This window comes from Mustela nivalis (assembly GCF_964662115.1).
Source record: "Mustela nivalis genome assembly, chromosome: 7".
Taxonomy (NCBI): domain Eukaryota; kingdom Metazoa; phylum Chordata; class Mammalia; order Carnivora; family Mustelidae; genus Mustela; species Mustela nivalis.
Window position 1 is genome coordinate 82,212,544 of NC_139026.1, and position 144,179 is coordinate 82,356,722.

The 144,179-nt window shown below is 37.3% G+C and overlaps 3 protein-coding genes and 1 long non-coding RNA gene across 13 annotated transcripts; 2 read left to right on the forward strand and 2 right to left on the reverse strand.

Moving 5' to 3' along the window:
• Positions 1 to 22,503: 22,503 nt before the first annotated feature.
• PUS7L (pseudouridine synthase 7 like) lies at positions 22,504 to 52,470 on the reverse strand. 5 transcript variants are annotated; one of them, XM_082742273.1, is made up of 9 exons: positions 51,933 to 52,470; positions 47,950 to 48,869; positions 38,246 to 38,405; positions 37,575 to 37,767; positions 34,314 to 34,412; positions 30,981 to 31,062; positions 29,365 to 29,642; positions 26,046 to 26,099; positions 22,504 to 24,517 (listed from the first exon to the last, which is right to left on the reverse strand). In XM_082742273.1, the coding sequence occupies exons 1-9, from the start codon at positions 52,040 to 52,042 to the stop codon at positions 24,191 to 24,193; spliced, it is 2,223 nt and encodes a 740-aa protein (XP_082598399.1). In that variant the 5' UTR covers positions 52,043 to 52,470; the 3' UTR covers positions 22,504 to 24,190. The 5 variants fall into 5 exon arrangements, with proteins under 5 accessions (XP_082598399.1, XP_082598400.1, XP_082598403.1 ...); XM_082742274.1 differs by having other exon boundaries at positions 50,492 to 52,012; XM_082742277.1 differs by lacking the exons at positions 47,950 to 48,869; positions 51,933 to 52,470 and adding exons at positions 50,492 to 50,670; positions 51,713 to 51,752.
• On the forward strand, positions 51,936 to 85,686 carry IRAK4 (interleukin 1 receptor associated kinase 4). Of its 5 annotated transcripts, none has more exons than XM_082742279.1 (13): positions 51,940 to 52,024; positions 52,815 to 53,059; positions 60,379 to 60,548; positions 63,092 to 63,237; positions 64,034 to 64,216; positions 65,122 to 65,282; positions 66,187 to 66,251; positions 69,098 to 69,212; positions 69,634 to 69,743; positions 74,240 to 74,423; positions 75,958 to 76,020; positions 80,298 to 80,456; positions 80,589 to 85,686. In XM_082742279.1, exons 3-13 carry the CDS (start codon positions 60,388 to 60,390, stop codon positions 80,622 to 80,624), a joined length of 1,383 nt encoding a protein of 460 aa, XP_082598405.1. In that variant the 5' UTR covers positions 51,940 to 52,024; positions 52,815 to 53,059; positions 60,379 to 60,387; the 3' UTR covers positions 80,625 to 85,686. The 5 variants fall into 5 exon arrangements, with proteins under 5 accessions (XP_082598404.1, XP_082598407.1, XP_082598405.1 ...); XM_082742280.1 differs by having other exon boundaries at positions 52,815 to 52,871; XM_082742278.1 differs by lacking the exon at positions 52,815 to 53,059 and having other exon boundaries at positions 51,936 to 52,024; positions 80,589 to 81,182.
• On the reverse strand, positions 80,341 to 117,651 carry TWF1 (twinfilin actin binding protein 1). 2 transcript variants are annotated; one of them, XM_082742283.1, is made up of 10 exons: positions 117,428 to 117,499; positions 115,530 to 115,607; positions 112,991 to 113,169; positions 111,904 to 111,999; positions 109,926 to 110,030; positions 108,155 to 108,280; positions 107,749 to 107,899; positions 107,469 to 107,590; positions 106,137 to 106,236; positions 80,341 to 80,459 (listed from the first exon to the last, which is right to left on the reverse strand). In XM_082742283.1, the coding sequence occupies exons 1-10, from the start codon at positions 117,450 to 117,452 to the stop codon at positions 80,449 to 80,451; spliced, it is 993 nt and encodes a 330-aa protein (XP_082598409.1). In that variant the 5' UTR covers positions 117,453 to 117,499; the 3' UTR covers positions 80,341 to 80,448. The 2 variants fall into 2 exon arrangements, with proteins under 2 accessions (XP_082598409.1, XP_082598410.1); XM_082742284.1 differs by lacking the exon at positions 80,341 to 80,459 and having other exon boundaries at positions 104,068 to 106,236; positions 117,428 to 117,651.
• A 20,754-nt stretch (positions 117,652 to 138,405) lies between these two features.
• LOC309870135 lies at positions 138,406 to 141,179 on the forward strand. Its single transcript, XR_014314503.1, has 3 exons — positions 138,406 to 138,489; positions 139,578 to 139,643; positions 140,928 to 141,179. It is a non-coding gene; the product is annotated as an uncharacterized lncRNA (long non-coding RNA).
• The last annotated feature ends 3,000 nt before the right edge of the window (positions 141,180 to 144,179 follow it).

Below are 144,179 nucleotides of genomic sequence, written 5' to 3' on the forward strand. Positions count from 1 at the left end.
CACATGGGGTCACTCCTCTTTTATTTTTCTAATTAATGGCTTAAACCTCATACTGTCTTTTTAGTATGAAGTTCAGGATCTCCCTTTGGGCTCCTCCTTTCTCCTTTCCAAAATCCCTCTCTAGCCAGTGGAAAAGAAGTTCATTCTGTCTTCTACATGAAGCAGAGATAAAACTGGTTCTGCCTTTGCTTCTTTCTGTGACACAGCATTCCTGTTGAAAGCTGGTTCACGAGAATGTCAGACTGAGCATGTCCACTGGTGACATGCACCCCTGTTCAGGCAGCCTCAGGTCATGAAGAGAACATGAGCTCACTCATCCAGGGATAAACCCTACAGAGATTGCCCCACACTTGGTTCCCAAGATTACACAGGGTTGTTTCCATTCTTTACCACATTAAAGACTAAAGACCCAGAACTACTCTCCTTTTTCCCTCGAGATCTGGGAGTGTTTTGCTTTTAAATCCTACAAACTCAAAGTTCAGATCCCATCTTTTTCCCCCCATACAAGGAGTCTTCTCAAAAACTCTCCATCAGGAATGAAATCTTCAGTGTCTCCTAGGTATGACCAACCCTCACCCACCCCCACTTTTGGAGGAGTCTACTTTCAGTGTCTCTCCAATATGATTCACTGGGCTACGGGAAATTCCCCAACTAGTTGTTAGATAATCACTTTTGACTTCCCTATTCTTTGAAATCAAGTCTAAGCACAATTTGCTTTTTCCAACTGTAATGCCAAGGAATCCTCTTCTGGAAGGACAACCTGTTAACTCATTTGTGTCAATTCTCTATTTGCTTCTCAATGCATACAGAAGAAAGTCCATGGCCTGTAAGGTCCCTACATGACCGGGCTCACAGTGCTCTGAAGCTTATCTCATACCAGGCAATCCATTGCCCCAGTGACACTAGCCTTCGCTTTCTTCCTTGAATATGCCACACTCATGTCCTGCTCTTGCCTTGGACTTGGCACTCCCTTTGAAGGCTTTCCTATGACTCTTCTTTTTTTTTATTGGAAGAGTTTTCAGCCCTGTTTTTTATTTTTTATTCTTAATTAACATATAACGTATTATTTGTTTCAGGGGTACAGGTCTGTGATTCACCAGTCTTACACAATTCACAGTGCTCACCATAGCACATATCCTCTCCATTGTCCATCATCCAGCCACCCCATTCCTCCCATCCCCTCCACTCCAGCAACCCTCAGCAATTGCTCTACTGGGTATTTACGCCAAAGACCCAAATGTAGTGATCTGAAGGGGTACATGCATCCCAATGTTTATAGCAGCAATGTCCATAATAGCCAAACTATGGAAAGAGCCTAGATGTCCATGCGTAGACAAATGGATAAAGAAGATGTGGTATATATATACAATGGAATATTATGTAGCCATCAAAAAAGAAATCCTGCCATTTGCAATGATGGGAATGGAACTAGAGGTTATTATGCAAAGTGATGTAAATTAACCAGAGAAAGACAATTATCATATGATCTCACTGATATATGGAATTTGAGAAACAACACAGACAGTCATGAGGGAAGAGAGGAAAAAATGAAATGGGATGAAACTAGGGATGGAGACTCTTAATCCTGTGACTCTTCAAATGGCTGATCTAACTTCACTTCTTGGTTTCAGTGTTACTGCCTCAGAGTCCTCCCCTCAATTCCTTTGCTATAGTCTAATTCCATCAGTCAATTTATTTCTTCTGTAATATCTACCACTTTTTATGATTTATCTTTATTTTTGTCACCTCCTACCAGAAGTGTCCTTCTTCTTATTCATTGTTATTTGCAATTCCTAGAAGTTCCTGAAACTAGGTAATCAATAAATATTTCTCAAATAAAATGAACTAATCATAAAAAGTATAGCTTTTTTTTTTCTTAAGATTTTATTATCTATTTGACAGGCAGAGATCACAAGTAGGCAGAGAGGCAGGAAGAGAGAGGGGGAAGCAGGCTCCCTGCTGAGGGGACCCCGATGCAGGGCTCAATCCCGGGACCCCTGGGACCATGACCTGAGCTGAAGGCAGAGGCTTTAACCCATTGAGACACCCAGGCTCCCCCAACGTATAGCTTTTTTTAAAATATCTGTCTCTTTATCTGTAAAGATGGAGATAACACCTGTGCTGTGAGGATCAAATAAAAAAAGAGCTTATGAAAGCTCTCTGATATGGTACTATTACAAATGTATAATTATAGCTGTACATAATATATTAGAAATAGGGAACTGATAAATCTTTAAGCAGTCACCCACCAGGCTGTGAGCTCCTCCAGGGCAGGAACTATATCTATTCCTCTTAACACCATGTATTCCATGCTTAGCTCAGTGTTGTCTGCCATGTAAATGAGTTTTTGTTGAATGAATGAATGAAGCAATAAATGAGCACAGCAACTCTTGGCCTCCAGCAAGACTTCCATCTAAAAAGAATAAACTTAGTTGTAGCCCTTAGCAAAGAATTGCATCAATATTATTGTGTTCTAGTCTTCATTTATTCATTCATAAGAATTACTGAGTGCCAGACACTGTGCCAGATGCTGAAAATACAATGATGAAAACAAGCAAATCAACCAACTAACAAATAATGTCCTTGCCCTCAGGGATCTCAAAGTATGATGAGACACTAGTCAAATAATCAGAGAAATAAATGTATATAGTTACAACTAAGATAAATGCAAGGGAATGCATTTGAATTACTTACAAAATTATTATGCATAACTTTTTAAACCAGATGTAATAAAGTTCTCAGACAGAACATAGATTTTGGTTATTAAGGAAAATAATTTTTTAAGAGAGAGCTGGATCCAGGAATATGTTAAATAAATTTATATTTTTGGCTCAGGTTTATTAAATTAAATTAACTAAAGAATGATTCACATGTTCAATTATCTGTTTTCAGGGGAAATTTCCTCTAACTCACTTTATCTTTCATGTTTCACCCATTTCTGTTCACCTCACCAGCCTTGCCTCTCGCAGCCACTGATCTGTTTTCTGTATCTGTGAACCTGATTTTTTTTCTTTTTGATTCCACATATAAAAGAGATCATATAGTTTGTCCTTCTCATGTCACTTAATTTCACTCAGCATAATGCCCTCAAGGTCCATCTATGTTGTTAAGTTGTTAAAAATGGCAAGAGTTCATTTTTTTTTATTGCTGAATAATATTCCATTGTATGCACATACCACAGTGTCTTCATTCATCTATTGGTGGACACTTAGATTATTTCTATTTCTTGGTTATTGTAAATAATGTTGCAAAAAAACATGAGAACGCATATATCGTTTCAAATTAGTATCTTCATTTTCCTCAGAAAAATACCCAGAAATTGGGTTGCATGATCATATGATCATTGGTAGTTCTATTTTTAATTTTTTGAGGAAGCTCCATAGTGGCTGCACAAATGTGTATTCCCAAAAGAGTGCACAAGGGTTCCCTTTTCTCCATATCTTAGGGAACATTTGTTATTTCTTGTCTTTTTCATCATAACCATTCTAACAGATGAAAAGTGGTATTTCATTGTGGTTTTGATTTGCATTTCCCTGAATAAACAATGTTGAGTATCTTTTTATGTACCTCTTGGCAATCTGTAGGTCTTCTTTAGAAAAGGTGTCTATTCAACCCTTCTGCTCATTTCTAAAGTCAGATTTTTCTTTTTTTGCTATTGAGTTGAGTTATTTATATATTTTAGGTATTAGCCTCTTATCAGATACATTGGTTGCAAATATTTACTCCCATTTAGTGGTCGCCTTTTCATTTTGTTGATGGTTTCCATTGCTGTGCAGAAACTTTCGTCTTTTTTTTTTTTTTTTTTAAATTTATTTTTTATTTTCAGCATAACAGTATTCATTATTTTTTCACCACACCCAGTGCTCCATGCAATTCGTGCCCTTTATAATACCCACCACCTAGTACCCCAAACTCCCACCCCCCACCCCTTCAAAATCCTCAGATTGTTTTTCAGAGTCCATAGTCTCTCATGGTTCACCTCCCCTTCCAATTTCCCCCAACTCCCTTCTCCTCTCTAACTCCCCATGTCCTCCATGCTATTTGTTATGCTCCACAAATAAGTGAAACCATATGATAATTGACTCTCTCTGCTTGACTTATTTCACTCAGCATAATAATCTCTTCCAGTCCCGTCCATGCTGCTACAAAAGTTGGGTATTTGTCCTTTCTTTTTTTTTTTTTTTTTTATAAACATATATTTTTATCCCCAGGGGTACAGGTCTGTGAATCACCAGGTTTACACACTTCACAGCACTCACCAAAGCACATACCCTCCCCAATGTCCATAATCCCACCCCCTTCTCCCAAACCCCCTCCCCCCAGCAGCCCTCAGTTTGTTTTGTGAGATTAAGAGTCACTTATGGTTTGTCTCCCTCCCAATCCCATCTTGTTTCATTGATTCTTCTCCTACCCACTTAAGCCTCCATGTTGCATCACCACTTCCTCATATCAGGGAGATCATATGATAGTTGTCTTTCTCTGCTTGACTTATTTCGCTAAGCATGATACGCTCTAGTTCCATCCATGTTGTCGCAAATGGCAAGATTTCATTTCTTTTGATGGCTGCATAGTATTCCATTGTGTATATATACCACATCTTCTTGATCCATTCATCTGTTGATGGACATCTAGGTTCTTTCCATAGTTTGGCTATTGTGGACATTGCTGCTATAAACATTCGGGTGCATGTGCCCCTTTGGATCACTACATTTGTATCTTTAGGGTAAATACCCAATAGTGCAATTGCTGGGTCATAGGGCAGTTCTATTTTCAACATTCTGAGGAACCTCCATGCTGTTTTCCAGAGTGGCTGCACCAGCTTGCATTCCCACCAACAGTGTAGGAGGGTTCCCCTTTCTCCACATCCTCGCCAGCATCTGTCATTTCCTGACTTGTTGATTTTAGCCATTCTGACTGGTGTGAGGTGATATCTCATTGTGGTTTTGATTTGTATTTCCCTGATGCCGAGTGATATGGAGCACTTTTTCATGTGTCTGTTGGCCATCTGGATGTCTTCTTTGCAGAAATGTCTGTTCATGTCCTCTGCCCATTTCTTGATTGGATTATTTGTTCTTTGGGTGTTGAGTTTGCTAAGTTCTTTATAGATTCTGGACACTAGTCCTTTATCTGATATGTCGTTTGCAAATATCTTCTCCCATTCTGTCAGTTGTCTTTTGATTTTGTTAACTGTTTCCTTTGCTGTGCAAAAGCTTTTGATCTTGATGAAATCCCAATAGTTCATTTTTTCCCTTGCTTCCCTTGCCTTTTGCGTTGTTTCTAGGAAGATGTTGCTGCGGCAGAGGTCGAAGAGGTTGCTGCCTGTGTTCTCCTCAAGGATTTTGATGGATTCCTTTCGCACATTGAGGTCCTTCATCCATTTTGAGTCTATTTTTGTGTGTGGTGTAAGGAAATGGTCCAATTTCATTTTTCTGCATGTGGCTGTCCAATTTTCCCAGCACCATTTATTGAAGAGGCTGTCTTTTTTCCATTGGACATTCTTTCCTGCTTTGTCGAAGATGAGTTGACCATAGATTTGAGGGTCTATTTCTGGGCTCTCTATTCTATTCCATTGATCTATGTGTCTGTTTTTGTGCCAGTACCATGCTGTCTTGATGATGACAGCTTTGTAATAGAGCTTGAAGTCCGGAATTGTGATGCCACCAACGTTGGCTTTTTTTTTCAATATCCCTTTGGCTATTCGAGGTCTTTTCTGGTTCCATATAAATTTTAGCATTATTTGTTCCATTTCTTTGAAAAAGATGGATGGTACTTTGATAGGAATTGCATTAAATGTGTAGATTGCTTTAGGTAGCATAGACATTTTCACAATATTTATTCTTCCAATCCAGGAGCATGGAACATTTTTCCATTTCTTTGTGTCTTCCTCAATTTCTTTCATGAGTACTTTATAGTTTTCTGAGTATAGATTCTGTGTCTCTTTGGTTAGGTTTATTCCTAGGTATCTTATGGTCGTCTTTTTTTTTTAATTAATTTTTTATTTTTTATAAACATATATTTTTATCCCCAGGGGTACAGGTCTGTGAATCACCAGGTTTACACACTTCACAGCACTCACCAAAGCACATACCCTCCCCAATGTCCATAATCCCACCCCCTTCTCCCAAACCCCCTCCCCCCAGCAACCCTCAGTTTGTTTTGTGAGATTAAGAGTCACTTATGGTTTGTCTCCTTCCCAATCCCATCTTGTTTCATTTATTCTTCTCCTACCCACTTAAGCCCCCATGTTGCATCACCACTTCCTCATATCAGGGAGATCATATGATAGTTGTCTTTCTCTGCTTGACTTATTTCGCTAAGTATGATACGCTCTAGTTCCATCCATGAGGGTTTCTGGGGGGAGGGACAAACAGCTACTGGACCACGAGGGGAGAATTCGAGAGATAAGTGACACCATAAGACGAAACAACATTAGAATAATTGGGATTCCAGAAGAAGAAGAAAGAGAGGGGAGCAGAAGGGATACTGGAGAGAATTATTGGGGAGAATTTCCCCAATATGGCAAAGGAAACGAGCATCAAAATTCAGGAGGTTCAGAGAACGCCCCTCAAAATCAATAAGAATAGGCCCACATCCCGTCACCTAATAGTAAAATTTACAAGTCTCAGTGACAAAGAGAAAGTCCTGAAAGCAGCCCGGGAAAAGAAGTCTGTAACATACATGGTAAAAATATTAGATTGGCAGCTGACTTATCCACAGAGACCTGGCAGGCCAGAAAGAGCTGGCATGATATTTTCAGAGCACTAAACGAGAAAAACATGCAGCCAAGAATACTATATCCAGCTAGGCTATCATTGAAAATAGGAGAGATTAAAAGCTGTGCAGAAACTTTTGAGTATGCTGTAGCTCCACTTATTTATTTTTGCCTTTGGTGTCAGATTGAAAATATCACCACAAAGATCTTTGTCAAGGAGCATACCACTTTTTTTTTTTTTTTTTGGTTTTATGGTTTTAGGTTTTTAAGCCACTTTGAGTTAACTTTTGTATATAGTGCAAGATAGGGATTGAGTTTCATTCTTTTGCATGTGGCACTCAAGCACTCCCAACATCATTGGGAGACTTCCTTTTCCTCATTGTATATTCTTAGATCCTTTGTCATAGATTAATTGACTATGTATGCATGGGTTTATTTCTGGGTTCTCTATTCCAACAAAAATATCTATTTATTTCTGTTTCATCACTCTGTGTCTGTTTTTATGCCAATACTACGCTGTCTTAATTAATATAGCTTTGTAATATACTTTAAAATCAGGGCATATGATGTTTCCAGCTTTGGTCTTTCTCAAGATCACTTTGGCTGTTCAGTTTTTTTGTGGGTCCATTCAAATTTTAGGATAATTTGTTCAATTTCTTTGAAAATTACATTAGCGTGCTCGCTTCGGCAGCACATATACTAAAATTGGAATGAAAAATTACATTAGAATTTTGATAGTGATCGCATTGGATCTGTAGAGTGCTTTGGATAGTATGGACATAGCAGTGCTGATTCTTCCAATCCATGAGCATGATACATCTTTCCATTTATCTGTAGTTTCTTCCATTTCTTTCACTAACATTTTGTGGCTTCAATATACAGGCCTTTCCTGTCCTTAGTTAAATTTATTCCTAGGTATTTCATTCTTTTTTTTTTTTTTTTTCTTAGAATTTATTTATTTATTTATTTGAGAGAGAGAGACAGAGAGAGAGGGAGAATGGGAGGGGAAGGACCAGAGGGAGAGGGTGAAGCAGATTCCTTGCTGAGCAGGGAGCCAGATTCGGGGCTCAATCTCAGGACTCCTGGGACCATGACCTGAGCCAAAGGCAGATGCCTGACTGAGCCACCCAGGCACCCTAGTATTTCACTATTTGATCCAATTATAAATGAGTTGTTCATTTCTCTTTGTGATAGTCTATTAGCATACAGAAACACAACAGGTTTTTGCATATTAATGTATCCTGCAATTTTACAGAATTTACTTATTATTTATACAGTTTTTTAATGGCATCTTTAGGGTTTTCTATGTATAATATTATGTCATCTGCAAATAGTGAAAGTTTTACTTCTTCTTCAACAATTTGGATGGCTTTTATTTCTTTTTGTTGTCTTCTATGGCTAGGACTTCCAGTACTATGTTGAATAAAAGTGGTGAAAGTAGACATTCTTGTCTTCTTCCCAATATTGGAGAAGTTTTCAGCTTTTCACTATTGAGTATGGTTAGCTGTGGTTTGTAATATATGACTTTTATTATTTTGAGGCACATTACCTCAATACCCACTTTGTTGAGAATGGTATATGTGTTATATACCATTAACCAATGTGGTGTATCACATTAACTAACTTGCAGATGTTGAACTATCCTCTATATTCAACCATTAAATTTATGTGTTTTAGGTGAGCCTGTTGCATCTAGCATAAAGGCACAAATGTGTTTACTTTCTGAAAAAAAAAAACTTTTCTGGAATTATGTCAATATAATTATTATATGACATATATTTAGTCTCATTTCTATTGCAGATTTGTTTTTTAACTGACAGCTAATTTCAAAAGCTGAGATGGAGCTAGACACGGAAGAGATTTACTAAGTGCAATGCCTGTGAAAGAGAAAGGTGAGAGGGAGCGAAAGAGGTCAGGAAAAAACTTCAGACTGTGAGACAAGTCTGAAACTTAAGAAAGAGGGGAAAGTAAGGACAGTTGGGTAGGAAGAGCCTCAGACTATAGTGCTACTCTGAAAACACTGTGGCTAGTCCTAAGTGGGAGCGTTAGGCAAAACTGCCCATTAGGAGAGTAACTCACTGGGCAGAAATGATTAGGCTCTAATACTCATGCCATGCTAAGTCACTGGCTGGAGTTGCAGAACAGAACATGTCCTTAGTTCCCCTGCTGGAGCACATCTTAAAGGTGTTACAGCTTGAGGCCAAAGGTTAACTGGATACCTCAAGGCAGGGTCACTCTTGAGTGAGTAGCTGAGTGAAAGAGCTCCATGGTTGCCACACAGATTCTATGTTTTATTCAAGTATAATCTACACACAGCAAAATGTATAGATCTTAAGTATACACAGTCTAACAAGTTTTTTTGTTTGTTTTTGTTTTTTATTTTTTATAAACATATATTTTTATCCCCAGGGGTACAAGTCTGTGAATCACCAGGTTTACACACTTCACAGCACTCACCAAAGCACATACCCTCCCCAATGTCCATAATCCCACCCCTTCTCCCAAACCCCCTCCCCCCAGCAACCCTCAGTTTGTTTTGTGAGATTAAGAGTCCCTTATGGATGGAACTAGAGTGTATCATGCTTAGTGAAATAAGTCAAGCAGAGAAAGACAACTATCATATGATCTCCCTGATATGAGGAAGTGGTGATGCAACACGGGGGCTTAAGTGAGTAGGAGAAAAGTTTAACAAGGTTTAACAAATTTAGAAATCCATTTACCCCATCCCAAATAAGATACAGAATATTTCCTTCACAAAGAAAAGTTCCCTCAAGCCCTTGGATCCAACCCCCTTACTTCTGACCCCTGCTACTCGCTTCCCCTCAATACACACCAACCAAGGTAAGCACTGTCCTGATGTTTATTACTGTAGTTTATTTTGCTTGCTTTGAATTTCATATAAATGGAATCATAGCACATTCTCTTGTTTTGTTTCTGGTTTCTCTCATGCAATACAATGTTTTTGATGTGTACACATGCTGTTGCATGGATCTTAAAATTTTTATTCCATTGTATGAATATACCACCATTTCTTCACCCAGTTTTCCTTTATAGGCATTTGGGTTGTTTCTAATTATTGGCTATTATAAATTAAGTAACTGAAATGTTTTTGTATATAACATTTTGTAATTTTTTTGTTGACATAGGTTTTCATCAATTTTTGCTATATACTTAGAAGTGGGATTGCTGAGTCCTACAGTAGAGTATGTTTCAATTTATGAGAAACTGCTAGTTTTCCAAAGTATTTGTACAATTTCTCACACAAACAGCTGGCTGTGTTTTGATTGGCATTTAATCTACATACCAACTTAGGGTGAACTTATATCTAAACAATATTGTCTTTCAGGCAATGAAGATCATGTCTCCCTCCATCTTATTAGGTTTTATTTATTTTTCTTTCAGAAATGTTTCATTGTTAATGGCATAGAAGACATTAAGTCTTTATTAAATATGTTTGTAAATATTTCATGTTTTTATGCTATTTTAAGTAGTATTAAGAATTTCCAATGTTCAATTATTCATTGCTCCTGCATAGAAACAAATTTGATTTTTATACCTTGACCATGTAATCTGTGAACTGGATAAAACCTCTTGTAAGTTCTAACTGTTTGTTTTGGTCTATTGGTAGTTCACTTTGTATTTTCTATGTACACTATCAGACTGTCTTCTAAAGATAGAAAATATTTTTTCCCTGTCCAAACTTGATGTATTTAATTTCTTTTCTTTGATTTATTCCTGGACCTGGTGAGGACCTCTAATACATGAAGGAAATGGTGAGTGCAGATATCTTTTCTTTTTTTCTGATTCTAGGAGCAACTGTTTAATATTTCACCATTTTTTCTTCAGTATGGACCACACTTTCTTGCTTCATTGAATGTCTTACTTTTAAAAATTCTATTCCCAACATTGAGTATAAAGGACCAGTGTTGTTTATTTCCCAAACTGTGTAAGTTCTTTCCTTTTTTTGGCTGTTTATTCAGATTCTTCCTAGGCTTTGAGTTGATCTGAAGCTGGCCCACAGCTTCAGTTAGGTTGAGTTTAACCACCCTCCAATATGGAAGCTCATATGGCTCTTTGCTAAGCTAGGAAGAACTCATTCATCCTAGTACTCAGTCTGTCAAGCCTTCTAGGCATCCAAGACTCTTTTGTAATTCCACAGAAAAGTATAATTTTTATTTTGTCTCAGATTTCTTGTTACCATAAATATGAAGATCTTTTGTTATCTTTTTGCATCTTAGCCATTAAGATTGTATTTTATTATTTTCTTTGCATGCAGCCATGTGTGCATGTAGGTGCTTAAATCTTCATATATTTGGGAGAGTTCAATCTTATTCTTCTTATCTTTACTGTCCCTTATTGTATACTGCTCACCATCTTTTTTTTTTAAGTGCTTGTTTCAATTTCATCTTCATTTCTCCGATGGCTCTGCTTTTGTCTTCTGTATCCTTCTTGAAATCTGCTAGCTCAGATTTCTCCTCCTCTTTTCATCTATTATTTACTATGTTTTCTTTCTCCTTCCATTTCTATTTGTAAACTTCCTTTGTAGAAATTATTGCTTTTCCAAATCCCTATCAAATTACCATCTATTTCTTTCAAAGAAATGAAACAAATAATCCGAAAATTTATATGGAACCAGAAAAGACCTCGAATAGCCAGAGGAATTTTGAAAAAGAAAACCAAAGTTGGTGGCATCACAATTCCAGATTTCAAGCTCTAGTATAAAGCTGTAATTATCAAGACAGTATGGTACTGGCACAAAAACAGACACATAGATCAATGAAACAGAATAGAGAGCCCAGAAATGAATCCTCAACTCCATGGTCAACTAGTCTTCAACAAAGTGGGAAAGAATGTCCAATGGAAAAAAGACAGTCTCTTCAACAAACAGTGTTGGGAAAATTGGACAGCCATACACAAAAGAATGAAAGTGGACCATTTCCTTACAACACACACAAAAAAAGACTCCAAATGGATCAAAGACCTCAATGTGAGAAAGGAATCCATCAAAATCCTTGAGGAGAACACAGGCAGCAACCTCTTCAACCTCAGCCTCAGCAACTTCTTCTTAGAAACATCACCAAAGTCAAGGGAAGCAAGGGCAAAATGAACTATGGAGACTTCATCAAGATCAAAAGCTTTGCACAGCAAAGGAAACAGTCAACAAAACCAAAAGACAACTGACAGAATGGGAGAAGATATGTGCAAACGACATATCAGATAAAGAGCTAGTATCCAAAATCTATAAAGAACTTATCAAACTCAACACCCAAAAAACAAATGATCCAATCAAGAAATGGGCAGAGGCCATTAACAGACATTCCTTCAAAGAAGGCATCCAGATGGCCAAAAGACACATGAGAAAGTGCTCCATATCTCTCAGCATCTGGAAAATACAAATCAAAACCACAGTGAGATATCACCTCATACCAGTCAGAATGGCTAAAATTAACAAGTCGGGAAAGATAGATGTTGGAGAGGATGCGGAGGAAGGGGAACCCACCTACACAGTTGGTAGGAATGCAAGTTCGTGCAACAACTCTGTAAAACAGTATGGAGGTTCCTCAAAAAGTTGAAAATAAAGCTACCCTGCAACCCAACAATTGCACTACTAGGTATTTAGTCTAAGGATACAAATGTAGTGATCCAAAGTGGCACATGCACCCAACAGTTTATAGCAGCAATGTGCACAATAGCCAAACTATGGAAAGAACCTAGTTGCCCATCAATAGATGAATGGATAAAGATGTGGTATGTGTGTATACACACACACACACACACACACACACACACACACACACAATGGAATACTATGCAGCCATCAAAAGAAACAAAATCTTGCCATTTGCAATGATGTGAATGGGACATGGAGAGGGTATTATACTAAGCAAAATAAGTCAATCAGAAAAAGACAATTACATGATCTCCCTGATATGAGGAATTTGAGAGACAGGTCTGGGGGTTGCAGGGGATAGGGAAGGAAAAAATGAAACAAGATGGGATTGGGAAGGAGACAAACCCTAAGAGGCTCTTAATCTCACGAAACAAACTGAGGGTTGCTTGGTGGTGGGGGGGGGCTAAGGATAGGGTGGCTGGGTCATGGACATTGGGGAGATTATGTGCTTTGGTGAGTTCTGTGAAATGTGTAAGCCTGATGATTCACAGACCTGTACACCTAGGCACATAATACATTATATGCTAATTAAGAAAAAAAAATGATTGCTTTTCCAAAGAAAACTGTTAATCACATTTTTCTTTCTTTTTTCTTTTTTCCTTTTCTTTCTTTCTTTTTTAATGTAGACTCCATGTCCAGGTTGGAGTCCAATGCAGGGCTTGAATTCATGACCCTGAGATCAAGAGTTGTCCAGTTAAAAAACTGAGCCACCCAGGTGCCCCATAACTTTTATCTTCTTTATGGTCACCTTTCGGTGATCTGTTGATAAATTCTGCACCTCTCTTCCACACGTTTATCTTATAGTATCCTTGTATTGAGGTTGTGCCTAATTTCCTTTATTACTCACTATTGCATGAGTTGAATTTTCTTGGACCAGTTACTTGGTGGAGATGCGAGGTTAGGACCGAGAAACCAAGATATCTTTCGTGATTTATAACTCGAAGATTCTCCCTTCTACTTTCTGTAAATACAACACATCATTGTTTGCAATGCTTTGTTTAGCCCCAGACCAAGTTCAGAAGGGTTTTTCCACCACTTTGCTTACTCAATTTCTCAGACCCTTCCAAACAAGAGATATAAACTTTTTCTTCAGGGCAGGCCCTTTATCTTCAGAAACAGATTTTTTTCTTTAATGTGTGTGCTTTTGAGATTTGCTATTATTGGACCCATTTGCTATTTTTTTTCCACTTCTTGCCATGCAACTTTTGTCCAGGTATCAGCTGCCCTTGGTAGCTCTTATATGTACTTTGTTTGTTTATTATATTGTTTGCAGATTTTTTAAAAAATGTTAACTTCCCTATTGCTTTTATATGATTACCAGGACAAGGAGGAAAAAGTCCATTTGTACAACCTATTCATATTATAAGTGACCCAAAGGTATTTTAGCCAATACCTAAGTTTGGCTCCTATTTTATAAAGACTTATTGTTTTGTCTACTCTTTTGGATGACATTAAACCCAATTGTAAAAGCAGTAACCAATGACTTAAAATGTTAAGCTCTTTAATTTGTCTAATTAAATACATGTAGAATATTTCCCAATAGCTCCTATAAAGAGAAATCTTGTTCAACTGCAATTACTAGAGCAATTCAGCTAATGATAAAAATACTTTGATCTCTCATCTGGAAAGTGTACTTGATAAAACAAGCATTCTAACACTCCAGAAACAGAGAAAATTGCAGGATAGCCCCTAGCTATTCTTAGAGCATAAGGACAGGAAGAATACCTAGTAGAGTTGGATGACCTGGGAGGGGGTTATAAGTATAAAGATATATTTCACTGTGAAATTAGAATACACATTGAAGTTGAAGGGTGGCTCCTAGTAAGTTCTCTTTTGCAAACACTAGGCAACCATCAGGACAAAGGTCACAGAAGTATTTTATGAAACCAATGACTTATGACTTTTTGTGGCTATGGAACTGATCAAGTCAGTTGTCAAATGCAGAATGAGAGCACAGGGGCATGAACCAGAAGGAGAGAAAAGTAAAGGTAAAGGATAAGGAAATAAATAAGAGTGTTTAAGATATTAAAGATATTTAAGATATTAATGTTTTTAAATATTTAAGATATTTATGATATTAATATTTAAGATATTAATGTTTTTAAATATTTTTTTTCTAATGCATACTTAAAATGCAGGATGATTAAAGATAATGAGGAATATTCTCTTCATCCTCTTCCCTAACTCCACCTGGTTCTATATAATGTAGTGTTCCCCAAACTTTTCCCCTCATATCTAGGAAATATCTATATCACACCAAAGAGACTGAAGAGAATTTAGGAGTATGAATTACTGAAAAAAATTTACCTTTCTTTTTATAAATATGATCAGAAAATTAAATTAATCCAACCATTAGAGAAAATACTATTAAGTTAATATGAAGTTTCAAAATGAAGTATTTTCAAAATTTTAATGAGAAATTTGAGTTTGTTTCTCTGACCATAGTGTTTCAGTAATGGATTCTGAGTGTGAAATGGCTCTACACATTTCCTTGTCAAAACTTATGATTAAAAAAGTAGTGCTGGGGCGCCTGGGTGGCTCAGTAAGCCGCTGCCTTCGGCTCAGGTCATGATCTCGGGGTCCTGGGATCGAGTCCCGCATCGGGCTCTCTGCTCGGAAGGGAGCCTGCTTCCTCCTCTCTCTTTCTCTGTCTGCCTCTCTGCCTACTTGTGATCTCTGTCAAATAAATAAATAAAATCTTAAAAAAAAAAAAAAAGTAGTGCTTGTGACGGTGTCTAAAAAATAGCAAGTTTTAATTTTTTTTTTTTACAATCACTCAAAGTTTACAACACTTGACATTATGTTTGTAGAAGTTAGCAGCTCTTTTCTTTAAAAAATCAATATTAAATCTTTTTCATGATAATTCTTGTATTTTTGTCAAATTTTTCTTGTCAGGTATATCAAACTAATCATGAAGGCCTAATTTGTAGGACACATACTACAGCAATCACTACAGCAATGACCCGGCACTTAGTTTGGATGTTACAGCTGTTTTTATTATTTTACTGATGTTATATTATATTATATTATATTATATTATATTATATTATATTATATTTTGTGATACTATATCACAAAATTCTAATTTATACAAGACTAAAGTTAATCGATATATTTACCCTTTTTTACAGATAACACAACAACCTTAGACCATTAACTAATTTTAGTTCCCTCCCAGGCTCTGTGTTTTACTATTCTCTTGTAACCCAGAAGGTATTAGAGACATTATCAATTTATAAAGTCAGGATATGTTTATATTTAAACCACATATTCACCACTTTTCTTGTTCATCACTCATTCCTCCATTTTAGGCTTTTGATTTTGGATCCTTTACCCTCTCTCGGAAGTGTTTTTTGTTCTTCTTCCTTTTTTTTTTTCCGGTTTGGAATTCCTTGCAACCCACCAAGCCACTCAGGTGCCCCCTGGAATTCCTTCTAGTGAGTCAGTACTCAGTTGTAAACGTTCTCAGTTGTTTCAACATATTCCATCATTGCTCTGGACAATCAGCTGTCACTCTATTCACTTCTTGAGAATAATCTTTCCCTGGCTGCTTTTAAGAGTTTTCTTTTTATTATTGATGCTCTGCATATTCACTCTGATGTATCTCAATGTGGCTTTCTCTTTACTTACACTGCTTGTGATTCATCGGACTTCTTAAATCCATATTTTAGTATCTTACTAGTTTCACAAAATTCTCAGCCATTACCTATTCAAATGTTGCCTCTATCTTATTCTTTCTCCTTTCCTTCAGATGCCAGTGAAATGTATTTTAAAGTTTCTGTCTTCCATATCTCTGTATTTTTTTAAAATCTCATTTTTGCTCCATTCTGAGTTCTTTTGAACTACTTTGGTTCACCAGTTTGCTTTTCAATTTTGTGTAATGTTATTAGACTACAATGGGTTTTAAGTTTTGATTATTAAAATTTTCACTTCTAGAAAGTCTGTTGGTTCTTTTACAAATATGCTTAATTGTTTTAGCTTCTAGTTCCTCACACACTTCCAAGCTCGTCTCTTACTTCTTTAAAAAGAATAAATATGAGACCCATGTCTAAAATTCTGAACTCCTGCATGTCTTTTGTTTCTGTGGGCTCCCATTCATGATGCCTTGCTTTCTTCTGTGATTTGATGTTCACTGTCTTTGAACATTTACTCAAAACCTGGGATAAAGTGACTTCAAAAGAACACTTGTTTTGGCTTCTATGACATGACCGGAGTCACTCATTTTATTTCACACCAAGTTCATGGCTTAAGGGTTTCTGGATTCTGTATGAAAAAAGATCTGGTTTCCAGCTCTGGCTCCATGTTTTACCTTTCTCAAGTTTCTTACTTGTACTCAATCTCCATGTCCTCATCCGTAAAACAAAAATAGTAACAATACTTATTCTATAGGTATGTACTAACAAGTTGCAAAGTGCTTAGCAAATAGTGCTCTATTATTGACAGCTATTATCATGATGTCATTTAAAGTAAGTCTTTCCCCAATTTGCCTTAATGTCATAAAGAATTAGAAATGTAGGGGCGCCTGTGTGGCTCAGTCATTAAGCATCTGCCTTCGGCTCAGGTCAAGCTAGTTAACCTCTTTAAGCCCTAGAAAATTCATTTGTAAAATGAGAACTGTTATACTGCTGGAGAGCTTGTTCTGAGCAATGAAATTCTAAAATGAATTTAGTATTTAAATAAATAGTAGACATTTTTAGGTAGTAATGACCAAAATGAAACTATTTAAATTATTTTGGCAATTCTGTAAAAGTAGAAAAGCAATCTAATGAGACCCAGGTCTCCTAAACTTTCTGTGAGGGTAAGTAACTATTTTAGAACTTTCCCGACATTTCCCAATGTCTGGGACTGAGCCCCTCATTGGGCTCCCTGCTCGGCGAGAACCCTGCTTTTCCCCCTCCCACTTCCCCTGCTTGTGTTCCCTCTCTTGCTGTGTCTGTCTGTGTCAAATAAATAAATAAAATCTTAAAAAAAAAAAGAATTAGAAATGTACAGGTCAATTCAGAGATAGGCAGGAATTAAATATCCACTAGTTAAGCAGATAACTGAGACATTTTACATCAGGAATCAACAGAGCAAAGTAGTTATCATCATGGGCTTTAAAATGAAGGGCTAGGTTAAACTCTCTTTGCAACTTGGAGTTAAGCTACTTAACCTCTTTAAGCCCTAGAAAATTCATTTGTAAAATGAGAACTGTTATAATGCTGGAGAGCTTGTTCTGAGCAATGAAATTCTAAAATGAATTTAGTATTTAAATAAATAGTAGACATTTTTAGGTAGTAATGACCAAAATGAAACTATTTAAATTATTTTGGCAATTCTGTAAAAGTAGAAAAGCAATCTAATGAGACCCAAGTCTCCTAAACTTTCTGTGAGGGTAAGTAACTATTTTAGAACTTTCCCGAGATTTTTTTTTTAAAACTTTATATATTATAATACATATACTTAACAAATTAATGTACTAAGATATGTTTGTGGTATTCATTCAGCATTTTTAACCTACTACATGTTATATACCTATGGGTCCCTGAGATAGAAAGATTAATGCTTTGAATAGTTAGTTATAGATGAACCAGATAATTAGTCAAATAAGTATAATGCAATGTGACTATTGGGATAGTACAGACTTAGACAAGTATTATAAGAACACAGATTTCACAGACAAGATATTTAACCTAAGCAGAAAAGACATTCTGCCAACAGGAATGGGAGGTTGAGATGTATAACATAGGAAAACTTCCTGTATTTGGGAAAGAGCCAACAGAGCTAAAACAAAAGGTATGTTTTATGGAGTAAATAGAAGATGACACTTCAAAGATAATCTGAAGTCATACTGTGCAGATATATATCTGCTATGTTTAGGGATATAGACTTATATTCCATAGATCCTGGGAAGCCACCGAAAGGCTAACTGGCCAAAACACAATGACAGGATCAGATTTCTACTTTTATAAGGTTAAATGACATTAGTACACAGGATGGACTCATCAGAATGAAGAATAGAGGCAGTTGGTTAGAAAATTATGACAATAATCAAAACTAGAGAGAATATGTATATAAAAAAACACAATCATCAAATACTTCACTATGAAATTAAAATCTTCTCTCTCAATGCCTTGGGAGAATGCTCTTTGAATTCAGATTTGGAATAACTGCTTCTCAAATTTTCTAAAATCATTTCTAAATAGGAAAAGTGCTTTGTTATTATTTACATACCATAAAAAATTTATTAGATTTACCTTAAGATTAATTTATTGAAAAAAATGAACCTAAATCACTTTCCTTTTGAAAATCAGATGCAAAAAAATCTATTGTACTATAACCTAAAACACTTAAAAAGGTTTTTTGTGTTTTTTTTTTAAATAGAAATAGTCTTCATCTTCTCTTTTTAGAAAAGAACACTAGTCCTTTATGACCAGGGGTGGGGGTGGAAACAATAGTCAGCTAAGATTAAAACCCTATTGTAGTGAAAAGTTCAGAATCCTGACCTAACTAATCTAAGAGAATGCCAGTAGGGCTCATCAGGAAAGGGTGACTTGGAATAAAAGCATAAAGAATTGAATCCCTAACCCTCTCCACTCCCCACCCCCATCCTGCAGCTCGAACACCCTCAGTTAAGGAGTGACCAGTTCTTTGATCTCTTCCCTTTAAAAACAACTAAATAGCTCTTGTTTTGACTCCATAATTAAATTTCTTTCTTGTAACCGGGATTTCATTTCTATATTGGTAACTGAGTTGGGCATTTATTTAAAAAAATTGATAATGAAAGAGACAATTTAATATATCTTATATTTTATAATATTTTCCAAAATACCTCAATTCAAAAAATGTCATGGATGTCCCGGCTTCTTACCAGGAGTACAAGTTCTCTTTAGTAAGACAGGGTCTATGTACACAGGCAGAGTAAATTAGCTCCCGTCTCACAGCAGCTGAGAAAATGAATTGCCTAAGAAGATTAGAGTCATTTTCTTTACTTAAAGATATTCCTGACAACCCACACTGAAATTACACAAGATTAACTCCATTAACACCATTTCCCATTCTTTAAAGTAGTAGCTTTCCAGAAAGCAGCATTTAGACTCAATAGTTCAAAGCATATTTTAAGAGCAGACCTCAAAACGCTTAGAAATGCTAATATAAGTAAGTATCACTGAAGGTTTCAGGATGAGCTGCTGAGAGGTCACGTAACATATTACTGGTCCGATGGCAAGCCATACGCGAAATGGAAAGAACTTGCTTGCTCTTCTCCTTGCCATTTAGTCTGCATATCTCTTTTGCAGATAACGAACATTTCGAATCAAATGTTATCTGAAAGAATATAACATGGCTAAAGCCCTCAATAGCAGAGATATTATTTGATTTATTCTGTCTTACCCCCGGTACCTTATAGAGTGCCTTTAGTTTAGGGGTACTCAAATATTTGTTGATTATTATGTCAGACATTTGGCATTGCTTGGTGACCTATCAAAAATAGGTAAAGCATGGGTGCCTGGGTGGCTCAGTGGGTTAAAGCCTCTGCCTTCGGCTTGGTCATGATCCCACAGTCCTGGGATTGAGCCCCGCATAGGGCTCTCTGCTCTGTGGGGAGCCTGTTCCTCCTTTCTCTGCCTGCTTGTGATCTCTGTCTGTCAAATAAACAAATAAAATCTTTTAAAAAAAAATAGGTAAAGCAGAAAGGCTCATAAAAAACAGACTAAGATAATATCACAAGACCTCAAGTTATCCATAAGACATAACCCTTCCGAAACTGAAAGTAAAACCCACAGCACAGGCACTAAAACTTTTAAACTATTTGTATTAACTACCATTAGTGCCATTAAACACATAAGACATAAATTTCCTTCTGACAATATGCTGGCATGAGTCACCAGAAGATGCATTCTGAAAATAATGCCATCCTAAACCACTAATTCCCTCAACTTACCCTCTTTGAGCCTTAAGTATTCTTCAGGGCATTTTTTTTTTTTAATTTACTTATTCTTCAAGGTTTTTACTTATTTATCTGAAAGAGAGACAGGGAGAGTGAGAGAGAGCATGAGCTGGGGAGGAAGGGGAGAGGAAGAGGCAGACTCCCCGATGAGCAGGGAGCCCTATGCAGGACTTGATTCCATGACTCTGGGATCATGACCCAAGCCGAAGGCAGACAGTTAACCAACAGAGCGACCCCGGAGCCCCTTCTTCAAGGTTTTTAATTGCAAAATTAATACACAAATATATTCTTACTTAAAAATCCAGACCTGTACCCCTGGGGATAAAAATATATGTTTATAAAAAATAAAAAATTAAAAAAAAAATCCAAACACTTCAGAGGTAAATTAAGAAAAAAAACCAAGAAGTCCCATTTCCCTTACTTCTATATCTTCCTCCAACCTCTTTTTCTATCCTTACTTTAATGCAAGGAAACTTCACTGTTAACCTAGGGCTTCATTTTTTTTTTTTTTGGTCTCCTAAAGGTAGTTCCCAGGTGGAAAATATTGAAAACACTGACCTAAATAATTCTTAAAGATCTTAATTTGAATGAATTGCTCAATTCCCAGATTTAGAAAGTTATTTCCATTTACAAAAATAAATAAATCTAGAAGTGTACTGAATTATAATTATGCTAAGACAGAGTCAGATCAGATCTCAAGAGGAAGTCATTAACCATTCCAATGTAAAACTTTCATCATATAGCACAGTAGCTGATATAGAGAATTTAGGTGCTGGACACTATTGTTAGTGTTTTATGGGGTTTTCTAAAAAAGGAGCAACGCTCTCACTGTTCTTTTTCAATATTAATATTGTACCAGGTACCACCTAAAACAACCTACTATGACCCGCAATAACTTTGTATATCAATATGATACAAGTCCCAAAGTATTCTGGAAAATATTCCAAATGATCAGGGAATTTCCTGATGGATCTCCGCTACTTTCATTTTGGTCTCAGAATCTCAAATGGAACCTTGTTTCTCTCAAGACATGCTCCAATATGCCTATTAATCACTGGAAAGTAATACTGTGTAAAAATGAAAGTCATTAACAAAAACTTGTTTTCAGAAAGCAAATATTAGGTAGATGAAAACAGTACTGATCTACAAAATATAATCAAGTTTAGCCACATACTATCTTGTTTGACCTTCGATATGTCAGTAAACCACTCAGATATTTTTCCATCTGCAAAATCAGGGAAAATACTACCTACCTAAAGCTTGGGTACATGGATTAAAATGAGAGAAGTGACAAAGTGCCGGTACCACAAACAATAAATGTTGAATTGAAACTTGCGTATGACTTTCAGTTTTGCCTAAGTCAAAAACATCAGTGTTTTTAGCTTAATAAAAAGACCTCAATTTGTTTTACCTTAGTAATCCTGAGGCACTAATGCTTAGTTTCAAAAGCAACCTTGAAAATTAAAACTAGGGGTGCCTGAGTGGCTCAGTGGGATAAACCCTCTGCCTTTGGCTCCGGTCATGGGCCCAGGGTCCTGGGATCGAGCCCCGCATCGGGCTCTCTGCTTGGCAGGCAGCCTGCTTCCTCCTCCTCTCTCTCTGCCTGCTTCTCTACTTGTGATCTCTGTCTGTCAAATAAAAATAAAAATTAAAAAAAAAATTAAAACTAATTCAAAGATTATCCTTCTGAAGGCCTGAAATGCCCAGGAAAACTGCAAAATGCTAGGGACTGGTCATCATATGGTCCAAAGTATATTCAAGGTCTAATGCTGAATAAAAATCAACAACATGTCAAATATTATAGGCATATAAAATAACTTTCCACATCAACAGTATCTGAATACATTTTATAGTGACTTGAAAAAAGTTTAGTGAGTCTGTCCTTATGTATGGCCCAGTATTAAATAGATAAGATATCTAAAATTATAGTGCCATCTACAGGCAAAGAAAATAATATCAATGATAGCACACTAATGCTTTCATATTTTCTAATTGCTACTCAATATTTAAGAGACATCTAGAATTGAATAATTTACATAATTCACTTTCTGATTACATTTGCAGAATATAATTTAGTATATGAAATGGCACATTTTTTTCTAAATTTTTTTACTATGTAATATAGCATTTTATTTTCAATAAATATTAATGATAAAGGTAATTTTAAAAATCCAATGGTACTACAAAGTCCAATTTTTGTGTTCTGAGATTTATTATTAAAATATATAATGACAAAAAAGAAACTTATTTTCATATTTTTTTCTTTTCCTTTCCAAACTTGCATCTGTGGATACTTATTTAACAATAACTAAATAGCAGGTACTTTTCTAAGCTGCTTTACATCCGTGAACTTGGTAAATCCTCCCAATAATCCTACGAGGTAGGTACATTGCCATTCTCATTTCACAGATTTTGAAACCAAAGCACACAAAGCTTAAGTAACTTGTCTCAAGGCCACATGCCATGTGGCAGAGCCAAGGTTCAAACTTGGGGAGTTTTTCCACAGTAACTATGCTTTTAATCACTATGCCAAAGCGCCTCTCTTTGTAAAAGCTGCTGTCAGTGTGCATACTGCATTTGTAATATCTATGTTTATTTTTGAGCGGCAACACTTTCTCACATACCTAAACTTTTATCATCATTTTTAATAAGTACATATTTTGCTATCAAGTCAATACATCTCATTTTACTTACTTTGTTGTCTAATGCTGGACTTTCAAACTATTTATAATTTCTTTCATTTTATATAAAAATGTTGCAATGAGCAATTTTGCAGTGCATATGACTCTTCCTTCTTTTGAATTTTATTTCCTTATGCTACTATGCCCAAAACAGTTTCACTGACTTGAGTATATAAAAGTGCAACATTACTGACACGTAATACTCTATACTGCTTCTTTAATTTCATCATCATGTTATACCACCAGCATTGAAAGAATGATTGGCTCTTCCTGATCAATATATACCATCCCTCCCAAATTTAACTGATATAAAGTGGTTAAGGATGATTTATGATGTGGAACAAATAATTCAGTCTTCAAATGGGCAAAATGTTTTCTCCCTCTAGCAACATAGAAGGTGGAGACAATCCTCTTACTTGTTGCTTAGGAGGTTGTTGTTATCTTGATTCTTTAAGTAAGCCTCAAAAAGAATCAATAACATACCCAACATCACTAGCAAGTGTCAGAGCTGGAGTGTGAGCCCAGGTGTGTCTGACTCTAAAATCTATGTTTTAGGTAATAGGTAAAAATATCACAGAAAGTCAAGAGGGTCAACGTATACTGAGATAAAGAAATTGTATGAAAAATTTTATTTCAATCTTCACTGAAGATAAGTTATCTCATAAAGGGGTAAGCTACCCTGGGGTAGCTATCATAAACATAGGGATTATATTTCCCTAATGTGTTATTCTGATCAATAATTTCAAAAACAGAAAAGAATGATGATTATAATTAACAAAATGCTTCATTTCTCTTTCTCTCCAACCATATTACAATTTAGTTTCATCTACATTCTAAGCAAGGAGCTAGGGGATATAAACATTACTTCAAACATGTTTTTTTTCTTCCATGTTATCTTGCCATATTATTTGTTTTGAATAGTCAAGAAAGATTATAAATTTTATAGCACAGAATAAACATCACTGATATATTAGATAATAGAAAGAACATAGGTTTTAGGATCTTAAATCCAGATCCTGCTGCTTACTAGCTATAAGTCCTCTAGAACATCAGCACCAAACTCCCACTTCAGCAGGATGTTTTATAATCACAGGAGATAAAAATTATAAGGCTCCTAGCACATGGAAGGTGCACAGGAAATTTTAGCTTCCTTCCTTTTAAAGAGTGACATATATATGGTTTTATCAAGGGTAGTGGTTCTAAAAGTCATGCTTCATTATCTCCCTCAGACAGACTGTTGCATAACATGAAGCGTCAAGATCGAAAGAGATCAAAAGAGATAAAGTTGCTTCATCAATGTGAGAACCTTCAGTTTTGACATCAGTATCATGTTCTTCCATTAGTTGGTATGAGACATTACGGGGATGTTTCAGTATCTGTCTATAGCATCCTGGAACATTGAGCTTCAGAGTCGGTACTTTAAACCTACATGTCTGTAGTCCATCTCTGCTAAGTACTTCCTGGTACCACTGCCCAACTTTGTTCTTCGGGTACTGAATATTGTATCCAAGCACTGGAAGAACCACCTGTGCAGAAGAAGGACAAAATTACATGAAACAGCCTTCAGAAAAATATATGATTATTGTATCACTAAGATTCGGTATGTAAGAAAATCACTGGGGCGCCTGGGTGGCTCAGTTGGTTAAGCGTTTCTCTTCAGTGCAGGTCATGATCTCAGGATCCTGGAGTCCCGTGTCAGGTTCCCTGCCCAGCAGGGAGCCTGCTTCTCCCAATCCCTCTGCCACTCCCCCTGCCTGTGCTCCCTCTCTCTCCCTCTCTTTCAAATAAATAAATAAAACCTTAAAAGAATGAAAAAAAGAAAGGAAAGAAGGAAGGGAGGGGGAGGGAGGGAAGGAGGGACAGAATGAAAGAGAGAAAGAAACAGAGTAAGGGAGTCAGTCACTGATATATGATCATTATGTCTCAGGATATAAACAATACAATCAGCCTGAAACATGCTATTAAATTCTACACTACTTTGATTATTTTAAACGCTGCCAGGCAAAGAAAAGAGCTAACTAAAATCAAGAAGGACTCACAACAACCAAGGTAACTAGCTCAAGTCAGATATTATTAGACAAATTATTGTTAATGTAGAAGAGAGGAAACAAGAGGTTTGGGTACATTTAATTAGCTGACAAAGATTTAATCTCAATGTAGTCATATAATCCTAAAAGCATATTGTTTCTATAACAAATAACCCCTACTGCTCAGTGACATAAATGGTATTTTGGTTGATAACTTTACGCCCTTCTTTCTTATTTAGAAACATGAGAGTGAATCAGTAGCACCAAATAGTGTTTTGCTCAGATCCTTATGAAAAGACACTACAGATTATAAGGCTTTCCTCCTTTGCTGATGATTTTAAACAATACCAAAAGGTAGTCAGAAAAGGGAACAAGGTAAAAAATTCAAATACATACAACATGAGTGGATTTCAAACTCATTATGCTAATTGAGAGAAGCCAGACATAAAAGACCACAAACTATATGATTCCATTTATTTGACATTCTTTCAAGGGCAAAATGATCAGGGCAGAAAATGAATGAACCGCTCAGGAGTGGGGGCTGGAGCTGGGGGTGGGGGTTGACTAAAAAGGGGCACAGGGAAATTTTAGGGAGAGATGAAAATGTTCTTTATCTCAATTTCTCTGGTAGTCACAAGACTGTATGTTTATCAAAACTCTTAGAACAATAAATTGATAAGAGTGATTTTTCTTGTATATAAATTCTACCTGAATTATAAAGTAGTTAAAAGAAAAAGGTGGGAGCAAAGAACCGATCAACATTTTGTCTTTTGGATACAGTATCTACATATAGATCTAAGCGATACCAATTTTTTTTAAAAGATTTTATTTATTTATTTGACAGAGAGAGATCACAAGCAGGCAGAGAGGCAGGCAAAGAGAGGGAAGCAGGGTCCCTGCTGAGCAGAGAGCCCAATGTGGGGCTCGATCTCAGGACCCTGAGATCATGACCTGAGCTGAAGGCAGAGGCTTAACCCACTGCGCCACCCAGGCGCCCTAAGCGATACTGATTTTTAAACAAATTTACCTGATGTATTGCATACGTGTCAGCTGATTCCTCTTCCTCAGTTACTAGATGAACCTATATTTTAAAAACATGACAAAAATATGGATGATTCATTGCCTCAATTTTCCCTGTTATGTATAATTTGACTCTTATGCTGAATAAACATATACCCAAACAAGATTATTTTCACAATTTATTTCTAGACTACATAAAAATTAGAATGATACTTGCTGTTTGGGCCACTGAGAACTGAAGTTGGAGCACAAAGGGGGTGTAGAGTGACACCGCAAGGCAACATTTCCACCTCATCACCAGCAGCCTTTCCTAACTTACAAAACTGTTGAGCTGAATCAAAAATCTGCCTCTGGGAAACCGCCCCCCATCTCTGTCGCCAACAAGTGCCATAATGCTCTCTGAGAAGTGATTCTCGAAATCTGAAAATACTGAAAAACATGGTCAAGTACAGAAGACCATGTTTTGTGGTTAGAGAGCTCCCTCCAGGTTGATATCAACTGATTTTTTTAATTAGCAAACGTGCTTTGGGTATATGGCTATTCTCCAACTAGGAATTCATCTAACTTTTTAACTGACACATTTCTCTATCTTGTTCACAGAGAAGTTAAAAGAAAATCTACCAAGTTACCTGCAGTAAAGGTGTAACTGTTAGTCTAGTAAACCTATCAAGAATCAGATTAGTTTCCTACAATTTTTAACTGTAGATGCACAACATTACATGCCCTATATACCATTTATTAGAAACTGTACTGTCTTTTCATTGTCATGTTTTAACATGTTGGGCCTGTAAGTCCTGCCTTTTCTATTTGCAGTGCTTAGTAATAAAGTATAAATGATTGGTCCCAAACTACATAAAGACTTTTTTTTTCTAATAGAAGGGAAGTTAGTAAGATATGAAGGAGAAAAAGTTCTCCTTTCTCCTACAGCTCCAAAAGAAAACAGATAAAGTTCTGATCACAAAACTGTCCTTGCAAATGTTACTTTGAACAAAGAAGTCTTATAAGACATGTATTTCAGAGCTTATTACCATGTCTTGGCAGAGAGTTCTGAAAATCTGAATTAGGAATGGCTAACTTACTGTCTACGGCCATACCACCCTGAACGCGCCCGATCTCGTCTGATCTCGGAAGCTAAGCAGGGTCGGGCCTGGTTAGTACTTGGATGGGAGGAATGGCTAACTTACTAAATAATGCGTAGCCCAGGTAATATTTAAATGAACATGATTTCTGGAATGTGTGAAAAAAAACATGATTTTTCACAATTTATCCAAAGGGAATCACTGACATCTCTTCCATTCACAAGGTAAAATAAGACCTATAATTCTGCTAGATTTCTTTTTAAAGTTTCAGATTTTATCTCAGTTAAATGACCATTCTTAGTGATTTATGCTCCCCAAGATCACTTTCTTATCTAAATACTTATAAGCCACCCACTAAATGAAACAGTGAAGCAAACATTGGTCACTCTGGCTTGCTTAGTCATTACTCTCTTTTCCGATAGGAGCACCCTCATTTTCAGGGAGCTTCCCTCCTGGTTCTCCAACATGATTTGGGTGATATGGTTCCAGGGAGGATCCTTTGGAACATAGGCTTAGCCGATCACATACTCCAGTCCACAGGAAGTGGTCTTTCCTAGCCAGAGAGACTTAATTCCACGGCCTTTATTCCATTGGGAAGAAAAGTCCTCTTGTCTACAAGTTGTAAGAAATAAGCTTAGAGTTGCTCATAACCATCTTGCCAGCGAAAGAACAAGCCAGACCAAGAATGGCTCTAACAGAGGAAAACATAGTTGGTAGATGAAGAAAATAGAGACAGATTATTTAGGAGTTTGGATATAGCTGTGTCTGAATTAGTCAGAGTCTCCGTTTTGAGAGCCAATGAATTCCTGTCCACTTTCCTTTAAGTTGGTTGGAGGAAGATCTCCATTACTTAAAACCAAAACAAAAGCCAACCAATCAAACAAATAAACAAAAACCTTAATTCATACATCCAGACTTCTACCATTAATTCAGATAAAGCTCCCTTTACACGGAGTTCAGAGTCTATGTTTCTTCATTTTTGAAAAATTGGGCCATGTTCTCTCTCTAGATGCTAACACCTTTTATGTACTCCATGATTTCTCTGGTAGAGATCAACTCAGGCTAGGTCTTTTAATTCTGTTACCTGTGTCATGTAATCTGGGTCTTGATTTTCATTTCTATAAAACAGGAGTTAAAAAAGAGGGTCTCTAAGATCCTCTTCTCATGTAAAATTCAGTGACGTTACGATGTTACATATGAAAGCACTACTCAAATCCCTCCACATTTATAACATCTTTGTAAGACTAACTTGAGATAATGTTCTTTTTGCATTATATTACAAAATAAGCTTCTTTACTTCATTTATGGATTTTAGTTTTATTATTTAAATTGCTTAAACCCACAAAGATAAAAGTACTAGTTGGATAGAGAGGAAATGAAAGAATCAACTTATGTAATATAAATTGTTAAAAGGAAAAAAGCAAGCTTTGAAATTGCAATTATATAAAATCACATTTATATAAAAGAAATACACATATTACACACCCCATATACCATTATTATAAAAAATTGTATTCTTTTTTGTATTTTAAGTTCTGAGCTTTATCTAAGCCCTCTTTTACTTTCCTCAGTGTTAGCTAATAGAATAAAAATATACTCTCCTATGTATTTATGGGAAAGCATAGAAAAGGTCTAGGACACATGCCAAAAAACAGAGGTTAATTTCTTAGACACAGGAGAGAGAAAGACAGTAAGAGTGATGAGAAGATGACAACTTCATATGTAAATTTTTGATTTTTCTCTTTTAATGATACTATTTTGTGCATTACTTCTGTAATTGTTTAAAATATATTCTTTAAAGGAAAGTTTACTATCTTTGTACCTTTCACTTAATGCCACTGACTATTTTTATTTTACCATTTACAGACATGTGTTAAGACTTAGCCCTTGGGCGCCTGGGTGGCTCAGTGGGTTAAGCCGCTGCCTTCGGCTCAGGTCATGATCTCAGGGTCCTGGGATCGAGGCCCACATCAGGCTCTCTGCTCAGCAGGGAGCCTGCTTCCCTCTCTCTCTCTCTGCCTGCCTCTCCGTCTACTTGCGATTTCTGTCTGTCAAATAAATAAATAAAATATTAAAAAAAAAAAAAAAAGACTTAGCCCTGGGCATAGAAGCAGATAATAAGTAAATACAAATAAAAATATAAAATGCATGCTTAGTTCTAAATTGTTTCTCAAATCAAGGCTTCTGAAAATTAATGTTCCCAGTGTGGTAACTACTCTTTGACAACTTTGATTAAATGACACTTACTTTACTATTTGGGAAATGTTCATCAATATCTTCATCCAAACAGACCAAATCACCCTCTACAACTCTTGATCCATAGGTTGCAAGTCTGTAAGATACTGCCTCATTCCAAATTTTGCTGCTATATGCATGAACGTAGAATATGCGCATTGAGTGGGGAAAAGAAAACCATGCCTGGATACAACCCTCCTCTGTCATGCCAAAGCGATGCAACGACTCCAACAGTGCTCTCTCACGAACTTTGAACTCAGGCATCAAGGAAAGTGTGCCTTTAGCATCCTCTGAAATAAAGAGAAAATCAGTGAGTCAGCCACTTTCATTTACAGGCCAGTTATAAAGACTTTTATTATACCTGCTAAATGAGAGGTAATGAACTATGCTCTTCTAAACTTTAATATGAAGATGACGTTTAGCACCAACTATAAACCTGGCTATACCTGAAGAGTTTTTCTGTCTAATAAAGGTCATTAATCATATGGTCCATTCTCCATTCACTTTCCCTGCTTTAAAAAAAAATAGCAGAAAGCACATTAGTATACCTACTTCAAAATGGAGATAAATTAACTTGTAATTATTCAGATTTCTTAAAAAACAAAACAAAACCACTAAATAAACCTCTGAGCCTACATATTTTTAGAGAGCTATTATGAACATTTATACAGAATCTTTTGAGTAAGAAACGGCTGGATCCATCAAGGATGCTAACAGGCCTTGCTAATGGGATGCTTTTTAAAATTAAACTAACGAACTCTAATGCAAAGATGCTTATTCAGGTAGGAATCCTCATTTTAATAAATGTACCAGGTGTTTCTTATGCTCACTCAAGTTTAGGAATCACTGTCATAAAGAAATTATATTCTCAGAATTCTAAATAGATAGAAACATGTAAGTCATTTTGAGAGTCAAACCCATGTGGATTGACTGTAGAACCCAAACTCATAACCATTTTCTTTGGTGCTTCCCAGGAAACATTCTGTATTTACACCATGATATTGAGCTAAAATGTCCAAAATGACTGGGCTGAATGGGCAACTAAACCAAAAACAGTGCACAAAGAATTAGATATAACAAATAAACTTTTATGTAGTTTGTTTTTAAGTCTCCTCTAGTTGTAGTGTATACTTTCATTGGTACCAGTGTAGAAATTCTTAACTCCTCTGAGGATTTTTTTTTTTTTAAAGATTTTATTTATTTGACAGACAGAGATCACAAGTAGACAGACAGTCAGAGAGAGAGGAGGAAGCAGGCTCCTCGCCAAGCAGAGAGTCCGAGGCAGGGCTTGATCCCAGGACCCAGGACCATGACCCGAGCCTAAGGCAAAGGCTTTAACCCACTGAGCCACCCAGGCACTCCTCCTCTGAGGATTTAGACCAAGAAAAACTAAGAAGCTATTTCTCCCCTCACTCCTACCCCCAAACAAGAGTTAAAAAAGACAAAAGTCCTGGATATCTGATCAAAAATGAGTCTTTGACATGTAATAAAATTATTTAATGTGTAATATATTACAAGCTATTTCTTATCACATTTATGTAGCAAAGCAATAAATACCCTCCTGCTGACATAACATTTGTATTGTGTATTTGCATGACTATGTATAGGGTAAAGAAATTTTTAAATACCAGTTTGAAGAAAATATTTCTTTGCTCTATTTACAGGATCATCCAGATCTTCCGGTGTAAGAAATAATTTTATAGCCTCCACCTTTAAAAATCAAGCAAGCAAACATACGTTAAACAAAAATGACAAATTACTTACTTTTTTAAAAAGATACAAATTCTTGGATACCATAAGAGAATAGGCACTTAACAAATAATATTTGAAACTCTAATTTTATCTTCAAGTTTTCAAAAATTAAACAGCACTATATTTGGAAATATATCTGCACAAAGCAACTTCATCCATAGGTTTAAAATATTATGGACTGGAAAAAGTATCCGTCATTTCCATAGTTCTACTTCTGTCATTCTTTACCTCTATCATCAAGCTTAGAATGCAAGTATGAAGGAATCATATAAAAATCCGACTTGACCAACATATATAACAATTGGGAAGGAAGAAAGCATAGGGAAATGGTGAACCACTAATTTCATTTCTGTTCTCAAGTCTTGGAATTGTCTGATCTTACAAATAATTGCCAAAATCTTTTTTTTAATTGCCAATTGGGGTGCCTGGGTGGCTCAGTCATTAAGCATCTTTCTTTTCTTTTCTTTTTTCTTTTCTTTCTTTTTCTCTTTTCTTTCTTTCTTTTTTTTTTTTTTTTAAGATTTTATTTATTTAACAGAGAGAAATCACAAGCAGGCAGAGATAGAGGAGGAAGCAGGCTCCCTGCTGAGCAGAGAGCCCGATGCGGGCCTCGATCCCAGGACCCTGAGATCATGACCTGAGCCGAAAGGCAGCGGCTTAACCCACTGAGCCACCCAGGCGCCCGCTTGCTTGCTTGCTTGCTTGCTTGCTTTCTTTCTTTCTTTCTTTCTTTCTTTCTTTCTTTCTTTTTCTTTCTTTCTTCTCAGAGAAAGTGAGCGAGCACAGGCAGACAGAGTGGCAGGCAGAGGCAGGGGAAGAAGCAGGCTCCCTGCCAAGCAAGGAGCCCAATGCAGTCCTCCATCCCAGGCCGCTGGGATCATGACCTGAGCCGAAGGTAGCCACTTAACCTACTGAGCCACCCAGGTGTCCCAAGCATCTGTCTTTAGCTCAGGTCATGAATTCGGGGTCCTGGGATCGAGCCCTGCATCAGACTCTCTGCTCAGCCGGGAGTCTGCTTCTCTCTCTGTGCTCTCCCTCTTCTTTTACCCTCTCTCTCTCAAATAAATAAATAAAATCTTTAAGAAAAGAAAAAGAGGGGCACCTGGGTGGCGCAGTGGTTAGAGCCACTACCTTTGCTCAGGTCATGATCTTAGGGTCCTTGGATCGAGCCCCACATCTGGCTCTCTGTTCCATGGGGAGCCTGTTTCCTCCTCTCTCTCTCTCTGCCTGCCTCTCTGCCTACTTGTGATCTCTGTCTGTCATTTATTTATTTAAATAAAATCTTTTAAAAAAATTTTGCAAAAGAAAGAAAAAGAGTCATGGTTGTTTAAATTTTTATGGGGCACCTGAGTGGCTCAGTCAGTTAAATGTCTGCCTTCGGCTTACATCATGATATTAAGGTCCTGGGATCAAGCCCCACATTGGGTTCTCTGCTCAGCAGGGAGTCTGCTTTTCTCTCTCTATCTCTCTCTCTGCTCCTCTGCCCTGCTCATGCTCTCTCTCTCTCAAATAAAAAATAAATTGCCAACTTTAATATTTTCTTTTAAAAACTAAATAGATAAAAAGATGCTCCTTTTTTTAATGTCTCTATGAGGTCCTGTATCGTTATTATTATTATTATAGGTTTCCAGCACTATGATTTCTAAGTATATGTTTTAAAATAAGAAAGGATCTTAATACAGATTATTCAACTTAAAATTATACTCAATCTTACAGTAGTCATTCATTCATTCAAATATATATTCAGAAGCTAATTCATTCAAATAAATATTGCTAAGCAACTACTATGTGCTAGGCACTGTACACTGTACTAGGGTTAGAGTGTTGAGCAAGAGAGATATGATGTTTGTTTACTGGAAAAGACTGAATAAACAATAACAGTAAAATATACTAAAACCTAAGATGGGAAGTCCAAGAGGCTTTGAGGTCACAAGATAAGAATTCAATTTTTCTTGGGAGTGGGATGAAAATTTAAATTGAGATGCAGAGAATGTACAAGTTGGGGCAGGGATGCTTCAAAGGAAAGAAAATATGGCTGTCTAGCTGTGGGGCCAGCCTCTAAGTTGGCCCCCAATGATCTCCACTGGCTGCTACTCATGCCTAGCACAGTCCTCCCCCACACTTATCAGGGTGGGTCTGTGTGCCCATTAAGTGGGACAGAGCCGGAATAAAGATGTCACTTTCCAGATTACATTATAAAAGACATTGAGATTTATGTTATGGTCTTGTGGTCTCTCTCACTCTTCTGTGCTCCTGGACTCGTCTCTCAGAGAAGTCATTCCATGAGTAGCCCTATGCTGAGAAACTAAATCTGCCTGCCTACATTCATGGGAGTGTGCTTGAAAGCAGGTTCTCTATGCCCATTCAAGTCTCCAAAGACTACAGCCTGGTTGATAGTGTGACTGCACACCATGTGAGACCCTGATGCACCAACACCCAGTGAGGCTGCTCCCAGATGCCTCACCCTCAGGAACACTGAGACAGTAAATGTCTGTCAATGTAGGCCACTCAGTTTTGGAGTAGTGCGTTACACAGCAACAACTGATAACGCTCTAGCAAACTTTACAAAAATGAGAAGCATGGAATATGAAGTTTAAAAGACAGAAGAGCTTTTGTTTAAATGTTATGAGAAACAGGAATTTTATACAATTTGATGTCATATTTTTGGAACTGTAGGGTGTTAAGTTTTCTCTAAATCCTCTATTAAGTTTTTTTTTTAAAGAATTTGGTGAGGGGCGCCTGGGTGGCTCAGTGGGTTAAGCCGCTGCCTTCCGCTCAGGTCATGATCTCAGGGTCCCGGGATCGAGTCCCATGTCGGGTTCTCTGCTCAGCAGGGAGCCTGCTTCCTCCTCTCTCTCTCTGCCTGCCTCTCTGCCTACTTGTGATCTCTCTCTGTCAAATAAATAAATAAAATCTTTAAAAAAAAAAAAAAAAAAAAAAAAAAGAATTTGGTGAGTGCTGGCCAATTCTCCATTAAGTCTCAAACAAGTAAGAAACACAGGGACACTGCATTCAGTTTGCTTTATTATAACGTGATACTAAAAATATAGTAGCGGCTCAAAAGTGTTCAATAATGTAGTATGTGGTATATGTATGTGTGTGTGTATATATATGCATTTATATGATGGGTTAAGAAAGCAAAGGGCTGGCTTATGTAGTAAGTACAACCGACAAAACAAATCAGATCATAGTTTTATTTAAATTCATACCATTTTACTCTTCAGCAAAGCCAGTCCAATCTGGTCGGTGTGAACTTTCCTTCCCATCCCAAATCTCTGTGGTCCATAGTAATTTACAAATCCTTTATTCTACAAATATAAGAAAACCAATTAATTAGAAGAATATTGTGGGGCGCCTGGGTGACTCAGTCAGTTAAGTGTCTGCCTTTGGCTCAGGTCATGATCCTGGGGCCCTGGGATCAAGTCCCACAGCCTTCTCCCTGTTCAGTGGGGAGTCTGCTTCTCCCTCCCCCCCTACTTGTGCTCTCTCGCATGCTTACTATCTCAAATAAATAAATAAATAAAATCTTAAAAAAAAAAAACTATATTGTTATGGATCGCATACCCGTTTTCCCCCCAAAATTCATATGTTGAAATCTTAACCTCCAGTGAGATGATATTTAGAGGTGAAGACACTGGGACACATGACCTTTTTAATTAGGTCATGAGGATAGAGCTCTCATGAATGGAATTAGTTTCCTTATAAGAAAGGAACAGGGAGCTAGCTCCCTCTCTTTCCATCACATGAGAATACAACAAGAAGATAAGGCTGGTGCCCTGATCTCAGGCTTCCAGCTTCCAGCACTCTAAGAAATAAATTTCTGTTATTTAAAAGTCACCAAGTCTGGTTCTTTGTCATAGACCCAAAGTGACTACAACAAATAAGTATAATTACTGTGTCAGAATATGTAACCAAGTCTTTCTCTTCATATTTATTTTAATAAAAGAATATTATAATCACTGATACACACGTAAGAGCCAAATGGTCTGAGAAATGGTATAAAGTTAAAGAATAGAAAGGAGAAAACCAAACAACTAAAAGATAGAAAATAAGACCAACAAAAAAGATTTAAGAGTATGTCAGCTTTCCATTCACATTACTGAAGGGATTGTGGGATGCAGGTCTTCCAGTGCTAAACCAGCAAAGTTCCAAAACAAACTGTTTACCTAGGACGGGATCTAATTTTTGCCCTGAAGCTCTTTCTGATTTTGAGATGCTTCTGCTGTCTGGTGAGGCTGGGAGTAAGAAATAAATTTACTTCAAACCCAGCAAGCCTTGGTTCCTTTATACATAACAATTCATTTTTTAGTTATCTCAGTTTCTGAAGGCCTGGGCCAAGACAATGACATGGCATCACTTCCCCAGGAATAGAAAATTGTAAATTACTCTGCAACCTTAAAGACACTGGTCAGGGGATAAACATGCTCTCACAAAGAAAACGCTGGGTCCAGATGGTTTCTTGAAAGATAAGAATTTTTCATGCTCACTTTATAAGTATTTCTCATAACAATTTTTATTTCAAATTTAGAAAAATAGTATCAAATAATACTCTAGAATAACCAAAAAAGCTTTAAGTACCTCTTCAAATTATTTAGGACTGGATATAACAAAAGTTACTAGAAGTCAAAGTTAAAACCCTCTAAAACAAAACTTCAAAGACTTCTTATTTGCAGAATTAAAGGAAAGTTGGCTAAAGTTAAAATCATTCTTAATGGAGATTTTATAATAGGCAGTTGTATATTCATAAATTCCAAATGAAAGATGGGCAATAAATGCTATCAGAATCCAGAGAAACTCTCTCTCCTTTGTTTAAGGAATATCATTTAATAACAATTTTTTGAGGGAGGAAAAAGTTTAAGTAGGTCTAGGAAAAAAGGAAAAAACCCATCATATAAAGAATATACAATCACAAATAAACGTGAATTTAGAAAATCTTTCATTGGAAGTCATTTTCCTGACCATAGGCATAATAGTGATTTAAAAACCAGTTTTGATTATTTGTTTTCCTTTGGAGAGGAATAAATTTGTGTAAAAAGGTCTTTGTGGTCAAGATCTTAGATCAGTGTTTCTCAGTGTTAGCTGTAGAGTAAAATCACCTAGGGACTTTTAAAAAAATACTAATAACCAAAGCTGCATTCCCAAACGTTCCTATTTAATTGGTTCGGGGGTAGGGACTGACTGCTCAGATTGCCTAGAAGCACTCCAGGTTGAGGATTACTAGTTTAGATCAGGGGTTGTCAGATTACTAATGGCCCACAAGTCAAATGTAGCCAACACTTGTTTTTATAAATAAAGTTTTACTCGGACACAACCATGCTCATTCATTTATGTATTGTCTATGGCTGCTTCCACACAGCAGCAGAAGAGTGGTTGCAACAGAGGCCATATGCCTACAAAGCCAAAATTATTTATTATCTGGCTCTTGACAGAGAAAGCTTGCTAACCCATAGTCCAGATGATCAGACTGAAGGTTATGGCATATTGAGATGCCTGGAAAATGTCACTTTTATATTTTAAATAGTTATTATTGTAAGACATAATAAAATGTGTATGATTTACCATTTGTATGCATTGAAAAAAAATTCACAATTAGATTGAAAAAAAAAAAGAGATTGTGCATAATTCTGTTAAGTAATATAACTATTTACCAAAGAGTTCTGGAAAAAAATCACTCAACAAAATTTCCTCCCAAATTAATCCCTTTGCTGAAAATACTATTCTAGGGGCGCCTGGGTGGCTCAGTGGGTTAAAGCCTCTGCCTTCAACTCAGGTCATGATCCCAGGGTCCTGGGATCGAGCCAGCATCTGGCTCTCTGCTCAGCAGGGAGCCTGCTTCCTCCTCTCTCTCTGCTTCCTTCTCTGCCTACTTGTAATCTCTGTCAAATGAATAAATAAAAAATCTAAAATAAATAAATAAATAAAATAAAATGCTATTCCACTATTCTAGGGGCGCCTGGGTGGCTCAGTAGGTTAAAGCCTCTGCCTTCGGCTCAAGTCATGATCTCAGGGTCCTGGGATGATTGAGCCCCTCATTGGGCTCTCTGCTCGGCAGGGAGCCTGCTTCCTCCTCTCTCTCTGCTTCCTTCTCTGCCTACTTGTGATCTCTGTCAAATGAATAAATAAAAAATCTAAAATAAATAAATAAATAAAATAAAATGCTATTCCATATGGCACATGCTAAAAAAACAAACACACAAACAACAAAAAACACCTCTCTTCTTATGCAGATAGATTCCCCCCATAACTCTATTTTTAAAATTACATTAAAGTTTTGTTTTTTAATACAAAAAATGTACTAAGAAGAAAATTAAAAATAAGCCAAAGTGCCCTAATTATCATTTTTTAAAAATAATGACATGCATATAAAAAGAAAAGATACAAAAGAAAAAAGTTTCCCTTTTTTTCTCAACATAAAGATAAGGCCTACAAAAATTTTCCTGTTACACTATTTTAAAATTGAGTTTTCTTACCTTAACATTTTCTATTGCCTCCAAAATTCTTTCTCTCAGGTTTGCAGAGTCATTTATTTGGCTTCTTAAATTTCTGATGATAATATCAAAGTGATTTCCTTTGAGCTGACCAAGTCTAAGGGAATCATCTACAGATCGAATATTAAACACATTCATTCTTTTTTTTTCAATTTCTTTTTCAATATTTTTCAACCTATAAATGATAAATCATATAGACTTGTTAAATATTACACTTAAAAATTAATATAAGGTTTAAATGACAGTTGCCAGACAACCACTTTTATCAGAACACTAAAATTTTTTTTGAAATTCAAAAGGTAATGCTATTTCAACAAATGTGCACTAAAAAAAAAGTAATTACTCTAGGATTATATTCACAAAGTTATTTTATGAACTGAACAATTCAATCATTTATAATCTGCCACTTCTCAAAGTTTCTGTATTAAAACTACCTATATTTTCAGTATAAATTTAAGACGTAACATTATTTAGAAGATAATCATATTAAGGCAGAATGTGCTGCTCAATAAGCCCTTAATCAATTAATTACTATTGACAGGAGGTTAACATGCTCCTAGTTAATATGCTCCTAGTGAGTTTTTAACCTCACATTTATTTATTTGATGCAATGAGAAAGTAAAGTTCTAGCTTATAAAGTAATGTCAGATTACCTTTCTGGAGTCACTTTTCTAACAACCATTGCTTGATAGGTGATGGCTTTCTTGTCTTTTAGGCCTGCATAACTAAAATCTGAAGGAATCACACCAAGTTTGATAGCTAAAAATCCAAGTGCTTCAAACATTTCCAGATTTTCTTTCCGTAGGGTAAAGGCTGAAACAACAAAAATCCCAGATTACACACACACACACACACACACACACAAACACAAACACAAACACACACACACAGAGCTACATCAACTACTTCTTAGTAGACTAATAGATTAATATAATGAATCAAATTATTAATGTAGCCATTTTTTAACAAGATATAAAATCAGTGTTTTAGATTTCAGCAGTCATTTGAAAAATGCTAATTGGCTCAGAAAATACTTATTGAAAAAACATCTGAATTCCTTAATTTGGCATTTTTATCTGAACTCAGTCTCCCTTTTCAGTCTCTGCATGTATATGCTGTATGACACAGAGAATGTCTCAGAATCTGTGGGTGGATTTAGAGCCTTCCACAGCTTTGTACTTTCGCACATTTGAATCCCTCTGTTTAAAATGTGCTCCTTCCATTTTACTGGCCATACTTGTGTTTATTCTTCATGATCCAACAGCAGCACCAGTTCTCCCTTAAGTTCTTCCCAGGTTCCCAAGACTGAATGCTCATAAAGCAGGGATCATGTTTGTTGTCTCAACTGTTATACCCACAGCCTAACACACAGCAAATAATTGCTGAATGGATAAATAAACTCCACAAGGTTGATTACACAAACTTGCATGTCTCCACAAGTTGTCATTATCAATACCATGACACATGCCACCATGCATTATAATTTCTCTCTTTATGTTTGCCCACCCCATAAACTGGGAGCTTCAGGAGTTTCAGAGATAAAAATAGCATTTGCTTTGTGGTAGGTGTTTAAAAACAGCGTGGGAGTTAGATTGTGAAGGTAGGGAGAAGGAACAAGCCCAGTACCAACTACCACCAAAGAAATTCCTCAATATGCTGGCCTATATACCTGCCAGCATTGATAGTAACAAAATACCTCAAGTCACGGTTCACCGTATTTACTTATAAGATACATCAAACTACTGCCCTCTTCCCTCAAACCATGAAAACAAATGCAGGTTTTTTTTCTGTAACTGTCATCAGCAGCTACAAGGGTTTCCCTGAATAGTGAATACTCTAGGAAAGATGAACATTAAACATAAATGTGATTCAGGAAGTAGAAGGATGTGAAATGTATGTATATATCTATCCATCCATTTATGAATAAATAAAATAGCTAAACATAGTATCACATTTTAGAATATCATAAGTTGCTTAAAAGAATGGGGAAGATCTATATATTTATATCTTCATATGAATAATCTCTAAAAACACAAAAATAGTAGGTTAAAAAATATACATAGTGCATATAATTTGTGGGAAAAGTTAAAAATCTACAATGCGATGTATATTTTCAATGTTTTAATTTCTACAAGAAAAATATTTTTAACTTAAGTGTTTAAAAATTGTTAAAGTATAAACAAACAGCTATAACTTCTGAAGAATATTCAAGCACTATCCATTACTTTCTAGATTTATTTTTACTACCAGGGCCACTATTTTTTGTACTTTCATACAGCTCCCCAGATTTCTCCAAATGTTCTATTACAGTCATGATAAGTTAAATGTACATGATCTCTGTTATTCTTTTTTTTTTTAAGATAAACATATAATGTATTTTTATCCCCAGGGGTACAGGTCTGTGAATCGCCAGGTTTACACAATTCACAGCACTCACCATAGCACATACCCTCCCCAATGTCCATAATAAAACCCCTCCCCCCAGCAACCCTCAGTTTGTTTTGTGAGATTAAGAGTCACTTATGGTTTGTCTCCCTCCCAATCCCATCTTGTTTCATTTATTCTTCTCCTACCCCCCTTAATCTGTTATTCGTAAAGAACTGATAAAAGAGGTACAAGAAAGGAGACAATCATATAAGCTAATTCTGTGTGCAAAATCACAATTTGTTCTTTCCACTTTTGGGTATCCTAACCGAATAAATTCAAATATAAACATCTGATTCCAGGACAGCTGTTTTTATGACTTACTTCAAATGAAATTTTTAAAAAATTTATTCATTTGAGAGAGATACAGAGAGAGACAGAGCACACGAAGGGGGAGAGGCAGAGGGAGAGAGAGAAGCAGACTCCCTGCTGAGCAAGGAACCCAACATGGGGCTCAATCCCAGGACCTGGAGATCATGACCCAAGCCAAAGTCAGATGCTTAACCATCTGAGCCACCCAGGTGCCCCAATAAAATGAAATTAAAAGCCCATTCGTAAATTGTAGAGAAATTATAGCCTCGAGATATTTCAGCTTTTTGTTTTAAGATTTAATCACAAACTTGAAATAAAATGATTTCAGAAGATGTGCTGGCTAAAGATATAATGGTCAATAAAATAAAAATGATCCTTGCCTTGGAAGCATTTAGTCTTAGGAGGCTGCAAACAATTTGAAGAAGTGTTGCTGTTCTAGGGGTTTGAAGAACAAAAAGAAGTATGGCAAACAAAGCATTAAGATCAAAATATCAAATATTTCAGTATTGGTAGGATTTGTGGGACCCTATTATTTTATGGGGCCTATAATATCCTCCCTTTCCCAAATACATACCTGTGTAAAGGTGAGTTTTATTCTTTTGATTCAATCAAAACAAAAAATTCCAAAAGACTGAATGTAAGAACAGATATTAGAATCGAGCTGACTTTTATTAAGGCAGATATTAGAAAGATTTGCAGAATTGTAAAATAATATCTCTTGTCACTAATTTTTTAGTTGAAAAATATGGTTATTTTTCATGTTACTAGTAATAGGTTTCTTTAAACTAGTTCATTATTTTTAGATTTTCTGGGGTTTTTAAATTGAAGTATAACTAACACACAATATTACTTTAGTTTCACATGTACAACATGGTGGTTCGACAATTTCTCTAGTTTAAAAGGTTAGAAATCAATAGGTCATAACCACACAAACAAAAGTTGTTTGGGGTATACAATAACTTATAAGAGCTATACTCTTCAGGTGTCCGAGAACCAAATGTTTGAGAGTCAATTAAGAATAATGTGAAAAAATATAGTAGTCCCTCAAATATATCAAATCTGTGGAACTAGACAGAAGTCACTAAAATATCTTAAGAGTAAAAGAAATGCAAAATCTGGTGAAGTGCTGCAGCAGGCTGGCTAGGTGTTACAAACTTTTCAAAGTAGAGCAGGAAACTGTTCTACATAGAAGAATGCCAAGAGATCAATCCATAAAAGTTTTAAAGTTTATGTGTTTGGTAAGTGGAATCTGAAACGTCAAATCTGCCCCTGCCAATCTGGGCATGTCACTTACTAATTGTTAAGCAAGCTCAGCCATGCAGGAAGGAACCTCCAGATTGTCTGAAATTATATAATTTGTTGCTGGTTAGCTTCAGTGCATAAGGATTTTTTTTAATTTGGGATTATCTAGAACTTAGAATATTTAGGAGAATCAAATCCATGATTTTGGTATTTGTGTTCATAAATCTGTGTCTTATATATGTGGAATGTTTAAGAGAATGAGACTTACCTAATTCCGATTATAAATGCATATAAATTTATATAATTATAAATTATAAAAGGAAATCAAATTATAAATTGATTTAAATTTGTCTTCTTACATTGAAATCTCACTAAGTTAGTAAATAACATGGGAATACACAGGAAAACTTAAAGGCCACCAAATTTATACTTTTAATTTATAAGATTTATAACGTTTTCTGATTACTTGGAAAAAGCGAAGTGCTTTAAAAAAAGAAAATGAACTATACTAAACTTTAAAATTCAATTTCCACTTCTAGCCATATTGGAATAATCAGTACTAGATACGACCTCCCATTATAAACAGATAGAAAGCTAGACAAAACATATGGAACACCTGTTTGTAGCCACTGGAGAACAGGCAGCACAGAACTATGATTCAAAAAGAAAAGGAAAACAGGAAGTGAGCCTAAAATACTGTGCGTTTTTGTTTGTTTTGCCTAGATAGTTTCTAGACCATAGCACAGGGAAAAAGAATCCAGGTAGAACACAGCATTTATGCTGAATTAAAAGGGTTACAGGTTAGAGCTCAGGAAGGCTGAGTGATCAGGAATCAATAGGGCAGAGTTCTAGATAAGATGAAGCTCTGTAGGCAGAAGTCCAGAAATCTGCATAGGTGATCCCTTGAGGCATCTGCTTATTAGTGATCTGAACATGCCTAAGATCAACTGCTATATACCATTTATCTAATATTGCATAATAAGTCACCCCAAACCTTAGTGGCTTATAATGTTCACTTATCCCTCACAGTGCCTGTGGGACAGGAATTCAAGAGCACCTTAGTTTGGTGGCTTGAGCTCAGGCTCTCCCACGAAGTTGCAGTTAGATGTTGCTGGGGCTATAGTTATTAAAAAGCCTGACAGGAGCTGGAGAATCTATTTCCAAAGGGACTCACTCTCATGGCTGACAAACGTGCTGGCTGCTGACCAGAGGCCTCAGTTCTCCAATGGACTGCCTGGATATCCTCACAGTATATTAGCCAGCTTACCCCACAGTGAGCAAGCCAAGAAATAGGCAAAAAGTAGAATGCTTTTTATGACCTAGCCTTAGATGTTACACACCATCACTTCTGCCATATTCTACTGGCCACAAAAGGCATTTGTGTGAATACCAGAAGAGCACTGAAAATCTACTTGGGATTGACAACAATGATCCATCTTCTGGCACTAATACTATTAGTCCCACTACACACACCCCAAATTCAAAATATACTCTCTTTCTGTCAAATAAATGTACTTAATACCATTAAACTGTACATTTAATAGTGGTTAAAATGGCAAATTCTGTTATGTATATTTTATAACAATAAAAATAAGTTTTTTTAAGTGTTCTACTTTTTAGATACGTATATTTGTTAAGAATTTTTTAAAAATGTGTTATTTTGTTCTTACAAAAGGTTGGCCTGTGCAAAATATGGGCAAGGCATACTTTACCTTGGTCTTTTTCTTTGTTCTGAGACTTGCAGATACCCCAATATCTCCATACAATTCTCTGGTGAACCATCAATTCCTCCCCTTAATAAATCAACCGAATTATTCATAGTTTTTATAAAACTAATTTAAACTAATGCATAAAAAGTTTCCACAATTTTTTAGTTCAGTAATTCAAATTAATACAGTGAGAATTTCAAGCAGTATAAAATCTATAACTGCTTAAATCCCTTATCAGCAACTCTCCTTTCCACATTGAAAGCTACTTTTGCTTTTCCTTCAAAATAGATTTATCTGTTACCATTTACTGCATGCCTCATGTGTCAAGTGCTGTACTAGCAGCTTTCTCATGAATAAGGCAAATCACACACCAGACAAAATTTCAGGACAGAAGACATCCACATTTGAATAATTATATATATTAAAATTTTTCATTAATTATTTCATTTAATAGTTAGAATATCATTGTGAATTTACCATTACCCCATTTTAAAAATACAAACAAGGGCGCCTGGGTGGCTCAGTGGGTTAAGCCGCTGCCTTCGGCTCAGGTCATGATCTCAGGGTCCTGGGATCGAGTCCCGCATCGGGCTCTCTGCTCAGCAGGGAGCCTGCTTCCTTGTCTCTCTCTCTCTGCCTGCCTCTCTGCCTATTTGCGATCTCTCTCTGTCAAGTAAATAAATAAATAATCTTAAAAAAAAAAATAAAAGTACAACCAAATGTTACAAATTATTAAGTCCCTTGCCCATGGTATTATTTTTTTTCATTTTTCCATTTGTGGAAATTAGTCTTAAAGAAATTAAAAAGTTCATAGACCTTTTTTATGAACTGAAGTCATAATATAAAATAAAACCCACAGAGATTCAAGGTCCAATCTCTTCATTTATACCAGAGTCCCTACATTATATAATCCTGTTTCTGTGCCTCATATAATCTGTGTGAATTTGTGTTGCTGCTTTTATCTTAAAAGCATTGCTATATAAGGCCAATATTTCTGATGAACACAGAGGCAGAGATCCTGAACAATATCCTAGCAAGCCAAATCCAAAAAAAATTTGGAAAAAAAAAAATTATTCACCAATCAAGTGGGATTTATTCCTGGGTTGCAAGGATGGTTAAAAATTTGCAAACCAATCAATGTGATACATAACATCAATAAGAAAAACCATGCGATCATTTCAATAGACACAGAAAAAGCATTTGACATAGTACAACATCCATTCATGATAAAAACCCTCAAAAAAGTACGTGTAGAAAGAACACACTTCAACACAAAAAAGGCCATATATGAAAAACCCCCAGCTAACTTCATTTTTCCCCTATTTTATTTTATTTTATTCCAGTGTTCCAAAATTCACTGTTTATGCACCACTCTAGTGCTCCAGGCAATACGTACCCTCCATAATACCCACCACCAGGCACACCCATTTTTTATGAGAAAGAACTGAGAGCCTTTTCTCTAAGGTCAGGCATGAGACAAGGATGTCCACTCTCACCACTTTTATTCAACATAGTACTAGAAGTCCCAGCCACAGCAATCAAAGATGGAAAGAAATAAAAGGCATCCAAATTAAGGAAAAAGTAAAACCTTCACTATTCGCAGATGGCATGATACTATACATAGAAAACCTGAAAGACTTTATCAAAAAACTGCTAGAACTCATAAATGGATTCACTGAAGTCACGGGATACAAAATCAATGCACAGACATCTGTAGCATTCCTACGCACTAATAATGAAGCAGTAGAAAGAGAAATTAAGAAAACAATCTCACTGACAAGTGCACTAAATAATAAAATCTTAAAAAAAAAAAAAAAGATACCTGTGAATAAACCTAACCGAAGAGGTGAAAGACCTATATTCTGAAAACTATAAAATGCTTTCTTTCTGAAAGAAATTGAAGATGACACACAGAGATGGAAAGACATCCTGTGTTCATGGACTATAAAAACAAACATTGTTAATATGTCTATACTACAAAGCAATCTGCATATTTAATGAAATCCCTATCAAGATATCAATAGCATTTTTCACAGAACTAATCCTAAAATTTGTATGGAACCACAAATGACCCTGAATAGCCAATGCAATCTTGAAAAACAAAACTGGAGGCATCACAATTCCAGACTTCAAGTTATATTACAAAGCTGAAGCAATCAACCCAGTAGGGTACTGACACAAAAACAGACACATAGATCAATGGAATGGAAAAGAAAATCCAGAAATGAACCCACAATTATATGGTCAACTAATCTTCAACAAAGCAGGAAAGCATATCTAATGGGAAAAAGACAATCTCTTCAACAAGTGGTGTTGGGGAAACTGGACCACTTTGTTACACCATACACAAAAATAAATTCAAAATAGTACCCCTGGGGATAAAAATATATGTTTATAAAAAATAAAAAATTAAAAAAAAAAATAGATGAAAGACCTAAATGTTAGACCTGGAAGCATAAAAATCCAGGAAAGAGCATAGGCAATAATTCTCTGACACCAACTGTAGCAACTTTTTTTGTAGATAGGTCCCCTCAGGTAAGGGAAACAAAAGCAAAAACAAACTACAGGCACTACGCCATAATAAAAATCTTCTACACAGCAAAGGAAATAATCAAAAAACTAAAAGGTAACCTATAGAATTGGAGGAGATATTTGCAAATGATATATCTGATAAAGGTTTAGTATCCACAATATATAAACTCAACTTCCAGAAAAAGTTGTTGCTACAACTCAACATCCAGAAAACAAATAATCCAATTTAACAATGCGCAGAAGACACAAACAAGACATTTCTCCAAAGAAGACAAACAGATGCCTGCCTGGGTTGCTCAGTCTGTTAAGCATCCAACTCTTGATCTCTGCTCAGGTGCTGGTCTCAAGATCATGAGTTGAAGCCCTGCATTAGGCTCCAGCCTGGGTGTGGAAATTATTTAAAAAAAAAAAATGGATTATGGACATTGGGGAAGGTATGTGCTATGGTGAGTGCTGTGAAATGTGTAAACCTGGCAATTCACAGACCTGGACCCCTAGGGCTAATAACACATTATATGTTAATAAAAAATAAAAAAGTTTTTTTTTAAAAAAGGGAAGGAAAAAGAAGAAGACAACATACAGCTGGCCAACAGACACATGAAAAGATGAAAGATGTTCACCATCACTTATCATCAGGGAAATGCAAATCAAAACTACAATGATATATCACCTCACACCTGTCAGAATAGCTGAAGTCAACAATACAAGAAACAACAGGTGTTGGCAAGCATGTGGAGAAAAAGGAACACTCCTGCACTATTAGAACAGCCACTGTGGAAAACAGTATGGAGTTTCCTCAGAGTTAAGAATAAAACTTCCCTATAATCCAGCAATCTCACTACTGGGTACTTACCCAAAGATTACAAAAATACTAATTCAAAGGGATACATGCACCTCTACATTTATAGCTGCAATATTTACAATAGCCAAGATATGGAAGCAACCCAAGTGTCCACTGATGGATTGATGAATGGATAAACAAGTTGCATATACATAAAATGGAATATTACTCAGCAGGAAAGAAAGAATGAAATCTTGCCATTTGCAATGACATGGATGGTGCTAGAGTAATGCTAAGTGAAATAAGCCAGTCAGAGAAAGACACATAACATATGATTTCATTCATATGTGGAATTTAAGAAACAAATGAGCAAAGGGGGGAAAACAGAGAGACAAATGAAGAAACAGTCTTAACTATAGAGAACAAACTGCTGGTTACCAGAGGGAAGGTAGGTGACGGGGATGGTGAAATACGTGATGGGAATTAAGGAGTACACTTGTCATGATGAGCATTGGGTGATTAAAATAAAAACTTAAAAAATAAATAATGTGTTTAACCAGGAAAAAAAATTAAAAAGCTTTGCTCTATCTATAAAACAAGACCATCTGAAACACTTCCTATTCTTCATGTAGGATACAGACCAATTAAACCTGATCAGCCAAACTTGTAGAGTAAGATTTGATCAGTTCCTTCCAGGCCTAAGGATTGAATATATCTGCTAAACAGTGATTTTCAAAATGTGGTCCCCGGACTGAGCAGAAAAAGTGTCACCTTGGGCATTTCTGAAAGCCCTGCCCCAAACCTTATAAACCAGAAACTCTGATAATACAACTCAGAAATCTGTTTAACAAGCCCTTTTCGTGATTTTTAATGCATGTTAAAGCTTGATAACCTCCTCTCTAAAAGAGTGACAAAGAAGGAGCTCCTTGAAAGGAGGTTCTCTGCCTTGCATGGTGAAGTTCATTTGTTTAGATAACAAGGTGTTCTCTTCACTTTCCCAAGCACAGCAGACATGCTCTACTTATCTGAGTATTTAATTTTAATTAAAATAACTTCTAAAAAATGAAATCAAGATTTATCTCCAATAAAACTTATTAAACACAAAATAACTCCTTCAACCTTGTACATCTGTGACTATGCTAATTATAAGCATCTGTATTAACCATACTTTGATCAATAAGGTTAATTCTTAAAATTAGTGTAATTCGGAAGGCTTTATCTTCCACTAAAAACCACACCCAAATATTTTTTCTGACACCCCTCTGGTTAAGTCTATTTAATTCATTTGAAATTATTAATCTTTCACACTATTTTAACTAACTTTATCAAAGAAAATGGTAATGATTTATTACATTACCTGTATATATAACTTTTTGATCCCGGCATTCAAAGAGAGACCTTTTCCTGTGCTTGTGTGTTTTTTCCCGAAATCTTACTGTAATCACTACATTTGGATTACCAGCATTATAACTAAGTTCGGGGAAAGATTTGGTTTCTACAAGGTTTCCAAACTTTTTGTTGATAAAATGATGGACTGCTTTTCTGTGGTCTTTGTTTGTATCAGGTTTAAAGGTAAATTTGGAATTTTCTTTCTTTGCATCCAAATATTTAAAGAAGTCCGATGCTTCTTCTTCAGATACCAAGTGACAGAGTTCCTTAAACTCAAGATTTGGTTTTACAACAATCTCACTGTTTCTACCAACAGTTATTAAAAAGGGGAATTTCTGCCTAACAGCACTATGCAAAATAGCCCTCTGGTTTTTGTCAAGGATTCTGCCCAGTGAGAATTCAGGAGATGATCCAATTAGCTCAGTTTTAGAATTCCACTTCTCTTTTATATCGCAGGCAAAGTGATTCAGTAATTCATTAGTTTTTTCATCTAACAAGTTGCCCAAAACGTCAACTTTTTTTTCTTCACTTTTGGAAGTTCCATCACTGATAGTATCTTCCTTTTCTGAAGGAGACTGATCATTGTGGTCATCATCAGAGCACCCAGTGAAAGTACTGAATTCTTGGTTCCTTCCCTCTTTAAAGGATAAATTTTGAAAATCAAGTTTTGTCTTTTTGGCAAAATTATTTGGCTCAGGTTGTATTTTACTAATCAACTCATTGGTGGCCTTATTAACTAACTGTCCCTGTTCATCAATCTCTATAACAACAAAGTCACTTGGTAAGCTTTTTATAGTGCCATGAAATCCAACATGATCAGTAATGAAACGCAAGGAACTAAACCTGATCCTAAAATCTGTATCCTCTTCCATTCTTAAATAACAATGCCTACAAAAGAAACAAAGAGGCAGTCAGTTACCAGAAAGAAAAGTTATGGATAACAATAAAGAAATATACTTGTAGGATTTTTCTTTCTCCCTTTCAATCATGAGTCCCCTTAAAAGGCATTAGCAATTTATTTCTATATGTCATGTGTATTTTCACTCTTCTATACCAAGATGAATTAACAGGTAAACTTTTCTGTTATAAATGATGATTTGCAACTTCATTCTTCACCCACTCCAAGCTTCCATCTATATCCCGGATTGAAATGGATCAGTTTCAAGTTTACTTTAAAAATAACCACTTGTAGGCCCACAAAGAGACCAGAACATAGGACTGAAAGTTATTTGTCTAAATCCCATCCTTGAAAATTTCCAGCTAATTCCAGAGAATTTGTGGCTAGATTTTGATATATTAGGGGTTAGAGATGAGAGAAAGGACTAGAAGACAGGAAGAAATAGTCCAAATTGATAGATAAATAAAGTTCTAAAAACCAGCTTGCAACTTGATTATGCTTCAAAACACACTTAAATTAATCCTGAGGCTTAAACTTTCTTGAAAACCTAGTTCCAGACTTTTACAGATACAAACTTTTGATGTTGATCCACAGGAAAATTCCAACCGTCCTACTAGCATCAGAGAGAAGAACACTTCACAAATCTTAAGCAGTAGGTAAGAGAATAATCCTCTGAAAAAGCCTTTATTCACTCTTCACACAGCCCACAGTTACCATACCAGATAGTGCTATATCAAAGATAAAATACCCAGGGACCACATACTATTCACATACTAACGACCTCTCTAGGTAACTCATCATCTTCTGGACCTTCATCCCATTTCTAAAATGTATTCTACTAATCTGAACCAATTTAGTAAAGCACCCCATGCATCGTGTCACATGGAAATCACAGCAAAGTCTCTATATCCTAATTTCCTAGACTACATAAGGATATATTTATTTTCCTCTGTTCCTTAATTGAAACCTAGCTATTTCCCCATGATGCTGCTTCTCTAGTCCTCTCAAAGTGAAGGCTATTCTTCCTTTCACACCTACTTAACTTAGGACCTGGAGGAAGTAAATATTTTGTTTGCCACTTCTGCAAACTATTTCTCACTCCTCTACCTCCCCCAAATCCCAACACCTTTGAAGTTCATGCGATCAGATCAGGCTTTGTCATCTGCTATCATCTTCTCTTTGGTCTCCAGACGACTCCTCTTCATTCACAGATGATTTTAACAACTCCCTCAATGTCTTCCCATCCAGCATGACTTCCATGTCCATCCATATGCATCATCTGTTTAACACCACAGTCCCTCTGTTCCTTGATCTCCACTTCAAGTCACTTTCACTTCATCTTGGTCATAACCTTGACTTTCTCAACACCAAAAATTACATCAAGTTTAAGCGTCTGGCTCTCTGATTACTCTTGCTGTCCTTCCATCATTTATCACTCCCATCTTAGAAATTCTTACATATTGTGAAGGTCTCGAATCTGCCTCTACTTAACTAGTCCACTATTGCCTATTCTCCACATGGCCAGAACGATAATTTGAAAGGTAAGTTACATCATATCACAACCCTCTTTAAGACCCCTAATCATATTGATAATGAAATCTAAATTACTTACCCTGGCTTCTAGAGACCGCTAAGATTCTGGACTCTATCTGTTCTCCAAATTTATCTTGTACCCTTTCCCATTACGCACTATACTCCAATTACAATGGCTTTCTTCAATTCCTTGTGTTAACTGTTGCCGCTGATTAAATTAGTAATTCTTCAGTCACAACTCAGAAAGGTTGTCTCTGACTGATAGAAAGTAACCAACGGATCACTTTCACCTATGATAACCAGAGAAAGCATAATACAAGGGACCATTTAAGTCCTCCAAACAATTCAAGACATAGAAATAAGGTAGAGACATATCCTAAGTACATACAAACCAAATATGCAATGTGTTAGGGAAAACTAAACAGCCCAGATACATGAACAATAGGAGGAAAAGTTTTGTAGTACAGTTCTGGAAAATACAGCTAGGATTAGAACCAAAATGCCAGACAGTGAATGCCCAACCAAGAACTTGGAATGTGTCAAGTGGTCAACATATAGCTACTGGAGGTGTGTGAGTAGAAAAAACGACACAGTAAGATGAATGACGGCACTGAGCAGATCAATGTGATGAAGTCCAAGAGTTGGAAAGCAGTCATCGAGAGCAGTTTTAGGACTGTCCTAGTAAAGAATAATGATGTACTCTTTCCCCAGTAGAAGGAAGAGGATATAAAGACCTTCTAAGCTACTGGGTTAGCTAGAACACCTTGGGAAGAACGTAATGTTCAGGGAATTACAACTGAGCATCTTAGTAATACAAAGAGTGGAAATGAGCTGGAGGGAGGCTAGAAGCCCACTTGGAGTTTAACACAAATAGGCAGTATTCCTAGACAGCTGACTTCTTGACGAGGGTGCGGGGCGGAGACGAGTGGCTGACCCAAGGTTGGGGAATTGCTGGTTGGGGGCAGATTCTGCGGAGATGTTAGAAAGGCAGCAGGTAGCGCTTTTCCCCTCCCGCTCTTCCTTCAAATGCCAACGCTCCACTGCAGTCACGCCTATTGGCTTTCCGCCACCAAGTCGCAGAACTAGTCTCTGGCGGGGTTGCCTTCTGGCGCATCCAAAGTACCCCGAGCACAACCAGTGTCTCCACCTGCTTCTCCCTCCACAGCCCCCGCCTGCCCCAACGCTGATACTAGCTCACGTCGCCTCCCTCTTTCGGGCAAAAAGTCGGGGGTCCCAAGGCTAATCTTGTCATTGCCCCGCACACAGCCCCTATGCAAAGCAAGAAGCTCTATGGGTCTACCTCGCGTCCAAGTTAAGGAATTCCTGGGCACAACGCTGCGCGCATGTCCGGAAGTCCTAAATTACTTCGTCTGCGACAGCGGCGTATTTAAAGGGGCAGGCTCCCACTTAAAGAAGAGCCTTACGCGAGACCTGAAATTTCTCCCGCTGCAGAGCCGCCTGGCGGCGTGCAGAGGAGGTACGGGGCGGGTACTGGGGCGGGGACTAATATTTTGGGCCACCCCGTTCCGGTGCTCTCGCAGGCCGGGGTTCTTCCGCAGCCGGCTGAGCGGGGGCGGTGCCCCGGCGGCCCTGGCGCCCCGCTACTGGGCAGGTAAGGAATTCCCGCCATGCGCGTCTTCTTCACTGGGCGTCCGCGGCCCGCGCTCGGGTCTCCATCCCTGTGCCCCCGAGTTGTTGAAGGACGGTTTCGGAAGAAAAACCGCCTTCTGTCTTCAAAATGAGAAAAGTTAGAGAGGAAGTAGGGGGTGTGGGCACTGTTCGCTCCAGGGTGCGTTGGGTGGGTTCCCGCGAGGATCAGTTCATCCGACCTGAGGAGGAAGCCAGGGCTTGGAGAGGCGGCTCCGAGTCCTTCTGGGGCTCAGTCCCACCTCGCGTCAAGGTTTTTCGCAACTCCGGGGCGGTGCGGAGCGGGAACCGGTTGACGAAATGAATTTCTTGCCCTGAGAACCAGGAAGTAAGGCCGGCTCCGGGCCCAGATGCTCGTCGCGCGGAAGGCGTTCTGGGCCTCCGCGAGGTTCCGCGCAGCTTGTCACTCTGGCTTCCACGTTCCCGGAAATCGGAAAGTGGAGAGGGGGGTAAGGATCAGTCCGTACATTGTCAGATGGGGAAGGCATTGCCCGACTGCCTGGAGCAGGAGAGACAGCACAGGGGTTATAAAGAGACCCTGAGAAAGGGAGAGATTATTTGGGAACCAGAGCTCTGTTCCTGCCCGAAAAAAAACCTGTCTGCCCCAGGACCCCTAAAGAGGAGAGCATATTCAAGTCGGCCTTTTTCCTGTCTGGGGGTCATCCTGGAAAAGATCTATCAGAAAGCCCCTATGTCTTTTACGCTCTCATGCTGAACGTGCATTTGAAGTTTGCTTTCTACCTCTACCTCTCCAGGGCAAGCTCCTGATCTTGCGGGCCAGACCTGCTCCATCCACAGCCTTCTCCATCCAAGTACCTGTCCAGAATCGTTCAGGCCAGAAACCTTGGCGCAGCCTCCTCACCCTTCATTTCTGCACACGGGATTCTATTTGCTCTTCTCGGGAAACTGCCCAGCATCCTGGGACTGCCCCTTCCCTGCGACCGCTCTGGTCCAAGCCGCCAGCGCCTCCCGCCTGGATCGCTGGTGTCCTCTGCTATTGGTCTCTTCCTGTTTCTCTGCTTAGTCTAGTATCCTTTACTCCCAGCAGCAGCCCGGGTGTCTTTTCTAAGACCTGAGTATAGAGCATCTCTCTCCTATTCTGGAAGCCTCCGCCGTCTTCTCACTCAGCGGATACACAAAATCAATACAAAAGCTATAAAGCTTTAGGAGACCTGGTGCCTTACCGGTTTCATCTAATCTGCCACTTTCCTGCACCTTCCTCCCCAGACTTACTGTCTCCCTGCTGTTCTCAGTGAACCTACTTAAAGACTTTTATGTTTTTAGTATTCCTTTTACCGAAAACTTCGCCCACAGATATCCCAGTGTCTGACTTTCCCAGTTTTTTAAAAAAGATTTTATTTATTTATTTGACAGACAGAGATCACAAGCAGGCAGAGAGACAGGCAGAGAGAGAGGAAGGGAAGCAGGCTCCCCGCTGAGCAGAGAGCCCTATGTGGGGCTCAATCCCAGGACCCTGAGATCATGTCCTGAGCCAAAGGCAGCGGCTTAACCCACTGAGCCACCCAGGCACCCAACTTTCCCAATTCTTGAGACCCCTAATCACAGGGGACTTTCACACTGAGGCTTTCTCTGACTACCCTGTTTTAAAGTGAAACTCCTCTGTTTATTTTTGTCCACTCCATTGGCATCATCTAGCCTAGTACAGAGTTTATTGGCTTATTGCCTGTCTTCGTGTATTAGAATATAAGTTCCATGAGTTCGGTTTTTCTTTTTTTCCTTGTTTTCCTAGTGCTTTATCTCCAAGAACTTGAATCAATATCCAGCACAAAGTGGACACTCAGTAAATATTTGATTTATTTCAATATTCAATATTTCAGAATATTGAAAAACAATGTTTTTATGTTTTTAATACATCCAAACATTATATATATATGAAAGATTTTATTTATTTATCTGACAGAGATTACAAGTAGACAGAGAGAGAGAGGGAGGGGGAAGCAGGCTCACTGCTGAGCAGAGAGCCCAATGTGGGGCTCAAACCCAGGACCCTGAGATCATGACCTGAGCCAAAGGCAGAGGCTTTAACCCACTGAGCCACCCAGGCACCCCTATATATATTTTTAATATATCCAAAGCAAGGGCACCTGGGTGGCTCAGTCATTAAGTGTATGCCTTCGGCTTAGGTCCTGATCCCGGGGTTGAGCCCCACATTGGGCTCCCTGCTCCACTGGAAGCCTTCTTCTCCCTTTCCCACTCCCTCTGCTTGTGTTCCCTCTCACACTGTCTCTCTCTGTCAAATAAAATCTTTAAAAATATATATATATATATGTATATATATACATATGTATATATATACATATATATATATATATATTCCAAAGCATTTTAAATTACTTAGAGTGAATTAAATCCATGCTTGAGAATTATGTATTATTTTTAATATACAGCATACCAACACATATCCTAGTTTGAAAAGGGCAGCCCTATGTAATTTAATAGGTCCAAAAGTGTCACCAGCTTTTGCCCATAATGCTGGTACTGAGTTGTCCAGAAATAAAGATAATGGTTATCTAGCATATTTCACTTAAGAAAGCATGGGAATGTGTATTTTAGGGAGTTATAAATATATTAAAAATGCTGTGCTTAATAAAATAAGACTGCTGCTACCTGAAAAGCTTAACTATATTGTCAGACCTCTTATTTCTGCTCTGTCAGTAGCCCCTCACTGCTATTCTGAAAACTGAGCTTTAATACAAATCTGCACATTTCTTTTCTTTTAAAAAAAAATGTTATATAAGAATAAGTTTGCCATAAAATAATTATTCCAACATTTTTTAAAAATCACCTAATAAGTGATAGGCGCTTTGCATTTGTTGGTTTAAAATCTTACAGCAAGTCTTAGGTATTATCATCTCTGTTTTACAGATTAAAAAAACAAGATCCAAGGAAATTCAGTTATTAAGTCTGGTCATAATGGGTTTGTGGAAGAGCTTCATTAGAACCCAGGCCCATGCAAATTCTTCCTCCCCTCTGTACTCTCTTCCTCTGATCAGAGTGCTAATGAATCAGTCTTAAAACTTCATTAATTCATTTGACAAAAATCTTTTATTTCCCATTTGGGGCACAGTACTTTGTCTTTTTGAGAACATCTATATGAGTAAGAAGTATTGATTTCCACAAGGAAACATTTGTTTTAGTATATTTCTCAGTTATCATCTTATCTTTCTTCTTGTCTGAGTTGTCTTATTTGAAAATGTGAATGGTCACCATGAGAATTAATGGCATGAGAAAAGTCATGAAGATATTTATTTATTTATTTGTAAGCGACATATCTTTTTCTACTTATATTAATCCTAAGCACACTAATTTTTAAAATTTTAGTTAATTTTATTTTATTTTCAGTGTCCTGAAGTTCATTGTTTATGCACCACACCCAGTGTTCCATGCAGTACATGCCCTTTATAATACCCACCACCAGGCTCACCCCTCCACTGTCCCCCTCCAAAACCCTCAGTTCGTTTCTCAGAGTCCACCGTCTCTTGTGGTTTGTCTCCCCCTCCAATTTCTCCCAACTCACTTCTCTTCTCCATGTCCCAGTGTCTTGAATGCTTTGAAAGAAGTGATACATTTCATTTTTTCTCTACAGTAACTTATTTTTTTTTATTGAAAATGCAGAAAGCAAGTGAAAACAAAACTTTCCTAAAAATCACCATCAAGAGATAATCACTGTTAATGTTTTAGTGCATATTCTTCCAGATGTGTGTGTGTGACATATGAATGTGTGTCTAAAGTAAAATTTTAAATTCTGAGATTTAGAACTTACAGACATATATAGAGAGAGGAGTTGTCAGAGGCTTTCCTTTTTTTTTTTTTTTTTGGTAGCCCTATGCTGTCCCCTCTGCTAGAAATCTGTGTTTAGGAAAGGTACTGAATTTATTCCTGGTCCTAAGACAGACACTTTTTTAAAATTTATTTTTTATTTTCAGCATAACAGTATTCATTATTTTTGTACCACACCCAGTGCTCCATGCAATCCATGCCCTCTATAATACCCACCACCTGGTACCCCGACCTCCCACCGCCCGCCCCCTTCAAAATCCTCAGATTGTTTTTCAGAGTCCATAGTCTCTCATGGTTCACCTCCCTTTCCAAATTTCCCGAACTCCCTTCTCCTCTCTAACTCCCCATGTCCTCCATGCTATTTGTTATGCTCCACAAATAAGTGAAACCATATGATAATTGACTCTCTCTGCTTGACTTATTTCACTCAGCATAATCTCTTCCAGTCCCTTCCATGTTGCTACCAAAGTTGGGTATTCGTCCTTTCTGATGGAGGCATAATACTCCATAGTGTATATGGACCACATCTTCCTTATCCATTCTTCCGTTGAAGGACATCTTGGTTCTTTTCACATTCTTTTCACATTTTGGTGACCGGGGACATTGCTGCTATAAACATTGGGGTACAGATGGCCCTTCTTTTCACTAAGACAGACTTTTTATTCTCAATTTTTTGTAAGTTAGTTCTAGCCTTTAGGATTACCAAGCAGTCCTCCTTCTACTAGTTTTGTCAATCACATTGCACTTCTTAAAATGGAGAGAAATCTGAGTAAATAAAGAAAAATAATGTGAACGGAGCCACTGCAAAGTCTATAGGCAGATATAGTTTCTTAATTTAAAAAAAAAAAAAGTCTCTCACTCAACACAATATTTTAAGTAGTTACTAAAGCCCAATTTGGTTGGGTCTCTGCTTAGGAGAACACACCATCTAAAAGAGAAGGCAGACACATAAACAATAAAATATATTAATCATTATACTAGAAGAATGACTGGTGACAGTTAGGAGCAAAAGATATGACTCTCAGGGAAAGCCAACAGTGCCTTTTGCATCGCGCTTAAAGAAATCATAGGCATTTGCCCAGTGACCCTCAAGGTGATTGGGCAGTTCTTTTACCTAGCACTAGGTGACCTCACCTCCTGCTTCACCAAGAAAATAACATTGCGTGGGAGTTCTCCCTCTCCCTTCAAATATGTCTGTATCCAAACCCCTCTTTCTAGATTTGGAAGAAAAATTTTCCTTCAGTTCAAGGCTGACGTCTTTACATATACTCTGTTCACTATCCCTTTTGTATCCTCAACCAAGCTTAACTCTTAAAACAAATCCTAAACCAGGAGTTTTAAGGGCGTGGTTGGGGTCCCCAAGTCTCTTTCAAGAGATTCATAGAGTCAAAATCACTTATAGGTAAAAGATTCATTCAGAGTACAGAATTCAGAGATTCATTGAGATTTTAATGAAACAAAGTTCATTGATACAGTTTCAGATTTCACATTGCAGCTGTTAGGAAATTCTCTTTTATCAAGTTTCACTATAGTGTCAAAGAGAAGTATCTACTACTTTGTGAAAAGAGTATTAAAATTCCATTTCCAACTCTATGGATTTTCTTCATATGTGTCATCCAAATCAGTATAATGCAGCAGAGTAAATGCAAAAACAGATATGAGAATCCAGCTGTCTTCTATTAAGCTGAATATTAAAGAGATTAGCAAAACTATAAAATAATGTCACTCTTCTTTTTATTTTGGAGAATGTAGTTATTTTTATCAAAATATGTATGCTAACATGTAGTATATTCCTTATTTTTAATCAGTTAGTGAATAAGTAATTTTTAAATTTTTCAGTGTCAATTTCTAATAAGGTAATTATTTGTAGATATAACCAACATAAACAAAAGCTCTTTGGATTCTACAGAAATTTTTAATAGTGTAAAGGTCATTGAGACCAAATTTGAGAACTGATGCCTTCCCCCTCCTTCCCTTCAAAGCCAGATTTCTTAGAAAATGCATTTTTACCATTCACTCACTGAGCCATTAAAAATTTTCTTAAGCCACCCACTTCCAAATCTAACACACTCGTCAGTGTTTATTGGACCTCTCTGGGTCTTATATACCAACCTATCCTCCTTTCTAGAAATCTCTGCTATGCTATTGTCCTAGTTTTCTTCTTACCTCCATGGTTCATCAGTACTTTTTTTTTTTTTTTAAGATTTATTTATTTATTGGGGCACCTGGATTGCTCAGTGGGTTAAACCTTTGCCTTCAGCTCAGATCATGATCTTAGGGTCCTGGGATCGAGCCCCACATTGGGCTCTCTGCTCAGCAGGGACCCTGCTTCCCCCTCTCTGCAGGGAGCCTGCTTCTCCCTCTCTGCCTACTTGTGATCTCTCTTTCTTTCCCTGTTAAATAAATAAATAAATAAATAAATATATTTTTAAAAAGATTTATTTATTTATTTATTTATTTATTTGACAGACAGAGATCAAACTCCTTGCCTGGGCATAATCAATGTTCTTGGTGCTATTCCTACTGCCTGGAATTTCCTTTTAGGTTGATCCTCATTCCTTTTCACTCATCCTTCCAATCTCTCTCCCCACCTAGATCTGTCTTGATATGTTTCCTTCAGACTGCCTTGGCTCCATTCTTACTGGGCCTCCACAGCCTGCACACACCACTTGGAACATTTATCAGTCACTGTAATTATTCATATCCTCTGCTGGTCTGAGAAGCTTGAAAATAAAGATTTTTTTCTCTTTTCTGTAGCTCCCATCACTTAGTACAGAGCCTGACATACGTTGAACATATGAATAAATGAAAGGAAATGTCTTGTTTTTATATAGAAAAGAGAGTGACCTGAACAGTGCATTGAGTTATTAAAGTAGGGACCTATGGAATGAATTTTGGAGTCAGATATGAGTTCAAGTCCAGCTCTCATTTACTGTCTTTGTGAAGTAAAGATATTAAAATTGCCTTCATCAATGTAAGGACTAAATGAAATATATGAATCACCTAGCATGGTACTCGACAACAAATTCATTCATTCTTAACTCTTACCAGCAGTATGTACAAGTCGCTAATCAGTAGTTATCTATTAACAAATGAAATGGAGACATGGAGCTTACAGTCTAAAGGGGGAAGCAGATAATAAACAAGCAAATAAATACATGATTACAATTACATTGTGCAGTGGTGAAAGATATTTGGGTTGAAGGCAGATAGACCTACTTAGATGTGGTGGTCAAAGAAGGCCAAAGAGAAGAGAATACAAATATGGAAGCCTACGATACAGGGTGACATTTTGGTGTTTTACTCTTTTATAGCTTCTGAATTTTGTACCACATAAATATATCCTTTACTCCAAAAATTAATTTTGTTACATTTTAAAGATAAAAGTACAGAGGGAATAAGGAGAATAATTGACAGAAGAATATCTGAATCCCTGTCTTGATTAATTAGACGAAAGTCGCCACTTGCTGAGAATGAGAAGCATGGAGGTCAAATAAAACCACATGGAGAGAGGTAAAGGCATGAAACAGTCACTAAGGACAATGAGCAAAGGCAACAGGATTCACAGCAGTGTAGAAGGCTACATGGAAAGAGGGTCTCCATAAATTTGTGTTCATACCTTTCTGCTCAGCTATCTAATTCTCTATACCTATATTCAGCAGTGCCTGTGTACAAGTAGAATTGTGAAATGTATCCCTGGCTGTCTCTCTCCAGGGTGGAGTGGCAAAAGAAAGAGGGGACTGAGGAAATAAAGGTTCTCTCTGGAGTGTAGTTAAGGTGGTAAACCACAGGGTTTGGCTTAGTAGGGAATGAATTATTATCAGACAGTTCTGTTGGACTCAAAGTGGTAGGAAAAGTAAGTTATTTACCATATCTTTTAGTTATTTCATTGTTTTACTTCTACCCAAGAGTGTTGGAAAATGTTTAAATAAATACTGATTGAGAAAAATATCTTTAATTGAAAAATAAATATTTTACGAATAGAATTGATTCCTGAATATCTTCTGAATTTTCAGGAATTTTCTGAAAAAGTGAATTTTTCACTTCTTTGTGTAAATTGCACTTCAGAAATATCAGAAAAATAATTCTTCAATTTATCATGGATAACTATAGCTGGAGAAAAAAAGTAAGACTAGATGACAATTAGACAAATAAACCACAATTTTAATTTCTTCTTAGAATATCAATTAGTTGGGGTGCCTGGATGGCTCAGTGGGTTAAAGCCTCTGCCTTCACTTTGGGTCATGGTCTCAGGGTCCTGGGATTGAGCCCCACGTCGGGCTCCCTGCTCGGCGGGGAGCCTTCTCCCCTCTTCTTCTGCTGCCTGCCTCTCTGCCTACTTGTGATCTCTGTCAAATAAATTAAAAAAAAAAAAAAAGAATATCAATTAGTGTTCCTTTATTATGGTGTAATCAGTTGCCGACTTTTCACATATTGTAGCAAAATGTGATTTATAAGCTTACAGATGTCATCCCTAAAACTACCATAAAATTTTAATGAGAATTTTCTGTATTTTAGGAATAGAAGATGAACAAACCCATAACATCTTCCACATATGTGCGCTGCCTCAATCTTGGACTAATTAGGAAGCTGTCAGATTTTATTGATCCTCAAGAAGGATGGAAGAAGTTAGCGGTAGCTATTAAAAAACCATCTGGTGATGATAGATACAATCAGTTTCACATAAGGTAACGTATAAAATTCTCTTCCTTTTTAAATTCTTACATCACAGTCTAGAATGATTAATAGATATAAATATCATCTAATGTTGCAATTCAGAAAATAAAACTCTCTCAGGGGAAAATAATGCTAATAAGTAACCTCTTTTTTCCATTTTTGCAATTTTTGGTTCTTTCTCCATTATGTCAGCTAGGCTAGTGTTGTGATCTTGAAAATAAGTTTTTGGGTTAGAATCAAGATTCCCACTTTTACTCTAGTTTTCTGTTTAGCAAGCTGAGAAATTTCCCTCAGCCTCACACTTGTCACATCCAGATTGAACATAAGGGTATTATAAGAATCTCTAGTAAAAATCTAAGTGTGTAAATTTCTACTTCCCTTGACAGTGTACTTCAAATTGACATTTTAAAGTTGCTTGTAAATATACACATCTGTGAACGGAAGCCTCAGATCTTAGTGAGGATTTTATAACACTGTCTTCAGATGATCTCATTTTCATCTCTGTTTACCTCTGCTTGATTTACTATAAAATGTGTGTACAGATTTTATTTTTGTCAGTGATTTCAACCCAAATTTCAGCCCCAAATCTGTGTTTGGATGTAAGAAGAAAAGACATTAATTTGTGATTTTCAGCATTAACCTGATAAAGATCCCAAAGCCTTAACTCCCATCTTAGTCCTTCCAGGAAACATTTCCTCATATGAAGGATAAACATCTTAAATTACTTGAAAGAAATTTAGGTTTCGGAATGCCTGTGTGGCTCAGTCCATTAAGCATCTGCCTTTGACTCGGGTCACGATGCCAGGGTACTGGGATCAAGTCCCATATTCAGCTTCTTGCTCAGCAGGGAGCCTGCTTTTCCCTCAGCCTGCTACTCCCCCTGCTACTTCCCCCTGTGTTCTCTCTCCCTCTCTCTGTCTGACAAATAAATAAATAAAATCTTAAAAAGAGGCAGATTAAGTTGAAAGCAACTTTCAAAGATAATTTATTGATATTACTATTAAAAACTTTTAGAGAATAGCTGAGGCAATGTTGGTGAGGAGAAAAAGCTCTTCTCTACAGAATAATGGTGGCAAATAATTATTGAAAGATTTATAAAAAGTTACCAATTTATAATCACCCATGCAAGACTCATCAGCGTCGCTAATACCACAAGATGAAAAGTTGTTAATGAACAAGATATGCACAGGATTTCGAAGAATTATTCACAGGTTACTTATGAATTATGAAGGGTAAAAGTACTTTTATAAAGAAAAAAAATCTGAAATACACCTCCTTAACTAAGTAATCAAAGTTTGGGTCACTGATAATGGCACAGACTGCATTATGTGGGTCTGGTACAGTACAGTGGGACGAACATGTCACCTAGGTAGTGTTTTTACCAAACATTTTTTTTTTAAGATTTTTTATTTATATATTTGACAGAGAGAGAGAGAAGGATCACAAGCAGGCAGAGAGGCAGACAGAGAGGGTGGGGGGAAGCAGGCTCCCTGCTGAGCAGAGAGACCAATTCGGGGCTCGATCCCAGGATCCTGGGATCATGACCCAAGCCAAAGGCAGAGGCTTAACCAACTGAGCCACCCAGGTGCCCCACTTACCAAACATTTTTAACCTGAATTTAATCATGAGAAAGTAGCCAGACAAGTCTAGACTATGAGACATTCTACAGGGTGTTTAGCTTATACTGTAACATGTATGCATGCACACACACACACACACACACACACACACACACACACATACACACAGGGAGAGGGAGAAGGCAAGAATACAAGTGTGGCAAAGTGTTATCCACTGGCCAGTTGGTGTATCTAGGTGAAAGGGAAACAGTTTTTCATGGTATTATTCTTACAACTTTTCTGTAAGTTTGAAATTTTGCAACATAAAAAATTTGGAGGCAAAGCAGAAAAAAATTGTTAAGTTTTTAAACGTTACTTTTCAAACGAATTTTTGAAGAAGAATGAAAAACTAATCTGTTTTTCCTTTAATGTAATTGAAATATAGTAAGGATCAAAGGAATAATTCTCCAAGTTTATGCATAGTATTCTGTTTCATGAAGGAGAATGATTTATTAAAAAATCCTATGGCTAGCAGAGTCATAAAACAGGTAGGGAAGTAATTCAGTTTAGTAGGTTGAGAGCACACCCTTATGTCAAGTGAGACAGCTGAATTTGGATCTCAGTTTAAATACTGTGTTTTTGCTGTATGGCTATGGGCTGGTTACTTGACCTCTCCACACCTGGCTTTCTCATTAATAAATGAGTGTTGTATCCATAGTATCTTTGAGAATTAAATGAGTTCATGTGGGTGCATCCTGAGCAGGTACTCAGTAAGTATTCAGTGTATGTTAACTTACAGGATCATCACCTTCAGCATCTTTTCCCCTTCTGCCTATCTTCCTGGTTCTCTGTAATTCTTGCTAGTTTTCCTGCTGCCCCTCTCCTTTAATGCTGTAGGAGGTACTGTGGGTGAGGCGGGAGCATGGGGGAATAATTCCTATTTTCAGTGAAGTCTATTTCATACTAATTTTGGGGTTTTGTCACTTGCTTTTAAGGAGATTTGAAGCATTACTTCAAACTGGAAAAAGCCCCACTTGTGAATTACTGTTTGACTGGGGCACCACAAATTGTACAGTTGGTGATCTTGTGGATCTTTTGATTCAAAATGAGTTTTTTGCCGCAGCAAGTCTTTTGCTACCAGGTAAATGGAGTGTGAGTAGGACATCAACAACTAGGGTGGAAAGGCAAGTGGCAGAAATAGGAACATGTCTCCTTACTCTTACTTTTTTCTCCTGGTAGATGAGCCTTACATTTGAGACTGCTTTTCATTCTTTCCACGTTCCCTAACTCATACAAGCACCTTAGACATAAGGCACTGCAGACTTGCCACTAAGGAGATAGAGGCATGATCGGGTCTGAGCCCACCATTCAAGTCAGGGAGTTTTGTGCCAGTAGGAAGTTTAGAAGGACGGAAATTAGTTTTTTGGGTTTTTGTGGGGGGTTTTTGTGATTTGTGGGGGTGTTTTGTTTTAGCTCTTTCTTTTTTTCACCCTCAACTTCTACTCCAATGGGATTTCCCTACGTTGTATTCTGTTGGGTCACTGTCTAGATGCCTTCCTCATAACCTTATTTTTTTCCTTTGATGCCATTTACACTAGTAGTTCTCACTGTTTTGTGTATAGATTCCTGGCTTTATTCCAGACCTCATTATCAGAATTCTTGACTTGGGTTAAGGCCGATGTTTTTAAACAAACACTTCAGTGCTTCTGATATAGTTGGCTCGTATGTTTTTTTTAAAACACCACCTTACCTTCTCTATTCATCTTTATCCAAAACGTACAAGTTCTTACTAGGTAGCTTCTTGTGTGTGCTGTGAGAAAAGGAGGTTTAATCTGTGGAAATGGGAATGACATCAAATGAACTGAGTTCCTAGTTTAACTTTTTCATAAACACTTTTTCTTATGAGAGGACAATTTGTATCGTACTTCATTTGGCAGATGCTGTTCCCAAAACAGTTAATATACTACCTTCTAATGAAGCTGTAACAGTTCAGCAGAAACAGTTGCCTCTCTGTGGCAAGGACAGGACATTTGTGGTACCTGTGCAGAATCTTGAACAAAATTTTATGCCACCTGACTCCTCAAGTCCAGAAAATCCAAGTTTAGAAGGTAGTGATACACGTAAGTAACATTTGCAGTGCTTTCTGCTAGTGGGTTTGTCGTTAAAACCAAAGTTGCTTTGAAATCAATCTCTCCTTTTTTGTGTGCACACTGGCCATAGCTTTTTTTTTTTTTTTAAGATGTTATTTATTTATTTGAGAGAGAGCACACAAGTCATGGGAGGGGCAGAGAGAGAGGAAGAAGCAGGCTCCCTGCTAAGCAAAGAGCCGACATGGGGCTCAATCCCAGGACTGTGGGATCATGGCCTGAGCTGAAGGTAGACAGTTAAACGACTGAGCCACCCAGATGCCCTGGTCATAGCTCTTCTGGGGGTTTTCTTTTTTTCTCTCCTGACTTACTAAGCACCATCATCATTGTATTAGTCAGTGTGTTATCAGTGAATACAGGCAATAGGACATACAAACAACTGCAAAAGTATGACAAATTGTGTAAATATTTATATAACTTGAAAAGGTCATTTTAGGGGACCTGGATAGCTCAGTCAGTTAAGTGTCTGCCTTCGGCTCAGGTCATGAGCCCAGAATCCTGGGATCAAGTCCTGAATCAGGCTCCCTGCTCAGCGGGGAGTCTGCTTCTCTCTCTGCCTGCCACTCCCTCTGCTTGTGCTTTCTCTCTCTCTGTCAAATAAATAGATAAAATATTAAAAGCAAGCAAGCAAGAAAGGGTCATTTTATAAAGAAAATAAGTGACTAGAGTTTTGGGTGGAGGATCACCAGGCAGAATTTTCAAGATGAAGCTTAAATTTTTATTTTTAAAAGATAGCTGTACTCTCTCTTATCACACCTGATCCAAAGTTGTAAATATTTGCATATATATGAAATAATCACGTTGAAAAAATATTAAGGTTCTTAAAACCAATATGTTTTTTATCAAAGTAGTTTTTCCTTATTTTATTGACATTATAGGTTTTCACAATTTTTCATTTTATGAATTGAAGAATGTCACAAATAACTTTGATGAGAGACCCATTTCTCTCGGTGGCAACAAGATGGGAGAGGGAGGATTTGGAGTTGTATATAAAGGCTTCGTGAACAACAAAACTGTAGCAGTGAAGAAACTTGCAGCGGTAAGTTATATGTTTAGGAGTAAAAAGAATTAAAGGAAAAGTTGCTTCCTGGTGTGCTATACTGTAAGTTTTAAATTAATCTTTGGGAAATATATTATTTCAGTGTGTGTTTTCTTTAAACATCATTCTAAGTTGGTAGTTCTTAACACTTAAAAAACTGTTGAAAGCTATGGATCCTGTTTCTACAGAAATGTAGTTATGGGCATACACATATGAGTATACATATAATTCCAGAAGATTCACAAAATGAAGTTAAGAAGCCCCGTTCTACATAGTGCTTCATGCATAATCTAGATGAAAATGGGAAGATACTAAGAAAATTTTGTAAAAACAGCTTTCTTATGTTACTTTTCTCATTTAAAAATAAGCTTAAAAAATATAATAAAAAAGATTTTAAAAATTCTTGTCTAAGTCCTTCATTCCCATTTCTCCTAGACTGTTCACTGTGTACTTGATTTGTTATATTATAATTCTGTTATTATATTCTAGAAATATCCATATAATATACATTTATATGATGAAGATAGTCACCTGTTGTCATATATGTTACAAATATTTTGTAGATTTTATTTGTCTTTTTCCCTTCAAATTTGCTTATGTTTTCTGTTACAACAAATGTTTTCTTCAGAATGCTTCTCATATTATTTCATTTTGTTTCTATAGTAACTCAGTGAGGTTTTTATGGTTATATGGTTTATAAGGATTTTTTTCTTTCCACTAACTAGCCATGGGACTTTGAACAAATCATTCATATTTCTAGTTCTCAGTTATTCTGTAAAATGGGGAAAAAAATGCCTTACATTTTAAAAGAAAGCAAGATCAGCCAGGCCATCTTTTGCACCTCCTGATAGCTTTAAGAGCTTTGAGGTTATTGTATTGTATTATATATTCTTTTATTTTTCAGATGGTTGACATTAGTACTGAAGAACTGAGACAGCAGTTTGATCAAGAAATAAAAGTTATGGCAAAGTAAGTTAATTTGACAACGTAGTAGAGTGGAAAAGAGCAGCTCAAGGAGTAGGAGACCTGGTTTCTCACCCAGAGTGTGCCATGAACTAGTGATATTTCCAGATATGTAGAATTAAACTAAAGGGTTTAAATGAGAGGAATTGAAGGAATTTTGATTCTACAAGTCTGTGACTACATATATTCACATGCCTGAAGCTTAAATCTCACTTGTTACTTTACATCAGAGCAAAGTTCCAAAGGATTTCAACTATCATCTTTGTGGCTCCCAGAATTCATGAGAAATAAGTTATAGAGGTACAAAAAAAAATACAGAATTATTGGCCCTTAGATATATTAACAACCCTAAACCAGGAAAAATTTGTATGCCAGTATCCTTAGAAGACATGGATGTCTTAGAAGACATTGGCTGTCATCAGGAAGAGTGAGAGAAACAAATCAGGATTCTATTCTGATAATTGTAGTGCAGTGTATTTTATGTGTCTGGTCTCATTTAATTTCATAACAGTTATTATAACCTCCCCTACCTTTTTTTTTTCCCATGAGATTTAGAAAAATTAGCCAGTAAAAAATCAGCTCTGTTTTTCATATCCATATCCCTACAGAAATGTAGTTATGGACATACACATATGATGCCAGATCCTGAGCTTTTTTCTTTTTCATTTTCTTAAATTTATTTATTTTTTACTCCTGAAATGTAATTGACATACAATGTTAATATTAGTTTCAGGTATAACATGCCAACTCAGCAGTTGTATGCATTACTCAGTGTTCACCACAATATGTATAGTCCCCATCTGTCACCTTACAACATTATTGATATGAATCCTGATGAAATTTACCAATTTTATACTCAATTACACTTACTGCTATAAATTACGAATTGTGATTGCTTAACCTCAAGATAGAAATAATAGACTGGAATTAATTCAATCATAGTAAAAATAATGCACACTGATTAAAAAAAAAGAAAAGCCTCTTTTTTTTGGGATTTTTTTCCCCTGTCACTCTGCAATCCTAAAAGTAATTTGTTCAAAATAGAGAAATAATAAAAAGTGTTTCATAAATATATCACTCAGAGTGAGCCATGGCTAATATTTTGAGGTACTTGCTTCATGATGTGTGTGTAGCTTTTTTCCCATGTCATTAAAAATAATTTTAAAACATTTTGTTAGTCTGTTAGTTTTAATTTACATATATAATCTTATATGCTGAATTAATTATTCAGCATATATGATTATATTTTGTGAAACCAGTACTCTCCTAGTTTTGTTTCTAATTTTCAACATTACAAATTAAAGTTCCTTTAAATCTCCTTGTATATAAATCTTTAAATGCAACTCTGCTTATTTTATCAGGTAGAATGCTAAAGAATCACTGGTTCAGAATGCATGAACTTCTTAAAAACTTTCCAAGTACATGTCCAAATGGCCTTTTAAATAAATTATGGTAATTTACATGCCTATCAGCAATGTATTACAATTTAAATTTTACTGCTACTTTACCACCATTGAATATTCTTACTGTTTCTTAATAAGTACCAATTTCTGGATCTTACCAGCAGAATGACCCCAGCCAAGTTTCTTAACTATTAGTTTTCGTATCTATAAAATGGGATACTAATAGTGTGTACTTCATTAAGTTATTATGAGGATTAAATAAAACAGAGCAGGTAAATCACTTACCACAGTGCCTTCTATATAGTATGAACTCAGGAAATGTTACCTACTTGTTTTTAAAATGTGCCATTTAAAATAAATAAATAAAATGTGCCAGTTTGATGGAAAATAGAGTACTTATTTGTTTTAATTTGCACTTCTTAAAATATTTATGAGGATAGACTGATTTCAATTCTCATTTGAAATCATGAAATCCCAGAATTTTATATGATTTTATATCAACAAAGTGAGTAAGCACTTAGATGGAATGCATATCATGTTCGAAGTATATTTCTAGGCTCTTATCTATTTGCTCGTTCAATTCTCACAGCATCCTTGTTACATCATAGGGGTTATTATCCACATTTGGTGAAGTTGCTGAGGCTTGGTGAGATGTTAACTTGTTAAGTGTTAATTTGGCCTATAAGTCAAATATCGGGGAGGGGGCGGTAGCAAAGCTGAACTTTAAACTTAGGACTTTGCCCAGTTTTCTTTCTGCTCTACCACAAATACCTAAGGTTTTGTTATAGTTCAGCTCTCTTTAGTTTTATTCCTTTCAAGTAGATAAAACTCAAATTAGGTCATAAATAATAAGATATCATTAAAGATCAACAATATACAAATTAGATGTAGTTAGAGATCAAATGTCTATAAGTCAGTGCTTTGGATATGTTAGAAAATTCTTGAAAGGGTCGTCATAGCAGTTTCAACAGACTTCTTGAAATCTTTCCTGTAAAGCTATCATTGAACATTGTACTACACAAAGGTAGTTATTAGGCCAATCCTTAACCAAACTATCACAAGTTTCAAAGCTCTAAATTATTGAACTTTAACTATAAAATAGAAACAGTAGGTGTCTGGCTGGCTCAGTTGCTCTAGAAGAGCATTAGATTCTTGACCTTAGGGTTGTGAGTTCAAACCTCATGCGGGGAGTAGAGATTACTTAAATAAATAAAATAGAAAAAGGATTTTTTTCTAATGTTGATCAGTATTGACAAAGAACTACAGAAAATTGTAAATGGCTACAATAAACAAATAAATGTTATAAACATATGTATCATAATATATATAGCATATCATTATTTTATTGTGCTTTTTTTATGTTAAAGCTCTAAATTGAATAACCTCCAACCAACAGCTGAATATATGTATGTGTCATAATAATTTTGAGTGGCAAATTATTTGTCGTAGGTGTCAACATGAGAACTTAGTAGAACTGCTTGGTTTCTCAAGTGATGGAGATGACCTCTGCTTAGTCTATGTTTATATGCCCAATGGCTCATTGCTAGACAGGCTGTCTTGCTTGGTAAGATATTTGCTCATCAGATTGTTTGGCTTTCTGTTTATGTATTGGAATACTAATATTCACCTTGTTACAAAATTATTTAAACCACATTAATCTTAATATTTTTCCTGCTCTTTGAAAATTATATGGTTGATAGATAAACAGCTGGGATTGCTATTCTGTAAGGTGATAATCTTAAATACAAAATTACCAGTCAAGACAAATCTTTGGAGGTGCTCCTATATATTTTTATTGTCAAATAAGAAATGCTGACTCGGACTTGATCTTACTTAGAGATTATTTTTGGACAATTTTTAAAAATTACAATCCCAAATTCTCGGTGATATAATATCATTTTCAGTAGTTGCTTGGAAAAATGTTCTGTTATATATTTTCTATAGATTTTTTATCCTTTTTTTTAATGGGTTGGTTACTTCATAAGGATGATACTCCACCACTCCCTTGGCATATGAGATGCAAGATTGCTCAAGATGCAGCTAATGGCATCAGCTTTTTACATGAAAACCATCATATTCATAGAGACATTAAAAGGTAAATGCTGTTCTAAAAAATGTTTTTTGGAAAACCATCTTCGTAGAATAACTTGCTCTCATTCTTTCTATTCAAATTTCATATGCATGTCTTAACTTACAGTACTCCTTGAAAGCTCTTCTCATTAAAACATCTATAATCTCCTTTTTTCGAAACCCACGTAGCTATTTTTAGTATTCATCCTACATGATCTTTTTTTGAATAGCATGGCATTTTGTTTCTCTTGACTGCTTTTGCCTTGTCAAAATTATTTTCTGGATCACCACTGTTTTCTGAATCACTGTCATCCTTCATGGGTGCATTTCAATTTTCTTCTTGCATAAATAGCCAATATTAATTAAGCACCTACTATGTGCTAGGCACTGTAGATAATATAGTTAGCAAAAGTAGCACTTGTAGTGTTTGAAATCAATCAAATGATCACTAATAATAGAAAATTAATAAGGAGTATATAGTATTTAATGTACAGTATTAGTATAAACAAGAGTTTTCTGAGGAAGTGCTATTTTAGCAGAGATCCAAAGAATGAGTAGGAAATAAGTGGGCACAATTTGAAGGTAACTACAGAAGGTAGGGAGAAAATCATTTTAGACAGAATGGACTGCATTTTTAAGACCAGTATTGAGAGGGAACATGAAAGCATAGATAAATTTTTGGAAGTGAAATGAATACAGTATAACTGAAATGCAGAAATTAAAGGAATGATTGATATAAAATAAAATTATAGAAGTCAGCCTGAAACTAAACCTGTAGGATCTAATAGACTAATGTAAGGACTTTAGTTTTATTATAAATGTAATAAGATGCCACTGAAAAATTATAAGAAGAGATGTGGCATCGTGTTCAAGTTTGGAGAAGATCCCTTTGACTTGAGTGTAGAGAACAGTTTGTAGGAAGGGCTAGTTAGGAAGCTATTACAGAAGTTGTGGTGGTAGCAGTTCATTATCAAAAGAAGTGAACAGATTTGAGAGATTAAGATGGCAGGACTGGGTGCTGGGTGTCTCAGTCGGTTAAGCATCTACCTTCGGCTCAAGTCATGATCCCTGGGTCCTGGGATAAAGCCCCAAGCAGGGAGCCTGCTTCTTCCTCTCCTTCTGTCCCTCCCCCACTCATGCCCTCTCTCACTTGCTCAGCTCACTCTCTTTTGCTCTCACTCTCTTTCAAATAAATTTTTAAAATCTTGAAAAAAAAAAATAAGATGGGAGGACGTGCTGATATCTTGGCTGCAGAAGGATCAGAAAGAGGGACATATCAGGAATGACTCCTGGATTTCTAGCTTCCTGAATTGCATTCTGGGATGATTGTAGCATGATTCACTTACATAGAAAGCACTGGAAGAGGACTAGGTTGACGGTTGAGAATGTGAAATCTCTTTTGTACATGTTGTGTTTAAGATTCTTTTAAGATATGGAAGTGGAGGGGCACCTGGGTGACTCAGTGGGTTAGCCTCTGCCTTCAGCTCGCGTCGTGATCTTGGGGTCCTGGGATTGAGCCCCACATCGGACTGTCTACTCAACGGTGGGCCTGCTTTCCCCTCTCTCTGCCTGCCTCCCTACCTACTTGTGATCTCTCTCTCTGTCAAATAAATAAATAAAATTTATAGAAGTAGAAATGTTAGTGTCATATACAGATATGGAGCTGAAAAAGTCTGAGCTAAAGATATAAATTTGTGAATTACATACAGTTGATAAGACCTACTATATGATTGTAGTCTCTTAAGGAGAGATAGAGATTAGGAAAAGTCCCAAGATTTAGTCCTAAGGAACTTTAAGACTTAATGGCCAAATAGAAGAGAATGATTTCAAAAAGGAATCTAAGAAAGTAGGCACAGAAAGGTCAGATGAGAACCTGGTATCTGTGAAAATGAGGAAAGAGAGTATTTCCCAAAACAGACTAGTCAAAAAAAATGTCATTTGCTTTTTAGAGGTCAGGGTGAGGACTGAAAAATCACCATTTGGTTAGTGCTCTGAAGAGCATTAGTATCTTTACAGAGCACTACTTTCGCACAGAAACTGGGCAGAATTCAGGATGTATTTGAGGAGAGAGTGGGAGCTAGAGAACTGAAATGTGAGTGTAGACAAGTCTTTTATGGTATTTAGATAGTGAAGGGTGATTACTGGAAATACTGTGTCATTCAGGAAACTTCTTTTAAGATGGCAGAGACTAAAGTGTGCTTTTATGCCTATGGGAAAAGGAAGATGATAAAATAGAAGAGAGAAGTGAAATAATTTATGGAGTGAGGTTCTTGAGAACATAGGAAGGAGTCCAAGTAAAGGGATAAGCCATAGATGAGAGGACAGCACAGTCTCTCATCCCTTACATATTGGTGGATTTCCTCCTGTTATCACCTCCTGTCTCTTCTGTTCCCAGAAAGTGTTCTTGCTGACATTATATTGACTTCAACTGCTATCTATATGTGGGTGACATCAAATCTGTATCATCAGCCTCCGATCCTATATTTTTAATATCTTCAGACCAAAAACACCTTGTCTCTGTGTCCCACAGAAGCCTCTAAGTTAACATACCAGAAATCAAATTTTCTCTTCCAAACCGAAGTGTTCTTCCCATGTTCCCTTCCTGGTCAAATGAAGTCACTATTCCTCCTGTCTCCCAAGCTAAGGACTTTCTCATTCCCTGCATCATACTCATTACAAAGTTCATTGAATGTGCCTCAAAATTCTCAGTTCCATTTTTTCTTCCAGTGTTCTTTCTTTATCCAGACTCTCACTATCTCTCACTTGCTTTAATACAAGCTTTCCTGGTCAGTCTTTACCTAGTCTGTTTCACTTCTCAACTATTCACTACTATACCACCAGATTATGTTTTTTAAAAATCAAGTCTAGGGGCACCTGGGAGGCTCAGTGGGTTAAGCGTCTGCCTTCAGCTCAGGCCATGATCCCAAAGGTTGTAGGATTGACCCCCAAGCCGAGCTTCTCACTCAGTGGGCAGTCTTCCTTCTCTCTCTTCCTCTGCCCCTTCCCTGCTTGTGTGTGCTCTCTCACACTCTCTCAAATAAATAAATAAAAATCTTCAAAAAAAAAAAAATATCAAGGGATGCCTGGGTGTCTCAGTGGGTTAAAGCCTCTGTCTTCGGCTCACGTCATGATCCCAGGCTCCTGGGATCAAGCCCGGCATCAGGCTCTCTGCTCAGCAGGGAGCCTGCTCTCTCTCTCTCTCTCTCTCTCTCTACGCCTACCTCTCTGCCTACTTGTGATCTCTGTCTGTCAAATGAATAAATAAAAATCTTTAAAAAAAAATCAAGTCTAATAGCACGAATTTCTTACTATGAAAACTTCTGCTGGCATCCTGCTCTCAGGATCAAGTTCATATTCTCTCCATGTTTTGTTGGCACCAATTTCTTTTTTTTTTTCTTAAGATTTTATTTCTTTATTTGACACAGAGAGAGATCACAAGCAGGCATAGAGGGAGGCAGAGAGAGAGGGGGAAGCAGGTTCTCAGCTAAGCGGAGAGCCCGATGTAGGGCTCAATCCCAGGACCCTGAGATCATGACCTGAGCCAAAGGCAGAGGCTTAACCCATTGAGCCATCTAGGCACCCCTCACTGGCACCAGTTTCTTGAAATTGATCATATGTTTTTATGTTTTCATCACTCTGCACATGTTGCTCTATTTGCCTGAAATGGCTTTTATCCCCTCATTTAACCCTCACCTTGTAACAATTCTTCAAGGCTAAGCACACTGTTCACCCTCTCCTTAGAATTTTCTCCAGTTCTTACAGGCATGTGGTTGTTCCCTCAGTATTTTGTACCTAATATCACCGCTATGGAGTATTTATTGGATTTTTAAAAAATTAGTTATGAACCTTTTTCATAGATAAGGTTTGAAAATCCCTCCTCCATGCAAGACTGAGCTTAAATACTATTGTACATAGTGATTCCTTGATAAAAATTTTATTGAATGCAACTATGCGTGTATGAGCAAATGCTTGTAGTGAATAAATGAAGACCTTTTAACCATGTTCTTTCCTCTTTGCAAGATTTCAGATAGTACCAAAAAAAAAAAAAAAGAATAACACCTGAAACTAATATATTAACTGTTAACTGTTAACAGTACTGGAATTAAAATTAAAAACTTAAAAAGAAGAATAAAGAAATTAATAATTGAGACACTTTGGTTGGAAATTTGTTTTTAAGTGAGTTGAGAAATATTAGGAAAGGAATAAGAATGGTGCTTTAGGAGACCGAGGGAAATTTTCCCTGTGATAAATTACTTTGAAATAATGAAAATATCTCTCACTGATGTGGACAGTTTTATTTCATTTTTATTCTCCTAAAATTTTTCCTCAAGAAACAAAAAGGGAAAGAAAAAGATCTTTTCTTTCTTTAATCTGAAACTAGATTTATTTGTATGAATTTCAGGTTTTTATGATATGTATTATAAAATGGTATAATCTGTAACTATGTACATATGTTCTGTATGTATATAAATATGAACTGTTTGACTTGCTTGAAAAGAAAAATATTTTTTTTCTTTTCAGTGCAAATATCTTACTAGATAAAGACTTCACAGCCAAAATATCCGACTTTGGGCTTGCACGGGCTTCTGAGAAGTTTTCCCAGACAGTCATGACTAGCAGAATTGTGGGAACAACAGCTTATATGGCACCTGAGGCTCTCCGAGGAGAAATAACACCCAAATCTGATATCTATAGCTTTGGTGTGGTGAGTTTCACATATGTATTTATTAAAAATAATCATTTTGGCTATAACTGTGAAATTGAATTAGAATATTTTGGAATACCTGTCTTGCTTAGCTTTCTTATATAAATGCACGTGTTGTTTACTTTAACCCTAGTTAAATGATAAAGTTATAAAAGCTTCTCCAAATCTGTGGAACTTTTAAAAATGGATTTCTGAAGTAACTACAAGAAATAACTTTTTTACTACACTATCCTCATGAAATAGTATGAAGCTTACATAAAATTAGTGCATAAAACAGATGCCTGGGTGGCTCATTTGGTTAAGCATCTGCCTTTGGTTCACGTCATAATACGAGGGCCCCGGGATCAAGTCCCGCATGAGGCTCCCTGCTCACTGGGGAACCTGTTTCTCTGTCTGCCATTCCCCCTGCTTGTGCACATGCTCTCTCTCTCTCTCTCTGACAAATAAATAAAAGTCTTTAAAAAAAAATAAGTGCATAAAACAAACTATGTCATACAGCACACCTTTTAATGTCATATTTTTTTAATGAAATATTTTTTTAAAGATTTATTTATTTATTTGACAGACAGAGATCACAAGTAGGCAGAGCGGCAGGCAGAGAGAGAGGGGGAAGGAGGCTCTCCACTGAGCAGAGGGCCTGTTTTAGGGCTCGATCCCAGGACCCTGGAATCATGACCCAAGCCGAAGGCAGAGGCTTTAACCCACTGAGCATCCAGGCATCCTTAAATGAAATATTTTTAAAAAGACATTCACTTTGACATTTTCTGATATACTGGTCTGTTCCGAATAACTTTTAAGATGGAGTGAGTGGGAGTGGTTGGAGAAATCAAGTTCTACTTCATCTTATTTTTGCGTATATGTTTCCTATATGGAAATTTAACTTCACAGCACTGTGAAAGTAAGGCACAGAATTGTAAGATATGCCTAAAATTTAGAAAATAATATATTCTAAAACCCAGAGAAAATTATTTTTGTGAAGAGTCCCCTGCAAGACAGGAGAAAGAATGTCCAGAACACATATTGAATGGAGCTGATTATTTAATAAGTTGCTAATAGAAAAGTACTGCTTGTGGGGATTGGTAGAACCCAAGGTTTCTGTGAAGGAGTGGTGGTGAGAAAAAACCAACTCATGTCCTTTCTGCTTTTTCTTTTTCTTTTTTTTTTTTTTTTTATATTTTATTTATTAGAGAGAGAGAGAATGAATGGGGGGAAGAGGGCAAAGGGGGAGAGAGAGAGGCTCTCAAGCAGACTCCCCACTGAGCAAGGAGCCCAGTATGGGGCTCCATCCCAGGACACCGAGATCATAATCGGAACTGAAACCAAGAGTTGAACACTTAATGGACTGAGCTACCCAGGTGTCCGGTCCTTCCTGCTTTAATGCCTAAAAGGCATAATGCATTGTATGGAAATGATTAATCAGATTTCATAATAAAGATCCATATTCTTCAATTTAAAGTTAATTTAAAACGAAAACCATATTCTTTTCAAATGTTGTCTTGAGTATTATAGTAATTTACTTTTTTTGTCTTCATAGGTTTTATTAGAAATAATAACTGGACTTCCAGCTGTAGATGAACACCGTGAACCTCAGTTATTGGTAACTGAAAGATTTATTATTTTTTCCAGCCCTTTTCTCTTTGTATTTATAATCTAAATTTGTATGGGTAAATTTGGCATCTAGCAATGTCTTTTTCTATTGGCAATCTTTTCATTGACAATTATAAAGTGGCATATGGAAAGAGCATCACATATTTCTAATTTCAGCTCTGCCACGAAGTATTTGTGAAGCTTGGAAAAGTCACATATATTCTATGTGCTGGGTAAAACCGGAATAGAACTATATGACTTTTTTAGGTCTTCTATAGTATATTTTTATTTTGTTTACTTTCAGGGTGATTACTAACAGCTTTTAAGCTCAGAGAGGGAAAACAAAATGGCTTCCATTCAGATTTGTATCAGAATAGCTAGTAGAATTTTCTATTCATTTCCCTAATGGGATTTTATTTATAAAGTTATGATAGAAAAAAATTTCCTGTGTATTTATTAGGCACTCATTGGCAATTATATAAATAGACGAACTGAATGCTAAAACCATAAGAAAATTGCCTTACCTTTTTTTTTCCTATATAGTAAATTTTAAGAACCTGGAGGGTCTTTTTATAAAAATAAAAAATTTCAGAAACCTTTTATAATGTAAAGATTTCAGAAATATTTACTATCATGAAGGGGTGCCTGGGTGCCTCAGTGGGATAAGGCCTCTGCCTTCAGCTCAGGTCATGATCCCAGCACCCTGGGATCGAGCCCGCATTGGGCTCTCTGATCAGCAGGGAGCCTGCATCCTCCTCTCTCTCTCTGCCTGCCTCTCTGCCTACTTGTGATCTCTGTCTATCAAATAAATAAATAAAATCTTTTTTTAAAAAAACTATTTACTATCATGAATAAGTTTTTCTTAAAACTAGTATAATAACTATGCTGACTTTATTCTAATTTATGTATTCTAATGAGGCAAACCAGTGAGACAAATTCAGATACTTATATGTATAACAGATTATTCCCCTAGAATGGAGATTAGAAAGTCAAAGGGTATGATATTGTTGCTCAAGGGATGGGTGCCATTTTTCACTTTAAGAAAAGCAATAAGTACGATATCTATATATTATAATATTGTTACTGGTGTCCCTTTCTAATAAATACATTATAAAATCTTCCATTGGGTTACCTGGGTGGCTCACTCAGTTAAGTGTCTGCCTTTGGCTCAGGTCATAACTGCAGGTTTCTGGGATCAAGCCACACATTGGGCTCCCTTATCAGAGGGGCTCCCCGCTTCTCCCACTCTCTCTGCCTATTGCTCCCCCTGCTCAGGCTCTGTCTCGCTCTCTGAAAGAAGGAAATAAATAATCTTAAAACAAAACACAACAAAAAACCTTCTGTGGTTCCCTCGATATGCATTAATGCAGTATTACTTGTTATATAACATTTCACATTGAAGTGTATTTATAGAACATAATATTATTGTGAAAGTTATTATTTGCATAATATCTGGATTTTTTTTATAGTAGTACACAGTGATACTTTGTCCTCATCAAGAAATAAAGTTATCTGTCCCATTGGGTGTTGGGCATCAAGACAGAAGCGTGGGTTGTAGATAGAATTTTGGAGCCATTAGTGTCAGGCATAGATAAAGCTTTGGCTATAGATTGGATTATACAGAGAAAGTGTGTGCATTAAAAATACAGGAGGAGAGAGGGAAAGAAAAAGAACTCTGTTTTTTTCTACCTTGTAATTTTTTATATTTTTAAGCAAATCCACCTGTCTAAAGGTCTAAATCCTTTTTCCTGAGACTTATTCCACTTTTATTTATTTTTTTTTTAATTTTTTATTTTTTATAAACATATATTTTTATCCCCAGGGGTACAGGTCTGTGAATCACCAGGTTTACACACTTCACAGCACTCACCAAAGCACATACCCTCCCCAATGTCCATAATCCCACCCCCTTCTCCGAAACCCCCTCCCCCCAGCAACCCTCAGTTTGTTTTTTTTGTTTTTGTTTTTGTTTTTTTTTTTAAAGATTTTATTTATTTATTTGACAGAGAGAGATCACAAGTAGGCAGAGAGGCAGGCAGAGAGAGAGAGAGGAGGAAGCAGGCTCCCTGCTGAGCAGAGAGCCCCATGCGGGACTCGATCCCAGAACCCTGAGATCATGACCTGAGCCGAAGGCAGCGGCTTAACCCACTGAGCCACCCAGGCGCCCCCCTCAGTTTGTTTTGTGAGATTAAGAGTCACTTATGGGGACGCCTGGGTGGCTCAGTGGATTAAAGCCTCTGCTTTCGGCTCAGGTCATGATCTCAGGGTCCTGGGATCGAGCCCCGCGTCGGGCTCTCTGCTCTGCGGGAAGCCTGCTTCCTCCTCTCTCTGCCTGCCTCTCTGCTTACCTGTGATTTCTCTCTGTTAAATAAATAAATAAAATCTTAAAAAAAAAAAAAAAAAAGAGTCACTTATGGTTTGTCTCCCTCCCAATCCCATCTTGTTTCATTGATTCTTCTCCTACCCACTTAAGCCCCCATGTTGCATCACCACTTCCTCATATCAGGGAGATCATATGATAGTTGTCTTTCTCTGCTTGACTTATTTCACTAAGCATGATATGCTCTAGTTCCATCCATGTTGTCGCAAATGGCAAGATTTCATTTCTTTTGATGGCTGCATAGTATTCCATTGTGTGTATATACCACATCTTCTTGATCCATTCATCTGTTGATGGACATCTAGGTTCTTTGATATTTGCAAACGACTTATTCCACTTTTAAAATGTTATAAAAGCTTCAAACCTGTGGTTTGAGTAAGTATGAAATCCAGAAAAACACAGAATCCATCTCAGTCATAAGTTTTACACATGACCACATAATAGTGAAAAATCATAAAACCTTAGGGATGACTATACTCTTTCACTTATTCTTAACGTGTGAAAGCAGTAGGACTATAAACTAATAAGATATTATCACAAGTATAACCAAAAGGAATGGCCCTTCAAAGAAGCTTTGTATCACTAGATTCTGCCATCACTCAAATGCTTTCAAAATACATTTGGAAGAGTTTCTGGAGAGTTTATAATTGACTTCATATCAATAGTCTTTTTCATATTAGTTTCCGAGGGTTGCTGTAAAAAAATTAACACAAACTGAGACTTAAAGGGACTGACATGTATTCTTTCATAGTTCTGGAAGTAAGAAGTCTTAAATCAAGGTGTTGTCAAGGTCCATCTGTATTCCCTCTAGAGGGTCTGGGGGAGACTCTTGCCTCTTCCAGCCTCTAGTGGCTGTTGGATTCCTTGACTTGAGGCCACCTCACTCCAATTTCTGCCTCTCTGGTCACGTTATCTTCCCTGTGTCTGTTTTCTTCTCATTCTGTCTCTTAGACAGATGCTAGTCATTGAATTTAGGGCCCATGTGGGTAATTTCAGATGACTTTATCTCAAAATGCTTAACTTCATTATATCTGCAATGACCTTTTCTCCAAGTAAAGTCATATTCATAGATTCTGGGGATTAGGACTTGGACATATTGATTTCAGGGCCACTGCTCAACCAACTACATCATCCTTATCCTCATCTTCATCCCACCACATAGTCCTTGCCTCTCTCCCTATATATTACTTTTTTATCATGGCCCTGTCCCCTTTTTCCTTCTGTCTTTTTCACTTCTATTCAATAATTTGAGTACCTATAGAGAAGTTTGCCTATGCAGGGAGGAGGAGTCTGGGTCCAGAAATTGGAATTGCTCTATCAGGAGTACATCAGGAAGCAAATCACCCTAAAAATAAAAAATAAAAAATTTAAAAAGGGGAGCAAATCACCCTGAGCCCCTAGTAAATGTTGCTATTGGGAATATGAGAGCCCTTAACTCAGCAACATAAATACAAAAATTAGAAGGCAGATGGCTGATAGTATCTAAAAAGTGTATGTGTATGTATCTATGTATGAATATATGTATAAATAAATAAGTAAATAGGGTTTCTCCTGTATATCTTTAACTCTTACTAAGTTTATAAAAATAGATAGTAAAATGAGTATATGTTATTAGGAAGTAGAATAAATAATTCCATTTACATTCTGATTTCTTTGACTTTTATTTGAAACTCCTGATGAAGTTTTAACATTTGTTTTGGGATGCCTGGGTGGCTCAGCCAGTTAGGTCAGGTCAGGTCATGATCCCAGGGTCCTGGAATCGAGTCCTGTGTCAGGCTCTTCACTCAGCAGGGAGCCTGCTTTTCCCTCTGCCTCGGCCTGCTGTTCCCTCTGCTTGTTCTCTGTCTCTCTCTCTCTTTCTGACAAATAAATAAAATAAAATCTTTTTAAACAATTTTGTTTTAAAGCTAGATATTAAAGAAGAAATTGAAGATGAAGAAAAGACAATTGAAGACTATGTTGATACAAAGATGAATGACACTGATCCCGCTTCCATTGAAGCTATGTACTGCGTTGCTAGTCAATGCTTGCATGAAAAGAAAAACAAGAGACCAGACATTAAGAAGGTACTATTTTTTATATTTATTTAAAAAGTGAAGGAGGTAGGGTTCATCTTTTTTTTCTAAGTTTACATTGCAAACCAATTATTTAATACAGTTTTGTTTTGTTTTGTTTTGTTTTGTCTTTCTTTTTGAAAGGTTCAACAGCTGCTACAAGACATGACAGCTTCTTAAAATTTTACTGGAATAAACTCTTGAGTTTTTTTGTTTTTTTTTGTATACACCTGTCTAAAAAATTTTTTAAACTAAAATTTTGTTTTTGTAAACATTCTTTTTTACCTTTAACCAGGCAGCATGGAGCAGTTTAGTGGCTACTAAAGCTTGTATAGAACCCCCAACAAATATACAAGCAAAAGTAGAACCAGATATCAACCCTAAGCCCTAGCTTTTTAGTGTCACCCTCAGTTCTTGAGTAATCCCTCAGACCTCTCCTCGGAACCTCACCAAACATGGTTTCAAAACTACAGAATTAGCAACAAGGACTACTGGACCATAGGGTAAAAAGACCCTAGGCCAAAGCCCAGTTCTGCTGCTAATTTGCTGGAGCACTTTGGGCAATCCCTTCATGGCTTTGAGCCTTGGTTTTTTGTTTTTTTTTTTTTCTTACTAGTATCATTAGGCTAAGATCTGTTGTGCTTCCCTGACAGGTAGTCATGAAAATCAAATGAGGCAGCATATGTGCATGCACTTTGTAACATGTAAAGTGATATAAAATTTAAAGTTTATATACAATCCAATTAGTCATTTGTTTATAGGATCATGTTCAGAGTGTGCTATTTTAAGTAATCATTCACCACTAACCGAACATGCCCTGATGTTACTTCCATGATGGTATGGTCAACATTAGATTATGTTACCTGGCAAAAATGAAGGAATTTTGCAGATGCTGTTAAGGTACCTAATCTTCTGACTTTAAGTATCAACATAGAGACTCTGCTGGGTGGGGCTGACCTAATAAGGTGAGTTCTTATAAGAAGCCTGAGAGATTATCCCATGGGCCCTGAAGAAGTAAGCTACCATTTGTAAGAAGGCCACACTGGCTAAGCCCTCAGGATGGCCTTCTAGGCTGAGAGCTACCTTCCAGCTATTAGCCAGCAATAAAAAAAAAACTAAGACTTGGGTTGTATAACCATAAGAAACTGAATTCTTCTAGAAAAAATAACTGTTTTTCTTCCCATATTTCTGACCTACTGGCTTGCTTGCTAGCCAACTAAAAATTTTAGATTTTCCTCAATATGTTCTATGATAATCAAGCAGGTAAAAGGAACAATTAAATGTTTTGCCTTACTTCTCTGATATATAATTAAGAGAAATATAAGGGCACATTTTAAAGTATTATTGCCATATCCACTTTTTGGTCCTATAGCTGTATAAAATGGCCATACATCTCAGGGATCTGTAGTCCTTTTTATTCACTTTTAAAACATAGCATATCTCAGAGATATGGGCAGTTCAATTCTAGACCACCACAATAAATTGAGTATCACAATGAAGTGAGCCACATAAATTTTTTGGTTTGTCAATGCATATAAAACTTGTGTTTACACTATACTGTAGTCTATTAACTATGCTATAGCATATGTTTAAAAAAGTAATGTGCATACCTTAATTTAAAAATACTTTGCTACTAGAAAATGCTATCATCTGAGCTCACAGGGAGCTTTTTGCTGGTGAAGGGTCTCGCCTCCACATTGATGGCTGCTGACTGGTCAGGGCAGTGGTTGCTGAAGACTTTGGTGGCTGTGGCAACTTCTTAAAATGAAGTTTGTCCCATCAAGTGACTCTTCCTTTCACAATCTCCATGTAGCATGCAATGCTGCTTGATAGCATTTAGCTACAGTAGAACTTTTTTCAAAATTTGAGTCAGTCTTTTCATACCCTACCACTCCTTTATCAACTAAGTTGATGCAGTATTCTAAAAGTTATGTTATTATTTCAACAATCTTCACAGCGTTTTCACCAGGAGTAGATTCCTTCTCAAGAAACTACTTTCTCTGCTCATCCCTATGAAGCAACTCTCGTTTGGTAAAGTTTTATCTTGAGATTTCAGAAATTTAGTCACAACTTAAGACTCTACTTCTAATTCTAGTTTTCTTGCTCTTTCTACCACATCTGTAGTTACTTCCTCCACTGAAGTTTTAAACCCCCCAAAATCATCTATGAGTGTTGGAATCAACTTTCTTCCTATCAGCAATAAGACTGTTTCCCTTTCTTATCATTCATGTGTTCACTAGAGTAGAACTTTAAATTTCCTTCAAGAAATTATCCTTGGGGTGCCTGAGTGGCTCAGTGGGTTAAGCCTCTACCTTTGGCTCACATCATGATCTCAAGGTCCTGGGATTGAGCCCCACATCGGGCTCTCTGCTCAGGGGGAGCCTGCTTCCCCTTCTTTCTCTGCCTGCCTCTTTGCCTACTTGTGATCTCTCACTTTGTCAAATAAATATATAAAATCTTAAAAAAAATTATTCTTTGCATTCACAACTTAACTAACTGTTTGGTGCAAGAGTTCTAGCTTTTGGTCTGTATCAGCTTTTGACATGTCTTCCTCACTATACTTAATCATTTCTGTCCTTTGATTTAAAATGAAAGATGTGGGCGCCTGGGTGGCTCAGTGGGTTAGGCCTCTGCCTTCGGCTCAGGTCATGATCTCAGGGTCCTGGGAGCGAGCCCCATATCGGGCTGTCTGCTTGGTGGGGAGCCTGCTTCCTCCTCTCTCTCTGTCTGCCTCTCTGCCTGCTTGTGATCTCTGTCTGTCAAATAAATAAATAAAATATTTTAAAAAAATAAAATAAAATGAAAGATGTGACACTTCCTTTCACCTGAACACTTAGAGGCCATTGTAGGGTTATTAATTTTATCATTGTGTCTCAGGGATTAGGGAGGCCCAAGGAGAAGAAGAGAGATAGGCAAACAGTAGGTCAGTAGAACAGTGAGAGCATACACAACATTTACCAATAAGTTCACCATCTTGTATGGGCACTGTACTTGGTGTTGGTGCCTCAAAACAATGACAATTGTAAAAGCAAAAACCACAGATCACCATAACAAATATGCTAATAACAGTTTGAAATATTGCAAGAATTACCAAAATGTGGCACAGAGACACAAAGTGAAGAAATTATTTTGGAAAAAATGGTGCTGATGGACTTGTTCAACCCAGGGTTACCATAAATCTTCAGTTTATAAAAGCTGCAGGATCTGCAAAGTGAAATAAAATGATTTATGCCTATAAGTATGTATTTTATTTTTTCCACTTTACTGTGGTATCATTGACAAAATCATATATAAGTCAGGTGTTCAATGTGATGTTTTGATATATATGTATATATACATTGTGAAATGATTGCCACAAGCTAATTAACACAGTCAGCACTTCATGTAGTTACCTTTTTTGACTTTTTTGGTGTGGTGAGCACATTTAAGATCTATTTTCTTAACAAATTTCAGTATACAATACAGTATTATTAAGTATAGTCATCAACCTACACATGAGATCCCCAGAAGTTATCATTTCATAACTAAAAGTTTTTATTCTTTGACCAACCTCTGCCCCTACTTCTTTAACGTCTGTACTATGCCACTGTAAGAATGGACACGGATAGAAATGGCTTTTCAATCATTCAAATTCTAATGTCTAGAAATGATCAATATGGAGACAATAACAATGAATCTCCAAAATTAATGCTAAGATTTCATTCCTTTAATGAAATTAGGAAAAAATTATCTCTTGAAATACTCTGACCTAAAACAATAATTAACAAATAAAATTTTTAAAAAACAAAATTAATTCAACAAATATTCATTGATTGTTTTCAATTGTCCAGACTCATAAAAGCAATGAACATATAATAACGAATAATACAAAGTCCTTGTTTTTTAGGAGTTTGTTCTCAGGAGAAAGTCTCTGTTAGATGGAGATGAGACACTGAGATGATAATTTACAAGTAAATAAAACAAAATCAGGTAGTGAGAAGTATAAAGGAAACATTAAAACTATATATTGTAATAGATTTCCTTGGCTAAGCGGCTTTAACAACACCCAAGCTCAAACAAACAAAATCTACCAGTGTATTGTCTCAGAAATGATAAGCCTGTATTGTAACTCAGAGAGGAAATAAAAAATCTAAACTGAATCAAGTTTTGTGTGTTTGTGTTATCAGAGGCCCTTAGGTTAGCAATGATCCAAGAATAAGACTTTGTCACAAAATCTCTACTACTATCCTGGGGCAAGGAGTATTGTCTTTCAGATTATGTCAGGTGTTTTCCTTTACTAGGCTGTTTACGCATCAGGGTAATTTGTTGAAGATAGTTATTGAGGTTATCTAACTATATGTCTGCTTGCATTAACTCCATACTTATCTAGCAGTCTTTCCTTTTAATTTCCTTTTGATTTCTTGCCTGGATTTGCCTTTTGGAAGATAGTGTACAATGACAAAACTATTACAATCTACATACAGTTTCTGTTGCAGAATGTCTTTTATGATTAGTAAAATCACATTCTAGTTTATACTTAAGTCTTTTGAAAGTTTAGGTAGCATGAATTAAATCATTATTGATCATCTCAGGCTGACCTGCAATTCTGAAATTTAAACCTAAGACTTTGAGTGACCCTTTCTCCTACTATAGCCATTCTATAAGCAGATGGTGTCTAAACCTCCTTTTAGAATTATAAAGTAGCAACAATCCAGCAATTATACTACTAGGTACCCAAAGAGTACAAAAATACTAATTCAAAGGAATACATGCTCCCCAATGTTTATAGCAGCATCACCTATAATAGACAAAATATGGCAACAGCCCAAAGTCTATCAACTGATGAACAGATAAAGAAGATGTGATATATATACAATGGAATATTACTCAGCCATCATAAAGAATGAGATCTTGCCATTTGCAACAATGTTGATAGAACCAGAGTATATTCACTAAAGCAAAATAAGTCAGAAAAACAAATACCATATGGATTTCACTCATATGTGGAATTTAAGAAACAAAGAGGAAAAGAAGAGAAAGAAGCAAACTAAGAAACAGAATCTTAAATGTAGAGTCTGTTAGGGAAGTGGATGGGGGGATGGCTTAAATAGGTGGTGGGGATTAAGGAGTGTACTTGTTTTGATGAGAACCAAGTGTTATATAAGTATGTTATTTAAGTGATGAATCATGCTTGTACACCCAAAACTAATATTACACTATGCTAACTAACTGGAATTTAATTAAAATTTTTTTAAAAATGTAACTAACATTATGGTGTAATTATTTTGCAATATACAAGTATATTAAATCACTACATTGTACACCTTAAAATTACACAATATTAAATGTCAACTATTTCTCAATAAAGCTGGAAAGGAAAGAATTTAAAAGTTAAGCAAAGACTGGATATGTAGTTCCTCCTCCCCTTTGTAAAATGTCTAAATAATGACAGAACTTTTGTTATAAAGTGAGGTATATCCCCATCACATATTTTAGAAGAAGATTAACACTCTTCTTTATAGTGACAACACAGTTTGACTATTACTAGTGAGTGGCCTTAAAAATATGTTGAAATGGGGTGCCCGGGTGGCTCAGTGGGTTAAGGCCTCTGCCTTTGGCTCAGATTATGATCCCAGGGTTTTGGGATTGAGCCCTGCATCGGGCTCTCTGCTCAGCGGGGCGCCTGCTTTCTCCTCTCTCTCTGCCTGCCTCTCTGCCAACTTGTGATCTCTGTCTGTCAAATAAATAAAATCGTTTTTAAAAGTTATTTAAAAAATGTGTTGAAATGTTGACCAAGAGTTTAAAAAAAAGTTAGTATCACTTCCATTAATGCCATTCTTTGGTCAAATACTTTTATTATTTTTTTTTTAAGAATTTTATTTATTTATTTGACTGAGAGAGATCACAAGTAGGCAGAGAGGCAGGCAGAGAGAGGAAGGGAAGCAGGCCCCTGCTGAGCAGAGAGCCCAATGCGGGACTCGATCCCAGGACCCTGAAATCATGACCTGAGCCGAAGGCAGTGGCTTAACCCACTAAGCCACCCAGGCGCCCCTGGTCAAATACTTTTAAATGAATTCATAAGTTAGTAGAGGAAACATGAAATAGCTTACTCTGTTAACCATACTAGGAAAACCTGCCATACCAAGATTTTATTTATTTATTTATTTGTTTATTGCCAATAAAGGTCAATGATAACATCTGCTGTTAAACATTTAGGGCTAGAAAATGACAAAGGAGCTCCAAAAATGTGCCTCTCCATAAAAACAATGAAAAAGATGGCAAAAATTGTCAGAATTGACTTTTTTTCAGAACTAGGAAACAGCAACCCAACGAGAATTTACTCAAGAGAAAGGGCTGAATCTCAATAGGAATGACAAGTTTTGTGGCATTTTAACTTGTCCTATTATAATCCCTTATGTCCTAGCCCAGTGGCAGCCTTGAAAAAAAAAGCAGCCCTGCTTTCTGGTACCAGAGGGAGCAGAACAGAGCTGGAGCTCTTTCAAGGCCTCATTCTGAAAGAATTGTAATTGTTTGACCTCTCTTGTGGTTCCTCGGTTAGATGACATCCTAAGTCTTATCCTAATTTCACCTGACTAAAGCTCACTTAGTGCTTAAAGACTTTCTGTGGAATCGTTTGTCAAAAATGTTTACTGGCAAATGTTTTAATGACAGCTGCCTGAGGTGATGAATAACAGGATGTTTCAGTAGGCTAACTAAAAAGCTTAAGAAGAAAAGCTGATGAATAAGATGTTCATTATGGTTTTAAAAATCTCTAAAAAATCCTGGGAACCTAGAAAACCATGCGCATGTGCAAGGTCATGCGCATGCTGAAAACAAAAAGACCTGAGAAATCCCTAAGCTCTCACTTCTGGCTGACCTTGTGGCTTTGTGCAAACAAGAAGTGAGGATTAAGACAGGGTCTAAACTGCCTGGTTTAGTGTGGAAGGTGCATCTTCACATGGATTCAGAGCCCTGGCCAATACTCTTCTATTGAGAGATTTATTGACTTTAGATGTTTAGGGAAATCTCTGTCTATTTAGTAGTGATGACTAAACTGAGTAGAGACATCAGTGACCACACATGCAAAAAATAGAGACTTTACAGAATTCATTTATTAAAGTCATTAATCAACAAAAACAATTAGCAACAATAAGTCTTGGGGAGGGAACAGAGTGATTTCCAGAGTTGCAACATTATATTATTTAAAATGAATGGTTTTCAACAAAAACATACCAGACATGCAGAGAAAAAGCAAATTTGGGCCTATACCCAGGAGAAAAAAAGTAGAAACTACCTGAGGAAGCCCAGATGTTTAAAGTACTAGAGAAAGATTTCTATCAGCTATTTTAAATATGTTCAAAGAACTAAAGGAAATCATGTCTAAAGAACCAAAGAAAAGTATAAGAATGTCTTACCAAATAGAGAATATCAATAAAAAATTTAAAGTATAAGAAGGGACCAAATAAAAATCCCAATGTTGTGGGGCACCTGGGTGGCTCAGTGGGTTAAGCCGCTGCCTTCGGCTCAGGTCATGATCTCAGGGTCCTGGGGTCGAGTCCCGCATCGGGCTCTCTGCTCAGCAGGGAGTCTGCTTCCCCTCTCTCTCTCTGTCTGCCTCTCCGTCTACTTGTGATTTCTCTCTATCAAATAAATAAAATCTTAAAAAAAAAAAAATCCCAATGTTGTAAAGTACAATAACTAAAATGAAAATTCACTAGAAGAACTTATCAGCATATTTGAGCAGTACCACCTCCCCCCAAAATCAATAAACATGAAGATAAATCAATTAAGGAACAGAAAGAAAAGAGAACGAAGAGGCATGAGCAGATCTTTAGAGACCTATGGGACATTGTAAAGTTTACTAAGATACATGTAATGGGAGTCCTAAAAGGAGAGGTGAGAAAATGCTAGAAAGAATATTGGAAGAAAAAATGGAAAAAAATTTTCCAAATTTGATAAAAAATATTAATCCAGACATCCAAGAAATTAACAACTACAAGTAGGATAAACTCAAAGAGATTCACACCTTGACACATCATAATCAAGAGCAGGGAATCTTAAAAGCATATTAAAAAAATAGAAGTGACTCAGCAGGCACAAAGGATCCTCAATAAGATTACTAGATACATATTTACTATGGGTTAGGAAACCAGCTAATAAAACTTGTTAGAAAAGAATATAAAATAAAATTAAGGACTTTTTGTTCATGGATTTGATGTTAACAGTTTTGGTTACTTGGGTTTTTTAAAAAATTGTTATTGTTTTTAATTTTATTTTTTCTTTTACCTGTGGATCCTCTTTATCCATTTTTTTCCACCACCTGTCCCATTTCTGGAAACCACGATCTGTTCTCTGTATCTCTGAACTTGCTGAGATATTTTTGTTTATTTTTTTAGAATCCACATGAAAGATTATATAGTATTTTACTTACTTTCTTCTTTTTTTTTTTTTTTAAGATTTTATTTATTTATTTGACCCAGAGAAACAGAGTGAGATTATAAGCAGGGGGAGCAGCAGGGAGAGAGAGAAGCAGACTTTCCACTGATCAGGGAGTCCAATTCAGAACTCTATCCCAGGACCCTGAGGTCATGACCTGAGCCAAAAGCAATGGCTTAGCTAACTGAGCCACCTAGTCACCTGTATTTGACTTTCTTTATCCGACTTATTTCACTTAGCATAATGCCCTCAAGTTCCACCTATGTTGTTGCAAATAGCAGGATTTCATTATTTTTTATGGCTGAATAATATTCCACTGTCTATATATATCACAACTTATTTATCTATTCATCCCTTAACGATCACTTAACTTGTTTCCATATTTTGACTATTGTAAATAATGCCACAGCCATCATGGAGATGCATTTTTGGTTTTTTGTTGTTGTTCTTTTTTTTTTTTTTTTAAGTTGGTATTTTTGTTTTCTTCAGATAAATACCCAGAAACGGAATTGCTGGATTATATTGTAGTTCTATTTTTAATTTTTTGAGGTATCTCCATACTGTTTTCCCTAGTTCCACCAATTTACTTTGTCACCAACAGTGCATGAGGGTTCCTTTTTCTCCACCAACACTTATTCTATCTTGTTTTTTTGATTCTTGCCATTCTTACTAGTTGATGTGACATTTCATTGTGGTTTTCATTTACATTTCTCTGATGATTAATGATGCTCAGCATTTTTCATGTACTTGTTGGCAATCTGTATGCCCTTTTTGGCCAAATTTTTATTCGTATCTTCTACCCATTTTTAAAATTTTTAGTTCCAGTGTAGTTAATATACAGTGTTAGATTTCTCAGCTATATAATATAGTGGTCCAAAACTTCCATATATGACACAGTGCTCATCAAGATAAGCGTCCTCCTGAGAGCCTGGGTGGCTCAGTTGTTTAAGCAACTGCCTTCAGATTATCACCATGATCCTGGAGGCCAGGGATGGAGTCCCTCATCAGGCTCCCTGCTTGGTAGGGAGTCTGCTTCTCCCTCTGACCCTCCCCCATCTCATGCGCTCTCTCTCTTTCTCTCATTCTCTCTCTAATAAATAATTAAAATCCTTAAAAAAAAAAAGATAAGTGTCCTCTTTATCCCTGTCACCTTGTGCACCCACCCCCTCCACCCCTCTGGTAACCATATGTTTGTTCTCTTTAATTAAGAATCTATTTTTTGGTTTGTCTCTTTTTTCCCCTTTGTTCGCTGTTTTGTTTTTTAAATTTCACATATGAATGAAATCATATAGTATTTGTTTTTCTCTAACTGGTTTATTTGGCTTAGCATTCTACTTTCTAGATCCATGTTGTAGGAGGCAAGATTTCATTTTTTTATGGCTGAATAATATTCCAGGGTGTGTATGCATGTGCCTGTGTCTATGTGAAATTATCTTTATCCACTCATGTCTATTCATATCTTCTGCCCATTTTTAATTGTTTTGTTGTTTTGTTTTTGTTATTGATTATTTATGAGTTCTTTATACATTTTGGATATTAACCCCCTATCAGAAATGATTTTCAACTACTTTCTCCCAATTAAGAAATTGCTTTTTCATTTTGTTGATGATTTCCTTTGCTGTACAAAAGCTTTTTCATATGATGTAGTTCTAATAGTTTGTTTTTGCTTTTGTTGCCTTTTTTTTTAATGTCAGATTCAAAATATCATCACCAATACCTATGTCAAGGAACTTAATACCTATGTTTTCTTCTAGGAATTCTATAGTTTAAGGTCTTAATTTCAAGTCTTTGTTTTGAGTTAATTTTTGTATGTGGTGTAAAGTAGTTGAGTTCAGTTTTATTCTTTTGCATGTGACTGTCGAGTTTCCTCAGCAACACTTATTGAAGAGACTGTCTTTTTCCCATTGTACATTCTGCTCTTATGTCATAAATTAATTGACCATATGTACATGGGTTTATTTCTGAGCATCTGTTCTGTTGTAGTGATCTGTATGTCTGCTTTTGTGCCAATATCATACTATTTTGATTACTGTAACTCTGTAAAGTAGTTTGAAATCTGGGAGCATGATTCCTCCAGCTTTGTTCTATTCTCAAGATTGCTTTGGCGATGTGGGTTTCTGTCTTTCCATACAAGTTTTAAAATTATTTGTTCTATTTCCTTCAAAAAATGTCATCATTATTTTGGGGCACCTGGCTGGCTCAGTGGGTTAAAGCCTCTGCCTTCAGCTCAGTTTATGATCTCACGGTCCTGGGATTGAGCCCCGCATCGGACTCTCTGCTCAGGAGGGAGCCTCCTTCCTCTCTCCCTCTCTGCTTGCCTCTCTGCCTGCTTGTGATCTCTCTCTGTCAAATAAATAAATAAAATATTTTTTTAAATTTTTTTAAATGTCATTATTTTAATAGTAATTTCATTAAATCTGTAGATTGCTTTGGACATTTTGGTTATTATAACAATATTGATTTTTCCAGTCCGTGAGCACGATATATCTTTCCATTTTTGTGTCTTCAATTTCTTTCACTATCATCTTGTAGTTTTCAATAGATAGGTTTTCCCATTCTTTGTTAAATTTATTCCTGGATATTTTATTCTTTTTGATACAGTTGTAAATGGTATTGTTTTCTTTACTGTCTTTCTGAGAGTTCATATCAGTGTATAGAAACACAAGAGATTTTTGTGTATTGATTTTGTATTTTCCTGCAACTTACTTATTTCACTTATTAGTTCTCAGTTTTTTTGCTGGAGTCTTTGGGGTTTGGGGTATATGTAATAGGTCGTCTGCAAATAGTGACCGTTTTACGTCTTTATTTCCAGTTTGGATGCCTTTTATTTCTTTTTCCTATCTAATTGCTCTAACTAGGACTTCCAATATTGTGTTGAATAGAAGTGGTGAGAGTGGCCATCTTTCTCATTTCCCTGATTTTAGAAGAAAGGCTTTCAACTTTTCACCGTGAAGTTGATGCTAGCTGTGGATCTTTATACCCACTTTGTTGAGAGTTTTTATATGTTGGGAGTTTCCATCATTAACAGATGTTGAACGTTATCAATTTTTTTTTCCTGCATCTATCAAGATGATTTTTATTCTTACTTTTTTTAATGTAGTGTATCACATTCTCTGATTTGCAGATGTTGAACCATCTCTGCATGCCTGGAATAAATCCTACTTGACCAGTGTATGATCATTTTGATGCATTATTGAATTCAGTTTGTTAGTATTTATTGATGATTTTTATATCTTGTTCATCAGGGTTATTGACCTGAAATGTACTTTTTCTGTGGCATCCTTGTCTGGTTTTGGTATCAGGGTAATGCTAACATGAGTTTGGAAGAGTTCCTTTTAGGAAGAGGATGAGAGGGATTGGTATTAATTCTTTTTTCAATGTATGATAGAACTCATTAGTGAAACCATCTGGTCCTGGAGTTTTGTTTCATAGAAGGCTTTTGATTACTGGTTCAATCTCCTTACTAATAACTTACTCTTCAAATTTTCTATTTCATCATGATTGGTCTTGGTAGGTTATATGTTTCCAGAAATGTAGCCATTTCTTCTAAATTGTCCAATTTGTATGTGTATATTATTCATAGTAGTAGTCTCATGATTCTCTATATTTCTGTGGAATCAGTTGTAACATCTCCTCTCTTATATCTGATATTATTTATTTGAGTTATCTCTCCTTTTTCTCCTCATGTGTCTGGCTAAAGTGTTGCCAATTTTATTTATCTTTTGAGAGAAACAGATTTGAGTTTCATGGGTCTTTTAATCTTTATTTCATTTATTTCTGCTCTTATCTTTGCTATTCCTTTCTTCTACTAACTTTGAGTGTCCATGGTTCTTCTCTTTCTAGTTCCTTAAGATGTAAAGTTCAGTTGTTTATTTGAGACTTTTCTTATTTCTTGAGATAGACATTTATACTATGAACTTCTCTCCTAGAACTGTTTTTGCTGCATCTCACAAATTTTTGTGTTATATTTCCATTTTCTTTTGTCTCAAGATATTTTTTTATCTTTTTATTTCTTCTTTGACCCATTCATTTTTCAGTGGCATGTTGCTTAATTTCTACATATTTGTGAATTTTTCAGTTTTCTTCATGTCATTAATTTCTAGTTTCATACTGTTGTGGTTGGAAAAGATACTTTATATGATTTCAGTCCTCTTAAATTTATTAAGACTTATTTTATGGCCTAACATATAATCTATCTTAGGTTCTACATGCACTTGAGAAGAATGTGTACTATGATGCTTTTGGATAGAATGTTTTATATATATACATATATATAATCTGTTAAATTAATCTAGTATAATGTGTCATGTAAGGCTGATGTTTTCTTACTGATTTTCTGTCTGGATGATCTATCCATTGATGTAAATGGGGTATTAAAATTCCTTACTATTTTTGTGTTGCTGTCTATTTCTCCCTTTAGGTCTTTAGGTGCTTCTATGTTGGATGCATAAATATTTACAAATGTTATATCCTCCTGTTGGATTGTTGCTTTTATCATAGATAACATCCATCTTTATCTCTTATTACAGTCTTTGTTTTAAAGTGTATTTTATCTGATGTAAGTAGATCTACCCCAGCTTTCTTTTGGCTTCCATTGACATGCAGTAAGTTTTGCCATCCCTTCACTTTCACTCTGTATACATCCTTAGTCTAAAGTGATTTCTTGTAGGCAGTATATAGATGGGTCTTGTTTTTTTTTGTTTTTGTTCTGCTTTTATCCACTCAGCCACTCTGTGTCTTATGATTGGAGAATTTAGTTCATTTACACTTAAATTAATTACTGATAAGTGTGTACTTATTGACACTTTGCTAATTGCTTATTGTCTTCTTTTGTAGTTCCTCTCTGTTCCTTTCTTCTTCCTTTGCTCTTTTGTTTTTCTTTTGTGGTTTGATGACTTTCTTTAGTGGTATACTTATTTTCCTTTCTCTTTATCTTTTGTGTATTTACTATAGGTTTTTGCTTTGTGGTTACAATGAGGCTTCCGTATAACAACTTGAAACAGTCTATTTTAAATTGAAAAAAACTTAAGTTGGATCCTATTCCCAAGCTCAGCATTTTGTAGTCTCCCTATCCTCCAATGTTTTCTGGTTCTATTTTCTGTTGCTGTTGTTGTGGTTTTCTGTTTTTGTTTTCAACATCTGTTGGTGTTCCATTTTATGTCTTTTTATCTTATGTGTCTCAATTATTGCAATCATAGTTATTTTTTACTGCTTTTATCTTTTAAACTTCATACTAGGTTTCTAAGTGATAATTAATCCACTACCTTTATTATATATAAAACTTTCCAGTGAGATTTATTTTTTCATGTTTTCTTATTACTAATTAGTGCCCTTTCCCTTTTTTTTTTTTAAGAGTTTATTTATTTATTTGACAGAAAGAGACAGCGAGAGAGGGAACACAAGCAGGGGGAGTGGGAGAGGGAGAAGCAGGCTTCCTGCAGTGCAGGGAGCCCGATGCAGGGCTCCATCCCAGGACCCTGAAATCATGACCTGAGCTGAAGGCAGATGCTTAATGAATGAGCCACCCAGGCGCCCCTAAGTAGTGCACTTTCTTTTCAGCTTAAAGTTCCTTTAACATTTCTTATAATTCCAATGTAGTGGTAATGAACTCCTTTAGCTTTTGCTCATCTGAAAAACTCTCTCTCTGCTTCAGTTCTGAATAATAACTTTGCCAGATAGACTATTCTTGGTTGGAAGTTTGTGGGGTTTTTTTCTTCCAGCATTTTTAATATATTGTGCCACTCTCTTTTAGCCTGCAAGATCTCCGCTGGAAAACCTGCCTATACTCTTGTAGCTGTTCCCTTGTATGTAACAAGTTTTCTCTTGTTGGCTTTAACATTCTTTCTCTATCTTTGAATTTTGATATTTTAATTATAATGTGTCTTGGTATGGGTCTCTTTGGGTTCGTCTTATTTAGAACTTTCTGGGCTTCTGGATCTGGATGTTTATTTCCTTTCCCAGGTTAGGGAAGTTTTCAGCCATTACTTTTTCAAACAATATTTCTTCCCCTTTCTCTCTTCTCTTTCTAGGACTTCTGTAATGCAATGGTCTGTTTGATGTTGTCCTATAAGCCCCTTAAGTTATCTTCACTTTTTTTTAAAGATTTTGTTCATTTATTTGACAGACAGAGATCACAAGTAGGCAGAGAAACAGGCAGAGAGAGAGAGGAGGAAGCAGGCTCCCTCCTGAGCAGAGAGCCCGATGTGGGGCTAGATCCCAGGATCCTGGGATCATGACCTAAGCTGAAGGCAGAGGCTTTAACCCACTGAGCCACCCAGGCACCCCTTATCTTCACCTTTTAAAACATTTTTTTTTCTTTTTGCTGCTCTGATTGCGTGAGTTCCACTGCCTTCTTTTTGAGTTGACCCATCTTTTCTTCTGCTTCATCTATTCTAGTATTGAATCCTTCTAGTGTATTATTCAGTTTAATAATTGTATCATTCAGCTCTATGATTTCTGTTTTGTACTTTCTTATATTTTCCACCTCTTTGTTGAAATTGTCACTGTGTTCATCCACTCCACTCCCCAGTCTGGCAAGCATTGTTATGACTATTACTTTGAACTCTTTCTGAGGCAAATTACTTATCTCTATTTAAGTTTTTTTTTCTCCAGATTTTATTGTTCTTTTATTTTGAACATATTCACCTGTTTCTTCATTTTGCTTAACCCTCTGTTGATTTCCTTTATTTTTAAATTTTATTTATTTATTTGACAGACAGAGATCACAAGTAGGCAGAGAGGCAGGCAGAGAGAGAGGGGTGGGGAAGAAGCAGGCTCCCTGCTGAGCAGAGAGCCCTATGCGGGACTTGATCCCAGGACCCTGAGATCAGGACCTGAGCCAAAGGCAGAGTCTTAACCCACTGAGCCACCCAGGTGCCCCATCTCTGTTGATTTCTAACAGTAGATGAAACAATCATCTCTCCCAGTCAAGGAGTGGACTTGTGTAGAAGCCTAACTTTGTCATTCAACCCTGACCCAACTCTTTGTCATCTCTCAAAACTTTGTGCTAATTCAATCAATCAGCCTATTATATTTTTAAAAGCTCCTAGTAATTGACGATGTGCCAGCACTTGTCAGTTTCCCTAAGAGGAACATCTCAGCATGTAGATTCAGGCTATTTGAAGGCCAGGCCCTCAGGCTGCAGCTTTTAAAAGTATGCAAATTTATATTGTGTTATGGGACTATAGGTGTAAGTTCACTGCTTAGGCAATCCGGTAGTATCCCCTGGGCAGCAGTCATAAATACTGGGGCTCCAGAGGAGGGAATAATTTCTTTTCTCGGAGATAGTAGTGAGCTGGAGCAAGACAATAGGAAAGCACCAAGATTGTGTTCACAGCCAGTGTTCATTGAGAGCAGCTTTGTAGTTCACTATGTGTGTGATAAACCTGACTCCTGACCCTTAAAGTTCCGGATAAACAGAGGCCTCCTTCACAGAAAGACTGGGGAGTGTGCCTCAGTCTGCTTTCTGTGCAAATGTCCTGGGAATGGCAGCCTGCTAAGAACTATCTCTCCAGTTGCCACAGTTCCTTGGGACCCAGGACACAAGACCCCATGCTCAATCAGAGCTGGGCAATTAAGAGGCATCTCCTGGGTGCCAACTACAAAAACGAGAGCGCCAAACATGAAAACCAGATTTAAGATGGCAGCATAGGACCCTCCCATAGACACACTGAATCTGTAGCTAAATATGGAAAAATTTCCTCTTTAAAAAACCTAAAGGCTGTCTGAATGATGACTGCACATCAGGCAAATATGAAGAAAGGCATGTCAAAACAGGTGGGAGTGGTGGGAACACATCTCACTAAACACCCAACCCCAGCACAGAGATCCACAACCAGGAGAAAGCTCAAAACCCAGAGTTTCGCCGCAAAGAGCAAAGGGTTTGAATCCCCATCATGTACCTAACCTTTTAGGGCTTGTATCTTAGAGATGAGCCCCCGAAACATCTAGCTTTGAGAAAAACGTCTTATCCCTAGACTTAAAAAGTCTTATCCCAGACTCATAGATTGTAGCAATCAGCAAGATAGCTTTTAATAGTCCTGTGCATCTGGACTCACCTAACCCAGAACTCAGCTCAAAGGCAGCCAGTTTTACCCACCCAGACTTAAAGTGAAGGTGGCTCACCTGCTTGTAATAAAGCTCTGGCCTGAAGGGCAAGTATCTAATTTAATACATCTTGGAGCCAGCTGGAACATTCTTCAGGGACAGAAACTGGTGGGCACCATCTTTATGCTCTCCCTTTTCTGTGCTTTAGAGCACCAGTATCCCCAGAAGGGGGCTTTAACATGTGTGTGGTGCCCTGATCTTTGTGGCTGCTGCCCAGGATACATCTGTGAACTGCCTGGCTCTGGAGGCAGAGGAGCTTGTGTTCCTGGTCCTATGGTATAGTAATAATTGGTGTCATCCAGAAAAGAGCTCAAATCCTGTCTGGTGCCCTAATCTTTGTGGCTGTTACCAGGGGACACTTAAAGAGTAACTCAAAGCCATAGAAAGAAATACAAATTTTCTAGTAAATGCAATTACATAGGTAAATATAAAAGATATCATAAATGTATATTTTGTTTGTGACTCTTTTTCTCCTCTCTTATTTAAAAGAGAAGTACAGGGGCGCCTGGGTGGCTCAGTGAGTTGGGCCTCTGCCTTCGGCTCAGGTCATGATCCCAGGGGCCTGGGATCGAGTCCCGAATCGGGCTCTCTGCTCAGCAGGGAGCCTGCTTCTCCTCATCTCTCTCTCTCTGCCTACTTGTGATCTCTCTCTCTGTCAAATAAATAAATAAAATCTTTAAAAAAATAAAAGACAAGTACAGAGGTGCCTTGGTGGCTCAGTGGGTTAAGCCTCTGCCTTTGCTGTAATCTCAGGTCCTGGGATAGAGCCCCGCTTTGGGCTCTCTGCTCAGTGGGGAGTCTGTTTCCCCCTCTCTCTCTGTCTGCTTCTCTGCCTACTTGTGATCTCTGTCAAATAAATAAATAAAATCTTTAAAAAAATAAGTACATAAATCAATAATTATAAATCTGTGTTGATGGTATCCCATGTATTAGGATGTAATTTGTATGACAATAATGGCACAAAGACGGGGACAGGGTACAGACCTATACAGAAACTATTGAAATTAAGTTGATATTACTTAAACTAGATTTTTATAAGATGTTAATTGTAGTTCCCAGAGTACCAGTAAGAAAATAACTAAAAATATGGAAAAGAGATGATACAGAGATTAAAATACTACATGAAAATATATCTATTGGCAGGAATAGGGGAAATGACTATCAAAAATAAGATGACTTGTAGAAAAATAAATAACAAAATAACAGATGTAATTTCTACCTTCTTAGTAATTACATTAAATGTAAATGGATTAAACATTCCAACTAAATGGAAGCATTGGAAAATGAATAAAAATACATGATCCAACTGTATTCTGTCTAAAAAAGACTCACTTTATATGTAAAGATGTGAATAGGTTGAAAGTAAATAGACTTAAAAGATGTACCATGAAAACAGTAACGAAAAAAGCACTGGAGTTACTCTACTAATACCAGACAATATAGATTTTGAGGCTAAAGTTCTTACTGTAGACAAAGAACCTCTTTTTGTAATGCTAAAAGAGTCAACCTATCAAGAAAATAGAACAATTATAAACAGATATGCACCTAACAACAGAATCTTAAAATACATGAAGCAAAACAGACACAATTGAGAAAGAAAATAAATAATTCAACAGTAATTGTTGGAGACTTTAATGCCAAACTTAATGGATAGAACAACTAGGTGAAAGATGACAAGGAAATAGGATACTTAAATAGCACTATAAATCAAATAGACCTCACATCCAATAGAACACTCCATCCAACAAAAGCAAGATATACATTCTTCTAAGCTGCACATGAATAATTCTCTAGGATAAACCGTATGTTAGTCCATAAGAGAAGGGTATTATTTTCCTGCGGCTGGTGTAACAAAGTACACAATCTTGAAGACTTAAAACAATAGAAATTGCCTCAAAATTTTAGTGGCTAGAAGTCCAAAATCAGTATTGCTGAGCAAAATCAAGATGTGGAAATGGCTACAACCCCTCCAAAATTTCTAGAGGAAAATCCATTTCTTGCTCCAGCATTGACAGGTTGCCAACATTTTTAGCTGGTGGCATTATCACTTCAATCTCTGCCTCCATCTTAACATTAACTTCTGTTCTTAATTTTGTAGTCAAAGTTTTTCTGCCTCTCCTTATAAGGATACATGTTATTGTATTTAGGGCCCTCATAGATAATCCAGGATAATTTTCTGATCTCAAAATCCCTACTTTAGTCACATTTGCAAAGACCCACTTACCAAATAAAATAACATTTACCAATTCCAGTAAATAGGACAAGTCTCAATAAATTTCAAGGGACTGAAATTATACAAAGCTTATACTCCAGCCACAGAAGAATTAAATTAGAAATTAATTAGAAGAATTAAACAAGGAAATTTGGGAAATTCACAAATATGTATACATTAAACAACACATTCCTAAATATCTGATAAGTCAAGAAGAAATCACAAGACAAATTATAAAATGTTTTGAGATGAATGAAAATCACACAGCAGGGGCACGTGGCTGGCTTAGTTGGTTGGGCATCTAACTCTCAATTTCAGCTTAGATCATGCTATCAGGATTGTGAGATCAAGCTCTGTGTTGGGCTCCACTCTGGGCATGGAACCTACTTAGGATTCTCTCTCTCCCTTTATCTATGCCCACCCCCCACAGCACACTTTCTCTCTCTGTGTGTTTAAAAACACACACAAAATAAAACTATGGGATGCAGCAAAAGCAGTGCCATGTGTAAGTAGAAAAATCCATATAAAAAGGATTATATACCAAAACCAAGTAGAATTTATCCTGGGAAGGCAAGGTTGGTTCAACATCTAAAAATCAGTAACTACTACACCATTTAAATAGAATAAGACAAAAACCACATGATTGATCTTATCAATAGATGCAGAAAAAGCATTTCACAACATTCAGTATTCTTTCATGATAAATTCACTCACAAATAAAGAATAGATGGTAACATCCTCAATCTGATAAAGCACATCTATTTAAAAAAAAAAAAAAAAAGAAACAGAACATCATACTTAATGGTGAAAAACTGGAAGCTTTTCCTCTAAGATCAGGAACACAACAAGGATATCCACACTTGCCCTTTCTGTTCAATGTGGTACTGGAGGTTTTAGCTGGACTATCACACAAAACAAAAGAAGAAGTGGGGGAAGGGAGAGGAGGAGGATTGAAGGGGAAGAGAAAAGAAAGGAAGAGAAGGAAAGAAAGGAATCCAGTCTGAAAAGAAAGTAAAACTACCTATTTGCTGATGACATGTCTCATTGATGGAAAACTCTAAGGAATCCACATGTGCAAAGGAGAAAAAAAAAAAACCCTAGTAGAGCTAATAAACAAATTTAGCACAGTTGCAGTATACAAGATCAACACATGAAGATGAGTTGTATTTCTATACATTAGCAATGAGCAATCTGAAGACAATTTCACTGATGATAGCATTAAAAAATAAAATACTTAGGAATAAATTAATCAAAGAAGTATAAGATTGTACACTAAACTCTACAAATCACTGTTGAAGGAAACTAAAGACAAATGGAAAGACTATCTATGTTTATGGATTGTAAGCATTAATGTTAAGATTGCAATATTTTCTAAATGATTTACAGATTCAGTACAATCCTTAGCAAGATTTCAGCTGGTTTCTTTGCAGCAAAGGACAAGTTGATCCTAAAATTCACTTGGAAATGTAAAGGAAAGAGAAAGCCAAAATAATCTTTAAAAAAAGATCAAAAAAGATTAAAAAAGAGGACTGATACTTCCTGAATTCAAAACTTACTATAATACTACAGTAATCAAGACATTTAGCCAGTAATCAAGACAATGTGTTACTGGCATAAAGACAAATAATTGAGAAATTAACTCTTATATTTATGGTCAATTGATTTGCAAAGACCATTCAAAGGAAGAAAAAACAGTCATTTTAACAGATTGTGCTGGGACACCTGAACACCTACAAGCAAAAGAGTGAAGCTGGACCCCTACCTCACATCATATACCAAAATTAACTCAAAAATGAATGGAATAGGGGCACCTGGGCGGCTCAGTTGGTTAAAGCCTCTGCCTTCGGCTCAGGTCATAATCCCAGGGTACTGGGATCGAGCCCCACATTGGGCTCTCTGCTTAGCAGGGAGCCTGCGTCCTCCTCTCTTTCTCTCTCTGCCTGCCTCTCTGCCTACTTGTGATCTCCGTCTATCAAATAAATAAATAAAATCTTAAAAAAAAAAGATACAAGAAGGTCTAGAAGTTTTATGAAGGAAGTGAAAAGACAATCCATAGAGTGGTGTATTTGGGGGAAAAAAAGAATGGTGTATTTGAAAGTTATGTATGTAATAAGAATCTGTTTACCCAGAACATAGAAAGCACTCCTACAACTCAATTAAAAAAAAGTAACTCAATTGAAAAAGGAGTAAATGTGCTGCATAGAAGTTTCTTCAATATGTACAAATGATCAATAAGCACACAAAAAGATGTTCACTACATGTACAGGCCTATTTATAGCTCCTTCCAGAAATGGCAACTACCCCCAGAGAAATAGCAACCTCCAGATATTGGGTACATCTTTTTGGATTTCTATCTTTCCTAGATCTTGATCTATATCTCTTGCTTACTTTGTGAGTACTCCGACGCCTTCAAGCCAAATTTTTCCCCTAGTTTATGTTAAAGGATAATTCAGATCAAATCTCCTTCTGAGGAAAACTAGGGGAAAAATTCTGCTTAAAGGCATCAGAGTACTCACAAGGTAGTCAAAACATTATTTATTATCTTTTTATTGAGGAAATCGATGCCCCCAAATGTTAAGTAACATCTTCCTAATGTTCATTGTATTAAATTGCAATTGTCAATTCTTCCTTACATACATGCCCTTTGCAATTTGGCTTTGCAATTTTTCTCATCAGGAGGTAGTTTATTTCCCAAGCTCTTAGATCGAGGATGGACTTGTAACTTGCTTTACTCAGGAGAATACACCAAAAGTGATGTTTGTAGCTCCTAGCCTGGGCCTTGAGAGTCCTTGGTATTACCCTCTCTCACAACACTGCCACTGCCATGACCCCAGATATATGAGAACGTGAGAGGTCAACCAACTGTGGACTTGTGGGAAATGATTGCTGTTGTTTTAAACCACTGAATATTGGGGGTAGTTTATGGTATGGCAGAATACATAACCAATTCAGTCCTTTAGCCAGTAAGTGGCATCACACACACATGCACACAAAGATATGACCCATGTTGTTTAATCCATATAGCTTGATATTGGAAATTAAGAAATCATTTAACCTGCATTCATAGCTTGCCTCTTCCCATTAAGCATCCAGGAACCACAGCCTGACTGAATCCTAGCAAATGCTGATGGTGGTAGAGCAGCACTGGCAGTTGAAGAGAGGCTGGTCTTGGCCTTTCCAGAGCAGTCTGCTGAATAGAGACCACCACTGGGGTGAGGGCAAGTTCCTTACTTGCTGCTCTGCAATGAGTTGCTACTAGTCCCTTGTGGCAGAAACCAGGGTGCAGAGGATGAGAGGCTCTCTTAGCGTCGGTGATGCTTGCTTTGGCCAGGATGCAGTGCTGAAAAAACCAGAGCCTTTGGGCTACCCCCACCACTGCTAGGATGCGCTCCTTTCCCCCACTGTCCCAGGAAAGGTAGAATCTTTCCTTCTTTTATTCATTCCACAAATAAAGTATCCACTGTCTTAGACACTGTTCTCAGCTATGTATGCTGAGGATGCTACAGTGAATAAAGCCAAGTCCCTTCCCCCTTTGAGCTTGTACTTCAGTGGAGGAGACAAACTACGCATGGATCAGGAACTCCTGAGTGCTTTGAGGAAAAGTAAGACAGGATTAAGGTGAGGACAGGGCGTACAATCTGATTTGGATGGCAGGGAAGACTTCTCTAAGGAGATGACACTTGAGTAGAGACCTGAGTGAAGTAGGAACCACAGGCAGATCCCGGATTAGTAATCCAGTGAGGGGACAGTACTTTCAGTGCACCTGAGGCTGCAGCGTTCCCGGCCTGTCAGAGGTACAGCAGACAGCTGATGAACTGGAGCCAGCGGACCGAGGTGGAGAGAGCAGTGAACCACGTCATGCAGAATGGGCAACCAACAGTGAAGAACTAGATTTTATTCTGTATGAGATGTTATCTCTATTGATTACTGTATACCAGCACATAGTATTAAAGAAGTTTGTTGACTGAATGGGGAAAAATATAATTGGTATCATAAGGCAAGCTGTACCCAGTCTTGGCAACACATGACTCATTTATGAAATAAATGACAAAATAGGGTCCATCATTTTATCAAAATCTCTGTATATAACGCCCCAGAGCCTATACTTTTTATTAAAAAGAACCTCTCTGGGCGCCTGGGTGGCTCAGTGGGTAAAGCCTCTGCCTTCCTCTTAGGTCATGATCTCCAGGTCCTGGAATCAAGCCGGGCATCCGGCTCTGCTCAGCAGGGAGCCTGCTTCCCCCCCCCCCCCCCCCCCGCCACCACCGCTTGCCTTTCTGCCTACTTGTGATCTCTGTGTCAAATAAATAAAATTTTTTAAAAAATTAAAAAAAAAAAAAGAAAAAAGAAACTCATCCTTATAATGTATGGCCACGTATGCAAAGGATATATACCAAACTACAATATGTGTCTCAGGCACATTATAGTTCTGAATAGAAGTAATTTAAAGAACTTTTAACTCTAGTTAAGTTTCTAAAATAAGCACTTTCAAGGACTACTCCCCATCTTTTGTAATTTAGGCTTAGCAAAAGATCAGTCTGGTAGTGAATCCTACACGAGAGTGCATTCAGTATCTGTCGGATGAGTGGCAAGTAACTGAAGAGTACAGCCTCAAGTTTGTTGGTCATCCTATTGTACAGGGGGGCTTTTATCGCAGTAGTAACGGTAGAACTCATGGCATTTTCATTATTGCTGCAGCAGTAGGGAAGTTCTAATCTAAATGAAGCACAACTTGCCTAGGTTGCAAAATATTTAAAATCCTTGATTTAGATAGGGGAATTAGCAAATGCATACATCAATGAGATTTCTAGCCCATTACCAGATATTGCATTATGCAGAATTATCCAAACATTCAAAAAACCTTATGCTAGAAAACAACTTAAAACACAATTTAAAGAGAAAAAAATTTATTGCAATATAAAATGCACTTATAAAATGTCCACAGAAGGCATGTAATTCTTCACTGCTATATAAATTTACCTGGAATACTTTGATCACCTTCTATTGTTATGATGATGTCACCTAAAACATATTGTAAACAATGAGTTATACTCTATAACAAATGCATCACTGATTTTCAGCAATCTTGGTTTAATAATAATTAGTTTTAAGACTATATAATCACATCTATATTCTGGAATGTCCATTTACTTTCATGTAGTGTAGTAGAATTTAGACTATAATTGCACATGAATGGTACAGAAAAACATTCGCCACCAAATTATTTTATACCTTCATGACAGGTTTTACATTCTTTCAGATTGAAAATACAGGCTTCAGCTATTGTCTGCAACACAGCTCTAGGATTCTCACTGCAGTAATTTGTGTGTATGTGTGTCTATGTGGGCACCCATGGAACGGCTTAAAGTGTATCTTTAGTAAACAAGTGCAACATTACTGCCAATTACTTTGCATGTTTAAATATTATAGTCTGATTATTTGTAAACAAACAAAACCCCACACAAATACTCTTAACTCTAGAAAAAAAAATCCTGTCAACCCATTATTCTAATATGCTTTACTTGAACACACATTGAATTTTTGAAAGGTGCATATAGTACCTTAGATAATAAGGTATAAAAATGTGTTTCATATTTTATACTATGAAATGTGCATTTCTAATGTTTTATGCAGCATAAAGTTTTTAGATCAAGAAATTCTAAATCCTGGATCCCCACAGTTCATTTAGAAAACTCTCAAAGTTATGGCTCTTGCAGCAGGTTTATCAGATTTAACATGACCAAGTGTTCTATCTTCTTCCCTATTTCAAGTATCCAAAAAAAAAAGGCTCAATTTATGTAGGTCGTAACTGAAAATGCAAAGCTTTAAACAGTTAAATGTGTTTTGAAATAAGATATAAATTGAAAAAGTTTCTTAAGTATTTAATTTATATTAGGCTTATAAGTATTAGGACTTTCAGATAATTTTATTAAATCTGAGTATTTCCTCAAAAATAATAAAGAACACAATTTGCCTATTAATATATAGTTCTGGGATTCTGCAGAAAAAATCAATCTTGATGTTTAAGGCTTTTCAACATTGTTGACCTTAGTTTTGTTTTCTTTTTAATGATGTTAATTTAATATTCAATCTGAACATAAGTATTTAGCCTCAAACTACTTATAATGAAATGACTTACTTCTGAAAAGAAAACTTCAAAGCACTAGAAAGAGAATTTACTAAAGCTGTTTAAATGCCTTTCAGTGTCATCAGAAATCCTGCAGTATAGAAAGTATCTGGTACCTTTAAGGATTCAGAATGAAGTGATCTTCTGAAATTCTAATGCCAGTTAAAAAAAACAAAAAAGTCAAATAGAAAAGACTGCTGCAATAAAGCACTGAATCTAAAAGTTGCAGACATGATCCCATCACCTGAGAGCTAAGAACTTCTTCTCAGAGTCAGCAACTTCTCATCTTTACCTAGGCACATTAAGTTCTCAACTGAGAAAATAATCCAACCTGGTCCTTAACATATTCATTAAGTAGTATGAATATTTTAAGGTCTTTCTCCCTTCAAGAAAAAAACTTGATGTCTCACTAAATAGTAGGAAGGAGTGTATCTTACTTTGAGTCGTTAGACTTTCTGGAATTGGCCCAACTGTATAAAATTTTAAGAAATGTGTAAAGTATGGAATCATTATTACTCTGTGAAAACATTGTGACAAAATTAAACATCACTATGTCGAACCCTTTTCTAGCATTAACTCAAAAATAGAAATCATGAGTCTTCTATAACCTTAATTTTAAAAACACACAGAAGTGAAAAGTGCTATTTTTCAAAAAGTACAATTTTTTCCCTACTATGTATCAACATGGAATGATTTCAGTTCTCCCGTACTAAAAGCTGGACTTTTAAAAAACTAGTGTTGTAATGCTTAATATAATGATTTTAATCAGCAGTGGCTTCACTTTCAGCGGGACCCCTAATAAGTCTTCGAATTCCTCTTTTTCCTGCGGGACCTTTCGGTTTAGCAAAACTCTGCTTATGTGCATGCTGCTTTGGGTGTACTTCTTCATAAAGGAAGTCTGCTGTCAACTCATCCCCATTGTCTATTTCGATCTGTAAGAGATGGAATCAGTCAGGTGTGATCCTATATGAAAAAGACAACATTCAAAACTGAATACAAGCAAGGAGCCAGTTTTCAGGTGTGAAAGCTCACAAATACATACACAATACCCATTCTAGCAAGAGAAGAGAGTATCAAGGACCATATGTAAATAGTTTCACTTTCACCTTTGGGGGGGTGCACTAGTTGAATACATAATCAGCAATAATAATTTGCTAACTGGTTCCCTCTTTCTTCTCCTATTTAACTAATGTATAAGAAGCTACCACTATATTCTCAGGTTGTTCTGCTTTGGTACAGTATACATAATCAAGAAACCTTACTCATCGGCCCCTTTGTTACTTGAGTCACTTGAAATCTAAACAGGGCCAAATCTGGCCTGAATTTAGAGAGTGTTTTACATTTTTAAAGGGATATAAACATAAAATAATAAAATAAACAAGAATATGTAACAAAGACCATATGTGGCATAGTGAAGCCTAGAATAATTTCTATCAGGTCTTCTAGTAGAAAAAGTCAGCCAATCCTTGCTAACCTTAAACTTAAAAAGCTTGAAGGGTTCAGTACCTAATATATTGGTAGTTTTAGGGACCTGTGTTTTAATGAGCTGAAGGCTCAAGAATAAACTGTATCTTTCCCCATGCCTCATTTGCATTTAAGAAAATAAATTTAATAAAATCGGTAGCATAGCTCCCCAAATTCAAATGTTTATGCCCATTCCCTCCTTTCTCAACAACTAGATTCTCATCCATCCATGATTCAGTTATAAATGGAGACTGCAGTTCCTTATTCATAGCAATTGTTGAGACAATCACAAGTATGTAGCACTAGCAGCACTGTCCAACAGAACTTGCTGCAATATGGAAATGTTCTCTAAATTCTGCACTGTCCAATACAGACAGTAGCCACTAGCCACAAGTAGCTAATGAACACCTGAAATGTGGCTACTGTAATTAAGAAACTGAATTTTAAATTTTACTTAATTTTAATTTAAATTTAAGTAGCCATAGTTGCTTATGGCTACATATTAGAGAGTACAGACCTATAAGGATACTGGAGAAATAACAGATCACCCTCAAGAACTTAGAGAAGACCCTAACGATTTATGATGAGAACAAGGAAAAAAATACATCCATTAATAAATCATAATACATCACAAACTACATGGAAAAGACAATAAAGATCAAAGAAAACCTGAAATTTAAAAATAGATAGGTAATTTTACCTTTCTAATGACATCCATTTGTAGTTGTCTTTCTACAATTTCTAGCAGAGGGCTCTTGCAGCTAGAATACAGCATCCGTTCTCTTATACTGCATGTGTATCCAGGCATCGAATAAATAAAAACTGTAAGTTAAAATAGTAAATACAATTAGCCATACATCAATTAAAGCAAATACTAAGCCTCACAGAACTGTAAGTCCTCTGAGCAAGAAGTGATAATACAGTGCTAAAAAATCAGTAAGCCAACTGAAAAAAACATGGTAAGACAATATATTATATACCTATGGACTCCAAATAGTCGCCTTCATGGGAATGTTTATACAGGAAGAAATGGTAACGTGCTGAATCCTTGGGAATCCTCTTTGGCAAATCTTTTAGTTCCGTATTTGTTGTGTTGGCCAAAATTATAATCTCATTTTTTATATCTATTTCCTGTCAATAAGAAATACATTCATTAAAACAGATACACAGCAATTTCAAATTTATAATTAAAAAAAAAAACCTAGGAAACAAAGGGAAACTTACATAGGATTGACTTTTCATAATGAACACATTGTCACATAATTTTAAGAAAATTAATTTAAAAAATCAGGACACAATTTTAAATCCATTAAAAATAAACCCTGTATAAGCCATGAGTCACCAGCAACAGCAGCCATTTCATAATAATCACCATGTATCTCTTACCAATTGCACATAATTGAGCTGTCTGTTACTTAATTGTTCCAAAGCCTGAAAAGCTTCTCGAGAAATGGGAAATGCTACTCCTTGTAGTGTCTGATGCTTAGTGTCCACACCCACGTCAGTCTGTACCTAAGTATGACAAATTTAACTTAATGAAGTTTTAGCATTTAGCAGTCATACAGCAAAGATAAGAAAACCCAGTCTCTATCAAGTGCCATTCCACCCTATCCATTTTAATGTAAGTAAAATTAACACTTTAAATACTATGAACTTAAAAAGCCAAGTAATTTTTCACGTTTGTTCCTGTCTGCTAGCATTCTGTCAACATGCAGAGTGCATGACACATCTTTATGAAATGTTGGGAGTGAACACTTGAGTGAGTATGCAGTGTTAGTGGGGCATTGAGGGGAGGTTGTTTCTATGTTTGGTTTGGCACATTTGCAATGAACTATGTAAGTTCCTGCAAGTGTCCTCAGATTACACCTTTAATTACAAAATTTTACTTGATAAAATTTATGAACAGTGTGGTATCTATACAATATGTACCAAACTTTACTTTGTTCTGTTAGACAAAATGCAACACAAACACCATGCATTGAATCGAAAGGAGTACGAACAGTATACAAAGACACAACACAGCTCAACAAATTATACTACTGCAGAAGTTCCAGACTTTGAGCTTTCATTACTAGAAGAGTACTTCAAGAAAGCTTTCAATGCACATGTTTTAAGACTTGTATACTCAAATGATAGCTAGTATAGGGTCTCATTTGCAGTGTTGCAACAGAAAGTCAAATAGAAATTTTACTTTAAAAAAAAAAAACGAATGGAGATTCTACAGCATAAATGATACTGGATAATGAAAACATCATAAAACATATGCAAATGCATACCCCAATACGATCCTCTGGGTTCTGATTGCAAGGAATAAAACAAACTATCAAACTTAAAAAAAATCACATAAAAACCTTTACTCAAATAACTTGAGTTAAAATAATATAAAGATAGATCCTTGCTATCAGGTTAATATTAAATAATATTCAATCACTTTCCAGACTGATTCCTACTAGTTGGTTACTCAGACTAGGGAATAGTGATTTCTGCTACTTGTTCTTTCCTATAAAATTTCAGTAAAAATATAGTAGTTATTCTAACTTGTAACTAGAAGAGCTGCAGTAAACACATTAGAAATATGATAAACTATAATACGGATGAAATTTATTGACTCTAACATAACTGAGCTAAACAAGTACTCAAAAAACCATCTCCCATATATACATACGTATCCATGTAGTGTCCATTGAAGTTCATTTATAGAGCTTCTGGAAATACTAAATATCTCATAGGATTTACATTTTACTCTCTTTAGTCACCAAACAAAATAAGATGATAAAATAATAGAATATAACAAAACAAACCTGCTTCAGCAACTTCATTAGATAGAATTTTTTGCCCTAAATGGGTAACACACATTTTCCCCATTTATTTAGTATTTGAAGTACAAAGTTAAAAAAAAGTTGTACTTCAACAGGAAGATTAACTATTCTGATAACACACAAATATAGGAGAAAGCTACTTAAGAAATTCATACAAATTTTAATATTTACTTTTAACATTTTTCCTGAAAATACACTGAGCACATAGTCTTGTCTCTAAACTATACAGAATAAATGCAAGCTACCAGACTTACTTCTCTAGTTACCTCTATATCTATAATTAAAAATATCTTTTCAAACACTTAAAATCTTGCAAGAATATCAAAACTGTAATTTACCTCATTAATTTTAATCTGCCGTAATTCTTCCTCAGCTGCAGTCAAGGGGGCAGGAGAAGACTGTGACACCAAGTACTTTTTATAACCATTTAATGATACATCTTCCTGTAAACAGAAATGGATTGTTACTGGTTATTCCCTAGAATGGATTGTTACTAGTTATTGTTACTAGTTATTCCCTAGAAAATCTCCATGAAGTCACTCTAGGAAAAACAAAATTATTAATTTAACAGAAAAAAATTTTCTTGACGATTTTATTTATTTATTTGACACAGAGAGAGACAGTGAGAGAGGGAACACAAGCAGGGAGAATGGGAGAGGAAGAAGCAGGCTTCCCACTTGAGCAGGGAGCCAGATGTGGGGCTTGATCCCAAGACCCAGGGATTATGACCGAGCTAAAGGCAGATGCTTAATGACTGAGCCACCCAGGCACCCCAGAAAATATTTTGATTAAAAAATAGTATCAAGAATTTTACTATTTCTTATTTTTCAAAAATTCTCTATTGTATAGGCTTCAAAAAATCTTAAAGGGGAGTATTTACTCATTTCCTAAAGTTTTCTAACTTAAATAGGTATGAGTGTGTTGGCGATGATGCCAGTCACATGATGATCTTGGTCATGTTCAAGTCTATAGGACAATTGTAATTAACATTCTGGGGAAATCTGCCTTATAACTATTCAATAATCAACACATTCAGGGCGCCTGGGTGGCTCAGTGGGTTAAGCCGCTGCCTTCGGCTCAGGTCATGATCTCAGAGTCCTGGGATCGAGTCCCGCATTGGGCTCTCTGCTCAGCAGAGAGCCTGCTTCCCTCTCTCTCTCTCTGGCTGCCTCTCCGTCTACTTGTGATTTCTCTCTGTCAAATTAATAAATAAAATCTTTAAAAAAAAAAAAAATAATAACACATTCAGATTCTGAATTCTTTATTATAATAATTTATATAATTTCTCTATAGTTACTCATAGAAAATGATTGTAGCTTTTTTTTTTAAGGGTTTTTTATTTTTTTTTTCAAAGATTTTATTTATTTGACAGACATAGATCACAAGTAGGCAGAGAGGCAGGCAGAAAGAGAGGAGGAAGCAGGCTCCCTGCGGAGCAGAGAGCCCGATGTGGGGCTCGATCCTAGGACCCTGGGATCATGCCCTGAGCCGAAGGCAGAGGCTTTAACCCACTGAGCCACCCAGGTGCCCCTGATTATAGCTTTTTTTTTTTTTTTTTTTTGTCATAGAGAGAGAAGCGAGAGCAAGCACAGGCAGACAGAGTGGCAGGAAGAGGCAGAGGGAGAAGCAGGCTCCCTGCCAAGCAAGGAGCCCAATGTGGGACTCGATCCCAGGACGCTGGGATCATGACCTGAGCCGAAGGCAGCCGCCCAACCAACTGAGCCACCCAGGCGTCCCCTGATTGTAGCTCTTATTTAAAAGAATAAAATATTCTAAAAAAGTCTACTTTTTCATTGAAATTTTGTGATTTGAAAGCAGCAAAGGGAGAGGGAGAAGCAGAGTCCACACTGAGCAGGGAGCTGAGGTAGGGCTTGATCCCAGGACCCTGGGATCATGACCTGAACCACCCAGATACCCCACCATATAAATTTGCAACAAATTCTTAATCATAATTTAACTAATAAATGTCAAAAATATCTAAAAATTACCATCTCTTTCAAGGAGTCTCTCATTGTTCTGAGCCTGTTTCCCTATCCTTAAAATGAAAAGGTTGAACTAAATGGTTAAACTAGATGATCTCTAAGGTATAGTGTAGTTCCTAAAGACTAACGAAAGATATTCCAACCTATTTTAAAAGGATTAGTACATGTTTTAGTCAACTTGCTTATCATATGAAATACAGTAATATTTTCTCTTCTTTTTATGTTTAAAGATTCATTAGTCTGATTTCCAATCAATTACCCATTCCTAGGAGTTCTTATATTCGTTTAATTGCAACATGTAGAATCCACATATATAAAAATATAAGTTTTATACCTTTACTGTTCCAAATACTTCATCTTTAATGTGGCCACCTCCAAACTCCTTTTTCAGAGTTGCTCTTGTTGCTGCATACAACATTTTCTGACGAACCTAGTAAGTTGTGAAAGTTTACTTAGCAGTTTACAGATGAAAACTATTACTACAAGAGAAAGTACTTTCTAAAGGTATTAAAATCTTCAAGCACAATAAACAAACTGTGATAAAGCTGAAGTATATGTGTATAAATAGCCATCATAAAACTTCATCTATTAAGGTAGATTTCAATTTATAGTAGGTTGTATTTTACAAAAAGTGGGAAAATAAATTTTTAAAAATTACTCACTTCTCAAAGTATACAATGAGTTCAAGAATTAAAAAAAAAAACTACTTAAAATACTACTTTATAATATGAGGAACAAAACATCACTTGAAGTAACCTGGATACTGACACTTTACATTCTTAAACAGCTTAAGTAGTAACATCTGATCTTGCAAATCTAGATCAGATGTTACTAATTAAGCTGTTTAAGAATCAAATGTTCATGGCACATGTATGGCATATACCATTCTATGAGGAACACAAAGATGAAAACTACTACATATAAACTCTTATTAAAGAATCTAATAGCAACTGTTGAAAACTATTAAAGGTAACTAACTGCCAACCAATAGAAATATTTTTATAATACTGAATCGTCAAATCCAGTACTCTGAAGCAGTCTGCTAACTTTCTTAAAAAAAATATTTGCGTGGATGCCTATCATTTGAATGGTAGCTATTAAGAATATTTACTATAATATTCAATTAGGTCTCAGAAGTATTCAAAGTATTAATGTCAGAGCATAGTCATTTATATATAATTGCTAAAGATATTTAAATTTAAAATCAGTAATAATTCTATTCATTTGAAAGGCAAGACTTCTGAATCTAAGTACATTATTCCTGATTCCACATTACCAATAGAAGGATTTTCTTCATGATCATTCCCTTCTATGGGAAATAACTATTGCTTCATAACTTTCTCTTGGCCTAGGAATATTTCAGGAAAAAAAAAAAAATTCTAGCATTTAATGTTAAACAAGTTACAAAAGAAATTACTTACATGAGAATGATCTGGAGACCAGGCAATGAATATCCATTCATATCCCTGGGCATTCTGAGAATCTAACCTGAATAATATATAGCACGGCTGTTTGTCCTCCAGTAGGGGTAAAACAAAGGAATCATAATCCTTATCCCAGGAATCTGAGGGCTGACTACATGATCCAATCACAAGTTTCTCTATGAAGAACAATTTTTAAAAAAGATACATGAAATGTTTTAAAATGCCAAATGGTAATGAAGAAAAGAATAAGCTAATAATACAGTTATCTCTATTACTATTATTCACATCAAGGAGTTAAAGTAGGGGTCACCTGGATGGCTCAGACAGTTAAGCGGCTGCCTGGAGTGTGACAACGGCTGCCGGGTTGTGATCCCAGGTTCCTGGGCACTGCACCAGCCTCCCTGCTCAGGGAGAAGTCAGCTTCTCCTTCTGCCCCTCTCTCTACCCCCACCGCCCCACCGACTTGTGATCTCTTGCTCTTTCAAATAAATAAATAAAATCTTAAAAAAAAAAAACAGGAAAATTTTATGACTAGCATGGTTAAAATGTTAAAAAACACAAGAAACAAATGATAAAATTTTATTCATATTTTAAAACAGTTGAGTTGGACAGTTGAAGAATAGGTGATTATAGTCTATCTTCCAAAATGTTTATGCTGTAAGTTATCAACAAAATATGTATTATGTGTTATTGTTCAAAGGCAGAATTCCTGAAACACTGAAGTGTGCAATAAGAAATATTAAAACCATGTTTAGTGCTTACTTGGCCATGAAGCTACAAATAAAACATTTTGTCCAGAAGCATAAATTGGTGCAGCCATTTGGCAGAATCAAGTAAAACTGTGAATGTTCTCCACATAAAAAATCTTTTGCACATACGTTCACTGCATTATGTGAGAACAATAGAAGCTGCAAGTAGCCAAAGTGTTCATCACTAAGAGAATGATGACAGAATATGTGATGAATTATATCTTATTATATTATATATGAAACTTAAAAATAGTGAACTGTCGGGGCACCTGGGTGGCTCAGTGGATTAAGCCTCTGCCTCCGGCTCAGGTCATGATCTCAGGGTCCTGGGATCGAGTCCCACATCAGGCTCTCTGCTCAGCAGGGAGCCTGCTTCCTCCTCTCTCTCTGCCTGCCTCTCTGCCTACTTGTGATCTCTCTCTGTCAAATAAATAAATAAAATCTTTTAAAAAAAAAATAGTGAACTGTCAAAACTAATTACAAAAATAATGTTTAGAGAAAAAAAGACACAGAATAAGACATCAGTTTACATGAACTTAAAAACTCAAAACAGCACTATCTAGGAATACATATAAGAACTGCAGAAATATGAAAATTCCTAATATAGTTGCCTCAGGAAGAGGAGGTCAGGAAGTGAAACAGTTTAAATGGGGCGCCCTTATATCACAAAAATATTAAGTCTAAAAAAAGCTGAAGCAAATATGCTAAAACATTAGCAGTTATTAAGAGGAGATGGAAGTATTTGTTGTTTTATTTATTCTTTATAATTTCCTTATTTAAAAATTTTCCTTAAAACAAAAAGTAAGATCAGAAAATGATTTAGGAAAGAATATGATTTTCCTTCTGTAGTGATCCTAGTTAGACAAACTTTTCCATTTTAGTCACTTATCTAGTCAGTTAGGAAGTGATGGCTTTTAAAATTTAGTTCAATATTCCTAAAATAAGCTGCTTTACAGTATATGTTTATTCCTATTAAGTGTGGTAATATGTATTTACAACAACTGCATATTTTCAAACTACTCTGGTATTTTTAATATATAAGTAGAAAATGAAAAGCAAATTAAGTTTACTTCCAGTTTGTAAAAGAACAAGTTATTCTTCCAAAGCAAAATTATCTCCAGGTATTTAAGAAATTAGACCAGTGGAATATTTTAAGATACTCATTTGTGAGAATATTAATTGTCCAAATTCAAATATAGCCAAATTAAAAGATTCTCCCACCCAATTTCCCTGGTACCGAATGATTTTGAAAGGATCAATTTATGGTTTGTTACATTCCTAGAACTTTGTCCCAAAAACAAGAAAGGGGGAATCATTTCTTCACCACAAACTGCAATCAAGTGGAAAAGACAGAAGCTTGAAATCCTTTGCTTCTACTTCAAAACTAACTTTACTGAGAAACAATTCTAAAGTAATTTTAAAGTAATTCTAAAGTAATGTTTTTGGGCAGATGGGGAGAGAATCACCTGTTTACTGATTTCCATTCCAGAGACGGAGGCATTAACATTAGAAATGGATTGTGGTTCAGAAACGGAGACAAAAAGTAAAAGAGGAAGATGTCACACTAAAAAAGCATCTTTCTGTTTCCCTGTCAACTACAGAATTCAGAGGGTAGGTAGCGGCCGATGGGACATGACCAAATGTACAGGATCCACCTTATCTAAAGGCAAACTCTGAACTTGCTTCACATTAATTAATAGTTCCAATCACTGACAATGTCTTAGGCATTTAAAAATATAACATTCAATAATCTAAGGACAAACAGTATTTAAAAATGTGTAACTAACCATTTTCAATAGATATTTTTAGAAGTCTGTATTTTCCATTTCTTGCTCTGGCAAAGGTATCTTTAACATCTTCACTTGCTGTGGAAAAAGATAAAGACAAGTAAACCCATGTTTTATACTTACAGATTAATACTTTCCAATGCTACTTAAATAAGGAGAAATGAATTGTAATATAAAAAAAATCCTGAGAGCATAGCATCCCCTTTCTATCAGTAATTTAAAGTGTAAAACTTGAAGATGTTAACAGTGGACACTATACACAGCTAAGAAACAAATTAAAATAGCTTAAAAGTATATTAATACATTAATTCTGTTTTAGCTAGATAATTCCAAAGCAGAAATAATACTGGGAATTAAAGTATTAAAGTTAGGGGTGTCTGGGTGGCTCATTGGGTTAAAGCCTCTGCCTTCGGCTCAGGTCATGATCTCAGGGTCCTGGGATTGAGCCCGGCATCTGGCTCCCTGCTCGGCAGGGAGCCTGCCTCTCTGTCTACTTATGATCTGTCAAATAAATAAATAAAATCTTAAAAAAAAAAGGAAAATATTAAAGTTATTCAAATCTAATAATGAACAAATTACAATTTTAAAAAACACCACTACTGCTTGGTTGAAAATTGTTTAAAACCTTTCATTCTCTTCTAGTCCAATTTCAAAATTATAATAAATAAATTCATTTTTATATTTTCACATTAAAAACAACAGTAAGTATCAGATATCTTATCCCGATTAAAGAGAAAGTCAATAAAATACATTCAAGCTTATACTTCTGGTAATACTTTTCTAACTCGTCTTTCTCAAAAAGCTACAGTTCACTAAGCAAATACATATTTAATAACCCTCCTGTGCTTATTAAAGCTTCAATTTCATTCTGATTTCCCTCTTGGGTTGTACACTAAGAGCAAGAACCACTATTTAAGTAATGATCGTTGTAAGACTCAAACATGAAAATCAGTAACAACATATTTAAATGTCAAACTAACTCGGACAAACAAAACAGTGTTTTTAGGTTTGAGAGTAGTTTGTTGTGTTTGTGTGTGCAGGGAGAGCGGTAGGGTGGTCAAAGACTCATAGGAACATGAGTAAATGTTCTTCGGGGGAAAAGATTCGTTGTCTATTAACAGGAAGAGCGTGGGCTTATATTAGCACTCGTTAAGTAATCGCGAGTAACCCCGGGATATATTATTTGATTCTGATGAGGTGAGCGCTTCCAGACTGCCCATTTTCAAAGCAGGAAATAATGGAGGTCAGATATAACTGCACATTGAACTGCCTTCACGGGATGACTGAGCCACAAAGACCAGACTTTTCAGTTCCCTGGGGAAGTACCTAAGAGAAAGATCAAAACACCCCGTACTCAGAATTTCTCAGAACATAAATTCCTGTTTCCACTTTGGAAGAAAATGCGGAAGAGTCTGGGAAGCACCTTCACTGGAAATGAAAAAGATTCCAAGATCGTTCGCTTTTTAATCAAAATCTTTAACAACCTCCTTCACAGACTGAAAGGCAAATTCGCCCGTCTCTCTGCAGCAAGAGGAGCCCAGCCGGCTCCACGGTTCCAGGTCTCCCCTGCCGGATAAAAAGGGGGAAAGTTGGGCTACCATCAGGGGCGGTGGAAGGCACGCCCCCCTCACCCAGGTCTCCTCGGAAACCAATTTCCTTCGCTTCTGCGAAATTTCGGGTCAGTCTGTAACGTGGCGGCGGCCGGGCCGGGCTGGGAGGGACGCAGGCCGGGAGCGCCCGGGACCAGAAAGCTCGGAGAGGCGCAGAGGCCCGCCCGCCCGCGAGATCGGCTCCCTTCCCCCGGGCCCGACTCCAGCCCTGCTACTCCCGCAGCCCGCCCGGCTCACCCCGGGCCTCCCGGGAGCCCCTTCCCCGCGCGCCGCTCCGGGGGCCGTTACCTTGGATGCCGGTCTGATGGGACATGGCGGCGGCCGCGGGCTCCCGGCTCCGGCGCTAAATGCTGAGAGCGGCCCCGGCCGGCGCCTCCAGGAAGTGGCAGCTCCTCCGCCGGCCGAGGCGCGTCATCAGCCTGCGACCCGCGGCCGCCCCGCCCAGCTAGGCCGACCGCGTCCTCGCGCGGCCCTGCCGCCCCCGCGTCCCCCTCCCCCGCGCGCTCCACGGAGGTTTGCGAATGCATCCCCACCCCCGGAGCTCTTCCCAAGCTGTCTCAGGGGGTCCCTGCCCTGGCACTTGCCTCCGCTTCTCCGGTCCCCACCCCCGTGAGACCCCGCAGAGCCCACAGGTTGGCCCTGCTCTTTGCTGCCTGCCCCCCAGCGACCCTGTCGACTTCGCCGTTCGCTGGTTCAGCGAAAAGATGCTCAAAAATGTAAATGACCATTTTACTGAACATGTATTTTCAATTTTAAAAAGATGTGCACAGTATCTTTCTTGGTTCACTCTTCCGGTAATCTATACAATATAAAAGGTCACTCCTTTCCTCGTTTTTTAAAATGAGGATTAATGTATAGGTGGTCGCCCATCAAAATATCCCACACTTTTAAATTAATCTCAGACTGTTAACTTTTCTTTTTTCAGTTGGGTCCATTAAGAAACCAAGTTTTCCTTTCTCTTCATTCCAAAAAGAGACAGACCTTAAAAGTGAGAAGGTTAGCTGATTTGAATACTCCTTTGGGGTCAATTTTATCCCTGAAAACTATGTTTGCCGCTGTACTTTAGAGTGGCCGTTTGTTCTTGAATTAAGTATTTATTCAGGATTCACTGGGATAAATTTGTAAGATAACAGCAGATATTATTAAAAATTCTTCCCCATTTCTGCTCTTAAGAACGTGTATTTTCCTCCTCTAAGGTAATTTTACACTTTTGTACTACTTTTCTACCACCCCTAGATTATAGTTCCCTAGATAGAAAACTGGGTCTTTTGTTTTTAGGGACTTGAACTCACGAATATACAAAATTACAATCTGCTTATCAACAAATACTTTCTTCAACCAATAATAGAAATGCAAGTTAACAAAGTCACTCTTCAGATACAATGTATTTTTTGCTAGCCATTAACTATCAGGCTTGCAATTGTTTTTCTCTGCCAGGATCACAGAAAAGAAGATTGCTATGTTCTGTTCCTTGTTATCTTAACTTTGTTTCTCAAACAGATCATCATACTATGGAACAAGTAGAATTTAGTCTGAGTTTTGTAACTTATTTGGATTTAAGAAATCTAGATAGAGTTTCGTTTTAACCAAATTCTTACTGACACAACAGTTCTTTCTGATTTTCCAGTTTTGATTGCTTTGTTGAGCAGAGAGAAAATTGCAGAGTTCATCTTCAATTTTTTGACTGATTCACATCTTGGTGACTGGGGAAAATTGCCTAAGAAGTTGGCACTGCTCAAAAGTACTGATAAGAAAAAAATAATGGTCCCATGTGTATGCTTAGAAAAGACTGTGATGTGACTAGTGCTAAAGAATAGGAAAGTACAGGTAAGTTGGATAGGACCACCCTGGAATGCAACAGAAAATGCTTATTTTTTGGCAGTACAGTAGTTTGACTACTGCAAGGGCCTTGGTGCATTGTTTTTCAAAACAGCAGAGTTCCTCTGTACAAAACAGGAAATCTGAGAAGGGAAAATATTTGCTAAGCTATAAAAAGCATAGCCAAAATGATAATTTTTCCTGCTCATCAGTGCTTCTACATATATTTAAATAATTTCCTCTATTTAGCTATTTCTATGTATGTGCAAAGAAAATGGATTTTTAATGCTTTCATAGGATGTTTTATGAAAATATTTCTTGCCCATATTGACTATACACTTAAATTTCACTAATTTATTATGTATGATGTTTATTTCAGATGGGGTTAAAGTTTGGCATTGTACTAACTTTGTAGAAATAATATATTGAATCTATACAGTGCTAGCGCTGCATATATTTCACCTAAGTAGGCAAACAGATTGTGGTAGAAATCCTGTTCCTTTGGTTAATCTATCTTGCTTACATCTTTAATTTGATTGCAGTCATGACTTCTTGCCTTAACTTTTTTAAAAATTGTAATCAAATATATATAACAAATCTTATCATCTTAACTATTTTTTAAGTGTGCAGTTCAGTAGTGGTCAATACATTCACCTTGTGCAACCAGTCTCTAGAACTCTTTTCATTTTACAGAATTGAACCTCTGTGTGCATTAAACAACCCCCTCTTTCAATACAGCCCCCAGGTCCTGGCAAGCACCATTCCACTTTCTGTCTTTATGATTTTGACTACTCTTAGTACCACATATAAATAGAATCATACAGCATTTGTGTGTGTGTATGTGTGTGTGTGTGTGTGTGTGTGTGTGTGACTAGCTTATTTCACTTAGCATAATGTCCTCAAGATCTATCCATGTTGTAGCATGGACAATTTCCTTCCTTTTTAAGTTTGAATAATATTTCATTGTATGTATATACATATCATATTTTGTTTATCTATTCATCTGTCAGTGGGCATCTGCATTGCTTCTACTTTTTGGCTATAATAAATAATACTTCCATGAACATGAGTGTGCAAACATGTATTTGAGTCCCTGCTTTCACTTCTTTGTGACATATTCCAGAAGTGGAATTGCTAGATTATGTGGTAATTCTGTTTTAGCATTTTTGACGAAACTCCGTATTATTTTCCCTAAGAGTTACACCACTTTACATTCCCACCAATAGTGTACAAGGGTTCCAGTTTCTCTACATCCTTGCCAACAATTGTCATTTTATGTTTTCACTTCATTTTCATTTATTTCATTTATTTTCATTTTCATTTATTTGTTGGGCATTTGTATATCTTTTTGGAGAAATGTCTAGTCAAGTTATTTGTCCATTTTAAAATTATGCTGTCTGTTGTTGAGTTGTAGGAGTACTTTATATATTCTAGATACTAACCCCTTATTGGATATATGATCTGCAAACATTTTTTCCCATTTTGTGGGTTTCTTTTTTTGAAAGATTTTATTTATTTATTCATGAGAGACAGAGTGGGGCGGGCAGAGGAGAAGCAGGGTCCATGTGGAGCAGGGAGCCCAATGATGTGGGACTTGATCCCAGGACCCTGGGATCATGACCTGAGTGGAAAGTAGATGCTTAATGGACTGAGCCATTAACCATTCTGTAGGTTTCTTTTTTATTTTGTTGATTGTATCCTTTGATGCACAGAAGTTTTTTGTGTTTTTTTTTTTAAGATTTTATTTATTTATTTGACAGAGAGACAGAGATCACAAGTAGGCAGAGGCAGGCAGAGAGAGAGGGGAAGCAGGCTCCCCACTGAGCAGAGAGCCCGGTTCAGGGCTGGATACCAGGACCCTGAGATCATGACCTGAGCTGAAGGCAGAGGCTTAACCCACTGAGCCACCCCGGTGCCCCTGAGCACAGAAGTTTTAAATTTTGATGTAGTCCAGTACATCTTTTTAAAAATATTTGTTGCTTTGTTCTCCCTTTAACTTTGGAATATCTTTGCTAATCTTCTGAATATCTTCTAATATCTTCTAACTTTTCTTCCCTAAGCTTTCACTGCTTTATAAATGTCATCTATACTTTCTATTTACACTTTCTCACCTCTCACTCCTTAAATCCATGGTTTCCAAAGTGTGCTGAGGTGCCCCAGCCACAGTGACAATGCCTGGGGGATACTGTAAATTTTTTTAGGGAAACACAATACTGCTTGCCATCTTTCTGACAACACAAAATATTGGCATGAGATAGTTCAGTTTTAACGTTAGATAGCTCTACATTCCTTTACATGGTGTCATATCTTTGAAAAGCTGGATTTCTAGTAGTTGCTGTGATAAAAGTCAACAAGGGGTTGAAAATCAATGAGGAACAGGAAATGACAGCAGCTGGTGTCAATCTAATACCAAATTTTAGGAAGTTGTGTAATGTGTGTTAGAAACATGCATCCCATTAGCAATTGTGATTATTTAAAACTAAAATCAGGGATGCCTGGGTGGCTCAGTTAGTTCAGTGTCTGGCTTTGGCTCAGGTGATGATCCTGAGGTCCTGGGATGGAACCCACCGTTGGGTTCTCTGCTCAGTGGGGAGCCTGCTCCTCTCTCTCCCTCTGCCCCTACCCCTCACTCTCTCTTCCTCAAATAAATAAATAAAATCTTTAAGAAAAAAAGACTAAAATCAAATATATTTTTTTTAATTTTTATGTATTACTTTTTCAAATAGCTACTAAGTTGCTAGTATGTAAATACTGAATGAGTTTTTTGGAATTAACTACTTAATAAACTGTTCAGTATTTCTTTTGACCTAGGAACACTAAGAAAAAAAAATTAGATACAAATGGACCCATAAACTAGGAAAGTTTGGGACCTTCTGCCTTACCACCTTTGCATGTGGCTTTATTCATATCACTATTGAAACTATTTTCCTTAAGATTACTTATTTATTTATTTGATGGACAGAGATCACAAGTAGGCAGAGAGGCAGGCAGAGAGAGAGGAGGAAGCAGGCTCCCCACTGAGCAGAGGGCCTGACGAGGGACTCGATCCAGGGACTCTGGGATTATGACCTGAGCGGAAGGCAGAGGCTTTAACCCACTGAGCCGCCCAGGTGCCCTGAAACTATTTTCTTGAATGTGACCAGTGTCATCCTTCTTAATAACAAAATCAATTACATTTATTCTCAGATGTTTTATTAGCTTCCTGTGGTTGCTGTAACAAATTAGCACAAATTGGGTAGCTTCAAGTAACAGAAATTTATTCCTTCACCAATCTGGAACCCAGAATCCAAAACCAGGTATCGGCATAGCTCCCAACCATTCAAAGGCTTTAGAGAAGTCTCTTTCCTTATCTCTTCCAGCTTCTGGTAGTTGTTGGAACTCCTTGACTTCTGACTGTATTGTTTCAATCTCTGCCTCTTATGCACTTACCAAATCTCAGTTATTGCCCAAGCTGATTCCTTAAAATCAGTCTCTCTCTCTCTCTCTATCTCTGTCTGTCTCTCTCTCTCACCACACATACTTCCCACTGGCTCTATTTCTCTGGAGAATCCTGACTAACGCCCTTTAACTCCGTCCTTTCTTCTTCACCTCACTTTGTTAATGTATGTAAAAAATGAAGTCCTCACATCTTTAGCAAACTAGCCCTCCTCTAGACGTCAGTGTCTCTCTTATATGATATCACCACTTAAAAGCAGGCCCTTCTAATCTGTCACAAAACTGCCTCCAGACCTGGGAGGACTTGCTTATATTAACCACATTTCTGGTGTCAGATGTAAAAGTAACATAAATGATGGTTAAAATACTTGATTTTAGAACCATGAGGTTCAACTCTTGTATATTCAATCTATACTCAGTAAATCACTCTTCTCAATTACTTAACAGAATTCAATGAAGTGGGGCGCCTGGGTGGCTCAGTGGATTAAGCCGCTTCCTTCGGCTCAGGTCATGATCTCAGGGTCCTGGGATCGAGTCCCGCATCGGGCTCTCTGCTCGGCAGGGAGCCTGCTTCCCTCTCTCTCTCTGCCTGCCTCTCCATCTACTTGTGATTTCTCTCTGTCAAATAAATAAATAAAATCTTTAAAAAAAATTCAATGAAGTATTAAATCGAGTAGGCAACTAATGTTCCTTAAAATAAATTATTTCATCTATCCAGTTCCCTCACTTTTGCCTGTTTCAAATCTTCCTATTCAGCTCTCTTTTCTTTCTCTCTTTCTCTCTTTCTTCCTTCTTTCCTTCCTTCCTTCTTTGCTCTCTGTCTCACTCTTTCTTTCTTTCCTAAATCTTACAGATTCAACTGGTTTTGCTTCTGAAAGCAAAACCCTCCTTTAGGTTTCCTTCTTTGGTCTTGTTACTCTACTCTTCTTACCTTACCTTGTATTATTTTCTCTTTTGGCCCCACATTGACAAATCCATACTCAATTGTCAAGTTCATTTCTTGAAATCCTTTTCTCACTGGCAAGTCCCCTGCATGCTGACTCTCAAAGCCTCCCCACTGCCTACAGAAATTTGGTCCAAGTGATGTGGAGAACAAAGGCAAAAGAAAAAAAAAATGAAACTTCCTTAAAATTAACAGCCCATTGACAAGTACTTGAGACAAGGGGAGTGACCTTCCTCAAGGAGCTTTAGCCCTCCTCTATGTTAATACTTTGCTAGAGGCAAAAGGCAACCTTAGCTTGACATTTGCCAGAGCTCCATGATCCTGTAAAAAATCCCTTTGGAAACTTCCTGTATCTCCATCACTCTAAAATATATGTTAGCAATTATATTGCAAGCAAATGGCCCATCGATATACATCTGAAGGGTCTCATGACTAAGGTTTGTTTTTTTGTTTTTGGCAGAGAGAGAGAGATCACAAGTAGGCAGAGCAACAGGCAGAGAGAAAGAAGGAATCAGGCTCCCTGCTGAGCAGAGAGCCCAATGGTAGGGCTTAATCCCAGGATCCGGAGATCATGACCTGAGCTGAAGGCAGAGACTTAACCAACTGAGCCATCCAGGTGCCTGCTCATGACTGAGCCACTTAGGCACCCCCTCATGACTAAGGTTTTACTAGAAAGTAGTAAATGACCTTTTCCTAACAATAGCTAGCTACTCCACGTCCTGGAAACCTTAGAAACTTACTACCTCCCAACTTGAAAGTACATACTATTACTACCCCAGTGCACCTCTTTCTGCCTACAGGCCTTATCCCTGTGTTTTAATAAAACCACCCCTTTTGGGTGCCTGGGTGGCTCAGTGGATTAAGCCGCTGCCTTCGGCTCAGGTCATGATCTTAGGGTCCTGGAATCGAGTCCCGCATTGGGCTCTCTGCTCAGCAGGGAGCCTGCTTCCCTCTCTCGCTCTCTCTGCCTGCCTCTTCTGTCTACGGTGATCTCTCTCTGTCAAATAAATAAATAAAATCTTTAAAAAAAAAAAAAACACCTCTTTTGCACTGGAGATGTCTTAAGAATTCTTCCTTGACTATGTTTATTCCTAAACCGCAACGTTTCACATCATAAACTCCTCAGCTTGGCACCCAAGACTCTCTGAAATGTCTTTCCCAATTGTGCCCAGTGCTTCAATCGAACTTACGCAATCACTCCTAAAAATGACACTAATACTGTCTTTATCATACCATTTTCCTAATTTGGAAGACAAATCTCATTCTCCTAGCTATATCCCCAGGTCTTTTTCTGTGGTCTCTGCTTTTCAATCTTGAAGCCATCCTTTGGAACCACACTAACTTCCATGAAGCCTTTCCTCAGCCTCAATTATATATGATATCTTATTTCTTCAAATACCATTAGTATTTTGTGTGTCTATTTTAGCACCCCATTACTCTTTCTTGTGGTCACAGATGTACATAAACTTATCCCAGTCATCATATCAGACTAGATAGTCCTTGATATCAGGGGCTTTTTTTCCCCTTCTTTTTGCATCTCATATGCATGTAGTACTCCTTCATTCATTTGTTCATTCATTCAAAACATTAAGTGTTCTGGAATTGGGGGTTTAATCATGATCATAGTGCTCTGAAAACATTTCTGGAATTTAAAAAGTCTTGATGATTTTGTTTTTCACGTGAAAATTGATGTTGTGAAGTCGCTCATCCTCTGTGAAACTGGGAAATGAGAGTACTGAATGGTTTTCCAAGAGTGCTTTTTTAAGTTACCAAATTGTATGATTCTTTGGTCATTAAAATGATGATATATTCACTCAGTAAAGCTACTGTTTGGGAATGCTGCTGATTTGTTTATGCAATTAAACTGAATTTCCTTTGAAGAATCTTCTTTAAAAAAAACTTTATTTTTATGGTAATTATGTTCTTAGAAGTGACTGCTCAAACACTTATTAAAATTGCATCCTCTAACCCTTGCCTCTTTCCTTAAAAATTAACTGATTTAACAGTGACACCTTACTTTTGGGCCTACCAACTGAAGTATTTTTATTTCCTATTATTTATATGTGCGCGTCCTTTGCTCCAGCCACAGATATTTGCCCACTTTTCCTCATCTGTTATGTCTCTGGTCAAAATTAAACATTTGTCAGAGCTGTCATAATAATATAACTTGTATGATGGTTTACAGTTTTCAGTGAATATATGTAGGTTTATTTGAGCACCAACACAATCTCATCTAAAAGGCTGAATGAAATATTAATCAGGTTTTTTATTTTTTAATTCTCAGAGATTTGGAAATTGAGGCATAGAGAGGGGAAGTCAACAAGTTTCAGGGCTACGACAAGTGTTTGTAAGAGACAGAAACCATTTAAGACAATGTATGCACATAACAGGATTTATTATAAGGGTACAGAAAAACTCGGGCACCTGGGTGGCTCAGTTGGTTAAGCAACTGCCTTCAGCTCAGGTCATGATCCTAGAGTCTTGGGATTGAGTCCCATGTCAGGCTTCCAGCTCCATGGGGAGTCTGTTTCTCCCTCTGACTGTCTCCCCTCTCCTGCTATCTCTCGCACTCTCTCTCAAATAAATAAAGAAAATCATTAAAAAAAAAAAAAAGAAAGAAAGAAAGAAAGAAAAGAAAAGAAAAGAAAAGAAAAAGAAACTCACAGATCCCAGGGCCCTGACATCATTTTTGCTTCCCTCTTTCTCTCTTCCTTTCTGAATGGGATCTTCCTACCTGTACAGTCAAATGGCAGAATGCGGCCACCATACACGTCCCAAAGTGACAGTCACAGTTGTAGCCATTTGTGGAGATTCAGTAATTGTGTGTAAGTCTGAGTTCCAAATTCCTAGGAGAGCATGTGATGTACCCCGCTGGCTCACATGTCAAATCATCTTTTTTTTTTTTTTTAAGATTTTATTTATTTATTTGACAGACAGAGACCACAAGTAGGCTGAGAGGCAGGCAGAGAGAGAGGTGGAAGCAGGCTCCCTGCTGAGCAAAGAGCCCGACGCGGGGCTCAATCCCAAGACCCTGGGATCATGGCCTGAGCCAAAGGCTTTAACCCACTGAGCCACCCAGGCGCCCCTCAAATCATCTTTGATGGAAATGGCTGGTTCACCCAATATGCACACTGCCCCAACAATGAAAGACAATAGCCACTGGAGGGAGATGGATCTTGGGTGTGGGAAACAGGCTTAGATTTCCTACTTTTTACAGTTTGGTGGAACTGGTTCTTAGAACCTAAGTTGTAAGTCACTAACTCTAGCATACAGAGAGGCAGTTAAATAACGTAAATGAATGAAGCTGACAGGTGGGGATGGTGTCATCCAGAAAGAGCATAGGCTCCGTCTAAAGAGAGCTGCTACTACTCAACTGTAGCTTACAGATGCTCCTTGGGAATTTGGGCTCAGGATAAACCTTCCGATTTTCAGATAAACTCAGAATTGGGATTTTATGAAAATCTCTATATAAATTGATGGAAGTGAACCATTTCATTATACTTTGTGAGATAATTATATAATAAAGAGCTGTATTATTTGCTTTAGGCTTTCCTACAGGGTTTCTTCTATAGGAAAATAAAACCCTATTATAGGAGAAAAAGCCGCATAGAAGCTATATGACCATGAACTAAACTTTTTAACCTTTCTGGGCCTTAATTTTGTCTAATGTCAATACCAATGTCTCATGGTTATCATGGAAATCAAGTGAGATATGATTTTTTAAAATCTTTTTAACATGTGTTAGGTGCTCAATATATGTTAGGCTTCAAAACTGTTAGTTAGAATTAAATCCGAAATAATAAAGAGTGTTCAAAATTATATGTCATTAGAAACAGAGCAAATAGACTGAATTTCCAAACATCAATAGCAACGATCTAAGGTTGGTTTCTTATATAGGTTCATAAAATCACAATGTCACTGTTAATGGCTATGTCTTATTTAACATTTTCTTAGAGTTATAAAGCATCAAATAAGAAAAATAATTCTTGGTCATTAAAAAATAAATATCAAACATTAAGCAATTTTTATATGAATGTGATTGTAATCTCCAGCAATCTGTAATAAACACCTGGCAAGATTGCTAAAATCTTTAACACAATAGGATGTATCACAGAAGATTCTTTCATTCCAATCAGGCTCTGTGGTGTTTGAATGAGTCACCAAAGAAAGAGAACCAAGAGTTTGGGTTAAAGATCAGTTCAAGCAAATAATATCTCTTTATTACTCTCTCCTGAGTGAAATCTGGGCTGAAGTCATCTTAATAAGTGATGTGCATTTTCTAATGAAGGATACAGGGAACACTGGGTTCAAAAGAGTTGTTGATAATGATAAAGATGCATATTGGAATAGAAGTGCAGGAAGGCACAAAGCAATCAGCTTTTTAATGTACTATTTATAATGGAATTTCACCCTGGTTTGAAGAAGTGCCTTAGCAACAGAATCTTGAACCTCATTGTCATGATCTCTAAGGTCTTCGTTGTGGGTAGGATGGTTTAAATGGCTACTGGGGATATTTGCAAACCACTTTGAAAATAGACTATTCTCTCTCTTTCTTGTTTCTCTGTCTTTTCTAGTGATGTTAATTAACACCTAAAAATCTCCTCTAACATTTAAATAGCATGTACAGAACAGCCTCCCTAGTACTAAGTCTACAATGGGGGGCAACTTCCTATGTCTTTTAAGTATTTTTATAGTCACAGCAGAGACACTCTAGCATTTCTACGTTATGGGAATTTAGGACTAGAATCTGCAACCTGATTGGAAAGCAGTGTGAAGGGGACTATGAAGCTAAGCTTACAGAGCAGGGGGGTTTGTGCTCTGTGTGTGTGTGTGTGTGTGTGTGTGTGTGTGTGTGTGTGAAATAAATCTGAGAAAACCATTCCCATGAAATAATTTGGAGAGTGGTCCAGCTGGAGCTAAACAAGTTTATGGAAGAGTTAAAAATCCCTTCATCCTCATCCTAAACTACCTTTTGGAGATGACTGGAAACTGTAGTCAAAGGGTTGAAATAAAAAATAGATTAACCTTTTACTAGGTTAGTACAAGTACTAACAAAGTCATAACAAAGGCTTTAGATTACAGGTTCAATATATGTGTTCTGTTTTTTAGAGGTAGGCTAGATTAGTGTGGTGACCTTTATTTAGGGACTTGCCAATAAAGGAGTTCACTCTTACATTTTACACGTCAGTGATGGGAACAGTAGTACAATGAATCCCAGAAAAGGGATTGTTCAAAAGTCATTGAAATAATCATATTGGATCATATGTATTTATAATGCTTTAGTAAAGCTTTTGGTGAGATGGACAGGCACCACACAATATTCTTATTTCTTAACAAGAAAACAGATTTTATTTGCTGTGACAAAGTGCCCAGATAAAAATGGATAAAAATTTACATTTCTACCTGCCTTTCATCCAGATATGGCCATGTGATTAAGTTCTAGCCACTGAAATGGAAAAGCTGTTGAGTGAGTCTTCTGAAAGGTTTCTTAACCCAAGCTAGAGAGCAGCTGAGGACCCTCCTATTTCCTGTTAGAATGAGGATCGGATGGCTGGAGTTCCAGCTGCTGTCTTGGACCTCACACAGCCTTGATGGTAAAAGCCACAGGAGAGTGGAAAAGAGAGATGAAGGGAATGTTGGTCCCCGTTCACTGTGGCTCTCTTCTACATGGCTCTCTTCTACCATGTCTGGTAGAAGAAAAATAACTTCCATCCTATGTAAGCTACTATTATTTCTAGTGTCTGTTACTAACAGCCAAATTTATTTCATAAGAGAGACATTTCACTCAGCAAAACTGTTGTATATAAATACATCTTATTACACAGCTCTTTAGTTCATAGAGAGAGCTTGGATAGCAGGTTTGTAAAACGAGAGATGTTGCATTCTTCAGATTGATTTGGTTCTTGAATTTTAGAAAGTAATTACAGAGAATTGGGACACAGGTTTAAAGGTGAACTGCAGTTGGTTGATATTGTACATTCCCTGTGTGTAACAAGCTAGATAGTGGCAAGGACACATTTTAATACCAGTAACGTGCACCCTGGATTTATTACAGTAAGTAGAAAGTGAAAATATACCAATGAGAGAAATGACAAATTCTTACTTTTGTGCTACTCAATTGTTAGGTTGGCAAAGGTGTCACGAGTTACTCCAACCCTTCCATGTACTTTTCATTTCTACCTCCCAGTCTGTCATTCACCCTTGCACTTGGCACTTCTGATCAACCTTGGTAAACCAGTTGACTTTGATCCTATGACTACACTGGGGTCTCTCATTAAGAAAAAATTGAGTCTGGGGGCGCCTGGGTGGCTCAGTGGGTTAAGGCCTCTGCCTTCGGCTCAGGTCATGATCCCAGGGTCCTGGGATCGAGCCCCATATCGGGCTGTCTGCTCCGCAGGGAGCCTGCTTCCTCTCCTCTCTCTTTCTGCCTGCCTCTCTGCCTACTTGTGGTCTCTGTCTGTCAAATAAATAAATAAAATCTTTAAAAAAAGAAAAAATTGAGTCTGTCACTGCGGATCCCAGATTCAATTCCTTTTGGCTTCACTCTAGAATTCCTGTGCTTAGAGTCCCAACTCACAGACTCAGTGGGTCCATCCCAGTTGACCTCCCAGTAGTACCTTTATCAGCCTTCTGATGATGGTGGGGCTGTGTCATTCAGGTTTTCTGACCCGGTTTTCCTCTTTTACATTCACATCTTAATCTCCCTCTCTCTCTTTTTTCCTTTTCTCTGGAATAACATCACCGCTTATGTCTTCCCACTCTGGTGTGTGTTGTGACCAGCCCATGTGGGTCTCATCATCCCATTTCCCTTGTCAGGGTTCATTTCCCTTCTGATCAAAGAAGCTCATTCCAAGGCCTCTTACTCATTGGCTATTGTTTCTTCCTTTCATAGAAAGATAGCACAGACCCAGTTAAATCACAGCTCACTTTCTCTGGCTATAGACTTGGTAAACTCCCATCGACTTTAACTTTGATTCTGTTCTTAAAGTTTGTTTTTCCTGCCCCCCCTTTCCCTTCCTCCTTTTCTTCCTAACTTCCTTCCTTCCTTCCCACCTTCCCTTCCTTCCTCCCACCACCATGGTCAGTGCCCTGATATTGTCCTTCTAACTATGGCTCATTAACAGTAAGGTGGAACAGAGGGGAGAATAGACCAGGGGTTCTCTGGTCTATTCTTTCTATTGCAGCACATCTCAGATGTTTATCATGGAGCTGGAGTATAAGCTGGAAAGGATACAGATCTTTCTGTTCTACAGCTCAAGTCTAGAGTCAAAATACATTTGAGGTAATGGGTGATGTTAATGAGAAAAATAGCAGCTCAAAGTGAGGCAAATTACCCTTTTAAGAATTCAAAGTCTGCGTGCGTATGTGTATGGGAGGCTGTATTTCCCGAAGGGAAAAGCTCCAGGTTTTACTCTCCCTCTCTGGACTGCCTCCCTGTATGATGCTGAATGTAAGAGGGTAGAAGGGGAAAGAAAAGATGGTAGCTGTGGGGTCATCTTGGAGCAGCCCCATCAGCCCAGAACTGTTGTCGGCACTTCCTTATGTCCACTGGGTTGTCTCTTTCTGTTCTCCTTAGTGCCATCCTTCTAACATTAGAGTCATTCTGTGATTTTTCTGTGACGTCTCCAGACGGTCTCACTCCATCCTGCTGGTGGTGGGCCCACCGCTCTGGGGAGATCGTTTTCTGCCTCCTACAGCAGCTCATTTGTCCAGGCTCTCACTCCTTCAGAACACTTGCCAGGTGACTGGAAGCCAATCTGGTAAACTAATTCACAGCAAGGTGTTCATTCATGGACTTGTCAAATATTTATCAAGTCTCTCAGCTCCTGGGCTTGGTGTGGATGACGGACCAAGGCCTCTGGGCTGCGTTATCATCTTGGGCTTTGGGGACAAAACAGTTCTGGGTTTGAAGTTTGCCCTGTCACTTGCTGAATATCATCCTGGACACATTTATTTCACCCTTCTGGAAATCTCAGTTTCCTCATCTGTGAAATGGGGACAATAATAATGCAGGAGTTTGGGGGTTTTAATGATAATTATATACAGGGGCTAGCTCCTAGAAGGTGTTAAATTAATAGTGACTATTATATTGTTGGTCACCCTTCCCATAGATCATTTATGGTGATCTTTAATGCCTCAACTTTGTAAATTGCCGCACCTTAACAATGAATCATTTTAAGCCTTATGACTGAGGCTGTGCGACGTTTGGGGGAGTCAGGGAAATCCTTGTCGTTTCAGACGCTAGAATACACATATGGGCTGCCTGAGGAAGCGAAGCAGAGTGAATTGCTGAACACTTGGGAGAGATGTTCTGAGGATATGCAGAGGTACGTTTTCAAATCAGGCAGTCTGGCTATAAAATACCAGGAAACAGCACTGGCAGATGATGAAGCGAAAAGTAGGTCACTTGTTTGGAGTCAAGGTGTCAGGTAGCACACAAGGTGAAGAGCCCTGAGCCATAAACAGTAACAGGCTGTGAAAATTGCCGCAGGAGCCATAAAGCAAAGGGCTGCCCTCCCCGCACATGCCGGTGGCTAGTGCCGCTGGCTGGACAGCTGTCCGTCTGCCCCGCCCTTGCACACAGGCAGAACCACGCCGTCAGCCTTCTGCGGCCACATCTTGAACATAAAGGACAATGATAAATCAAGAGATACGTAACCGGTTATGTCCAAGGGCAGGAGGGCCCCGCGAGAGAAAGTGGGAGTACAGCTGTCCATGGATTTTGAACATGTGCTGTGCTTTTCAAATGTTTACAGCTTCAGATTTTAATGTGTCAAATTTCAGCTGGCCAACAAGAAACATCTGCTTGTTTGCAGAGCCTTTTGCATGGAAGAGACATTCCACTATTATAGGATGTTTGGGTGTCATAAGAATTTTTTTAAATACTGGGGCACCTGGGAGGCTCAGTGGGTTAAAGCCTCTGCCTTCGGCTCACGTCATGATCCCAGGGTCCTGGGTTTGAACCCCGCGTCGGGCTCTCTGCTCAGCAGGGAGCCTGCTTCCTCCTCTCTTTCTGCCTGCTTCTCTGATCTCTGTCTGTCAAATAAATAAATAAAATCTTTAAAAAAATAAAATTTTTTTAAACACTGATTTTGTGTGCAAGACATAAAGGTCGTGAGCGGAAAGCCTGGGCTCCCACCTCAGCATATCTGCATTTGAGCAGATACCTGGGCTAGTCAGCTTGTGGGGGGTGGGAAAGGTAGACAGACACTGCTGGCTTGGGAGGGACAGTGGCCAGTGATGTTGGCTCTGCTCCATCACCCTCCATGTCACCCCCTCCTCTCCGCTCCACACTTCCTTCCCCTTTATTAATACTCGCCTCCTGCCCACTACCCTTACCAGCCCCAAACTCTGGAGAGATGGTTGAGATAAAAGAGCAGCTGAGCGAGCAGGGGTTTTGGTAAACCTGGAAACAAGGTGCAAAGAAAGAAAAATAGCCAGCCATCAGATGACAGTGTTTCACTTCAGTTATCTGATCGAAGAATCCGCCAGGTTTCTTAAGCCTCTGAAATTAACTGCGTCATGATTATCACCTTTAAAAAAAGAATGACTTCCCCATATTTATTTAAGGAAATAAATATTCCTTAAAGTGCTATGTTAATATTGCCAAGGTTACTGAAAATAAACTACCTGAGTCCCAAACTATGATGTGATGCTAGTGTTATTTCTTCTGATATCTGATATAGATTTGTTTTATACAAAATGTTATAATTAAAATTTCATATGACCTAAAGTACATGACAAGTTTAGACTAAATTGAAGTTATTTGGAAAGCAGCATCTATGAAAGAACACAGAAATCTCCTAGCTGCCCTCACTCTTTCAACCGTTGAGGAGCATACTGGATTTTGCAGCCTTTGAGCAGATAAAGGGCTTTTCAAAAGCCCACATTTAAATAAATATAAATACTGGTTCTAATGTGTGCTCCTATTTAATAAGAATAAATGATGGGTTTGAAGAAAAATTCTTATGGTTTTCAACTGTAAGAAAAAACAATTTGGGTAGAAAATGTGCCTTTTCATCTACTCTTAGAAAAGTAAACGGGCGCCTGGGTGGCTCAGTGGTTAAGCCGCTGCCTTCGGCTCAGGTCATGATCTCAGGGTCCTGGGATCGAGTCCCGCATCGGGCTCTCTGCTCAGCAGGGAGCCTGCTTCCTCCTCTCTGCCTGCCTCTCTGCCTACTTGTGATTTCTCTCTGTCAAATAAATAAATAAAATCTTAAAAAAAAAAAAAAGAAAAGTAATCTTCCTGGAATCTCCATCAAAGGCATTGACCTCATCTGAAAAGATAACAAGCTGGTTAGGGAATATATTCCTGTTAATAAGTCTTAAGTTTATAAGACGTAATGACTGAATACAAAAATTCCCCTTGGGAAAAGAATGAGGATGTTAGGAGATACTCCCCTTGTAGGACTGCAAAGAATGTGTACATTAATTTATTTCCATTTGGTGTCTTGACTTGACAAAAGAAAGATTTGAATTTATGGCTTTAGTGACTGGAATACTGGAAAGATTTTTATAAATTAAGAAAAGATTTTTATGAATTTAAAGAGCAAATAAGAAACACTGCTACTACTTCTGAAAGCAGTGGAAACCATATATTTTGGGTCAACTGACAATGAGCTACATCATTCTTTTGACTTTTTTTTTTTTAAAAGCACCTATATTTTTCAGACTATAAATTATGTTAACATGTGAGCACAGTTACCATAGAGTATTTCCAAAGGGGCAGTCTTCTTTGAAGGGACACAATTGTTCACATTGGTTGATTCCATCAGCGGCAATGCAGAATAAATAAAAATATACTTTTTCCCCTAAGCTCAGGCTCAGACTGTGAATTATTTTTTTATTCTCCACTAGCATAACATTTATTTATATCAGCTATATTAATGCAAGCATAAGAACTTTATTCTTTGGAGAGCTTAATTTCATGAACTAAATTTAGAGCCACTCAGTTTATCTCATGAGTGATGGTGCTATTTTGAAAAACAGGGATGCAAGGAGACTTGATGTCCAGTTTTGGCTTATCTTACTTGAAAATGTGTACTTAGTGATAAGAACAGGTGGATGCTTGCTCTTGCTTAGTAGCCTGAAAATATAAGGACAAAGGTTTCTCTTTTCAGGGATGCCTCTCTGGTGAGTGTGTAGGATCTTATGTGTACATTCACAGTGTTACTGGAGAAAAAAAAAAAGGACATGGTGATTTTTTTCCTACAAACACTCTAAAACTTGAAGATAAAACTCTATAAATAGATTTTCGTGCCTATCCATGTATGTATGATTGGTTTTAAGTGTTTGAGTGAAGTGAATTTCCTTTGGGGGATAAAAAGTACATAAAAGTAAGTGCTGACATATTCTTTCATTTTGTTAACTGGAAAATAAACTGAACTTTTTTACATAATTTTTTTTAAAGATTTTATTTATTTATGTGACACAGAGAGAGAGAGAACAAGCAGAGGGAGAGGGAGAAGCAGGCTTCCTTCTGAGCAGGGAGCCCCATGTAGGTTTGCTTCCAGGACCCTGCAGTCACCGCCTGAGCCAAAGGCATATGCTTAACTGACTGAGCCACCTAGGCGCCCCTAAAATGAACTTTTAAAAAAAGATTTAATTCATTTATTTGAGAGCGAGTGAGAGTTCCCAAATAGGGTGAAAGCAGAGGGAAAAGCAGGCTTCCCTGATGAGTCCCAATGTGGGGCTTAATGTGGGGCTCTGGGATCTCGACCTGAGCAGAAGGCAGATACTCAGCCAACTGAGCCATCTAGGTGTCCAATAAAAAGAACTTTGAAACAAATGTTTGTGTTCTTAATTTACAAGTGATCTGTACTTCTACCCTTTCACCCACCTGCTGTGGCCTTCTCGTACTTTTTAATTTTTAGCTGCTTACCTAAATCTTAACATTTTAATATCACTCTTATGGTCTCAGTTCAGATTTTGACATCTTTTTTAATGGAGCGAGAACTAGAGAATAGAAAAGGCTTGTGTGTGTATAATATTTTACAGGAGCCGCATACCTTCATAGCATCTCTCCACCTATTACTTACTTACTTCCATCACTTTCTTTTTCCTTCCTTGTCATTTGTGCTCTCAACTGGAAATAGCTCTTAGCATCACATCATTCTAGCAAAGCTGACGGGGTTTCCATAGTTCTCTGTGATGTGCTGCATAAATTAAGAACACAGGGTTAACATGAACCCGAAGACCTGGAATTGTAGGGAGATAAACAACATGAGGTCACAGTGTACTGATTAAGTCATTAACTACATGGGGTAGGAGGGGTTATTGAACCCTCGCTTGATTTTTCACCTAATAACTCACTTTCTGTGGAATAGTGTAGACACAGTCTGTGCCAAGCTTTTACTTGCTTTCTTGTTCCTTAGTCTTGCTAAAGGAAAAAAATAAATGTAGGGCACCTCTGCCTGCCTCTGAGTCTATGTATTGCAGGTTTTTCTGATTTTCAATTCTAAAGGTTGATTGGTGGTAGGCTCCACCGTAAGATGAACTTCCCTATCTTGTTTCTCAGAATAGTATTGCATTTCCCCTTATGATATTTCAGAAGGGGTGTCTGACCCAACGGCATTGATTTTCTCAATTATCATAGTCATGACTGGCTGGTTAAGTTGAAATATGCATCATTACAGCACGTATATATCATTATAGCACTTAACTCTGTAGGCTGATGCTGAATTCTGAAAAGAGTTGTAAAGCCATCCTCATCATTTTGTGGTCCTTTTCTCTACGGAAAAGATCTAAGCTTAGATTTCCCAGATAAATACAGTTGAATAAATACGGTAAAATAAAATTAGAAGAAGAAGGGGAAAAAAAGAAAAAGAAAAAGAAAACCTATGATTATCCACTGTGTAATTTTCAGATGTTCTAGCTCTGTAGTTCTCACCAGCATGTAATTAAAGGTGTATTTTCCAAATGGAATCAAGGCAGTGCTGTAGAAAAATATGAAGCAAACCTTCTTTATTCTGCAGACATGCGATTTCATACATCTCGCCCACTGTATTGTCCCCATCATCAAAAGGGAGCAGGAGGAAGAGCCCTGCTCACTCCAAAATATAAGACAATTTTGTCTGGAACACGGAGACAAATAAATGAGTTAAATCTTCACCAAACTTGTCTCTCTATAAAAAGTACAAAGACACAAAATGAATAAAATTTGCATTCATTACCACTTGATATAAATTATTTAGAACCATAAAATTTTAGAGATTAAATAGAATTATTTTTGTGTGTGTCCAATACTGTTATTTTTCATATGAAGAAATCTTGTACCTTAGTAAAACGACACAGGTACAGGCAGTGAAACTTAGGTGCCCAAAGAGAAGCCATGAAATCTTGAATATCAGTTTTATACCCACAGATGCCTGGAGCTCCTGAAGTTTATAAAAATGCATTGGGGCCCTAAAGGTTTAGAGATTAGTGAACTCATCAAAGATGATACAGATGGCCAGTGGCAGAGCTGACTAAAACCAACCTTTCCTGATTCCTGTTTTCATTCTTTTTTTAATACTTCAAATGAGATTATTTTCAAGGCTCCAGAATTATTAAATAATTGTGTCTCTTTGGGGAAGTAGAGGGATTTGGACCCCTTCTAGAAAGATATATTTTTACAGTATTTTATTGTATTCTGCACATTTCTAGAGTGTCCGCCATGAGGGCATAGAATACCCATTGGGTGAGCTAGCTGTGGGTGTGGCCATGTGGATGTGGGCCCATGATCTTGATTATCTTTTCTCATAGGAAGGAACAACTATAAAGAAGTCAAAGGTGATGGACCTCAGTACATTTTTATAAACTTCAGGAGATCTAGCCCCTTCTGGGTATGAAACTGATACTCAAGATTTCAGACTTCTCTGTCAGCACCCAACATTCAGTCCTTGTGCTTACATGTATTTACTAAGGCATAAATGTGAGTCTGCTTCTATGAAATACCAGTTTCAGGAAAATACTTAGCTCTTGTGTGAGCCCAGATAACCACCCAACACCTGGACCAAAATAAGATTTTTCCTTCCTTCCTTCCTTCCTTCCTTCCTTCCTTCCCACCCCCCCTTCCCACCCCCCCTCCCCACCCCCCCATTCCTCCTTCTCTCCCTCCCCTCCTTCCAATTTTACTATTAAGTAATCTCTGTACCCAATGTGGGGCTCAAACTCACAACCCTGAGATCAAGAGTCACCTGGTCTACTGACTGAGCCAGCCAGGTGCCTCAAGATTTTTCTTTTCTTACCGTTAAATCTTGCCAAATAATGCTCAGGAAATAATAAAACCTTTTGTTTTGCAGATTCAAATAAATTCATGATCAGTGCTTTTTTGGTAATGATGTGCTGTAACATGGGTCAGTTATGTGACAAAATTAATGTTAATAATTTTATAAGTGGCTATAGCTTAGTATTTATGACATTCTTATTGGTCCAAGAAGCACTTTATCTTTTTCCATTATGTTTCACAAATATTTTAGGAAAAACATATTTGCTATCATTATAGTTTGGAATTAAGGAAATCTTTTTTTAAAAGATTTTATTTACTTATTTGACACATAGAGAGAGAAAGAGTGCACTCATGCAAGCAGGGAGAGCAGCAGAGGGAGAAGGAGAAGCAGATTCCCCTCTGAGCAAGGAACCTGACAAGGGGATCAATCCCAGGACCCTGGGGTCATTCACCTGAGCTGAAGGCAGACGTTTGACTGACTGAGCCACCAAGGCACTCCCGAAGAAATCGTCTTTAAATTCTCTGGATGTAGCTCACTTAAAGGTGATATACCTATTTTGGAACAAGGCATTTATACACAAAGAAACCTGTGGATGTACAGAGCAGAACACAAATTAATATAAAGTAAGTCACAAGTGAAATGCCATTAAAACAAGCACTATTTGTGATGGTAAAAGTTATTTTCATAGTGATCGTGTTATATCACCTGTTACACTTGTAAGTTTGTCCGTCTCTAGAGACCACTAGTCTCTAGGTAAAACTAGTGGTTCCATATTCTGTGTTCTCAAAGGGTGCTTATTCATTAGTGTCTATACTGTAGTATGACGACAGTATGTACCTGTCTTGTCTTTTTCTCCACAGGATGAGCAGGGATGATATTCTCCTACTTGTTCCCATGGTGGACGGCAAATGATTGTTGAAAGGATGAATTAAATATTGCTTGGAGTAAGTGCCAATTCATTGAAATTTGAAAATATATATTTTTTTCTTTATAGAGAATTCTGCTTAATAGCAGTAATTCTAACAATATCAGAACTATTGTATAAACTGAATCCACATAATATGTTTACAAGATCCTGAGTAAAAGTTATGGACCCAGAAGGTGTGATGATATTTTTCTATTAAAATTGTGGTGAAGTGTAGGAATTTTATTGTAAAAATGTGAGGCCTTGAAGTGCCTGAGTGGCTTAGTCAGTTAAGTGTCAGCCTTGGGCTCAGACTTGGATCTCAGAGTCCTGGGATCCAGCCCCACATCCTGCTCCTTGCTCAGCAAGGAGCCTGCTTCTCCCTCTCCCTCTGCCTGCTGCTCTCCCTGCTTGTGTTCTCTCTCTCTCTGTCAAATAAATAAATAAAATATGTTTTTAAAAATGCGAGGCCTCGGGTGCCTGGGTGATTCAGTGGGTTAAAGCCTCTGCCTTCAGCTCAGGTCATGATCCCAGCACCCTGGGATCGAATCCCAAATCAGGCTCTCTGCTCAGCAGGGGGTCTGCTTCCCTTCCTCACTGTCTGCCTGCCTCTCTGCCTACTTCCTACTTATGATCTCTGTCTGTCAAATAAATAAAATCTTTTTTTTTAAATTTTATTTATTTATCGGGGCGGGGGGAGAGTGAGCACAGGCAGACAGAATGGCAGGCAGAGGCAGAGGGAGAAGCAGGCTCCCTGTCGAGCAAGGAGCCCGATGCGGGACTCGATCCCAGAACACTGGGATCATGACCTGAGCCGAAGGCAGCTGTTTAACCAACTGAGCCAGCCAGGCGTCCCAAATAAATAAAATCTTAAAAAAAAAAAAAAAAAAGTGAGGCCTTTCACTAGACCTCTACTTTCACTAGAATGAAACTTAAAGTTCTATTAAGAAGGAAACAGATGTGCCTGGATATATCAGGTGTGATCTTTCCACTATTTCATTTAACCCTCACTGTGGCTATGTACCATCAGCCAAACATTTCAGACAAGGTTATCTGCCTCAGAGCGCATAGCAAGGCAGGATTCATACCCAGGCATGTCTAACTCCAAAATGTCTACCCTCTTTCCAGGACACTACACATCTACTCAAGGTGAAAGAGAAGATGATCAAGAAAAGGATAACCACATTCTTTTAGGTAGGGCTGAAAACCATATTGCACAAAATTATGTGGGTTAAAAATTTTTTTTGCATGCTGAGAGTGAATTAATTGGAGTACCTTCCAAATCAGTCTAGGTGCTAGTTTCAGTTGTTTTCCAATTACTGCAGATAAGAAACATTTTGCACCAGCTTTGCATTTTTAAGTGACAAATTACTTACATTCCAATATACATTCTCAGAGCACTAAAACACTAATAAATAGATGTGAATGTCTAACATTGATTTTTAAAAAATAGTGATCAACCCATTAGCTAAGGTTTGCAGATATAAGGGAAACCGAAGCAGTATGAGGAAGTTCGTTATTACAGGGAGGGGCTCGCTGCTCAAATTCCTCTCCTCAGGTAAACCCATGGAATTCACATTTAGAATCCTGCCCTCCACAGACCTAGGGAAGCATTCTGGTCAAACAAGCCTGTGCGGCTCCCTCCCAAAAAAGGTGATTTCACTGAGGTGAGGAGCTTGCTGGAGCTCATTTTGGGGACTCTGGTGTCCAGTGGAGATGTGGCTGGGGAAGACACTAGCCCTGTAGAGAGAATGCAACAGGATGGGGATCTGTGCCTGAGAGGCACCTTGGCAGGGGGGAGTGCTGCTCCAGGCTGCACCCATTCTCTGCATGTGCCCTGAGACATGGGCAACCCTGTCTCCAAGAAATGGGCTCTGGAACCGCAGGATAAATCCAGCCAACAAAGTGGGGCCTGTCTCACACAGTTTCCCCAAACTATGTGCCATGCTGAGGAGGACTTTGGGATTAATAAGAAAACCACAGACCCACGAGAGAGTCACTTATGCCAGGCTGAGCTACCGCACTGGGTCTTAATATTAACCCAATTGCAGTTTTCAACCTCCTTCAGAAATGTGGTCTTGGGTGGTCAGTCAGGAATTTTCTGGTCAGCACCAATGGGGTAATCTGTCACATGTTCCCTCTCAATACCCTCCCCCAAAGGAAGAGGAGGTTATCCACCAAGGAAGACCTCCCTGTCCTACCCAGTAAGAAAAGATGACTATGCCTGGAACTATCCTTTTCTTTTGTTAAGAATTTCCTTGCTAAAAAGAGAGAGAGAGAGAGAAAGAAAGAATTTCCTTGCTTCACCTTCCTTCCTGTAAAAACCTTCCATTTTGTCTAACTCCTCAGAACTCCCTTCCACTTGCTAGGTGGGGTGCTACCTAATTCGCTAGGTGGGGTGCTACCTAATTCATGAATGGCTTAATAAAGCCAATTGGATCTTCAGATTTACTCAGCCAGATTTTTGTTCTTTAACAGGATCTGTGACAAGAGAGGCTGGTGTGGAAACTGGGATGCAGGGAGGACATGAGGGAAGCTGAGACGATGAAGCCCTCTGGTAGTGCGCGTCACTCAAATGCTTTCAGAGGCCATGGCGCAGTGGATAACCTAGAGATCTGCAAAGGGCCTAATTGGAGCAGCCATTTTGCCATTCAAGAATGTAGGCCCAGCAAGGCCAGGTCTTCAAATTTTCATGAGAAGTTACACATTAAAATTGTTTTAAATCTGAAATGTACTGGTTTTAAAATATTTACAGCTAAATTAAAATTTTTCAGTCTTGACAGAGTCTAAGAAAGTAATCCACAGGCCAAACTGCCCCCATCCTTCCTCCTCCCATTTGCAGGGTGTAGGACAGCTATTTGGGACTCTGGAGGGAAAGGGCTACCTCATTTCCTCTCAGAGATACCAATTTCATTGGCCTGAGATGGGCCCCAAGCATTAGATTACCTTCCTGTGAAGTCTAGCTTGAACTCTACTGGGTGAGTGAGATGAAGTGATTAGATACGAGGTACCCCTGGGCCATAGGTTTCCCTGGCTGCCTCTTCTACATTCTCCTTACACAAGGTTATCTGTAGAGTCATAACAGCAAAAATTCCCTCTACCTGCATTTCTCCAACTTAAATGTGTGTAAGAATCACTCAGGAGCTTATTAATAACCTGGAGGTTACTAAACCCCACTGAGGGAGATTCTGATTCAGTAAATGGATTCTGAGATTTGCTCTTAACACCCACCTTAGTTTACTGTAACACAGATGGTCTGGAGACCACACTTTGGAAACACTGACTCATCATGGATGCTGTGACTGGCACATCTGTTATTTCAGCTCTAGCTTCTTGCCTAAATTCTAGATCTGTGGTTATAACTACCTACTGAAGGGAAAGCTCTACCATCTTTACCTGGATATCCCAAACTTATCATTGTCTGAATCCAAAGTGTTGTTTTCCTTCAAAGCCTGCACACAGACTTCTATTTTTTTATTTCACTGGAACACATCATTGTCCATTTAATTGCCCAAGCCAGAAATCTGCGTTTGCAGCTATAGTGGGTGGGGACTAGCTTGGAGAATGTAGCAGGTACGAGCACGCCTTACCAAGTAGCTGCCTTTCTAGCCAAGTCTTCCCAGGTTTGTCTAGTTATTTTACCTTAGCTTTCTAAGTGGAATCCGGTTCTTCTGGGACAAACCAGTAATAACAGCAGCCTTATTTACTGAGGTTGACTGTATGTCAGGCACTCTTCTAAGCATTTCATATGCTTTAATTCAATTTTTCGTGCTGCCCTTGAATTCCCTGTTGTGTTTTGGCAGGTCAGTAGCCCCTAAACCTAGATCTCTCCCCTGTATTTCCATTTGCCACGGGGCCTCTGCTCTAATCAGAATCGATCATGCTGTCTTCCAGCAATGAAACCACCCATCCCACTGCAGACCCCAGGGTCCAAGACCCCTGCTATTGTTTTCTGCTCATGATTCCAGGGATATTGATGGTTGCCAGATTTGGATCACATACAATATGTCTCCTTAGCTATGGTAGATAAGGTTGTTGCCTACCCTCAAACAATAGGGTGCTTCTGTCAGAAGGGCACTTGGCGATTGTCTAGTCCAATTTCCTTGCTTTATAGACTTGGAAACTGAGGCCTAGAACCATGAAGTCATTGGTTAAAGGTAAGGGAAGACTGGGAGTTAGAGCTGGGGATCAAACCTGAGTGTTTTGTGTTCAAGTTTAATGCTGGAATGCAAGCCCCATACTAGTGGAGTGACATGATCCTGGCATTTTGGTCCGTGTATTTCCTGTATGTGCCTGCACCTACAATAGTGCCGAGGGCGCAGTAACTGTGAATAGCTATACACAGATGCATCAGTCTGGGGCTGGTTGGCAATGCAATGACCAGAATACCCTTTGGCATAAAGAACTGTGGTCATATTATAGGACGATAATGTTGAATGCAATACATATACTATTTAAAACCTCTACCGGAAATACAGTGGAGGCAATAGATGAAGGGTTGTGACAGTGAGACCTAACTTCATTATTCTGCCCAAATGTACCATGAAAGAAGCTCACCTTGGCCACTCCTTCTAAAAATTTGACCCCTTTTTTTTTTTGATGCAGTAATTCTACTTACTTTTCTTAAACCTCTCACCATCTCAAATTCTATCATTATGCATTCTGTGTTTACCATCTGTATACTCACTAGAATGATCTATGTGGGAGCAGGGGCTTTGTGTCTTTCATCACAGTAAGGCCAGTACTTGGAAGTGTCTGACCCAGAAGAGCTTCCTGAAAATGATGGTTTTGCCTTTTGGAATAGAAGCTTTAATAACAGGCAACACCCTGGGATTCAGAGCCCGATGAACTCCCACAAAAGAAAACAAGATAAGCACCCAGGGCAAGGCTGGAGTCTGGATATGAGAGGTTTGGATAATACCATTCGAGGGATAGTTACCAATAATATTCTTTATTGTTAAGTAAATGACTTCTCCACTGTATTTTGACCCCATATCGAAGGAATAACCCACTACCATAAATAAAATTATAACATTTAGACAGGGGATACTTTCTTATTTATGAATATAAATGGAGTAGATTGAACCGTATCCCCCCAAAAAATTCATGTCCACCCAGAACTTCAGAATTTGATTTCATCTGGAAATAGGGTCTTTGTATATACAACTAGGTAAGGGTCTTGGGATGAAATAATCCTGGATATGGGGTGCGTCTTAACTCCGATGACTGGTGTCTTTGTAAGAGAAGGGAGACGGAAGTTTGGACACACAGAGACATGGAAGAGAAGATGATGTGAAGGTGGAGGAAGAAATTGGAGTGAGGCATCTTTTTTTTTTTTTTTTTAAGGTTTTATTTATTTATTCGACAGACAGAGATCACACAAGTAAGCAGAGAGGCAGGGAGAGAGAAAGGAGGAAGCAGGCTCCTCGCTGAGCAGAGAGCCCAATTCAGGGCTCCATCCCAGGACCCTGGGATCATGACCTGAGCCGAAGGCAGAGGCTTTAACCCACTGAGCCACCCAGGCACCCCCAGCAGTCACATTCTTGTGAATGAAATCATCACTAGTTTCAAACCATCACTCCTCCCTGGGAGTGAGGCACTGGTCAGTTTTTAGGGTCTCTGTGTAAGAATGGGTTGTGGGACAGAGGAGAAAACAAGAAGGAACTGAAGGGAGTGGGCAGTGAAACAGTTGCCCCTCTCTATCCTCCCGAGGAGGGGCTCTTTGAAGGG

Excerpts from the sequence above, each read along its gene's own strand:
- PUS7L (XM_082742273.1), bottom strand. The coding sequence starts at position 52,042 with ATGGCGGGAATTCCTTACCTGCCCAGTAGCGGGGCGCCAGGGCCGCCG. Across the intron at positions 38,406-47,949 it reads TCAAAAAGTTATATATACAG|CCTTTACCCTACGGAAAGAA; the intron begins GTAATGTAATAA and ends TTGTTGTTTCAG. Across the intron at positions 31,063-34,313 it reads CTTTGCTGAAGAGTAAAATG|GTGGAGGCTATAAAATTATT; the intron begins GTATGAATTTAA and ends TGATTTTTAAAG.
- IRAK4 (XM_082742278.1), top strand. The coding sequence starts at position 60,388 with ATGAACAAACCCATAACATCTTCCACATATGTGCGCTGCCTCAATCTT. Across the intron at positions 64,217-65,121 it reads TTTAGAAGGTAGTGATACAC|GTTTTCACAATTTTTCATTT; the intron begins GTAAGTAACATT and ends TTGACATTATAG. Across the intron at positions 69,213-69,633 it reads TAGACAGGCTGTCTTGCTTG|GATGATACTCCACCACTCCC; the intron begins GTAAGATATTTG and ends TTACTTCATAAG.
- TWF1 (XM_082742284.1), bottom strand. The coding sequence starts at position 117,452 with ATGTCCCATCAGACCGGCATCCAAG. Across the intron at positions 110,031-111,903 it reads AAGTATTTGGAACAGTAAAG|GAAGATGTATCATTAAATGG; the intron begins GTATAAAACTTA and ends TTCTGTTTACAG. Across the intron at positions 107,900-108,154 it reads AGCTCAATTATGTGCAATTG|GAAATAGATATAAAAAATGA; the intron begins GTAAGAGATACA and ends TCTTATTGACAG.